A 144,179-nucleotide genomic window follows, 5' to 3' on the forward strand; every position below is an offset into this window, starting at 1 on the left:
GGATACACCAGTTTATTTTGAATGTCAGATGGCATTGTTTAGGCAGATAATGTGACCGCTTGCTGAGCAGATCTCCACACCTAATCAGTTTTCAAATTCTGTATCAGGTTAAAAATTGAGCTAGAATGTGAATTTTCTCCTGAGAGGAATGGATTAGCAAATGAAATCCATTATAGCAGTGTATGGGAATTCTTGTATAAATGACTAAATATATGTCACTATGTAAATATGTGTGTGAAATTGCAATGAGTCGGGTCATTGTCACCGAAAGGTCATGACCCTTCCACTTCAGTATAGTACAAGTTAGAAATATCTTCCTCCTTGATGGTATATTGACACCACAGTAATCCTGACTAGCAACATAAGAATCAGGAATTATTGCTTCAGGAAATTAGATTGTCATGAATGAATTTGGGTAAATCAACAGTTTTTTTGTTCTACTGTAATTTATAAAGTATGTTTTTCTTTTCCTCTTGACTCTAAAGTGTGAATATTCTTGTTTGCTATTCATCCCAGCAGTTTCTCAGTACTTCTGTCTACTCCCCATTCCAAGAACTGACAGCTGCCTCAGCTGATCATCAGCTCTTCTTACAACTTCTCTTCAGATATTGTTCCTCTTTTATTGCAGTGCCATGATATATTCAAATGTCTACTCTCTCAGATAAAGGGAGAAAACAAATGAAATTTAAAAGAAAAAAAGCAAACACCTGAGTGCTTTCAGAGATACATTTAATTTCTATAGTCCTGTCTGGCCTGATTTGGAGTTGTTAATGTTATGAATAGAGGCAGCAAGGCAATTTGAATAGATTACACCCTGGCAAACTGCATGAGATGTAAAGGTATGCTTCCACTGCCCTTATGGGGAAGTGATGAACCATTGATTAAATTGTCCAGAATAGAATGATTTGCAGCAACAGTAAGAGTTCATGTTGATGAGTCAGTCTAAAAACCACTGAAACCATTTCATTCCTTATCCAGGTCCTTCCTTCTTAAAGGTAGTTCTTTTGTAAACTTGGAATGGCAATTCTAAAAGGTTGTATCAGAAACTTTATTTAATGCTTTCTGTGTCATATATTTCATTCTTCAATTAAGCAGCAATACAATAAACATGAAAAATAAGGCCTATATCTGTTTCAGTCAACACACTCTATGCTCTCTCATATGATATCATAGAAGAAAATTCCGGTTTAACACGGTCAGAATAAAACAAATCTGCCTAGGACATTTCAAAAAGAAATTCCAATAATCTAATATCATTTATTTCATTTAAACAAGTTCCAAGTTGTTTTATATTTATTTTCCACAGACATTAAAGAAACCCTGTTTACTGGCATGAATACTATGGCAATCAAAGTTAAATTACTTTTAACATTTGTGCTGAAGATGTTTGATCTCACATCCTATCAGGGATCAGAAATAATTCACAGAGTCATAGAATATCAGCTTTGAAAGTACCTCAAGGGTCATCTCAATCAAAGTTTTTTAATGAAAATATGGTCTCGGCAAGATGGCCCAGCATCCTATCTAGATGAATCCTAAAGGTGTTCGCTATTTAGGAAATCCACCAATTCCTAAGGAAGATTATTCCAGTGGCAGTTTGTTCTCATTGCAAAAGGTATAACTGCAGTATGAATATTATAATTGTGCAATTGAATTCATACCCTTTTTAAGGCTAAGGAGTATTAGGGGAAGAGAAAGGGAAATAGATTGGTGGAGTTCCACCCTTCCATCCTTGAGGGATGCCCACCAGGAGTCACAGGACTCCCATGCCTCCCACTGTCAGGCAATAAGGGGACACCGGGGGGATTACGGGAAGGGGAAATGGGTCCCTGCTCAGGGAGGTAATAAAAATTCCTCTTCACCCACATCAACTACCCAGGTGCAACTTCAGAATAGGTATGAGGCCCTCGATCTAGAGAGTCAGCCAGATGGTGTAGAAGAAAATGATCTGCCCAGTGGGCCTCCCAGTTATGCTTCACCTGCCCAACAGATCACCACCTCTAATATTAAAGAAGAAAAAAGAAAAGAAAAGAAAAGAAAAGAAAAGAAAAGAAAAGAAAAGAAAAGAAAAGAAAAGAAAAGAAAAGAAAAGAAAAGAAAAGAAAAGAAAAGAAAAGAAAAGAAAAAAGAAAAGAGAAAAGAGAAAAGAAAAAAGAAAAGAAAAGTAGTTGTGGTGGGTGACTCTCTTCTGAGGGGAACAGAAGGCCCCATATGTCAGCAGGACCCATCCCACAGGGAGGTGTGCTGCCTCCCTGGGGGCTGGGTATGGGATGTTACCGAGAGGCTTCCTGGGCTCATCCAGCCCTCTGATTATTACCCACTGCTGATACGCCAGGCTGGCAGTGATGAGATTGAAAAGAGGAGTGTCAGGGCAATTAAAAAGTACTTTAAAGCACTGGGTCAAGTGGTTGATAGGGCAGGAGCACAGGTAATGTTCTTCTCAGTCCCTTTGGTGGCAGAGAAAACCAGTTAAAGGAATAGGAGAACCCACATTATTAACAAGTGGCTCAAGGGGTGGTGTCATCAGCAGAATTTTGGGTTCTTTGATCATGAGACAGATTTTTTGGTACCTGGCATGCTGGAACTGGATTGGCTCCATCTCTCTGTTAAGGGCAGAAGGATTTAACTCATGAACCGGCAGACCTTGTTGAGAGGGCTTTAAGCTAGGTTTGAAGGGGGAAGGGGGTGCAGCTGGGCTCTCTGGAAGCAGGCCCAAGGGTGGTAAACCTGGGTTAGTGGTGAAATCAATAGCCCAGCTGAGGTGCATGTGTACCAATGCACGCAGTATGGGTAACAAACAAGAGCTGGAGGCCATGGTGCAACAGCAGAGCTATGATGTAGCTGTCATCACAGAAACACGGTGGGATGACTCACAGAGCTGGAGTGCTGCACTGGAGGGCTGCAAGCTCTTCAGAAGAGACAGGAAAGGGAGAAGAGGTGGAGGGGTGGCCCTTTATATCAGGCCCTTTATATGCCGTTTATATGGCATCATTTTGATGCCATAGGTGTTGAAACTAATGACAATGAATTTGAATGCCTAGGGGTGAGAATTAAGGGCAAGGCTAACAAGGCTGACATCCTATGGAGAGTCTGTTATCATCCACCCAGCCAGGAAGAAGAGGTGGACAACTTATTCTATAAGCAGCTGGAGAATGTTTTCAGGACCACCAGCCCTTGTTCTTGTAGGTGACTTTAACCTACCAGACATCTGCTAGGAACTTAATAGAGCTGAAAAAAGGCACTCTAGGAAGATTTTAGAGTGTGTGGAGGACAACTTTTTGTCCCAGCTGGTGAGTGAGCCCACCAGGGGAAGGACTATGTTAGATCTGCTATTTGCAAATAGAGATGGGCTGGTGGGAGATGTGGTGGCCGGAGGCTGCTTTGGGCACAGTTGTTGTGAAATTATAGAATTCTTGGTATTTGGTGAAATGAGGAGGAATATCAATAAGACTTTTACATTGGACTTCCAGAGGACAGACTTTCACCTATTTAGGAGACTTATTCAGAGAGTTCCTTCGGAAGCAGCCCTTAAAAACAAAGGAGTTTAGGAAAGGTTAGAGTGCTTCAAAACAGAGATCTTGAGGGCACAGGAACAGACTGTCCCTATGTGCCGAAAGATGAGTCAATGAGGCAAATGTCCAGCCTGGATGGGCAACAATGTTTTGAAGGAACTTAGGAATAAAAAAGATGTATCATCTTTGGAAAGAGGGTCAGGTTCTCAGGAAGTATTTAAGGGGGCTGCTAGGGAATGCAGGAAAAAAATAGAGGCCAAAGTTCAGTTTGAGCTTAATTTGGAAACTTTTGCGAAGTATAATAAAATTTTTTTTACGAATATATTAAAGGCAAAAGGAAGGGTAAGACCAACCTTTCTTCTTTACTGAATGTGGCAGTAGTAACTGCACTTGTAACATATAGTAACATGTAGTAACTGCAGATGAGGAGAAGGCAGAAGTGCTTAATGCTTTCTTTGCCTCAGTCTTTAGTGGGAAGATGGCATATCCTCAGGACAACTGTCCTCCCAGATTGGCAGATGGTGTCAGGGAGCAGAAGTGTCCCCCTGTTATCCAGGAGGAGGCAGTCACAGAACTGATGAGCCTCTTGGATGTCCATAAATCTACGGGCCCTGATGGGATCCACCTCAGAATGATAAGGGAGCTGGCAGATGAGCTTGCAAAGCCACTCTCCATCATTTACCAACAGTCCTGGCTCACTGGGAAGGTTCCAGTTGACTGGAAGCTGGCCAATGTGACACCCATTCACAAAAAGAGTGGGAAGGAGGATCCTGGTAGATGTAGGCCAGTTAGCCTGACCTCAGTACCTGGTAAGGTAATGGAACAGTTTATACTGAGTGTCATCACGCAGCCCTTACAGGATGGCCAGGGGATCACACCCAGCCAGTGTGGGTTTAGGAGAGGGAGGTTGAATTTAACCAACCTCATCTCCTTTTATGACCAGATGACCTGCCTGGTGGATGCAGGAAAAGCTGTGGATGTTGTGTACCTGGACTTCAGCAAGGCCTTTGACACTGTCTTCTGTAACTTTTTCTTGTGTCCCCTGCCCTGTTGTTGTTGGGCAGGGGAAAGTTACAAGGTTTGTGAGTGCTGGCCTTTCAGGCACTCAGCTTCATGGTTTCTCACACAAACCTGTAGTTTCCAGCCGGCATAAAAAGATGGGGAGAGCAGCTCAGACTTTTTCCACAGGCTTTATTATCATCCATGAAGAGGTCAGGCTACAAATCCAAAGATGGGGGAATCACACATGTAATTTTATAGGGTTTGGGGGGATCACAAATAAATAATAAAAATAAAAAAAAAAAACAATAAAAAACAGGGTTAACACATTTTGGCCAACTACATTATCTTTCTTTGTTTGGGACAACCAATTATAAAGAATCAAACCTAACCAATAATATTCTAAAAAGATAAGAAGAAGAGTTTACATTTTTTCTAACATAAGTCATTTTAAGCAAGTAGTTTTTCTTATCTCAAAGGAGGTTCCAGGAGGCCCTCACAGGGATGTCTGCAGAGGGATTTGTCTTCTCTACAGTCTCCCACAGCACACTCCTGGAAAAGCTGGCAGTCCATGGCTTGGACAGGAGCACTCTGTGCTGGGTTAAGAACTGGCTGGATGGCCGGGAACAGAGAGTGGTGGTGAACAGAGCTGCATCCAGCTGGGGATTGGTCACCAATGGTGACCCTCAGGGATCTGTGCTGGGGCTGGTCCTGTTCAATATTTTTATTGATGACATGGATGAGGGCATTGAGTCCTTCATTAGTACATTTGCTGGTAGTGTGTGTTGATCTGTTGGAAGGGAGGAGGGCTCTGCAGAGGGAACTGGAATGGTTGGAAGAATGGGCAGAGTCCAGTGGGATGAAGTTTAATAAGTCCAAGTGCTGAGTCCTGCATTTTGGCCACAATAACCCCCTGCAATGTTACAGGCTGGGGATGGTGTGGCTGGACACTGCCCAGGCAGAAAGGGACCTGGGGGTGCTGGTCCACAGCTGACTGAACATGAGCCAGCAGTGTGCCCTGGTGGCCAAGAAAGCCAATGGCATCCTGGCCTGGATCAGGAACAGTGTGGCCAGCAGGAGCAGGGAGGTCATTCTTCCCCTGTACTCAGCACTGGTGAGGTCACACCCTGAGTGCTGTGTCCAGTTCTGGACCCTCAGTTGAGGAAGGATGTTGAGCACATCCAGAGGAGGGAACAAGGCTGGTGAGGGGCTTGGAACACAAACCTTGTGAGGAATAACTGAGGGAGCTGGGGTTGTTTAGCCTGGAGAAAAGGAAACTCAGGGATGACCTTGTCACTCTCTACAACTCCCTGAAAGGTGTCTGTAACCAGGTGGGGTCAGTCTCTTTCTCCAGGGAACAACTGACAGAACCAGAGGACACAGTCCCAAGCTGTGCCAATGGAAATATAGGTTGGATATTGTGAAAAAGTTTTTTATGGAAAGGGTGATAAAGTACTGAATGGTCTGCCAAGGGAGGTGATGGAGTCACCATCACTGTATGTGTTTAAAAAAAGACTGGATGGCACTTGGTTCCATGGTCTAGTTGAGCTGTTAAGGCATGGGCTGGACTCGATGATCTTGAAGGTCTCTTCCAACCTAGTGATTCTGTGATTCTGTAATTGATCCAGTGAGAGCAGAACATAATTATTTGATAGATGCACTCATAGCAACAAGTTCATCATAAATATATTCACTGTAATGTATTAGTTAATTTATCCAGTCTGCTATGAAGACATGAAAACTTTCTGAAGCTCTTTTAACATATGAATGGAGCAATAACTTTGACGAGAAGTAGAGAATGGAATTTTATGGATGTATTATTTGGCTGTAAATGAGGTCAGTAAATCAAATAGAACAAAATAAAAATGATAGCAATTCAAAATCACTAGTTGTTCCAATTATCATTTGTTTGTTTGTTTGTGTTTTGCCTAATGTGCCAGTCCCTTCTGACAGACAGAATCAGTTACTTTTCAAAGGAATCACATTAAAATATAAATTGCAAGCACTCTCTCTGAATAGTGATTGAATGTGGATGACAGCAAGAGGTGTTAGGGAACTGTCACAGGAAGGTTACAAGGAAAGGCTCTGAAAATCAGGAATGCTGATTGGGTGAAATTCAAAGGCATTGAAATTGTAATCTGAAGGACAAAATCTACATTTAATCTCATATGTGTATCTATATTCTGAGGTTCTTTGTTCTGCAACCAAACAAAAATGCCGTGAAAGTACTGACTTGGCTGGTCTTCCACTACTCCCATTACCGGTAGAACTGGAAATCTAAAGTTACTTGAGCTTTTATTCCTTGTAAGATTTTTCAGGGGGGAAAAATTCTGACAGCTGTTGAAAGCTTTAATCTGATATTCTGTAGCCACAAAGTAACGAAAGGATAAAATCTTCTTTCAGTCCTTCCTCTTCACACTGTCTGAATATGAGGGCGGTACTGAATGCCTGCTGTCTGTGAGGTATAGATTTCTAAATAGACATCCTGGATTAATATCTGTATATCACTTGTAAATATGCAAACACAGTCTAGGTTCCCCCCATAAAGCAATGTCAGAGCTCCTAAAAGGGGTGGACAGAAGTGCCTTGGCTTTTTGGATTCAATCTGTGTTCACTGCAGAGGTACAAGTGAAATTTTTCTTCTTCATTCTCACTGATTACAGATGGATGCATAGTGCAGTCTCAGTACATCTGTCTAAACTTGTAACTCCAAGTCTAATGATATCTGTTGGCTTAGAGACTCTTCAATGATTTATTTTGGTCCTGCTTCAATGTGACTGCTGAACAAAGTCTGGATCTGAGAAATCTTACAAGGTAGCAGGATGCACAGTTTTTTCAGTGGACTATATTCAAACTCAGTATAGGCTGTACAGATCAATTAATCATATTTGTTCTAGACCAGAGCTCCTAGGAATAGTCAGGCTTTACATATTACCTACAAGAAACAAGTTTGGAAATATTATATTGAAAATCCATTGGCAGCAGTGAATGACTTTGTCCTTCATGCTGTTGTGTAAACTTTGTACTGTAAGTACAAAGAGTGCTTAAAACATTAACGGGGAGTCCAGAAGTCCTGCAGCCAAGGAAAAAAAATTGAGTATTACCATATTTTTAACCGTAAATATACAGGAAGAGAGAAACCAGTTTGCAAACACAAACCCACCATTCAGACTTCACATTTGAAATAATCTAAACATGCACTTATTGATTTGATTTCCAGTCACCATTCATAAGTCAATACTATTCAAGAAAATATATTTCTTCTATCCTAAACTGTGTCCAAAGTATTTATACATAAACAGTGTATGTGCAACTATTCTACAGGAACTAAAGTCAAATTCCAAACTCTGCTACTCAGTCAGCAAACAAATCATGATGCAGAAGTTACCCACATAAAATCCATAATAAAAAAAAAAGATTAGTAATCAAAACTTTACATTCTGTGCTCATTGACATGAAAGAAACAGAAACTTGCAATAGTTACCTGAGAACAAATTAGACCTTGATTGAACTGAAGTTAGTGCTGCTACATCATTCTCTCCTACAAATTTACAGGAGAGAAAGCATTCCTTTTCTTGGTTCTTCTCACAGGATTGTCTCCCACTTTTCCATCTTGCAAGTAAAATAAATGTACTTAAAGATTTTTTATTCTAGCCTGACATGTCCATTGTTTTCTCAAATTTTGACTAAACCACTTTCAAACTCCCTAAGAATACACTATAAAAAATGTTGTCTTTTTAATTGAAACACATAGTTGATAATGCAGTATAATTTTAAATGGAAAATTATTGAGGAATGGAATATTACACTTAATGCTATAATTGAAAAACATAGTGAAAGCTAGTAAAAATAATAATAATATTAATCAGAAAATCGGTTTCTAGGCACTCGAGTACAGTTTTATTACACGTTTTATTGTTTTTTTTATTTTGAGTATGTTTTCCTCTGCGTCTTTTCTGCCTCCTTCTGGCTCAGTTCTAGAAGATAGCTTTGAAGTTTAATGCAAATCAAAATTCTAATGCTGCAGCTACTTACATTCCAAATATTTATTATAACAGACTTTCTGTATTATCCAGAGATATATTTCATAAGTCCTTCTTAGATAAGCAGTTCCAAGCTTTGTCTGTGAAGTGCTGGGGACCATCACTATTGAAACAATGAACAATAAAGTGAAAAGAGCATGTCAACAGCAAGCCCTGCTGAGTCCTGAAGTAGGTTTGTCTTGAACTGCAGATATTAGGGTGTTCCAGGCCTAATATTATAAAACAATTATAACACTAGTACAGCTTTAGAATTTGGAGATAGAGCATACTGGGTACATTTGGGCACTAAGAATGATGACTAAAAATTCAAAATATCATTTTCAGACTGTAAATAAGTATATGTGGCATAATAAATCAAATTAAAAGTCTTGTAATTCAAGGCCACTGAGGTCAAATGAAGACAAGGTTAGGATGAGATGCAGCAATTTACTAACAGATAAGTTTGTGACAAGGCAGAGCTAGGAAAGCAGTCTGTAGGTCAGGATTAGTAGGTCTATAGCCAGGTTATAACTGAGCTGGAGTCTACATTTCTGGTATGCCTCAGGCTGAGGTTAAATAGAGTTCCTGGGATGACTGGTGTGGGTGGGGCTCCAGGTGAGTCTGGTCAGGGCCCTGAGAAAAATACTGGTGAATGAAAAACTTCAGGTTATTAAATTCTTTTATGGTGGAGGTATATTTAGAGAGGGGGTTGCTGTATGAGAAGCGAAGCTGGATGAAGTACTGCAGTAGAACAGAGAGAAAACCTAGGTAATAATATTATTTTCTTTTTTGTCCTACTGGACAGATGTGAAGTATTCAGAAAATAATTGAAACATCATTAGAGAGATGTCAAACTTTATTTGGTCTTTCCTTATGAGTAAGAGTTAGGCTGTTCTTCTAGCTTAGAAAGAAATGAGGCAAAAAGATAAGCAGAAATGTAATTTGTACACTGTGTGAGAATATATCTTAGTAAAAAAAAAATAATAAAAGCTGCTTTTTCCTCACCTTTTATGTTTGGAAGGTGGTGCAGTGGTAAGTGCCTCACTCAGAAGTGTATAATTTAGCTATTAACTTAGTCAAAAACACAGGTCGTATTTCAAGAAAAAATACTTATAGGACAGGGACATAGCTGAAATGAAATTATTTGCTACGCAAAATGAATACTGTTGAAGAATTTACCAAAATAAATTGAGAAAACTTTAGAAAGGTAGAGCTGCCAACCATTTAGGCAATTTGATAATTCCTGGTACTTTTTTTGAAAGTTAGAAGGGGCAGTGGAGCCAACCCTCTGGGAGGCCCTCCTTTAAAAGGCAGCAAACCCAGAATTGCTGCTGGCATTTTCATCTGGGTCATGCTGTCCATATTCTACTTGCATATCTTTCTTCTGTAGAACAAGAAGGTTTTTGTCAAAACCAGATTAAACTGTGATTCTAGGATACTATTCCAATAAGGCTATAGACTTATTATAGCTAGAAACTTCAAGGTGTTAAATGGATTGTAGGGAGTAAGAATACCAGCTTTAAAATAGTGTTTTCAAGAGCGTATTTCATCTTCTAAATTCTTTCAAGGTATTTTCAAATAAAAGCAATTTATTGTGCCAAATTTTGTAGCAGAGTTGTTCCATTTTCTTGCTTGCTCGCTTCAGTCCAGATGATAGGCTCTCCTTGACAGGATTTTAATTAGTTTCCATATGTGAACTTTTTGTATCATGTGGCTCTGAAATTTTCTTTGTGTATGGAAAAAACCCCAAATTATTTAAGCAATTACAATTATTTACCTTCATCAGTTCTAACATTCCAAGAACATATGCTTTGACAGTTTTATTGTTCTTTGTGTAGGGGTATTGTTGTTATATAAATAAATATAAATATAAATATAAATATAAATATAAATATAAATATAAATATAAATATGTTATTTATATTCAAACTTCTTTGTACATATATATGTATATGAAAATAATAAAATATACAATTTTTACATATACAACAAATACAGTTATATATGTTTATTAATATATACATATATACATATATATACACACTGTTGTCATTCCACATTGTTTGGGTTTGCTCTCTGAGTAACTGTATTAGAAGAAGAAACAAAGATAGACAGGAGGTCAACTGAAGGATTTTCAGCTGTTAAACTCAATTACAAGCAATGAATGAAATGAATTTTAAAATGCCTTTCCTTGAAGGGTGACTGTACTCTACTCTCCAATATCTGATATGACAATGCTTGCAGGCACTTTCTGAGATGAAATAAGCTCTGCTTATTATTTTATTTGTTCAGGGAGGAGTAGGGTTTGTATATTTTGGGGTTTTTTATTTGCATCAGTTTCCTTCAGTTTTCATGGGAGCACTGAAAAGCCACTGTCAAGTGTGCCATAATTTCCTGTATTCCCAAGAAGGGACATTAATCTGACAGAAGCAATTAATATACAATACACAAAGCATAAAAAATGTTTTATTCAAAGTTGCAACAATTTGAAACAGCAAAACGAAATGTCAGAGGACAATTTGGTATAAATTACAGGGGAGAAAGCCCAGCTCCTATTCACAAGAGAAAATGATTGCTGACTTTTCATTAAACCCACAAAATTCAAATAAAAGAAAGATATTTTCACTTTCAGATCCTTTCACTGTGTAGTTGCAGACATATTTCCAGTTGTAAAATTATCTGCTCTGCAGAATTTCTAGGTTTATGCACTTATTTTTATGTAATCTTGTAAAAATATTTGCATCTCACTACTGAATCCATAATTATAAATTTTTAGAATAATTTCTGAAAGTGGTTTTACTATCTACAATGAAAACCAAATGTATTGTTGGTAAGGACTTTTTTTTTCTGTTTCACAAAATAGTGTTCTCTTCTCTCTGGAATTTTCCACTTGTAACAAGAAAAATTTAAAAACTTAGTGCCTGGTGCAGAAAACCTCTTATGCTCATGTCTAAATTAGTCACAAATCACAATAACATTAACACATTCATAGATTTTACCCTGGAAGCAACAATTATACCATCTAGCCTGGCACTTTGTGTGACAGAACTGGAAAACTATGCACTTTTTTCCTTTAATAACAACTGTAAGTTGTCTTTGACTAAAAAGAGGTCTTCCAGAAATCTGATCTTGACTTCATAACTTCAAGTTATGGTGTATTCATCCCATAATTTTTTACCCATAAATACTGCATGAAGGTAATCTTTGATTTGTGGGACTTAAATATATATATTAAAAATTAAGGACCTATTTTCTCTGAAAGAAATTTTTTTGCATATCAAATCTTGCACATGGGCATTGCTGAGGGATCTAGATCATGCTAATTTTCAACTTTACTCTTGTTCCTGCAGATGGCAAAAATCCTACTCATGCGAGTATGGGCAAAAAGTATCTTAAACTATAGTGATTTCAGGAAAGTATTAATTATATAAGGCAGACTTAACCAAACTGATAGCACTCTACTTTATAATACTAACATAACTCTAATGGAGGCTTTCCCATCATTCTTAAATGTCATGAAGATTTTTAAATACATCTTATGATTTTTTCCTGGTCTGTCTTATGAATTTAATTCTTGAGCTCTGAGAAGGTATATTAGGTTTTCAGGAGCATATAATCAGCCTTTTCATACATGTAACACTAGATCACATAATTATGGAATAAGATTTCAAATATGAGAAACTGCAGTTATTTTGTATGTATGCTAGTGAACAATTTTATGGATTTGGTTGTGGGTTTGGGTTTTTGATGGGGGCAGGCATGGGAGGGTTTTTTGTTTGTTTTATTTTTCCTTCTGTAAGAGAAGGAAAAGTAGTTTGACAAGAGTGCCAGGGTTCTGGTCCTTTTCCAAGTAAGTTTGACAAGTCTTTCTTAACAGATGTCAGCCTTGCTCTCAGTCTGTAGAAATTTTCTGTCAAACCTTATCATTAGTTTTAATGACAGTGGTAAGAAGTCTTTAATAAGATGATTTTAGCCCTGTGGTCATGCAATTCGGTGACAATAAAAAGGGCAGAAGTCAGTACAAAGCTCACAAGCTTGCCTGGGAACCCCAGGATGCAGGTTTGTTCTTTACTGCCCTATTCTCTTACAGGATTTTTTTTTTCATTTTGCTATTATGACTTCAAAATTCTTATCTTCCCAAGGTTCCTATTTCACTAGCTTTTGGTCAGTATGGCTGAGAAATAAAATATTACCCCAGAGATTCTCTGAAGCCATAAACTGGAGAGCTTTCAAACTTCCAGAATATCCCACATGCCTCACTTAAGGTGTTTCAAAAGCATGGGGAGCTTTGATTTTAGCTTGCACATAACACAAGACAAGGGAAGGTAAGATTTAATCTCTGGGGTTTTGTATTTTTATTTCCAAAACTCGGAATAGGAAACAAAGGTACAGTAATTAGTATGAGATAAAATGAAGCAAATGAACCCTCAATAGAATCAAACCCAAACATCCACCTCCCTCTTTGTCCATATACCAAGATAGAGCCTTACTCATTCCCTCCATTGCTTTGAATATGGTTTGATGGTTACACTGCTCTCTAAACAAATATTTGAGTCAGCAGATTGGCTTTTGTTTCTACCCTAAATATTTGGGTGTGAGGAGAGGGATTTGAGGGTGTAGTTTACCATCTCAAGGTGGCTTTTTGTCCTAAAGGAGGCAATCTGGATCTTCTAGACAAGCCTATGAGCTGCTCTGCCACCCCCCCCTTTTTTTTTAATGATCTGTTTATTTAACCTAAGAGAAATGCACCATTTAATCAGAAAAACTACTAGAAAATACTTAGTTCTTTCAAGTATGAAATTCTTTTTTCCACTTTATTCTATAAACTCCACTGTGATCCAAAATTATGATTTCTCTGTTGGCAAAATATTATTTAACTGTCTTCTTGCCACTCTTCTGCTCCTTCCATGTAATTAATCAGTTCTTGCTTGTACTGCTGTAGCTGCTAGTGGGGATATAAGGTGAAAGAAAATATGTCCAAATGGTGAAAAAACCCCTACAAATCAACCAAAAATAACCCCTACCAACCAATCAAAGTGCACCCCAAGTTGCACTCCCTGCAGTTAAATACAGAAATGTTAGCAAACTATTTTGGGCCAAAAATCCAAATTTGTGTCCAAGGGATACATATTAATTCACCAGTTTCAGGGGAGATGGGTGTTGCCATGTCACCTTCCCATTCTCCTTCCTCAGTGTGCAGCTAGCATTCTGGTTCTCCTCACCTGCTTGGCAGAGCTCCTGCCACGAGCCATGGCTGGCGAAGAAAGCAGCTAAAAGACAGCAGCATTGCCCCACCAGTTTCATACAGTGATGAGTTTCCTCACACAGCAAAATTTCTTAAGCAATTCTCCCACTGCTTCATTTTCACGTTCTTTCACAAGAGCAGCATGAGGTGGCCTGGAAACAGAAACTGCATTCTTTGTGTGGATACACTTTAGGATTAATAGAAAGGACCACATGAGTAAGCCTGTAGCTGTTGAACTTCAGTTCTTTAGATAACTTCTGTTTTCTAATATAGCAGGAAAAAAAGAACCAGCTTTCTTGTATGACATTTTGAAGGTAATGGCCTTGAGTTCAAGAAGATTACTAAGGACTGGGTCAAAATAGTAAAGCATAAACTGCTAGCAAAATCACTGATAATACAGTCTATTGGGCAATGTCTGCTGAAAAGAAATGTTCTTTATTCATTTCAGTGCAGAAACAAAATGTTGGAAGGCAGGAATTATGGGGTTTGCATTCAATACAACAGTAGACACCTTAAACTGAATTCTCAAAGCTGAATGAGAACTCCAATTGTAATTGCAACAAAATTTCTGCATAGCAGCTAAAAACAACCTGCAAATGAAAAATAGAGAGCTAGAAATTATTAGTGATGTATTTTTTAATGAGAATCAGGTAATAGATAGTGCATTTTGCCAAATAATTTAGCCTATTATTTTTCTCTCAAATCATGATTAGCCCCTGGAAGTTCATCCTGCAAATTCATGTATCATTTAATTCTCTTTGGCAATTAATTGTGTGCTTCCCTTTGAGACAAAGCCCAGATGCAAGCTGTGGCATAGCATGCTTCTGGGACCACAGACTGTTCATGGTGCAAGTAGAGAAAGAGGGAACTACTTAGCCATTCCTCATCCTCTAGGATTATTCACAAGGACCTTTGAGAACTTCCACTCCCTCCATGGCTGAGGCCTGGTATGACACTGTGACTGTAACAGCAGTCATGTGCACAGCAACACAATCCTACCATCATTTCAGGAATTTCAAACTTCAGTGTTCTAAATGACTGATAATTATGTTTCAGGGTCACATAAGTCTCGTGGAAAACCCGGAGGACATGCAGGTCAGAACACTGTGAATGTGGGCACATTTGACCTACTTCAGAAGTGAAGTCCAGAGGAGAACAAGTACCAGTTTTCTCCTTCCTCTTGGCCTGGTGTCACTCCCATCAATGCAGGATTTTTCTGATTAGTTGTTGCTATTTGTCCACAATGTCACTAATCCTTTCAAATATCCAAGGTAGATAAACGAAGTAATTTAAAAATATGTGTAGAAACTGTATTTGTAAACTTTCCTGGGCTTTTGTACCCTGTTAAAGAGAACATTGAAGAACCAATAAGCAAAAATGAAGTAGGAGGTCAGGTGAAACCCACAGCAAATTTGCTGTGCAGCTTCCCACTGTGGCTGTTAACATACATGTGAAGGATGGCCCATATTTTCTTGACTGAACAGGATAATGAATAAAGAGAAACTGCCTAAGCTGTGTTGTGGCCTAAGAAGGGATCACCTCACCCAGTATTTCCCTTTGAGAACAGGATAGGCATTGAATTTTATCTCTTGGTAAATCTCAGAGGATGCATCTGGACATTGGATTTAATAGCCACTACAGGCAGATCTCTGCTCACTTCTTTAATCAATTTGTACTTTTATATACATCTGTTCACTTAGCACATGACTAAAAGATCAAGACATAAATAGTAATTAGACAAGTGCAAAAATATTACCCATGATATTGTCTCTCCATTCAAAGCTGAAATTACGAGTTCTGAAAACTTATACAAAGGGAAATGCAGCTAATAGGTTTACAAAACTAATGCATAGCTGTAAAACAAAGTTATTACTCTATAAAAATGGAAGATCTCATAGGAGAGAAATCACATTACTCAGAATTTACAGTATTTACAAACGCTTCTTGTCTTCATATACCAGTAAATTATGAATTACTAAAATTCCATGAGAACATCAAAAAGAAATTATTTCAGAACACACAGTGAGGCAATATTTTTTTTCTTATTTTCGGTGCTTTTGCACTCAATTTTTTAACTTGAAGTTATTAATTTTCTCATAAGGAAATTAAGTAATCTGCACTGCAGAGTACTGTAATGCAATATCTATGTTTAGAGACAGAAAATTAGTCAAGACGTGAACCAGATATTATGCTAAGAACTCACACATATAAACTAATTGATACAATTTCTTAGGGAGAAATACCTAATGTAATCTCTTGGCTTCATTCCAAAGCGGTCTTTTATTTATACAGTTCACCTTTATACAAAACTCTTGCAGAAGGATCATTGTTCTTGTAGCTGGTGGAGATATATTTAATGTAAGCAGGGGCTATAGTGTGCTTAATAAGCACAAAGGGTACTTCTCCACAGCTGACTACTGGAAAATGACAGCACCCGATGGGAAGTTAGAAACAAGAGGCCCAAAGCAATATGTCGAAAGATGGAATTCAGACACCCAAGGCTCGAGACTGTCATCATGCCATGTGTCAAGCTAATAAAACAGAACCAGACTTGGCAGGCGATGAAGGTGGCAGCTCCAGGAACATCCTCAGGGGCCACCAGAATTGTGGAGAAGTCACCATGGTGCACAAATGGTGAATCTTTCAAATCCATCTTCAAGTCAGAATTACTTGGTTTTATGTGGCTGCTCTTCCTCTAATTTGGGGGTGTGGTAGAGATACCGGCCGCTTCTGGGGCTCTTAGACATGCTGCTATAGTCTAAATATTTAGATTATCATTAGCTATCCCTTCTTGTAGGAATCATCTGACTCCCCCAGGAACAGGATTTATAGGTCTTAAAATAATGTAACCAGGAATTTATAAATTCTCCTTTATTAAACTCTTCAATTAAGACTTAGACTTTTAAACCTTTCTGAAGTTCTATAACTTTTATATCTGTTGCTTTTAACCTGTATGCTGTTGCTCCTGTAAATGAGCATAAAAATTATAAGTAAAGATAAATTTTAGCATCAGGTGCTCATTCCATCAAAAGGTACCAAACAGTGGTAAAAGAATATGTATGCCACCAAAAAAAAAATACTGATTATTCAACTGTGGAATACTATCTATAGCAAAGTGATCTATAGTTTACATGAACCAATTTACTGAGAGGGTACACGTATTTATTATATTTCATTTATTTTTCACTTGTGCCGATTTGGAAAATTGCACAAGAACAGGTTAATTAAATCACAAAAGTAACGGAGTAAAATACATGACAGCAAATTAAAGACAATAAAAATATATTATTTTAAAAATGTTTTGTAGAATTAAATCCAAATCGCCTAACTTTCTCTGTCATCCCTTATCCTGGTGTGTCCTATTCTGATTTTAGGCACTGCCAAAGGCCCTACAAAATGCCATCAAGAAACATTTTTTTCAATAAAAACTAAACAATAGTAATCAAGTACAAAATTAGGCAGGATAACCTAGTGCTTAGTATTGTCTCCTACTAAAACGTTTCTACAATATTTCATAATTAATAAACATATTTTCACCTCTATTACATGTAATTAATGATACAGCAATAGAAAGTAGCTCTGCTTCTATTTTATTTTTTTTTTAAATTTTCCATTCAGATTTGCCACTACATAAGATAGTCATAAAAGTTGCTCTTAGTAAATTGGAATCTTAGAATGAAAATATCCATATATTTAATTATAAAAGAGGTCCAGCAAAATACTTTCTGTCAAGATGTTCACTTGTTTATGGATTTTATTTATTTACTGCTGAGATACCTACTGCCTGCTGCCAAACTAAGTATTTACTTCAATCTGTTATCTTGAATAAAAAGCAAAAAAAAATTGTCAATGCCAAAGTACCTATGAAGACTCCTTGGAAATGTTGTTTCATGGTTCAGACAGTGACAAAAAATAAGTTTTATAATGGAATTAGGTGGATGAGTTACATTATTTGAAAGATGAGACATTTAAAAATAACTATGGAGCTCAATGTTTAGTTATAATTTTTTTTTTTCCAATAAAACTTATGAAAGGACATTTATTCATTTACTGAAGATCGTTCAAGCGGACTTTTTTGCATTCATTATTATTATTTTATTTTGCAGTAACAATAAAGGCACATAACATAGATGCTTTATTGGTAACAGTCTGAAAATGGATTGTAAGATAGTTTCACAATATTTATGACTTTATCTGCTACCCATGCTGATAACTACATTTAAGTATCTGAGATGCTGTTTGGGATGTATTGCATTATTTTTAAGCATTTTCAGATTTCAGATGAAAGCAGAAGAGGTATGTTTCAGGTAAAAGGAAAACAGAATCATAGAATATGCTGAGTTGGAAGCGACCCACATGGATCCCTTCACCGCACCACCCCAAAAATCACACCATGTGCCGTAGACCATTAGTCCAAATATGTCTTGAAATCTCTCAGCCTTGCTGCTGTGACCACTCTCCTGGGGAGCCTATTCCAATTGCTCAACCATCATCTGGGTAGAGAACCTTTTTCTAAAAAAATATATTTCTTCTTATGATGAAGGATTTTGGTATGGAGGTTTGTGGATGGCATTTTTAGAGATCTTTGGGGCTTCTTTTGAACTTTGGTCTTGCCCTTAGGTTAAGACAAATTACCAAAGGTTTATCTATCTTAGACTACCAGTTCAAACAATTGGAATCTGTTGTGTTCCCACATCTAGGGCAAATTTAAAAATTCGTATGTGTGGAGTAGATCTGGTATTAACACATGGGAAATCACCAGTGTTATATTGCTTCTAGTATAGGAAACTGAAATTATTAGGAATCTGAAAACCTGTGCGAAAAACTTGTCAAGGGAATAAGATCGCAGTCAGATCAGATACATCAGCTGTAGGAAATGAAATAAATTAACTGTATTAGGAAATCTATAATGTGTTTTGCAGACAGTAAAGAATTTTATTGACAGGTGTATTAGGAAATCTATAATGTGTTTTGCAGACAGTAAAGAGTTATATTAACAGGTATATTTAAATTTAGAGAACATAACAGTACAGAAGTTAATAACAGTACAGAAGTTAATACAGAACATAACAGTACAGTACAGTTCAGATTTAGATTTGATAGGGGCTTTTTTGTGAAAAACATTTTAATGTATTTCAACTGAGGCAGGATTTTCCAATGAAATGGAGTTAATGCCAGAAACTCCTTCAATTGTTTAAAAACCTGTGACAAGTCTTCAGCACACACAGTATTTTAATTAGACATCATAGTAGCATGAAAATTGATCTCCTCTTGTTGACAAGTGCCAGTTAGTTTAAGGTGAAGTCCCAGCATTATTTCATCTGAAGAGCAGTAGAATTAGAGCATCAGCTCAGCTCTGACCATGAACTGAGTTTGTCTGTTATTACTGAAGTTAATAAGTTTCCTTTATCAAGCATGTACTTATGCAGGTGAATGGGTGAATATCAGAAACCAAACACTGATATCTTTCTTAGTAGAACTGAATATTAAATAAATGTATGGTCTTCTATTTTCTAGGTCAAACTCACAGTCATTGAGCTATATGTGATTTTGCTTCTGCAGGTGCTGAATTGCTCCTCTTCTGTCATGATAGGCAGGGCATAAAACGGCCCTCAGCACCCTCTTTGATATGTCCTCAGTGCATAATAGGATTAAGCTTGCTGTCATTTCAAAACCTGAAGCTGCATCTGCCTCATATATAGTGTTTTGTAAACAACAGTGCTGCTGAAGCTAAAACAAGGGCTGGTATGGAGAAATTTAAATAAGTCAGACAGCAACAGTGGTGGCACAGAGACTGAGCAGGCAGTGGCTTATCCCAAGATGTTGCATTTTGTGTTGGGTATTTATCTTTGGTGGTGGAAAGGACAAAATCAGCAGTCATTCTGTTCTCCCTCACTTATGTTCTTTAGCAGGATATAGCAAACCCTACCAACACAATCCACATCAAAGAGGAATACTATCCTTTTGCAGGTTTTGGTCTGCTTTCCACCCTAGTTTTATCTTTATGCATTTAAAGGGCAAAAGGACTTGCCTTAAATGTCTTGTTTGGTATATATGATTTTAGCAATGCCACCACATACCTTTTTCACAATTCTCCAGTGGATAAAGTACTCTGAAAGTGAAAGTATGCGTTCATTTCCCTCTTTTCTGTGCAAAGATTCAACGCTCTCACTTCCCAAGATTATTTCTTGTTAACAGCTTACAAAATGCAATACTTTTGTAGAGCTCCAGAGACTGCACTCTTTATCAGCGAGTGTGTTAAAAGCCATTTTAAGTTGCAGTGCTCACTTGCAACTGCCAAAGAAATCTTTACTTGTGCACACCAGTGTTTCCTACACAATACGTGGTCAAAATGCAGCTAAGGTGTACTTGACATCAGGAAGTTAAAAATTACTCCTGGGACCACCTTTTTTAAGTTACAAAAAAATAAAAGAACTTGAACCTCCTAATAGAACGAAGAAGCATTCTGATATTTGACTGGAAGAGAGAAAATAGTTTCTAATATTATTATGTATTATTTGTATTTTTACTCTATGATTTATACCCTACTGGGATTAAGAATTGGGACAGTGTCTGTATTTCAAAACTAAGAGTTTTGAATATGACTCCCAGCACATAACAGCATTTGGAAATGAATAATTGCAGGAAAAGAAAGCATATTTTGCATGTGTTGCTACTTAACAGAAAAATCTGGGAGAAGTAATAACCTTCTATATGGTAATGTCACATCAATCTTCTTCCAGCATAAATACTTGGCTTCTCATGGTAGAATAAATAGTTATAAAAAATAAAATTAAAATAATGAAGTTTTTACTATGATAACTTCTTTTTGATCATAGTGAAATAGGATTTTTTAGAAAACATGACTGAACAATACCATATTCTGAATGTTTTAAAGGTTTTCTCTTTGTTGGAATTTTATTTAAGAGAAGAATACCATAATATTAAGAACACTTTGAAGTCCTGTCACACATCCATCTAATAAATGCCTCTATTTATTACCAAATTTATTTGTTTGCATATATTAAATTTTTAAAGCTACAGAAAGGTCAGAGAAAATTAAATTGAAGAAGAAGAAAGAAGAAAATTAAATATTTATGTTATCTAAATAAAATATCTCAACATAATTCTTTAAGGTTTTATTTTTGAAAGGGTTTTTTTGTACATGTGCTGAAGTAAATGGATATTTTTATTCTGAGTCTTCCATGACTTAGTATGTTTAGTAACACATACATATTGCTGACTTCACCAAACATCCAGGGCTAAAGTCAGAAGAAATAATCAGTCTGATAATCAACAAATTTAAAAACAGGTCTCCAAAAATAAGGTAGTGTTTCATCTAATGCAAATAGCTGCAAAATTCCTCAATTTTTTTGTTAATAAGGTGAGATTACTTCTCCTAGTATTTCCCCCTGGTTCAGTTAGAAATAATACATTACAGCATTACAAAGAAGGCCTAGGTGCTGAAATAGCATGTTGAGTCTGGCTGTGAATGGAGTTACTTTTCACCATGGCTGCCCTGACAGTGCTTTGTCTTGCACTGGTGTCTAGAAAGCTGCTGGTAATAACAACCAGGGCTTTGGCTGAGCACTGCCTCTCCAGTGTTCCTCCCTAGTAGACTGGAAATGGGCAAGATCTTGGGAGGCAACAGAACCAGGATAATTGACACAGAATGACCAAAGTAATATTCCACACCATATGATCTGTTCTCATCTCTAAAAACTAAGAGCAAATGTGTGTCATGGACATGGGGGGAAACAATAAGCTTGGGTTGGGACATAACATTTGTCTTCCAGAGCAACCACTACATTTACTGAGGTACTGCTTCCTGGCAAGTGGCTCTACATCACCTGCTACTGAGAAGTAGAGAATATAACCATTGTTTTCCTTCACTTCCATATGCAGCCTTTGGTATTGCTTTATTAAACTGCCTTTGTCTTGAACCATGAAATTTTTTCATCTTATTTTGACCCTCTCCTGTCCATCTGAGGAGGAGACTGATAGAATGTCTTGGTGGGCACCAGTTCTGCAACCGAGGTCAATCCATAGTTTTTATATGTAATAATAGAATTGCCTCCACACAATTTCACGAAGGAGAAAGCACATGTTTGCATTTGCATTTTAATCTGCAGAAATAGCTTTTTAGTTTGAGGTAAGTATTTTTCTGTTTTAGTTCTGAACATTCCTGGTTTACAACTTCAAAGACCTTTAATACAATTAAGATTAGTCCTTGTCCTTTACCAGATCCCGTTTGGACCAGGTATTTTATTCAGGCATATAGAGAGGAACACAACAGCTCTTTCATGCTGTGGCCCGAACATATCCTTTGTGATGTTTCATACTCTTGATCATAAAATATTGAGCTGCAGATCTAGTTACAGAAAATACTGTGAAGGTTGCTACTGTGGCAATGTTCAAGTCACTCCAAAATACTTTTTTTATGGTCCTCATTGTTGTATGAAAGCAGATAAACATGAAAAAAACCCAATAGCCATACTTCAAAGAATGGGCTGGTTAAGCACTGTGAGTTGGTCACTAATAGATAATGTGCTTTTCTGGGTAAATTAAAACATATGTGCTTATAACTATGTCAGGAAATAATAGAGATATTTCCCAAAGCACCTTCATGCTTCTATATAATTTCCAGTTAAAAGTGAAAGTAGTGCAAGCAAAATAAAAACATTCAAAATGGATGTTGGAAGGTCCTTTTCAAGATTTTTATAGGTCATTCGAATTCAAGGTAAATTTAGCTCAGACATTTTACAATTCCTAACAGGAAATGCATTCTCAAGAGAGAATGTTTCAGAGTAGATGTGCTTTTGTCTGGGTGGAGATTTTTTTATCTTGAAATGGTCATCCATCCTTAAAATATCTCAAAGAAATTTACATAATTCTCTAAATTCTATTCTAGCTTCTTATTCACCCATAAGGACACTGAACTGCATATATGCCTGTGTTAATATCTTATTTCAGTCCCAGAAAAAAATAATCTTATTTTTCCAAATGGATTAAAAAGCATAGGCAGATAATCACTGGTTTCAGAAAATTTTTCTGACTTGTTTTCTCTCCCAATAGTGCTTTACATTTCTTTTGAGAATGACTTTTACAGGTTTTTTTTTTGTTTGGTTTAGGGTTTTCTTGTTTTGTTTTGTTTTTTATTTCTATTCCTAAGGATTTTTATTTTTTTTTTTAATTTCAGAGACAAGTTCACTTCAAGACAAAACACTACTTGTCACAGAACCTTTTCTTATTTATTAGGTGTACTATGCCTGGCTGTTAGAAGTCAAAAAGCTTTCACTTTTTCAAAATCTCTCTCATTTTTTCCCTGTTAGAAATCCTGAAAAGAGGAGTGCATGTCACCAGCTCTTCCTAATGAAGAATGTTTTGTGATTATTTGCATTATTTATATACAAGCACCAACATTGTACAGGCTGTTTTTGAAGTTCAGTGTTTTCCTCTGCCAGTGCACCTGGTATGGATATTGAGTACCCTGACTTACAGGAAACAACCACAGCTGCAAATAACAAAGGAAGATGTATACAAAGGTAGGAGGTAGAACCCCTTGTCCTGGAGTAGGACAAATATGTACAGAATAGTTGTTACTAGTACAGTAGGTTTTTATGGTCGACCCTGTGATGCTTCTTCAGTAATCCATCTATCCCTCATTAGGCACTTTCGGGTACAAACCCAGAGCGATTGGAAGTTCACTTATGTATTTAAATTCAAGACCAACTCCATAAAAATATGTACATACTTTACTGTTATAAATGGACGTAAATTTCAATTGACTTAAATAAAAAAAATAAGATTTTAAGGAAAGGCTACAAGCTTTTGTAGCTCTGGCTCCAAGGAAGAGAATGTAAGGGGATGCACAATATGTACACAACATTAAATATTCAGCTGTAATCTAACAGGAAATGTTTATCTTCTAAAGTTTAAAAGAACTAAGCACTCCTTACTAGTACTTTCATGTTCAATAGCCTGACCAAGGATATATGTTGCTGCTTTTTTTTTTTTTGCAATTCCCTTAGGACAGCTGATGATATTGAGCATATCCCAGAAACCTGCACAGAAGGGTTTACATCAATTACGAGCTCAGCTACTCTTAATTTATAGGAAAAACTTTATGTAATAATTCTGGTTGGGCTGTTTTTTTCAAACAACTTAGAGTCAGTAGCTAGCCATCACATAACATTATTGATTTACAAAACAAAAACAACAGAATTTCTTAAAAGAAAAAATTGTAATGTCATGTCTTTTTAATTTAATCTACAAATAATTCCTTTTAAAAATTATCAGGGACTCTAAACAGTAGAGGACTCATTTTTCATTGTCTCCAGTGAGATGATCTGTCTGAAGGATGCTGATTAAGATTCTTTTAAAGACCTCAACTTGCTTCAGTGAGAATCGTGATTCGTTTTTGATATGGCAGCTGCTTGTGAGTATTTATACTTCTTCCCACTTCAGCTGTATGTTACTGGAGGTTTTACAGTTGCATTCAGGCATGACTTAAATACCATTTTCCATAGATCCTGGAAAAATTTGGAGCCTTAATGTAGAGTGATTTGAGTGAATATTTTTAAGTGAATAATTTATTCAGACAATTTTTTGGCTAACCTTCTCTGTGAATAATGATTTAAGGAATACATTTGCTTTCTATCACTATTCAAATAACTGTTTTTGTAAAAAGATCCAACCCCATACTTTTCATCTCCAACATACAAAGTTGTTATCCATTGGTTGATAAGTAATTTCGGCTTTGTGATTCAGACCATTGATTCCCAGGAGATTAGGCGTGTCTATGAGTAAAGTACTCACTGAATACAGAAAGAGATGTTAAAAAGATTAGAATTGCATGAAATCACATTTAAATCTCGTGTAGGCCTAGCAGACACCCAATATGTCTACCAAATTACATGGCCAATTAGCTTTCCTTATAGTTTAGGCACTGAGAGCTGGTAGTGAGAATAGCTGTGACCACCATAAGCATTGGACTCCAAAGTCATGGGTTAAATTAGCAACACAGTGGGAATTCTTTTATGTTTTGCAAGGGCGGTGCATAGATTAAGGGAAGTATATCTGCATTTGATATCAAAGGATGAGAAGATGGGGTGATGGTTAAAGAGGAAGTATTGGATAGGATGGAACCTGACCACAATGTAAATTATATATCATAAGGGGTGAAGAATGGGCTGGTTTGGCCTGGAATAGGTTTAATTTTCTTCATACAAGCTTGTATGGGGATATATTTTGGTGTTGTGATGGCAACAGTGTTAATACAGAAATGCTTTTGTTACTGCTGAGCAGAGGTTGCCCAGAGCCAGAGCTTGCCCCGGCCTTTTCTGCCTCTCACACCACTCCACCAGTGAGGAGGTTGGACCTGCACAAGAAGTTGACCCAAGTGATGCAAGTGGTATCCCCGACCATGTGTCATGCTCAGCATATCAAGATGTAGAAGAATGGAAGTGGTTTATGTTTGGAGGTGGCATTTGTCTTCCCAAGTCACCAATATGTGTGATAGAGCCCCGATTTCCTGGGAATGGCTGAACACCTGATGCCCATGCAAAGTGAATGCATTCTTTCTCTTGTTTTGTTTGTATGCAAAGCTTTTGCTTTACCTATTAAACTGTCTTTACCTTAAGCCTATGATTTATGATTTATTTCTTTTACTTTTCTTATTCTCTCACCCATCCCATTGGGGTTAAGTAAGCAAGTGGCTGAGTGGTACTTTGTTGCTGCATGGGGTTAAACCGTGACAATGGCAAAGAACTGATATGTTCTTTGAAGAAGAAAGAAACAAACCACACAAACACCTGCTTTAGAAAACTAATTTACTGTTGAAATGTTGTCAAGCATTACGAATCTCAGGCTTCTCATGCAATATGTAAAGCAGTTATTTATCTATTCAATCCATACACAAGAAGGTACTTTAAGAAAGAAGAAATCAAGCCAAGTCTTAGGTGGTATATTGTAATGGGAACATATTGCTTTGATGATGAGTGAGTTGATTATTTCCCCCTGCCTTGCCTGACAAAAACAGAGCGAAAATAAAGGTATGGTGCTTCCTTCTACTAAAAAGTCTGGATCACTGGTTCAGGATATTAAACATGTAAATGCTTTTTCTATCTGTGGTCATCCAAACTTATAAATAATTGCTGGAGCAGTGGTGTTTTTGGTATGACGTTCTTCACAGTCTTCAGGAATTTTTTGTTTTCCTCCTCTTTAAAAGCCTAACTCCACCCCTCCTCAACCACTTATCAGAGAACCAATTTCAAATGGTTCCAGGAACATTTTTCATTTATAAATGTACTTCTAGGAATGTTGCATTAGCTTTCTGTAAATGTTTTTTTCTGATAAAAAACTCACTTACCTGGCTACACATGAAAAAACACTTCATAAATAGACCATTCTTACACTACTGATGAACTTCAGAATTCCCCAGGAGAATATGATGTCAGAATGATCAAAGCACACCACTTTCATGCTACTAAAATACAACAGCTGAAAACCGCTGCTGCTGTATGTGGCACACAGCTGCTAAAAGCTACACTTCAGAGGGTAAGCATGGTGAGATGCAGTTTGGATAATGCAACAGTGCATTCCAAGATTGGCATTCACAATTAATTCAGCACCAGTGGCTGTCTAGACAAGTGTCATCATGTTTTATTTACCTCATCCAACACCACTTCTCTTTCTGAGAAGCTTCTTATTTCACATTTCACAGTTAGGCTCATTCTTTGTACTGTTCAACATGAGCAGCAGGAATCTGCCCCCCACTGAGACACTTGTTTCACCCAGTGAGAAGGTGCATGTATTACTGAGAAAACGGCATGATCTGGCCCACGCATTTTAAAGATTTTCTTTCACAATGGTGTTTCATATTCATATTCTTTTGACCTTTTAGGATTAGCATTGCCTTTGAAGGAAGAGAGGAGAGAATCTAGTGCATTTTCACAAAAAATCCACATTCACTGCTGGTTTTTTATACCCACATTCTCAAGTTTTACATCTTCCCCTTTTAAAAGTTTCTCTTTTCTGCCTCTAGAAGTGATAAACATGCTCTTTTTTTGTTCTTCTCTGACTCCCACTTACACAAACGTAATCCCTTTTCTTGTCCACAGTCATATACATTCAAATTAAAACAGGTACAGTATTTTGACCACTCTTATAAATACCTTGGCTGATCTGGAGTTATATTCTAGTCTTCATTGTTTACTACTAATTGTTCAAAGTATTGTAGAGTCCAAAATTTGTTTTGAATAACAAGCCAAGCATGTTATTTGCCATTACCTGGAAGAGAAGGACAGATAGAAGAGAGAGTTTAAGGAAATTAATCACATATATAATAATTTTTTTTCATGTCCTAAGAAGTCAGCAACAGAATTGAAATTAACCAGGCTATATAAAGAAATGTAGATCAAGGGTAGTTTGTGAATTACAGTCAAAGATGTCAAATACAACAGAGACAAGAAAAACATTGACATACATTTATAAGTATAATCTTAAAATTGCAGTAATATCTTTATACTGTATGATTATCCTAAGGCAAATTTCTTTAAGAAGGAATAATTTTTAAGATTTTTTCTCCCTTCTTCTATGTACTTCAAAGTTTAAACATAGACTTTGATTAAGAAATAGAAAATGAGCATTCAAAACTAATCCGAAATATCGTGCCTGTTTCCCCAGCCCCCAACCCCCCAGCAATTCATGCATTCATTGCATAAGAATGTATGAAGTCATTGGTATGCATGACAGAAATCAGACAGAAGGATCTATGTCATATTATGGATGTTAACAAAATGTGCAAGATATGAACCAGATTCAGCTAGGCCAAAATATTATCTCTATATTAACATGTAAGCATTGACTGTATGTTGCATTTTGAAAGTTAGGAAGACTGCTTAGCAGAGCTTGTCATTTTGTTGGCATTCCTGCTACCGTCCCCTGATGATTATTTCTTTACATGACAGAGATGGAGGACTTCTTTTCAATTCTACTGAGCCTTGTACCTCGAAACATGTCTGCAGATGTGCACCTTCATGTGCATACACATGTATGGCTGCATCTGTGGAAGTTCAAGGATGTAACAGACAGGTTACAATCTTTTCCACTATTTTTACTCTTAGCTTTTCTGATATGTAGATCATGGTTTGGATTTTCAGATACCATTACACAGGACCTCTTTTAGGCATGGCACACTTATTAAGACTTAAATGAAGGATTAACATCAAGACACCTTGAAAAAAAAAACTCCATTAAGATGAAAGGCATTTAAAACCAGAAGGATTATTCTACTATCAAATGCAACCTGTGATTTCCATGGAAATCTACTTTTCATTTCTCATTCAACTGACCAAGATTGAGCCCTCACTGTTGGTATAAAACCTGTTTCTCTTACTACTTACTGGATTTTCAAATACGTTTTTCTTGTTTTCTTGCATAGTTCTTACATTCCTTCTCTAAAATTTTCTTCAAAGCTACCAAGTGCCTGCCTTTAGGTAGATATGATGTCTACCAAAAGTCTTGACAGCTCTTAGCTGGGTAGAAGGTTGTCTAAATATCTAGGCCTCTTTCTTGTGAGGATTCCTATTTCCTGAACACAAGCACCAGTCTCTTTGAACTTCAGTTGAAAACAAAAGTGAAAAACTTCTAAGAAAAAACCTGTAAACACAATGTTGCCTAACTGCAGTGTACTGCTGCTCAAAAAAAAAAAAAAAATCTTTTGTTCTTCAGTAGTCTGTAGCTTTGGGAGACTCCTGAGGTGAGTTCATTGAGGGCTGAGGACCCAGCACTTCTTGTGTTCCCACTCTCGGAGTAGCTTACCTGTAGAAACCATGAGGTTCAAGGACTTAAAGCCCTAGGTCCCAGCCCTGCTGCCAGCACACTAGGAGTCCATAAGGGAGGAGCATGGGAGAGATGACCTTGTCTCAGTGACAAACCTTTTGGTCCCAGTGACCCTTGCTAATGTTTGGTTTTGTGGGAAGTTTTCTAATATGGTTTAGCCCCCTTAACAGTATGCTAACAAATACTGTTTTACCATATCCTTTTTGGTTTTCTGTAGGCATCTATCCATCTTTTCTTTACCAGTTTTCACTTTCCAAGCTTTTAAAGGCAGGCACCCTCATTGTCTTGTTTATACTTCTTTAAACCTTCCATTTTTAAATAATGATTTAACTCTTTTTCTTTTCAGTATACTGGTAACTTACACAGGAAAAAATCATACAACACATGAGAGTATTCCTATTAAAAAAATTATGGTAGAAAGTCTGACTTACACTTTAATTATATTCTAACTAAAAATATTTTCCACAGATCCATCTTAGCCATGTGTTCTTATTACCAGATGAGATCAGAAAAGAAGGACTTAATTCCACATTTTCCAATTGCATGATCTGATGCAAGAAGTGACAGTTTTCTTCCAGAGACAAAGTAATCATCTTGTCACTAGCACACATGAAAAATATTATCTGTCACAGGGCACATAGTCTACCACTGTGTTCTTTTCCACTTGCCTTTTAGCAGTCAATAAAGCTAAACTTGAAGGGGAACCTTTTATCTGTATGTATAGCTTTGTTTGCTACTCATGACAGCTTTGCAGAGCTACAATAGCTTTGAATAAATAGATACACTCTCTTTTAGCTCATATGTTTTCAATGGAATTGGAAGGCAATTTCTGCTTATGAAGCTACCTGCAGGTACGTGAACATGGAGTTATACTATTAGTTACACATGACTATCCACAGAAGGGCTGGCTTCAACCTTCTGTCCCACAAGTGATCAGTAACTGAGACATATTTACATATTTACCTGAAAAGCAAATTACCTAATTTTTGCACTATTCCTTATAAAATACTGGGTGACAATATGAAATATAAGCATTTTGCTGAAGAATGTTGATTGCTCTGTACTTCACATATTGTTTTACATTTATAGGAAAGTTATTCACTTTTTATTTTTTTCTGCAGCATAGAAATTGACAAAACCAGTTCTGAGATATAAGCCTCTTTGAAGAGGACTTTGTAGTTTAAAAGATGCTAATCCTTTGACTATAGGTTCCCCATGAGGCATAGTTTATCTGCAGTTGCAATACTAGAAACTACATGCAGTTTTCAGTGGGTGACATGAAACGCATCCATAGTAATTGTGAATTACTATGCTAACTAAGGTAGTTTTGATCAAACTAGGCAGTTAGTATACCTAAGATCTATTGGACTAGTCCTGTCTGGTTTTCCTATTTAATTACTTTTGAAAGGGAATAAATTTTGGAAATGCTATTGTGATTAATGTGCAGAGCTGTCAGAGGAAAGTAAATCCTGATTGTACTAATTGCTCTACTGATGGATCTTAAAAGAGTGACACTGCTTCAAAATATTTACCATTCAGATGGTAAGATGAGGAGAGTGAGGAAAGGAGGAAAGAAAACCTGTTGTTAATTAAATTTAAACCATTCATCTAAAATAAGGATGTAAATAGGCTTTGTAAAGAGTTACTCTGTTCTTTGTGATGCACTGAGGTTCTTTCACTGCATACAAATCATCATGAAACATAATTGACCATCAAGCATATATGTACAACATTAAAGTGGAAAATAATTCACTTCTGTTCTAGTTCTAGATCTTTCCCTCTCTTCAGCTTTTTTTCTGGGTGCATCTGAAATTTCAGCTATCCCAGGCTGCCTGTGTTCAGAAATTCATTTCACAGAGCCATTGGGAAAAGTGAGTTGAAAAGCTGTGATGATCATGATATATTCCTGGGTTAAGGGATTCCTACAAATGGACCCGAGCTCTGCACTGACATAACTCTATTCTGCGCACACATACAAGATTCAAGTGCTGGAAGTGAAAGAATTAAAAGGCTACACAGTGATACTTTCACTGTAATCATTCCCCAAGCCAAACACTACTTAATAAAAGCATGCTACTCTTTTTGACTCTCAATCAGGGAATCTAAATGAAATTCAAATAATCTATTTCAAACATATTATTACCAAGCAACATACATTATTTTGTTTTGCTGCACACATGGGCTTAATCAAAGTGCAAATGCATGCTCAAGATATTGAAGAAAAGACTGATAAACACAAAAATTCCAGTTCTTTACAAAAACACACCTTGGTGGTGGACAAGTGATCAGCCACTCTCTCTTCAGTTTAAAAAACCAAAACTGTCAAGAAAATCTACCAATTCCTGTTAGGAATTTTGAAGACATCTCACTTTCCTCAAAGGTAGTTGGCAAAATTAGTTAAGCTACAGCAATTGTTTTTTGGGGGCATGTGAGGAAATTGCACCTCTGTTCCACAGACACATGGAGGTTGAATTCATCTCCTCTGAAGGAAATCTGACCAAAGGATTGCAGATTCTGTTCTGCCTTCTTACACTACAGTTAATTATCTGTATTTCTACTAAAGCTGGATGATATGCTCACTAGTGTGTTCTATGCACCACAAAAATAAAGCCTACCTCTTTTAGAATATACTGCTGCTTATTTGGCCCAATGCCATCTTGAATTTTCTAGCATGCAGCTCCACAGTTAAATATCAATAGTGGGAATATAATGTTCATTGAGATCTGTCTGACTCAGACACAGTTTACTATTTGTAACAATGAAATTTAGTTCACATTCTTTTCAGAAGTTAGAAACATCCGCCTACAATTTTTAACAAAGCCAACAGTTAATTTCCATCTTTAATTATGTACATTATATAAACAGGTTATTCTTTCCATCTTCATGTTTTCTTATCATCTGGAAGACCTTAAACTATATGATAAGATGAATATGTACAGTAAAATTGACATAGTATGATAATGAAAGCGTAGTCATTTGCAAAACATCAAATAGATCACAGAGTCAATGAGATGAAGTTAATATTTTCTAAAACTGAATAATAATTTTTAACTTCTTGGGTCTATTATTAGGTAAAGGATCGACAAACTTTGTGTGTACCTTTGTCCAAATTCCAAATTATGTTCTTACTTATGAATCACTTATTCCTTGTTATTGCATTTCACTGAGATGACAGTCTACACACAGAAGAAAGGCACTTTTCTTGAGTGAGGTACTCACTCTTCAAATATTTTTGATTTTCAGCACATTTATTTCAATAATGCATTTATTATCCAATGTTTCTCATAGATTCTAAAATATCTCTGTTCTTGGAGAAAAAACTGTTACTACTGAATTAGAAGTTGGATGTTATTAAACTATATGCTAAGAGCTGCCTTACTAGAACTAAATATTTCATGGCAATGATTTCAATTCCTCTGAAGGAAAAGCTGTACAGGAGACAAAAATTCCATTTGAGATTTGGAAAGAAAACTTATATAATTAGTTGATTGTGAAATATCTATTCATTAGTCAGAATGAAAGAGGCAAATCATCTGTGTAGCTGAAAATATATGTTTCCAGGGAAAAGGAAACGCATAATCTGGAATACCTTACTTTTTTCCCAAGTCATTTTTATTTTACTTTCATTAATTCACCTAGATGAGGAGAGAACCTTGTATTTCGAAGGTTCATCAGTGGTACCTAACCTGAATTTGACTTATAAGAGTTTCAAATAATTGAAAAGGAATCTCACAGGTACCTGTGAACTTTGTAGTCAATAGCTACCTGAGCAAAACTCTATTTGATAATTGATTGCTCATTTTAAGCAACCATTCTCTGGAGCTGAAAAGAGAATCACTGTAGGATTCTTATAATTATAAAATATACTACACACTATAAAAAACAGCAATGAGTAAAAATGGGGTCTTAAGAAGAAAAAACATAATCATCCTTAATATATTTAAGCACCATGATGAATTTGCAAATGTCAGTTAATAACTATTTTTTTTGCTTGGTATTACTGTATGAATTTAGTTGATCTTCTAAAGAAAATATTTAGACTTAGGTTCTGAATAATTTATATAATGAGTTTTCTTTCCAAATCTAAAAAAATGTTACCCCTAAAAACCCAAAAGGATTCTTGCTGCCAATGTTCAGGTGATATTAAGCTCCACAGCATTTAGAGTCAGTGGGCATTTGCATTTTGACAGTAAAATGTCCTGAGGGAAGTAAACCTCTGTTTCCAAATATGCATATCCATGCTCTCTAAATTTGATACATATTAGTAAGAAAGGCCTTGGGCATTGTGAATAAGTATGTGTGCATCGAAATCCACTATGTTTATGATGAGAGCCCTATTACGCTAGCAAAGTAAAACATTGCATTTTCAAGCAAGCTACTCATGCAAGGACCAATTATGCAGCACAGTGGATTAAATCCATCTGGACTGTGTCCTTTTTAAACTGGAGGCCCATCCCCAAGGCTGGGACTAACATTGCCACAAATGCAGTGTATCCAGACATCTTCCTCTCACTGACTTGTAAAGAGCTTTAATGTAAGTATTTAGAGCAAAATGTAAAACTTCAGATGGGAGCACAAAGGTGGAATGGGAAATATTTTTGTTTGCTTCAGAATAGTTAATGAAGCAGCAACTGAAAGACAGAAATAATGGGGAAAATATATTATTTCAAGTGCCCTCAGATATCAAAACAATGTTATTGGAGGCATTCAGATTAAATTCAGTTAATTAGATGAGTTAAATATTCTTACAGTATTTTCTGAGAAAGACCCAGGGGACATCCACTGCTGGAAGACACTTATGAAGCAGCAACACTCCATAACTAGAAGCTTCACCCCAGCTACATCTGAATTTCTGAGCTGGCTAAAACCTCCTTTGCACCTCTTAAGGTATCTGACACTTTAGTCTCTTCTGACTGCCTGTCTGAGGTGCTCAGAGATACCAGTGACTGTCATTTTGACAACTTTTTGCTAATCCAGCCTATGGTGCTAAATTCTACAGAATAAATTTTCCACTGATATTACTGCAAGTCAACGAAAAGACTGGAGGATGGTCTATCTGGAGAACATGGAAAGAGGTTTAAATCTTACCCTCTTTCTAGCATATTTTATATTCTCTTGAGAAAATCACTCCATTAAACTAAAAAAAATCATAACTAAGATTAAATAGTGGATATTCTCAAGAGTACATATTTTACTTTATTTGTCCACCAACAATAACAGTTGTGATATGAGTTATATTTTCTACCTTCAGAGAACTCTAAGGGTGATTTATTTAGTGCAAGTTAAACTCTGAATCGTGCTAAAACACACTTTTGAAGGCTCAGTCTCTGTAATTTGCACCAAATACATCTTTGTTAAGAAATAAAGAGCTAATATTAGCATCCCTTTGAAAGGTTGCATACCACCAAGACATCATTATCATGGCAAAAAAATGTTTCAAGAATAAACATAAATAATGCAAAAAGCATTGATCAAAATCTGATCTAATTTCACCAAAGGATTCTTTACTGCAGAAGTAGTCTTCTAAATGTCGAAACCACAGACTACCATTCAATACAAATCTATCTAAACCTACCCCTAAATTAGCAAGTATCTTGCAAATAAAAATAATGCACACTAATCCCTCCCCATAAAAGACCCCACAGGTAAACTAACCAAAACATAGAAAATAAATTTTATGTTGCATAATTCTCAGATTTACTCATCAGAATCATTAATTCACAAATAATCAGCCATTGTTAAAGGGAATTTAAAAATTGTGATTTATATGTAGTTTTTGGTTTAGTTGTATTCAGTTACATTAAGAGTTAACTGGCATTTACAAGAAAACCTTGGAATACTTTAAAACATGCTTAAAGTAGTTTTCAGTTTAGGAATGACAAGAAAAAGATCCTGTAGCACATTCAGATTGAAGACTGAGCTCCCATAACCTCACATTTTCTGCAAAAGGATGCCATGCTACTAATGAGTCAAGAAAAAATCTCAAAAATAAGTTTTGTATTATCTACAGATGAATATAAGAAGAGTTTAGTACAGTGAAAGAAAATTTTATTCCTGAAATATGCATCTCATTTATAAATTGGCATCAGAGACACCTAAACTCCAGAAGTAACTCGGTGTTGTCTTGGCTTTTAGAGAAATTGATTATACAGTTGTACCCTCCATATATGTTCACCTCTTTGTCTGCTGATTCTTCTAGTAATTTTAATGAGTTAATGTTGGATTTTCTTGTTATTAGTATGATATTATATACATTGTATCTACAGCAATCATGGGATGAGGCTGCAGGTCAGAGCTTTTATTTTATCAGTGTCATCAGCCTCATTTTACAGAGTGAGACACAGGAGATGGTGAAAGCCTTTGCCATGGTGACAACAGCCAAAATTCTCTTGGTTACAAAGTTTTTAACAACTTTCTGGCCAATAGCATAATGTTAAAAACTGACAAGCATTTTCTAAAATCAATTAATAAAGCTACAGGTACATTTTGCTTTGAACAATGCTTGCTTGTAAGAGCTTAAAAACACTGGGAAAAGGTTCATTATTAAACTTACGTATTTCTACTATCTTGTTTAGCATTTTCCTAAAGCCTATCTCTACACAGCTCATAGCCTTATTGTTTCTTGTACTTGCATCTTTAGCATTCGTGCATTCTTCCATGCTGAGATTTGCTTTCACGCATCTTTTGAGAGCTTTCTACCTTCTCTATTTCCCACAGCTTAAAATACTTTCAAGTAAAAAATATAGTAATTTTTTTCACTACATTTTATTCTACCTCACCTCTGGATTTGAAGATAACACTTAGCATTTTAACAGTAGATATGAAAGTGTGTTACAAAGGAGGTTAGTATTGTTTCTCTAGAGTCATAGATCAGAGCTTGAAAGGTCATCTAGCTGAGTCTGCAAATCCAAGGCAGAAACAGCTATAACTAACCCACTGAAGACACATAGTAATCTAACCTGTTCTAAAATATCTTCAGTGATGGAGAGTTCATACCTTCCCAGACAACCTACTCAATTGCAGATCTGTCTTCAAAGCTGCCATTCTTTTTAACTGCCTCCCACAGTCATTTTTGATGAACTCCAAGTCCATTATTTCTTACTCTTTCCCCAGGGGGAAAAAAAAAAAAAATAAAAAAATATATATATTCCCATTCTCTTTCAGCTCCCGTTTACATATTAGAAGACTCTTATCATATCTCTCCTAAGTCTTTTTCTGTCTAGATGAAGCAATTCCAATTTTTCAAGTGATTTCTATTCATCACCTCTGTTACTCTTCTGTAGACTGTCTCCAAATGGAAAACATCCCTCTTCAAGCACAATCTAAACTTGATCTTCCAGTAAGGTACTGATGCTAATGGGTGGAATGAACAGAAGAGTTAATATGTTTCATAGACCTTTCTTCTGTTTTTACATGAGGAATATTTATGTAGAAAAGTCACATTATTAACTAAATTGGAATCATATATAGATCATTTGCTCATCTGCTTTAAGATTGTGCTGGAAAGGAGAAATTTGTTAGAGGTCTTATCTGTTGCTATGCATTAGGTTTAAATGCAGGTCATTCCCCCTTGTTTCCCTTTAGGTACTGAGGAAAGAAAATACTAATATTTTCCTTTGATGGGACATAAAACTGAACAATATATTGTGCCTGCAGAACATCTATTAAGTACTCCTTTTAAATCATTAAGACAAAATAAATTCAAATAACTGAGACTTAATTGGAGTTTCATCTACACAACTAAACAACTAAAACAACTATAAAAATAAAATAAAGAGAGAGGCCTAGGGTTCAAAATCAGGAAGTGGTCAGATTTAGTAAGATCAATTGAAAATTACAGCAATCCTGTCTTAACTGGAAATTTTATTGGCTGGATCTCCTCCATTCCCAGATGACGAAGATTATAATAAATTTATAATCAACTATGATGAAGGGGGATACATTGTTTAATTACGTTATAATGAAGATCTAGTTGGGTTTGTCTGAGAAGGAACACATTTTGTTCTTTTGTTTTTTTCTTGAAGTTTGAAACCTTGTTTTGCTCTGCTAACATTTCAGAAGCTTTTCTTTACAATCAAAAGTAAAGGATTTATTTTTTTACTTGAAAGCTGAGCTTCTCATAATTCTAAGACTTAGCCATGTATGAAACAAATAGTAATAATTCCATAAGCAGCCACCTTGATTTCTTAGAGCTCAACGTCAGAAAGCTCTAGAAACTGAGAGGTCACAATGCCAGAAGCAAAAGAAACACATGAAAACACAATGAAACATTGGCATGAAACTACTCCAAATAAGTCACAAATAAGGAAATATGTTTTATTTTCTCTTGTCTGTTGGTGATACAAACTTTTTGTGCATTTCTATTCAAAACATTCAAATAATCTGCATTTTGTTAGAATTTAAAAAAACATGTTTTTATAAGATTAATTGTTCATTATACAAACACTGCCTACTATAGGCACGACATCTTAGAAATCAATTACAACAAATGGATTTTTACAGTGAGTTTCAATTTGACAGATTACTTTTGATCATCCCCACAAAAGAATTCTCTGAAGTACCCTGCATTATGCAAAATGCATCTTAATTTTGTAGCTAGGATTGCATTTAAATCCTTGGAGATATACAAATTTCTTTGTTTACTGGCAGATATTCAGATTTATGCATTTAGATAGACCCCCAGATTTCCCCAACCCTTGAAACAATTCAGAATCATCAATTTGTAGCTGCTATAGCCTCCTAAGTCCAAGGCTGGAAGTTAATTGAACAGAATTCTATTTCTGAGACAGAACTTGAATCTATTTTCAAAAGATAAAACCCCCGGATTTATGTGCAGATTAGTAATCATGGCAGTTAATTAATTATAATAAGTCAGTTAATGATAAATATTTTCTTTGTGCTGCATGCAGGTCACCAGCGTTTAATGATACTCTTAGATGGTTGATACTAATCACCTGGAATTCTCACTTCCACACAATAATGATACCATTTTTTCCTTCTAAGTCCAGGGATATTAAAGTTTAGTGATAGGAACTTGTATTTGTAAAACAGAAGAAAATTTAAAGATTTCAAGCTGAGAATCACAATAGGCAACTGTGCTGCTGTTCAAGATCAGAACTAAATACTCCATGAGTGTTTATAGTTAGCAGTGACAGAAGGATAAAGTCAGTGTTTTTCATGCTTGAATTTTTTATTTAGATCATTTGGATGTATTTTAAACTGTTACTTGAAGAACCTCAGCATAATATGTCTTCAGATCACTCCTCAATAACACTCCCACCTTTACCTGACTGATTAAAGGAATTTTGTATCATATTAATTACATATTTAAGCAATGAAATATTTTTTATTTCAAAGGGTCATGATTTTTCATTTCAAGTTGACTGAAATCTGTAGCTCTGAGAACTAATGGAAATTTAGCAAGACTTGATAAAATACATTCATGATTTGCCAATGTTACCTTTATATTTAAAGCAAAGGAATTACATGGTTTGGTCTCTTTAGAACTGAAGTAATAAGTTACTAACCTTTGAAACAAGCCTTAGAGAAAAAAAAGAAATATGGACTATGTTGTTTTGGGTAAAAAAAAAAAAGACAGAACAAAAAAGAAAAAGATATGCTTTGATTTTCTGTTTAGTAACAAAACAGTTTAATTTTCTTATTTTTCTTTCCACTCCATTCTTTAATTCTAGGTTTCTCTCATATTCTAAACAAAAGGTGGTAAGAGCAATTTCTATCTGTAAGTTGGAGCTCGTGAAAGGTCAAAGAACTTACTCATATCAATTACTCATGATCAGACTTAACAGGAGGGAAAATAAAAAAGGAAACCCCCAAACTCTCATGACTTTTATTTTAATTTTTCAATTGTGATATAATATGGAGATCAAGAACAATGTTATTAGCATAAGGTGTTAAATGACTCTGTATTACTGCATTCTTCTTTGGGCAGGTAAAATGTTCACACATACAGAAAGGGCTGGAATTTTCTGGGATCATCAGCTTGTTTTGAAACCTGAACACACTAAAATATCTTAAGAGATATTGGCAACTCTCCAGCAACTGTCAGTGTCACATTCAGGGAACTGTTATCAATGTTATCCTCATGCAGCATGGAAAAAAATATCTATTCTTCTATTCATCAGCCTTTGCTGATCCCTGCAATCTTTGCAAAATATTAAATACCCAGTTTGGGTGCAGGTAATAATAAAAATAGTTTTAAAATAATAAGACATGTGTATGCATATATGCCTCTCATCAAAATTATAAGCTCATAAATTTCTAAAGCTTAAACATTTAAATAGGAAAAAAACTTATTAAGTCTTCCAATATTGTTCTTATTTCTAATTTAAACAATAAATTTGCTTATATATTTTCTTGTCACACCTAAATAACTTATCTTCATGTGGAGTCATCCTCCCTCCTCTCAGTTTCAGTTACATATTTAATTTTTCATGGCAAATATAAGAAATCTTCAGGGAGAAGAGAATTCTTCTTCTCTTGCAATCAGTTTATTTTTGTCTTGGACAGGTTTCTCGTACTTGATGTTGACAACTGTTTTTTTTTCCTGTGCCATTTTTTCTTGCAATCTATAGAAACTATTTTTAAAAATGCAACATGCCGTATGCTCAAAAAAAAGCACTGAAAACATGTTAATGAATTCTGAGCCTGGATTTTGCATGAACTCATACTCTGTGCACTTTTTATTTAAGTTTTTATTCTTTATCACCAGCTAAAATGACTGGAAAAGACATCTTGGGTCATGTATTTCAATCTCCACATGACAGATTTTTTTCACATATTTTTTTCTGCTAGTCTGTCTTCTGGAGGTGTGTATGTGGGTGAACACATAAACACATATAATATATACACAAATATAATCACTCTTTCAATTTAAAGTAGTCCTCTGATAACTTTCTCTCTGGGCATTTTTTAATTGCCAAATTTTTCTTAATGCTAAAAATAAATAAGAGTCAGGTGTAGGTATCTTTTTTTTATCCATTCCAAGTCCAGTTATACTTCTCTTGCACTGTATACATACTACCTTTCACCTTTAAAAAATGATGTTCAAATAGGATTCTAAGAAACAGAGTGCAACTCTATCTTCTCTTACATACAGGACATTTAAGTCAAACATGACTTTTTCCTTTCCTTTCCTTTCCTTTCCTTTCCTTTCCTTTCCTTTCCTTTCCTTTCCTTTCCTTTCCTTTCCTTTCCTTTCCTTTCCTTTCCTTTCCTTTCCTTTCCTTTCCTTTCCTTTCCTTTCCTTTCCTTTCCTTTCCTTTCCTTTCCTTTCCTTTCCTTTCCTTTCCTTTCCTTTCCTTTCCTTTCCTTTCCTTTCCTTTCCTTTCCTTTCCTTTCCTTTCCTTTCCTTTCCTTTCCTTTCCTTTCCTTTCCTTTCCTTTCCTTTCCTTTCCTTTCCTTTCCTTTCCTTTCCTTTCCTTTCCTTTCTCCTCAGCTCCATAAACTTCTGTCCTTTAATCACCTAACAGGGAAAACTTGTGACCTATCTGAGAACAGCCTGGTTATGAGACTGCTGAGTTACTCTGAAGAATCAGGCGCTATCTTCAGTTTGCAAACGTGATTGAGGGGGTCCTCCTCACAGAAATGGTTGTCACAAATTCATGAGTAAATATATCCATGACAACATCCATAGACAACCAAAGTAAGTCAGGAAGATATTTGTAAGATTTCCCATTACCAGGAATGGACAAAATTCTTATTGCAGATTATATTATAGGCTTGGCAGGTCCTCAGGACATTTTTAAAGACACTAGATATCTTATAGAGAATACGATTGTGGGTGGGCATTCAACTGCCTGGGACTCTCATTTCATCTCCCCAGCTTTCTACACATTTCAAATGTTAATGACAGCAAGTAGTAAAACTACTTAACAAATGTAATTTTCATGTACTGTCTTGGAAGAGGACAGTAACCAGTTCTGTTAATCCTTTACTGAAATGCAAGTTTTTTTCAGCTTTAGGATAAAGCAGCTTCAGAGAAGATAATATTATTAAAAGAATACTCTTCTAATAATAGCTGTACTCACAGACTACCAGACTCAATGAGCTCATTACTCACAGTTCAGGCGATTTAATTCTCTTGCATTTTCAATCCTTTTTCTGAGCCATTTATAAGCTATGAACTCTATTTAAAAAGGAACCATTCCATAAATTATGCAAATAGAAAGTATCATAAAGGAGCTCACTTAAAATTGCACTGCAGACTGTAATATAGGAATTTTTTAACTAGAGAAATGTTTATTTGTAAGTTAAATACTTCAGTCATATATTGTTTGAAGCATAACTTCTTTTTCTATTTTAAAATGAAATATTAGAAATTTGAAAATTATACTCCTAATAGTAGTATTATCCTCTATCAGGATAATGTAGTAGTCATGATTGATTATTTAACTCCTGAAGTAGTTCAGTATTTAATCTAACACATGTTGACTTAGAGATGCTTTCACTGGCTTGTTGTTCAACCTAAAGCTTGAAACCAAAGATATCCTCTGAAATCATGGAATCACAGGACCACAGAAAGGTTGAAGTTGGGAAGATGCCTTCTGGGGGCCAGCTGATTCATCACCCTGTTAAAACAGGGACAGCTAGAGCTGTCAGGACCATTCTGGACAATCTGTTCCAGGGATCAGTCACTCTCAGTAAAAAAGTGCTTCCTGATGCTCAGCAGATGCCTGTGTTCCAAGTGAGGCTCATTGCCTCTATTCCTCTCACTGGACACCACTGAAAAGAGTCTGTCCCTCTCTTTAAACTCCCCTTTCAGGTGTTCCTGCACATCCATGAGATCCCATGGAATCCCAACTCTCTCAATCATTCATTAGATTGGATATTTCAGTTCCTTAATCTTTTTAGTAGCCTTTTGTTGGGTCTACTGAAATAGGTCTATACCTCTCACTCAAGGACTGGACTAAGTTCCACACTCACGCTTAGTAGAGGATCAGGTCCCTTGACATGCTGGAAATGCTATTTCTAATGCAGAATTAAATTCCTTCATTGTTGCATAACAAAAGAAAAATAATTCAGAACATGAAGGGCACCCTCAGAGGACTTTGTTTCATGTGTAAGGTATGTTTAAATTAAAATAATAGTATTTAATCAAACTTAAAAATGATGCTTTACTTATTTTCACTTATTTTTATTTATGAACAAATTATTTAAGCATACAGTTTTAGAATGCTTCTGGTGAAGAAAACCAGTTTTTCTTTTTGTGCATTATGAAAAAAGTCTAGTCATAAACTATGACTTCAAGCACTAAATCATCTATTTCAGATAGCAAAGAAATGCTGATATATGAAAGTAATATATTAATTTCCATGTCCAACAAAAAGTATTGTCTAACAGTTGCAAATGTGTTGTGCTTACTACCACACAATTTTCCCTTTTCCTTCCAATTTCTTCAGCCTCTGCTGGTGGTTTAGTTCAGAGTTATTCTCTTAGCTCTTGTGTTGTTTGGGCACAGCCTGTTTTTGGTAGCATTGGGCCACAAGGATGGCTCCTGTGAGAAGCTGCTGGAAGCTTCCACCATGTCTAGCAGAGCCAATCCCTGATGGCTCTGAGGATGGACATGCCGCTGGCCAAAGTGAGAGAGGCTGGCAACGCCTCTGTGCTGACATATTTAACAACAAATCAAAACAGAGTCATGGGTTTTGCTTCTAGTTAGAGTAGAGGAGGAGGTGAGAACACATGGAGACACCAAGGTCGGTGCAGAAGGAGGGCAGGAGGTGCTCCAGACACCAGAGCCGAGATTCCCCTGCAGGCTGTGGTGAGACCATGGGGAAGCAGCTGTGCCCCTGCAGCCCATGGGGATCCATAGGGGATGCAGAGATCCACCACAGCCCATGGGGATCCACAGGGGATGCAGAGATCCACCACAGCCCATGGGGATCCATGGGGAATGCAGAGATCCACCACAGCCCATGGGATCCACAGGGGATGCAGAGATCCAGTCACAGCCTGTGGATGAGGTGTCCATGCTTGAACAGGTGGATGCCTGGAGAAGGCTGTAATTCAGTGGGAGACCTGGTGGAGAGAGAAGGCCCTTCTTCCAGGCTGGAGCAGCTTGTCGTTGGAGGACTGAACCCCATGGAAAGAGAGATCCATGTTGCAGCAGTTTAGGGAGGACTGTGTGCCCATGGGAGGGACTCATGTTTGCAGCAGGTATGGTTTCACTGCTGTTAGTGAGAGTGGACCCACGCTGGAGAACTTCAAAGAGAACAGTCTCACAAGGGAGGGACCCCACAACCTCAAGAGGAAGGACTGCTCTCCCAGAGCAGTGGAAGATCTCAGTGATGAACTGGCCAAAACCCTCACACCCTGTCCCCTGCACTGTTGGTGGGAAGGAGGGAGGGCTGGGGGGAAGAAGGTGTTTTAAAGGCTTATTTTACTTCTCATTATACCCTCTGATTCTCTTAGTAATAAATTTCACTTTGCAGCTAAAGTTGAGCCTGTTTTGCCCTTGAAATATCTCTCCCAGTCCTTATCTCAGTTATTAAGCCCTTGTTAGAATTTTTTTCCTGTTTCCTTCTTTGCCCAGCTGCGGCAAAGGAGGATGAGCAGATGACTCTCATAGGTGCCTGGCATTGGGCTACTCTCAAACCATAACAGCTCTTTATTGTGGTTCCCTGGATCACAAGGTCTTTTTCTTCCCATTCCCTCTATGTGCATCTTTCCTACCTGGTTGCTCCTATTTTCCCTGTGTTTCCTTATCTTCTCACCCTAGCTTCTCTCTTCTTTCTATTCTTATCTGTTAGCTTTTCTTAAATGCAACCTTTTTTCATCCTATTCAGTTGAACAAGTAGAGCAGTAACATTAGAAATCTTCTCAAGTGTATCACAAAATTAGAAAACCATACTTTTATGCATAACAGGCTTTAGGAGTCTCCACTTGGTAATGATTTTGGTGTGCTAAGAGCTGCGATCAAACCATCTGAGAAGAAGTGAGGCAAAAAGTTGCTACTCAACTTATGCAAACCAAGTTTGGAGAAGTATGCAGTGCTTTTGCTAGTGACAGTAGTGCTTTGTCAGAGAATCAGAATATTCTGAGTTAGAAGGATCATCATCCATTAACAAGGATCGTTGAGTCCAGGTCTTAAAGGAATGGCCCACATAGGGAACAATGCACTGGTATCTTCTCAATAATGATGGATTCAATTTTTCTTTGGAACATGGGCAGAACACACCTCCTCAGTAGCATCTGATCAAGTTTTACTGAAAAATGTGATTGCACACTGATGCTCCTTGCATGCACTTGGTGTTCTTTCTGGTTTTGTGCAAAATGATTTAAATTTAATAAATTCACCATGCAAATCCAAGCTAAAATTTTTAAATGTAATTTTTTAAGATTATATTCTTTAAGCAATTATGCAGAGAATGAAACTTTATTTTGTGATGATTTCTTACTGCTCAAAACATTTTTTCTCATCAAAGCAAATAAAATATCTTTTGGAAATATTCAAAATAAAGAATCTCCTGCATATTTTTTAATACAAAAAAAGATGTTTTCTGTTTGGAGAGAATAAAAAAAATAAATAAAAGTGTTCTATATCGTGTTCAGTAATGATCTTTGGTGAGAAATAAATGCACACACTTGTCAAGCTCTTGATTAACATACTGGTTAAGGATAGAAGAAATGCAAATTCAGGTATCTGATCTTGGATCAGAAGGGTCTGAAATTCTTTACCTCAGGAAAAGTGACATAAGAGTAGTTCAGTACTCTGAATGAATATTTGGGTCCTCTGTCAAATAAAACATGGTAATCTTTCTTATAATTCAATTGATATTTCTAAAATTCAATAACATCTTTCAAATAATGAAATTTTGCCTTGATTACAAATGCTCTGATGTGTTTTTTTTTCTTTAAGATTGTGGTTGTGCTATTCTTCCTCTTATAAGAACATAGATCAATTCCTCTCAGAATACTATGGAAGAACACCCCTCTCTCACAGGTGCAGTCATGTTAATTTCTGAGTGAACAAAAGGAGGATTTATTGGAGTTCTACAGAATATAGTAAAAGAAAACAAAAATTAAATAGTTGAATTATGCCTTTGAATAGGGCAGAAACTTCTCCAATGCAGCCTAACAATGTGTAGCTAAATCTTTACTGCTTAATCTCAAAGTTTTAGTGACAGTAATTAGATGAGTAGAAATATGAGTGAAATGAAACACTTCCTTTTCAGTGACTTCCATCTCTTCACAAAATGGTAAAGGAGAAGATGCAAAACTGAAGTTGTAATTAATTCTTTTTCTTCCTCAATCATTGAACTGTTGCTTACTAATTGTGTTATTAATTTTGGGATCCTCCCCCACCCCATCCTCATCCCACATTATTCCTAACAGTAAGATACTATGAAACTGGAGAATACTGTGGGTATTTTCAGGAAATTCCATCAAGCAACCTCTAGAAGAGCAAATTGTGAAAGAATTTAATTGAGTGCTTTGCAAACTGGTGGAAGTGTTATTTTTCCAGCTGCTTATTACCACACTGCCAGATCTCCTCACTATGAACCATCACTAACCTAAATTTCTTAACAGAGCAGTTCATGTAAAAATTGTGGTGAAATTGAGATAGGTTTAGTTAATGGGTTTAAATACAAGATTTTTCCTAAGACAGAACACAGAAGCTATCTTGGCAGCAGCAAAGCTGGCATTTCAGAGTGATAGTAAATTCTGCCTGGGAGTCAAGATGGACAGAGGCAGTGATCAGCAGATATGTCCATGAGATAATGTAGAACTAGAAAAGGATGTGTGTTCAAAGTGTAATGGTTCACCATCCTAGTGAAAATGGTAGGTTTCTTTCCCTTTTTGTTCACCCTTAGGTTCTTCAAGATTGTACTTTCTCTTTGCTAAATCTCTGTGTACTGAGATAGACAGCCATAGTGACTTTGAGACAATAGTTTTAATCAGGGTTAATCTTTGGTTCTTGTTAGGTTTATACAATCTCAAATGGTCTGGGAGATTTAGACAGAGTCTGGATTGTATGAGTGCTGAATTAACAGGTTGCGAAGACTTTTATCTGAGATTATCCTTATACACTGGTTACTTACTGATGGTTGCAGGAAGTGAGTATTATGTCTTCTTGTGTAATACCCACTGATTTTTCGTGTCATGATCTTGAATTGGGCAAGTTAGTTTATACCAAATGAGCTGTTCACTAAAGTGCTATTATTTAGTCTTTCAGAAAAATGACAGATTTAAACATTTCTGGACTACAATTTATTTCTTCTAGAGTCTAATTCAGAGAACGGCGTCATGTCTCTGAATTCATTAACACTGACAGGATGGGGAGATGGAAGAGGAGGACATCATCCAGATCTTGCATAAGTAACAGGAATTGGTGTTAACAGAAATACTTTCACTAGCTGGTGTGACCTAGCTTGGGAGATTGAAAATTCAAAAAAAAGGTAGCTCTTCTCCTTCTCATTTTTCTTTCCCTCAGTCCTGTCTCTACAGTCCTTGCTCAACTCACCTTGATGTTTTGCTGAAGCTTTTGTAACTTCATTTCAGAAGCTCAGCAAAAATGCTTACAAAACTCTAAACCAACTGTAGCTTATCAGCATTTTGCCAGGCTGATAAATAGAATTGGCTCAGCAAGGTGTCCTCAAATCCATGTAGCACAAGGGAGGGGCAGATTCAGACAAGAGCAAGGGAATGAACAGTGCAATTGTCACTTTTGCTGGCAGAAAGTTATTTGGGTATCTCTGCTGTTCAGAGAAATGTACCAGAAGACTTTAAAAAGGTGGCACTGCTCCTTACCATCTGGAGGATCATCCAAGTCCCATTAAACTAATTAAGTTTTCATACTTGTCTTAATGATGCCTGGGTCAGATGTTGTATAAGCAGACTGGTAAGCCACTACTATAAACTTAATAACAAGTAAACCAGCTCTGATCTTTGATATGGGTGTATATTATTCTAGAATTTTAAATAGTTAGGAATCAAATACACACCCTAAATTTATTAAGCACTTTTTATGTACCTGTTTTTCCACAGAGAAGAAAAGCTAACAATTCTCAGGAGCAAGAAATCAGGTAAGGAAAGCAAGACACTGGCATGTCTGAGTAGGGATCTGCTGGTCAAACTAAAGGGAAAGAAGCAAATGCATAGACAGCTGAATCTAGGATGGTGATATGGGACAAGAATAGAGATGAAGTACAGTTGTGTAGGGATGGGATGAGGAAGACCATAGCAAAGATGGAATAGAACCTTGCAAGGGATACAAAAAATGATGAGGGTTTCTATGGGTATATTAACCAGAAAAGGAAAGTCAAAAAAGGTGCAACTGCCTCATGAACAATGATGCAAAACTGGTAACAACAGATGAGGAGAAGGCTGATGTACTCAACAATTTTTTTTGCCTCAATTTACAGTGTCAGACTCTCTTCCCACATCTCTCAAATGGGTGCCAAGCAGGATAAGGGACTGGAGGAACAAAGAGCTTCTCGCAATAAGCAAAGATCAGGTTCATGACCACCTGAGCAACTTAAATGTTCCTAAGTCTATTGGACTTCATGAGATGCATCCTAGAATCCTGAGAAAATATGCTGATGTGGTTGCCAAATCATTCTCTATGATATTGGAAGTGACGTGACAGTCTGGTGAAGCCCCAGGTGACTGGAATAAGAGAAATATTGTACCTATCTTTAAACAGGGTAGAAAGGAGGACCCAGGGAAATACCAACCCATACGCCTCACCTCTGTCCCCAGGAAGATCGTGGAACTGTTCCTCATAAAAGCTGTGCTAAAGCACATGGAAGACAGGGAGGTGGTTTGGGACAACCAGTACAGCTTCACAAAGATAAAATCCTGTCTGAACAACCTTCTAGGATGGAGTCACTACCTCAGTGGAAAGGTGAAAGGTTAAAGTTGCATTCATATGGACTTCCGTTAGGCCTTTGACATCTTACCCTACAAAATCCCTCTCCCTAGAGTGAAGAGAGATGGATAAACAGGTAGACTCATAGATGGACAAGAAAGTGATCAGAGGGTGGCATCCAGAGGCTAGTGGTCAATGTCTCAGAGTCCCAATGGACATCAGTGACAAGTGTCCCTCAAGGATCCATATTGGACCAGTATTATTTAACATGTTCATTAATGACATAGACAAGAGCATTGAGTTCACCTCAGCAAGTTTGCAGATGACACTGAGCTGAGTGGTGCAGTTGACAGCCAAGGGATCAGACCCAGTTGGCATGAGCTTCAGCCATTGGGTCCTCACTGACCAACTTGATCTCCTTGACCAGGTGACCTGCCTAGTGAATGAGGGAAAGGCTGTGGATGTTGCCTATTTGGACTTCAGCAAAGCCTTTGACACTGTCTCCTGCATCACACTCTTGAAAAAGCTGGCAGACCACAACTTGGACAGGGCCATTCTTTCCTGGGTTAAGAACTGCTGGATGGCCAGGACCAGAGTGTGGTAGTGAAGATACTGGTGAATGGTGACATGGCATCTAGTCCCTGGAGAAAAATACCTTTTCTTTGACAAAAAAGATCTGCTATGCTCTTGCCCCTAAAGATTTCCCTAATAAAATGTTCTTGGCACTTATCTTGATTATAATATAATGTAATTTGTATTCATCCAAATTCAACATTTATTATTGAAGCTGGCAGCTATTGCAATTCAAAAACCATGTAAGCTAATAATTTTGAACGTGATATTTCGTGTGTTTAATGTATGAAAATTCCATTATTCATCAATTTGGCATTTTTTTCTCCAATAGTCACTTTATAAGTTATTTTAGTGTTATTAAATATTATGTGTTTCAGAACTGTTGCTAATTTAATCCTATAAATAATTTAAGGAGCCATTGCAAATAAAATTCTCCACATCTAAAAATGTGGAGAGTGAAGCAAGTAATTCAGTCAGAGTTTTTTATTCAGTTGTCTATCAGATTCTGCTTCCATTTGCTAGTGCAGCTGTTCCTTCTGTTCCTTCCCTGTTCCTGCTGTACTATGTATTTCTGTATGTACTTGTTCAAAGACTAGGACTGGTCATTTTGGGTGCCTCTCTGTATGCATTTAGTATGAATTAAATGATGAAGTAAAATAAAATTTTCAGTACCTGAAACCCTCTGGCATTCTTAAGCTGATCTTTAAAGAATAGTACTGAATGCCTTTCCTGCCCAAGGAAATGCATATTACTCTTGAATTCATACCATCTAGCTCTAATGAGGTATGACAATGAAAAATGAGGATGTCTTTGTTCTGATGGGAACTCTCTTCATCTTTTAACCTTGCTGTAGTTCCATATTGAACAATTTGAAACCATCCCAGTCTTGTGGCACAAGTTTTTCCATTATTTTAGCTAGAAAAAAGTCCTCTTTCTTCCACTAAGATAAACTCTGTAATTAATAATAAAATTGATCACATTTCTTTCCTCAGATTATTGTAGATTTACAGAATCAATTTGGTAGGAAAGGACCTCAAAGATCATTGAGTCCAACTGTAACACAGCACCGTCAAGTCCACCACTAAGCCATGTGCCTGATTCACACTTTCTTCAAATACCCCCAGGGATGGGGACTCAACCACTGCCCTGGGTAGCCTGTTCCAGTGTTTGATATCCCTTTCCTGAGGCAACCTGAGGACATTTTCTCTTGTCCTGACATTGTTTGGCAGAAGAGACTGACTCCCCTTTTGCTGGTGCCTCCTGTAAGGTAGTGATAAAGTCTCCCCCCAGCCTCCTTTTATCCAGGCTAGATAACTCCAGTTCCCTCAGCCACTCCTCATCAGACTTGTGCTCCAGCTCCTTTCCCAGCTCTATTGCTCTCCTCTGGACATGCTCCAGCACTTCAATGTCCTTGCTGTAGTGAGGTACCCAGAACTGAACACAGGATTTGAGGTGCAGCCTCAGCAGTGCCAAGTACAAAGGTTTGATAATGGCCATGGGCCTGCTGGACCCTCTATTTTTAATACAAGTCAGGATGTTATTTGCCTTCTTGGCTACTGGGCACACACTAGCTCATTTGCATACCCCAGCACTTTTTCTGACAGGATGCTTTCCCATCACTTTTCCCAAGCCTGTAGCACAATATGAGTTTGTAGTGACCCAAGTGCAGGACCTGAAATTAGGCCTTGATGAAGTTCATAGAGCTCATCCAATCAATCCAGCCTGTCCAGACTCCTTTGCAGAGCCTTCCTGTCCTCCAGCAGATCAACAGTCCTACTCAGATTGGTGTCATCTGCATATTGAAATTATTCTCATAGAAAATAAGGCAATGACAATTTTTCAGTAGGCAATTTCATTACTTCAGCTTCCTAAAGGTAGAATGGAATTGTTCTGAAATGCAAGAGCACAAAGAACTCAGGAAATGTGATGCAATTAGCATCTCTACTCCTATTTTTGTGTCATGAATAGAAAGAAAGGTAACAACTGGGATTTTGTGCATCCGTATTGAAAATTATGGGAATTTTCACCTGGAAATCAGAATAACACTTGTAAAAATAGCAGCTTAACTTACAGCCTCACTGCAGATGCAAAATAACAGAATTTTTACATAAATGTTCAACTATGTTTTGAATCTTGAATCTAATACAAGTATCTGTGTAAAAGCAGATTCATTACATCTGAAATTTTACACTCATGTGCACATAAATATCTACATATACTTAAAATGTGTCTCTACATCTTTGCATGCATCTCTGCATGCTTGTTGTATATATGTACTGATTGTCTTTAGACTACCATGCTGCAATTAAATGAACAAGGATTGAAAATGTCCATCTGAAGTCGGAAAATGCACCAGCAGATTAAAAGCAAGAAAGTTAAAAGTGTTTCTTTTTGTGGCAATAATACACTGATACAGCTGTGTCAATATATGTGTTGTAATTCTATTATATGTTATGTAGCTGGGTAGATTTACAGACCAATATTTAAGATTAGCACACACACTTAGTATGATTATATTTTTGTACTATTATATCTTGAATGGATAAAATACGTAAGCATTGGCATGAAATAGCATCCCTAGTTTTACAAAAAAAATTTGACTATGATTATCTTCTGTATAAAGATTGCTATCTATGCAGACCTGTCTGGCAGTGAGTACTTGTTGCAAAATACATAACATTATTTACTCAGATAAGAGTGCTTAGGTATTTTCAATTGAACAGCATGCTGGCTGGAGAAATATAAACAGAAGCTAATGAGCAATGACAAAACATGGATATGCTGAAAGGCTTTTGCTGGAATAAATAAAGTCTATGTGATACCTCTTCTTATTTCCAGTCTTTAATGATCTAAAAGAACAAAGAGCATATTCATGGAATTCACTGATAATCAGTCTGGATAATATTATCTGGAAAGGAATATTGAATGCAGCTGAAAAAGAGATAAAATAAAGAAAGGCGTATGATGTTAGAAGCATAATAGCAACCATTAATATGAAATCAGACATAAAAATCATGCAAGTTAGCATACATATAGCACAATTGAAGTAAGGTCAATGCTGGAGTAGGTTTCATCATTCTGGATACTGCTAGAAGGTATTGAGGGTACAAGAAATGTAACAGTCACTCAGAGGAAGCTTTTAGGAAAAGGGATATGCTTTCCACATGGGAGACAAGGAACAACAGAAGAGAAACATACTGATGTTTAACCTATGTCACATGATATCACCTCAGAAACTATTGGTGCAGTACGAGTCTGCAAATGCAGAATTAAACACTGAAAAATATGTGTTGATTTTTTTTCCCAACAACAATACAGAGCTCTGTTAATCTGCACAGCTGCTTTTCTATTGCTGCATGGTCTATTTAGATGATGAGCTCTTCAGATCAGGGATCGTGCTTTTGCAGAAGCTTAGGTTGCAGCAAGGCTCCAAGATATTGTCCTACCATCACCACTGAGGTTAATAATTATGATTCAATGTGATTTCTTCCTCACATATTGTCACAGTATTACCTAAGATAGCATTGACACTACAAGGGCCTATAAAATAAGCCTGAAATTTTTGTGTACTTAATATTTTTAAAAAGCATTTTGAATTTAACTCTAAATATTCGGGTGTTTTGATGCTTTTTACTTGCAATGTAGTAAAAGCCTTTTTATTTTTTAGTAAATTGGTAAACATTTTTTAATGCAAACTAGTTTCTGAGTATTCAGAAACTGTCCCTCTTCGACATTAGACTTAAATCAGACCCTTTTGAAATTTAAATTCTAGTGGAAAAAATAGAGAAAGAAACTGCAGGATGCTGTAGGATAACCATCAGAAGGACAATCATTTAGGCCATGGGAAAAAGAGTTTCACATTCCTTTTCTGCGAAATTTGAAGTTGGAGATTTTTATTCTGCATGTATATCTCTTTACCTGACTATTCTGAAATAAAAATCTTTCTTGCTAGACAGCTTCATGATTCCACAAATAGAAGACTACCTAGGTATAAAGGGTAGTAAAAAGGGTACCCTGCCAGGCTAAAGCTGAACTAGGTCAAGACTTCATAATATTTGCTCATATTTGACTCCTGCACATATATTCTGGTTTCATTCCTTTTTTGGCTTCCCCACAGCTGCTTCCCTGTAGTGTTATAGACATATATAAACATGATATAAACTGTTCTTCAATGTTTAATTTTAGAGACCTGAAATCCTTTCTTAAAAATCTTAATAGCAGCCTGATCACTGTGCTGAAGTATTTTCTAATATAGCACTGCTTTAGACTGAAATTGTTTCTTAGAACTATCTTAGAAATATCTGAATCTTTTTTACTTTAGCTTCAGTGAATGTTGATGACTTGTTACCCAGACAAATAAAATAATTAATTTTCATAAAGAAACAAAGCTAAAAATTTCCTTCACACAGAGTTCCAGTGGATAGAGAAAAAAAGAAAGATTTTTTTCATAGCTTTTTTCTTTCTTCTCTACTACTGTTTACTGAGACACCTGCAATAGGAAAAAATGATACACTATAATTTAACAAGTGACATTTAAACGTGAGGTATTGCAACAGTGTAGCAAACATTCAGGTGTTTCAGCTCTTTTATTTCTCACTGTAAGGCTAGAATGTCAGAGAGCTGCTCTGAGGAAAAGGGTTGACAGAAAATCTTATGATTATAGTACAAAAAATAAGAAAATGAGACTTTACAAATGTTAAATATATTTTTCCAAGTAGCCCAATAGCTTTTTTTTTTTTTTTTTACTATTTTTCCATATAAATGCTGTTAAATCCAGTCAAAACAAAGTAGTGGTCACAATCCAGACCATAGCAATGTATCATTAGGCTTACAGGAATGACATATAGGCTGCTAAATGTTTTCATGTATAGCGGTGATTACATTGAAACAGTTTATGCTCCCTCCAGATTTAAATTATTTCTTTGTGCACTTCTCAGGGGGGTCCTTTTGCTCAATGAAATCTTAGTATTCTGCCTTTTTAATCTGATATTTGGGGAAATATCTGAGTTATTTATTCTGAGTTCCCCATGAATGACCCATGGCAATGCACAGTGTCATGATAGGGGGTGAGACACAATGTCTGCTGAGCAGTGTGTCTGGAGCAGCCAGATCTGCTGGGAAGGAACAGACAGTAAATTCTCATGTCAGGGGGGCAAACATATTCCGAAAATAAAATGAAAACAAACATATTACAAAAAAGCATGAAAATCTGGCTATAGTATGCTAATAGACTCTCTAAAGACCTTTTCAACTGATTGCCATCCAACAAGTCCTCTACGTATTTTCTTTTTAACTTTTTTTATTTTTATGGAACAGGAATTACCTTGAGATCTATGAACATAAGTAAAGATAGGTTACAAAAAAAGACAAATAAAAGTTCTATTGAAATAAATAGAAACTTCATCTTGAAAATGCAGGAAATTATGTTCTGCATCATAATTCAAGAGACACATTTGGGCATGATACCTCAAGAAGAGTTTTGATCAACTAGATAACTTAATATGAGCACTGAGATTTGAAAAAGATATTAAAGAAAGATTGAGAGGATGGAATTACTTATTTGGGAAAGAGTAACCAAGGATAAGATAATAACCTTCCGTCGTGTAAGGTGTTGCTAAAAAAAGAAAGTGTTCCATGATCTAATCCTGAGCTCAACTATGGCTAAGTAAGAAGTGGGGATGAGAAATATAAAATAAAAATAAAAATAAAAATAAAAATAAAAATAAAAATAATAATTCTAGGACATTTCTAGAAAAGTTCAAAACTTCAAAACTTGTCATAAAAGAGCAATAGAGGCAATACTGTGCACTACAGACTGATTCAATTACAGCTCTTGCTCAAGATTTTATCATCCCTCATACAGGTATTAGTTTTCAAGCCATCACCTTCTAAGAATGGGTTTATAGCTTGCTCAACCCCACTCTAAATCCTGCGTTACGGATCCCCATGTAACAAATATTGTTATGTCACCAAATGTAGCCTGGAATCTCTTTTTGAAAATATTTTATAAAAATGGCTTTAAAACAGCTTCATCAAATCAAGGCATATAGATTTTTTCATTCAGTTCTCCAAAGCATGATCCTGTCAGCTTCTTCTGATTCATCTTAGATGGCCTGCCTTACCCCAGAGAACCCATGGGCCATTCTTCAAACACATCACTCTTTTCAGTCTTGACTAACCAGCTTGTCTCTGAGACTGGGTCATAAAACAGATCTGCACAGACTTCCATTGATAGTGTCCCTGTGACAGAAAAAAATGTCTTTATTTGGTTTGGCTGACCACAGGATTTCTTAAAGCTTTTTTGAGGGAGATGAAAGTGTGAAAAAGAGTCCAGAGACACCAGTATCGAAAGTACTAAGCACCCCTGTATAAATGGATTTGACGAAACAATTTCCTGGACAAAATATTTTTATTGATGAGTTATTGAATCTCCTGAGGCATCCTACACAGCTATACAGCTGGCAATGTTGTCTTTGGGGATGCTTCTGACTGAATTACTATTTTACTATACTTTCCTTCTTCAATCTAAGTACTTTCATGTGCCTTTAGCATAAATTATATAAAAGCAGGTGGTCAGCAATATGAAATACAGGTAGAATCAAATATAGCATTCATAAAATAAAATTCAGGTATTTTCCAAGTTCATCATAGGTGTCAAAGAAGTTTATTCTCTTTTAATAGTTTTAGAGTTTTTTTGTGACTTCCCTCTTAAATAAAGTAGAAATAAATTTAAATCTTTGAGATCTGCACAGACCACAAAATGTCAACTGTTTAGTTTTGGCAAGGAAAATAAATAATAATCCTGGAAACAATTGAGACTGAAAATGCTTGTCAATGTTGTCAGTGGAAGAAGGTCAAGACAAAGGAATTTTAAGATCAGAAGGAACTGGAAATCAAGGATCAGACAGGAGGGTTATGATGAAGAGCTTGAGGAGATGATGAGTAAGAGGAAATCGAAGGATGTATTTAAAATCCAGCCATCAGGTAAGAAAGAGAAAACAAGTACTTTCATTTTCTTTGAGGGAGTGTAGCATTTCTCTCTGGAGTCCTGTAACCTCCTGAGGACATTGCAGAAACTGCATACCACAAAGTGATCATCTGGAAAGAAATATTTAATATGGCACCTACACTCTATATTGTCATAACAACAAATGGAATTTATCAATTTGAATAAAAAAATGCAATTTTAGAAGACTATAAATCACATGGAATTTCTACATTTTGTTCAAATCCTTGAATGCTTCTTGTCCTTAAATTACAGCATGGTTTAAATTAAACAGAAAAACTTTCTTATTTAATACTATATGAGGATGTAGCAGACTTTTAGAAAACCTCCTAGTCTTGATTTCAAGATGTCAAGAGATGAGAAAACCTGTCACTAGCATTGATAGATTTTATTCTATAATTGATGAAAATACATTACTTATTTCCAATGTGAATATCTAGTTTCAATTTACAACTACTGGTTCTTGCTACCATGTCTTGCATGACATAAAAGATCTCTGTAGAATTTAATGTATTTTTTTCTGTGAAGATACTTACACATGGCAATCCAATCGCCTTACAATCTTCTTTTTTATATGTTCTTTATTCCACTTTAAGGTACTTTCTCCAGTGCTTTCATCATTTTTGCCAATCTTTTTTTTTTTCTCATGAACTTTCCCTAACTTTTATCCTTCCTCTAAAATATCTAAAAAACACAATTACAGAGAATATATGGTAATACTCCCTGCAATGGTGAAATCAACTGTGTGCTCTAATTAAGCTTTCTCTTCCTTCTTCAAGAAAAAAAATGACATCTTGTTGCTACAGCATTCTTCTGAATGCTGGATATCTTGCTTCTAGGACTTTTAGGTCTTTTGAATCTCTCAATTTTGAGGAAAAAAGAATCTTATTCTGCACACTCCAATATTAAAATAACTTTTTATTTGGCTACATTAGAAACAGTTCATTTGAATATAAATGGTTTATCAAATTATCCAGATTATTTTATGGCATCCACAGTCTCATTTATTTACCACTGGGAAAAATATTCTGCCGTCCACATGTTTTATTGCTGGTGATTACATAATTAGTTTTCTATTATGTGTCAATGTATAGTGTCCTGCTCCCTCTGAAACCCACTTCTGTATAATAATGACTAACCACTGACAGCTCATTTTTAAGTCAGTTAACCAGTTCTTGATCCATTCAGAGTATTACCCTTTATGATACCTTACTGTGTCTACTTAGTCTATTTATTAAACAGTGAAAATTAATAGCTTGGAAATCTCCTTAAAAGGACTTTCAGCTTCAGATTGTTTTAGATTGCTTTCAGCAATGAATGGTCTCTTCATTAAGGAGACATCAGAAATCATGCTTCTGTACAGTCCTTCTGCACTAGAAGGTAATCTGTCTTTATAAATCCATAACAACTTTTCAGCCAAACAAGGTTGACACTAACAGCATAGAATACAATTGATATTCAGGCTTTCCAGCTTTTCCCCTTGTGGGATTAAAACAACTGGTAATAAAATATTGTATCTAAAAATTTTTTTCCAACGTCTTGAAAATCTGGAACTGTCTCTGCGTTCTGATGCAATATTTCCTTTATCAGTTTCAAGATTTTATTGCCAGCAATTTTTAAAACCACCTTACAATACTTATCAGCCTTGCAAATACTATTTCATATGGAGGAAGACAATGTGCAATGATTAATATACCAGTGAGCACCTTTGTCACAAGAATACATTGAAGAGAGTCTGACCACATCTTCTGATTCTTTTGGATTGACTGGACTTCTTCACGTGGCAGTGTGGAGCATGAAAATATCTCCTACGACTACAACCTCTAAAAACTGCATCACCCTTCAAATTTATGGGTGAAAGAAACACTAAGAAAAAAAGAGACTGAACAGAAAATTGAAAATATGTATTTATGTCTAAATGTAGAACTAATATTTTAAAATATATTTTAGGAATATTATAGCTGCTATCATCACCATTCACGATTTTTAAGATCGTCGTTGTATTTATTTGTACTGGCTCATTTGGTGGCTGCAGTCCGTTTCTTTTATAGAAGACTTTTATGGAGTCCCTGTCATATTTGTTATATCTTCTCTAATCCAATTCTATTATTTCATGGACTTTGCTTAACTCTTTCAGTAACTGCATATAAAGTACAAAAAATAAGAAAATAAAGAAAATAATAACAGGGCAGTTAGAAGGTCTTGTAATGGTGGTGGTGTTTTGCACCACTTAATTAGTGGTTTGTCTGAAGTCTCTTCTGTCTTCACTCAGAGCTGGAATTAAAAAAACACAAAGGAAATGGATTTTCTCATGTTTGGGCTTGTTAGTTTACTAAATCTTATCAAAAGTACAGAAAGTTCAGCAACACTTCTAGCTACCAGCTAAAAGTGAGCAAAATGCAGCTGCTACAAGGTCTCTTAAAGCTAAACAATCCAGCAGAGAACTAACACCTATATTATTTATACTTTTAACCCAATAATCCAATCCCCATGCCCCTTAGTGCAGCACTAACTGTCCAACCAGAAACTACTACCTGAAACCCATGAAGAAAAAGGAAGATGAGCACAGAAAGAAACACCACCCAAAATCGTCCATCTTGTCCCATGCCTATTACTATATTATAAAAGTCTCAAATTTTAAACCCTTTACTGTGTGGAAGCACACACTTCTATTTAACTACACACTCACGACTTTAACATCACCACTCAAATTTAGAAGCCTTCTCCAAGGTCTCAGGTCAAAAGCAGGTTCTCCAGGGGGTCAGTGCCAAAAGCACAGAAAGCTCAAAACCCTCAGGTTTCTGGGATCCAACAGACACCCTCAGTAATGAGACTGTGCTATTTCTAAGGATTTATGGAAGTCACTGAATATCACCATTTCCAATAAAGAGAGAGGCAGTTTCAACGAGTTTCTATTATAATGTATCTAGTAGCTGCTTTTTGCTTTGCCTTTCAAACATTTTTTACCAAAAATTATTTCAGGAACCTTCCTTCTGGAATATAGTAAGACATCTATTAGTTCAAACTTCTTTGATTTTCAGCAAGGTGATTTTCTTCATAGTAACAATTGACCTGAAGTAAAATATGTTAACCTTTCTACCTGTTCCCTCTTTGTCTTCATAAGCTTGAGGAAAATGTTGCCCTGAATATTTAAAGCAGCTAGTTTACTGTAGGCGCATTTCAGCTCACCTCTAAACAAGAGATATTCTCTTAGAACTTCAGAAATATTATGAACACTAAATTGTAGCAGCAGTTGTAGAAAAATATATTGGGGTTAGTACCCTGTTGTTCTCCCATTGTTTCCTGTGAAGGTGTTTAGATGCTGAAGACTAATGGAGAGAGACTGTAAAACCGAAGTGTTTCAAAGTAAGGTGAAGAAGTTTAAATTAATCTTTATTTTCAGAATGCTTTCTACCTGGGCTCAGGCTACCCTCTCTGTGTGTTTAATGCCATCATTACAATTATTCTTCCCCCTTGGCTGAATAACAAACTCTGGTTTTCTGGTCCTAGAATAAAAGCTTATGATTTTTACTTACTATTTTATCCCACTGCAGACGATGGTAGATGATGTAGTAGATTTTATGAAAGAGATTTTCATTCTATGTATTTTCCTTCTTTTCTGTTTCAGAAAAACTCTCAGTAAAGAAGATATATTCTCAAGAGATGTTCTTCTTTTTAATGTTATGGAAAAATGAGACACAGTTCTTTAGTGTGAAAATTTACTTATGAGAATTTTTTACTTAGTATGAAGAAAACGTGCAATTTTTTTCCCTTTCAAATACATTCTGGTCAGATCTGTATAATGGAAATTCAGTGGACATGAGGGCATACATTTCTCAGTTTCATAATTCATCTGTACTTTTCTTTCACCATGAGGTCTCTTGAAGGATTTAATGTATGCAGTAAATCCATTGTTTATGATCTTCTGTTGAAAGCAAACACAGTAGCACTTCTGAGACATTTTGAACATTAATTGTAGAGTTTGAAAAATATTTTGCATCCATTTTCCCATTAAAACCCAATGTCTACTTTTTGGGTTTTTTTAAATGTTACAAGATGATATCTGACTAGCTATTTGCAATGGGATCAACATCTTGAAATTCAGAGTTCCATTTCACTCCCTGCATGAGGAAGGGAGCAAACAAAATTTGTTTGTTCATTTTGGGAGAATTTACCATGAAAAAGTTAGCATGGTGAATTTTTGCTTTCTTGAAAAGAAAAAAAAAATACAAAGAATATTACCCTCAATACAAACTCTAGAACATAGAGGGCACTGTTACATTAATGAAAATAATATTTAATTAACAGGACCATTTAGAATTTCTTTTAATGTTAGGAAATAAAGCACGATTGTGGTATAGGATAGTGGTAGTTATGATGAAACTGTTCCTGTCTCCAAAAATGCAGATCATATGAAATGTAAATGGAATCACATACACAGTGTATTTATCCAGAATGAGTTAAAAAATTAATATCTCTATAGAGATTACTTTTATTTATTTGTTTGAGTAAATTTTGCATTTTAGACTCATAAATTCAGGTTTAAAATAGCCTCAAAGTGTCCTAAATTGCAGAGATGCGTCCTTAATCTTCCTAACACATTTTAGAGAGGATGTTTACCACATAACTGATACATTACAAACTATCTTATACACTAAGGAGAACAATGATCAACATTTTACAGGTAGAGAAATTGAGTAATTTTGGTTTTTTTCAGCAGGCTTGGTGAGGAAGAAGTCTACTTAGCAGTGCCGTAGCTCTTCATTCCTGTCAGTCCATCCTCAGCCTACTGCTCACAAGCAACAGCAGTACTAGAAGAAGAGGAGCATTGTGCAGACTGTTTTCCTGGATAGCCATGCTTTATTCTGTGCTCTGGAAGACTGTGAAATTAAGAACTGCAATTGTAGGTCAGAAGACAAAAATCAGGCACCACTGGCTAGAAAGTTATTTATAATGACTCTAATAATTCAGGCCTACGTGGCATTTATTATTTTGTTTCACTGGAAAATAATCCGTACACAGGCTCCTGTTAATGCAGGAGGAAAAATGCTAATGCTCCCACATCTGCTCAAAGAGGGAGAAGGTAGTACTCTCTTCAGCATCATCTTGTATTTTGTAGCTCAGTATTATTTCATGTGTGTTTCTATACTTAAAAGTGATGAAACTGTAAGATGAACAAGTTCCCTCCTTTATGGAGGGAGCTTGGTTACTTTTATAGCTACCTCAGTCTGGAAACCCCGACAGCAATTGTCATGAATCGTATAAACTTATAAGAAACCACATTTTCTTAGCATAATGAACTAATCATAGAACTAAGAAAATGGCCTGCAATCTATTTTAATTAGAGCTTTGTAAGTACCACAGTATAACATACCTAGTAGCAGTGACTCTTACGTTGAAAAACAGTAACTGTGAAATTGAACCCATTTGGGATTGGATTTGTTTGCAATTATTCTGCAGTTTGCAGGAATCCTGGAGTTAAAAAGACTTCCACTGATTTTTATACTAAGTTCTAATATGGGTGTATATTTATAGCAGCTCAGTTAAAGGAGATTGCTTTTCTTCAAAGGGCAATTTATTAGGAATTCAGACATAGGCAAAAATTTAATATATACTTTTAATACCAAAATTACTGTTCAAATATTTGTCAGCTAGCTAAGGATTCAGCTACATTTGGAACATCATGACAACAAAATTCTTCAAATATGAATTGAAAAGCTGCCAATTCTTTGATCTAATTCTTATTATTAAGTATTAAAGTAATTATTCTCCCAAAATCTTTGGTTTCCCTCAAAGCTATTATGAACTTGTAGTGCCATAAGCAACAGTGTTATCTTAAAACCAACTGCCAAGGTTGATCCCCACCATCAAGCACAAAAGTCTACTCACCTCTGTCCAGTGCAGAACATATTTATATTTTTTTACCTTTAAAAAATAATTTCTGTGCTACATATGAACACTATGATGGAGAGCACTTCTACAGTTGTATGGGAACATGCATATACACTGAAAATAAGAGGAAGAAAAAAGTGAGTTTTAACCTGAAATTTTAGAAGATTGAATATAATTGACTTTTGTCTGTCATTGCAGAAATTATAACTATGGTTCTACTGTAAATAAAAAAATTGCTGTTGCTTTAAGATGTACTAGCATCAAGCCTTAATCAAATGATTCTTAGTTCAAAAAGATACTTAGAAATTAATAAGGAGTGTCATTCATATTTAGTACACACATTTTCAATACAATGAATATTTGTTATAATTGTATACATGTTGAAAACTAGAAATTATGAATCAAATACTCTTAGTTAACTAACTGATAGAGTACAGATAGTTAACCTGAATTTCCATTATGTTATATTTTCTAAAGTAAAAATTTCCATTATATTTTTAGATTTCCATTATGTTGTATTTCTCTAAAGTAAAAAAAAAAAAAAAAACTAACCCAAAAAGTCCAGGAACAGCTCTAAAAAATATCAGAGTTTATTGCGCTACATTATATAGTTCTTTAATATCAGCTCCTGGAGAATGGTGATTGATAGAAAACAATTTTGTGTATTCTGATCAGACAATTTTCTGGACATTTCTCATAATATGCATAAGTTCAAATATGTAAAAAATAAAGACAAACTAACTTTCTAAATTTAACTGTTATTTATGAATGGTATTAAATCTTGTCATGTTGGGAGTATGACTACAATTTATAAATTGTTATTTTACATTTCTGTGGTTTTGTGTATCAAATGCAAAATGTAGCTCCATGAAACTGTGTTTGGGTGTATTTGATAAATATATTTATTAAAGTGTTTTTAATATTTAATTCATATGGATTGCAATTCATTCCAATATTTCTAAAATACACAGGTTCTTTACAACATTTTTTCCCCCAGGTATCAAATAATATTCCTTTTTTTCTCTGTCTCTGAGGGTCACTTCTTCAAACAAAACACATTCAATTTCAGGTCAGGAAGAGTATGAGAAAAAGTTACATAACCCAGGCTAATGCTTTGTAATTCAGAATCCTGCTTAAGAAATATTGGGAGATCTGCCAGAAAGAGTGAGAAGTAATAATCTTTTCTTTTATCCTGGATGACTGTGAAATATTGGCCTCAAAATTTGACCCAGCAATTTTTTTTCGTGTCATAAAGACATGTTTTCAGACTAATTGATATATTTCAAATATGCACTGCATGTTGCTCTTTTCAAACATGAAAATCTGCAAGATATCCTACCTTAACTATGTCACAAGTGTAAGTTGGAGTATTTTCTTTTCAGATCTTCGGGACAAAACATGAAAGGAATATTTCTCAAAGAATAGTTTAAATCTAATTCTAGTTCTAAGAAGTCCCTGGAAGTATTTTAAAGGAGCCAGATGTGTCTGGCATAGAGAGAGTTACGTGTCTGAGAACTAATTATCTGTGTTACAGACTAGGGAGGCATGAGGAAACATTCTTCAGGGATTTTGGAGAATTATACATTGGATCTGGCAAGCCTTTGAAAAGTACAGATTGTTTTTATGACATAAATAGAAGCCACAGAGACTTCTTGGCATAAATTCAGCATATTTACAATGTACATGCAATTCGAAGTTTTGTTAGAAACACCCGCTCCCAAATTTGCCATTAAGCATGCCAATTGATGGAGACAAAGACCCACAGATTATGTACGAACTGTATCATAAATTAGTTTCTTTTTCACTTAGAGCTATTTGTTTAAATAGACAAGGAAAATGATAGTTTAAAGGCTTTTGAGTTAAGTGTCCCTAAATGCTTTTATTTTTCTCAGTTTGAGTCATATTAAGGGAGCAGACTTTTTTCTTTAAGGTAGCCTGTCATAGCTGATACATCTTCTGGGACAGTCCCTATGACTCCTGTGTTCAATTCTGCTCCTGGCAAATCGTAATAATGTCACATTCAGAAAATCTCAACTCTGGCACTGCAATTATCACTGTTTTTCTATTCCAGTTCAATTCACAGCTCTCTTAACCCAATCGGTTCCAAAACACTACATGCAGCAGTCTTCTCTTTCCTTTCACATTGAATAAGCTCCTTTCCTGTTTGTAGATTTTAACAAGAAAAAAAAAGAGTGAGTTTTGAGGAGTATTAATCATAAATAAGCATGATGAAACAAACATCTGCAATTTCAAAGTGTGGAAAATGAAACCTTCTTATGCAAAGGATTGGATCTTGTAAGTAAGAGTTTATGGATGAGTGACAGAAGATGTACAACTATCATGGTTGTGTTGAACCTTCTATGCTCCTGATTGGGTTGGTTTATAGGGACTTGCCTGGGAAAAATATTTTGGGAAAACAAAGAAGTCCCAAAAGAAATGAAAGTATGCAAACAGACACAGTTATGAGGAATATATGAAGAACAGTATCTTTCCAGATATGTTTTTTATTGAATGAGGATCACAGTTAACTCTAAGAATAAAAAATTGCAGGATATGTTTTTAGTGAAGTGCTCCCCCTTTTGTCTAGAACCACAGACTTTTGAGATACTTAAGAATCTAAAGCCTTTCCCACCCACAGTATCTGTCATCTCCGTATTTCTGACATCCTCAGTTTCTTTGACAAGCAGTAGGTATAATAGGCAAGTTTTCAATTCACATTTTCTGAAAATTGAATCTGAAAAAGACATTAAGAAAATACCAACTATTACTATATTATTCTTTTTAAGACAAAGTGGGACTGGAAAATGGTTTCATACCTTTCAGTTCATGGAAATACCTATCTAAATTCTTAAGGACTGAAATACTACCCAATTTATCTATTTTTTTCCCCCCAGAATACAATTCATTTCAAAAGCGAAAACAACAGAGATTTTCTGTCCAACTTGTTACTTACTTTGAATTTTTTTTTGAGCATTAATTAGTGCTCCTGTCAAAATAGGCATTTTTGCCATTTTGAGGACATGCAAACCTCCCACACACATCCTATTGTCCCAGTTCCCAGAAGATTTGAATGTGTAAAATACAATAAGCCTGCTTTGAAAAGGATTTGAATCACACAGATTTTTGGGGTTTTTTGCTATGTCATTTGTATCATTTGTAAAGCAGATTTTGGGAAATACTCTCCTTTTTTTTTTTTTTCTTCTTTTCCCTAAGGGCACATTCTCCAAACTAGACGAGTGAATATTGACAACAAAAGTTTGATAAAATAATTCTTTTTCTATACTTTTTCTTCTTACACTTGCAGACTCATACTTGCAGTGGTAAAACATCTGTACGAATGAGCTTGTACAGACATTTTGTTTTATAATGGGATGATTATAGAATCAATGAATGGTTTGGGTTGGAAGGGACATTAAAGGTCATCTGATTCCAGCCCTCTGGCCACAGGCTGGGACATGTTTCTCAAAGCCCCATCCAACCTTGCTTTAAACATTTCTGGGTATGCCCCATCCAATACTTCTCTGGGCAATTCCTTCCAGTATCTTGCTATTTTCATAGTCAACACTTTCTTCCTAATTTCTAATTGAATGCTTTAAAACTATTAACCCATGTCCTATTACTACAACCATTGGTAAAATATCCCTCTCTGTTTCCCTTTTAGACCCTCTTCAGGTACTGAAATGTACCTGTGCAGTAACAGATGTGTGACAAAAACTGTAGCACTTAATCTGAATGCCTGAATATCATGCAACTGAGAGAAAAATGCCAGACACCTCCTCTAGTATGTGCCATCTCACAAGTTGGAGACTATCTCTGCCATGCTATTGGACAATGCCCTCACCCAAAAATGGAGGACAGCTCACCTCAAGATAAACAAAATGGGAGGCAAGAATATCTAGAAAATGTTAAAAAGAGAGTTTCAGATTAATTATGACTCTTTTAAGAAAGAAGGAAAATAAGATTTTTTTAATGTTGTTATTCCATCCACTGGTTTATTAAGAAATAGATTTCCATTTTTAGCATGTTCTGACTTTGTGTTTCTCATTAGAAATGCTGTTTTTATTTTCCAATTACCTTTACACTTTAAAAGGTTTCCTTTGTCCTCTTATTTTATAATTTTAAGAAAATTATAGTTAAAGTAGAAATAGCTAAAAAGAAGTAGAAGAAATGCATTTTCCTTCTGCTGACATCACTTCCCCTACTTTTACAATGAAGTACCAATATATATTGATTTTTAATTTTTTTTCATATTTGGATGAGCTCTGACCATAACTAGTGTTAACTTTCTTCTGATACATAGACAGTCATCCAACACTATTGATACTCTTCTCTATGACCCCAGCTCAAATCACAGTATAGAATGGAGAATACCAGGTCCTCCATCAGGACCCCATGGGCTCTCTTCACTTCTGGATGATGCAATTTCCAGCTCCATGATAAAATTTTCAATGCCCTGGTATCTCCTTTTCCATCCTTTCTTAAGCGACAACCATTCCTTGCTGAAAACATGTCTGAATCTCTTAATTTCTCTAATTTATCTATTTTCCTCTGACCTTTCTCTTCACTGGCAAATTGAGTTTTCTTTTTGTATTACCTCATAGTCTTTAGGAAGGGTGAATTCTAGGAAGGATGAGTTTAGCTATTGATTTTTTTTTTTTAGACAATACTTCTCTCCCAGCCTTCCTGAGTAACTATATATTCCCAAGGTATCTCTATTACCTGTGCTCACATGGCACATGTACCAGCCTCAGTAACTCTTGGAATTAAATACTGCTGTCTCACAAAAACCACAATTGGAATGTTGTGATGAAACAGGTGCCTAATTTTGAGATTTTGGCTTCAGGTATGTTCAATATATTGCATGCATCCAAAACAAAGCTTGTCACTGAACTACATGGGGTTGTGCTGGGATAGTTTTAAATTGTAGAATAATGAATATAGAGTAAATCACAAATGCGTGCTTATCTGAATTTGCAGATCATGACAGAAATGAGGAGGATTTGCAAACTTGGAACATGATGGATATTCATAGGTACTGTGGTTTGCAAAGTTTTGAGAATTTTGATTGGGGACTTGGGGATTAGGATTTGCACATGTTTTGGTCACAGGGTGGTTTATAGGAATTCACATTCTGTGAATGTGTATGTGAAAACAAATATTTAATAATAAACTTAGAAGAGCCTGAAAAAATGAAATTTTAAAAACACCCCAGCTGCTGAAAATACACTGTTATTTAAATCTACAGAAGATTCTGCTACTATTGAGAGCTGTATTAAAGTCAATATAGGAATTTTTCTGTATTTCACTGAACACTTGTTCCAGTGTAAACTTGCTTGCAAAGTTATTACAGTTTTCTACCTTCAGATATTAAAGGTACAATTTAAAGAGTTTTGTGTAGTGACATTTTAAATTCAACACAAGTTGCAGAAGTCTGCTATTTCAACTTTATTTACAGTTTTAACCCGTTCCCAGTTTTCTGTCATTTTTGTGTCTTGTATGTTGAGTTTAGCAGTGATAACTCTGCAAATATGTAAGTGTACACACATGCATCTCCAAAACAAAGACAAATGTTAACTTTATTTGCAGTCTAATGAAGAAGGCTACCATTCTCAAGTGCCAACCAAATTTTCACAAATGTGAGGAAACAGTGATTGTGAAAATGTTAGACTGAGTGACTAATGGGACAATTAGATCATGACAGACTTTCTCTCTAAAACACTTTAAATTAATTACAGCCTTCAAACCAATACACAAATACAGATCTGAGACAAGGGACTAGGTACAAAAAAGCTCTTCACACATGCTGCAATACTCTTTAATACTTAAAGAGTATTAAATAGCTCTTCACACATGATAGCATAATGTTGTAGAAGTTTGATATATTTTAGAATCATTGTCAATTCAACAGAGAGAAGGAAGAAAAACAATTACCTCAATTTTAGCCATGACAAAGGCAAGCAGCACAGCAGAAGGTTGATTATAACCATATTGATTGCATGAATGTTGATGGGATCTGTACTCTTGTGTGAGACTGAAACAGATAATAAGAAGACAGTAGTTTCACTTCTTAAATTTTAGACACCAAAATGCAGCTGGAGAGGATTTACATGTGAAAGAGGAAAACCTAAAATTGTGTGTGAGAATGTATCAGATGCACTGGCCAGATAAATAATTTTAGAAATCAAATAGTAATTTAAATTTTACATGCCATTTGTTTTGTGGATGCTCCTTCCCTTTAGGAAAGTTTACTGTTACGGGCTATGTATATAAATTGCAGGTTTATTTACTGAAATATTTTCCTCTGAAACCTTGTTACCTCTACCAAAATTATCCCCACTACTAGTGTTTATCCAAAAGGCCAGAAAATACGTTGTTGCTTGAATTGTTGCAGCAGGAAGCTGTTACACGTCTGGAAATAGTGCCTTACTCTCTGCCCTGACCTTATGCTATCATGTTCAGGTCAGGGGAAAATAACACCATGGATGTTACCTGCTCCCAGCTCTTTGTTTCCAGGATCCACATCTTTGTTTTGCACCTCCTGCAACATATTCAGGGCATAGATGGGTGGAACATCTTCTTGTTAAAGGAGTCAAAACTGTCAGCTGCATAAACTAAAGGGCTTTTATTTCCCACAGCCTCATAGTATTGCAGTCTCATACCTTACTTTTAATGGCTTCCAAGGCTATACAAAGAGTCTCTGATCAAAAGAAATATCTTACTAAATATCAGCCTAGTAATCTTGCATTGCGCCCTATATTTTTGGAATACACAGTTTTCTGAATATTTTACATGTTAAATATGCTTGTTTTAAAGACTTGAATAGCTGTTTTAATAAAATATGTCTTTCAGTTTTTTACAGCAACAAGGAATTTTTTAAAGGCAAAGAAACTTGATTTCTATTATGTTTTTTTAATTTCTCTTAAATAACTGAAAGTGAAACAATTGTGGTTATTGATATTGCATTAAAATTACTAAGACAATTTTATCTAGTGCATATAGTTCTTTTATCTGTTTTACTTTCTGTGTTTTTCTTGCATAATCTTTTGAAATAATAATTTTCTTACCTTTGGATAAATAGAATTTTTGTCTCTTGTACATGTCAGTTGTATGTACAGGAACAGTCCATTCAATATTAATGTTAAGTATCAGTTTCTAACTATGATAAGACTATACTGTGGTTGAGCTCTTCACTGTAATCAGAACAATAGAATACCTTAGGAAAAAAAGGTGAAAAGAATAAGACTTTTATTCAAGGGCCTTTTTATCATAAATGGGTTCTTTTTAAGCAACTTCTTCCTCTCTCTTTCTTACTCTGATGGCAGAAATGCACTACAGCACAATTTAGCATTTTAAACACTCTGAATTTTCTTTAATTCCTACAGTGCTGTTCTCCCAAATAACACATACCTGAATCTTCTGTGTCCATTGGTACATTGCAAAGTCTAAGAAACCGTAAAATTTTGTAAGAATGAGAAGATCTAATTCAGATTTGGCAATCTCTCCCCAGATTGTGACATTTCTCTACCCTCAAGTCTTCATTCTGGATGAGAATTTGTCACTGAGATGGCAAGATTCACAAAGAGTGTCATAAGTTTTTACTGTCAACAATGAGAGGGATATTAGAAAGTGCAGGGCAGTGTAAAGCAAATTGTCTTTTCTGAGCAGTTTCTGTATGCAAATTTTTCTGTACCATAGCTTGATTTTCTCTTTGGTAGCAGAAGAATATAAATCCTTGAAAACACCTTGAAATACATTAGGGTTTTCCTTTTATGTGAGTTTATTTCGCTACAAGTGAATTCTTTTCAGACAATTTCCTCCTCATGTCATAGTGTGATTCACAGTGCCTTCATGTTTCTTTTAATAAGTTGAAGAGATAATAAAAGAAAACTAATTTATTTCTTTCTTTCCTCCATGAAGGAAGACTGCACAAGGCTAGAGTGCTGAAGAAATCAGGTGAAGAGCCTTAATTCCAAGCAGTGAGGCCTAGAACATCTTATTGTGCTTTTGATAGATGAGATTAATTTAATATCTCCTTTTTGGATGTCCTGCAGATGTTTTCTTAGTATGAAAGAAAACACAGAGAAACAATGTAGTATATAAAAATCGTAGATAAAAAGTACTGATGAGGATTACAGTTAAACTAAATCTTGATTACTGATTTAGTTTTTTTAAAAAATTACTCCATATTTTAATGCATTTCTGACCAAGAAACATCTCAGAGTTTGAGTTATTCCTTTTGCTGTTCCTTCCACAACCTCTCCCAATAACCACCACTGAAGCCCATCTGCCACAAATTCACAGAATCATTTAGGTTGGAAAAGAGCTATAAAATCATCTTTCCAACAGTTAATCTATAGCTCAGAATGACAATATTATTCTCTGATGCTGAGTCTGGCAAGTACACAAGGGACCTTTAACATTTTTCTTTTTCTTCTTTGCTTCCATATCAGCTCTGCAGCACCTATTATACTTCATAGTGAAGTAAAGCTTTAAGGCATCATAAAAATTAGAGATATCTCTAAATCATGGCCTTGCCTTGTTTTGGCAAAAACTGTTATTCAGGTATCTACTCTGGTAAAATAAAACTGTTCTTCTTAGAATAATGTCCTGGTTCCAGCCAAGAGAAGGTTAGAGAATTTTTCTGTACCACTGCATGTCCTTGCTGAGCACAGGGAGGAGAGGGGATTCCTTCCAGTTGAGAAAATGTGATGGAGTGTCTTTTATCAGGGATGTTTTTCCTTACGAATAATTTATTTTCTCATACCTGTTGTTTTTAAATTGTTCCTGTTATTGTTTATTTTCTTATGTCATTGCTGTTTCCAGTAATTTTTTCTTATCTCAACCAGAGATCTTTGCCTTTTGTGCCTCCAATTCTCAACTTCATCCCCCTACAGGATGAAAGGTGAGGGGAAGGGGGAGTAGTGTGTGGTTTTGGAGAGACTCAGTAAAGGCAGTGAATTGGGGAATGCCATTACTAAACCATGAAAAAGAGGGCAATCTATTGATAACTTGAGCTTAAAACCTTTAACTTGCTCAAGCTGGTCTCCTGCCAGGTGTATATAAGTTTTAATATTTCCACAGCTTAAAATTCATTATATGTTTGACCTGTAGGAAAGAGTGAGTGTCCCTCCCACAGTTAACAGTTGCAAAAATAAAGCATGACTACAGAACAGACATCTCCCATTGAATGCCTATTTGCTTTGGGAAAATCATCTGGACAGTAGGAATGTAAATGAAAACAGAAGGAAAATTCTAAACCATCTCTGTTTTAAGAACCATGAAGATGTGTTACTCATCAAAAGGATGACTGCATTCAGCCAGGACACAGGGTTTTTTTTCCAACTGCCATTTGAAGCTGTTGACTGCAATCAGAGAGGAGAAATCTGTTTCTTTGGCTTGCATTCCAGATAAGACATAGCATTGGCTTGCATTGAAAAATAACTAGGAGCTGGAATCTGGCCCCAGCAGGTTTGCATTTCTTGCAGTTCTTCATAGAAGAACCAGGTGGAAGAAAGAGAATTTTCCATTAAAGTAGGAATAAGTCTTTGTCTCCCTTCCACTCCCTGACTTGTCCTTAAGTCCTGTTCCTGACCATCAGTGAAAGTATCCTCTTGTGGAAATCAACCATTTTTTTCTGTTTTTTAAAGCACGAATTTTACCTCACTCATTGATAATACTTTTTGAATAGCCCTTCCTCAGAAATAAAAATGAAAAATTAAAGAGGTGATAGTGAACATTTTTATTCATTGATGCAGGCCAGAATTCTTTATTATGGTCCTCAACAGATTACTGGCCGTGACACTTTCAGATTTTTGTAACAAGCTCCTTCACATTTGTTTTTTCAGATATAAACAATGGAATCAAAAGTCCATTGAAAAAGTGTCTGGCACAAGCAATAGTAGCCATATGATACACAAAATTTAAAAGGTCTCATTGGTCTATCTCTTTACTCAAATTTAGAGCTGTCTTCAGTAATTGCTTCCAAACTCCTAACAGAACTCCAGGGCAGGGCACCAGATCTGCAGTCAAACACTGCAGCTTCTGTAGGCTAAGGAAACTATCTTCATATTTAAGGCAATAATTTGTTATTAGGCTAGAGTGAACGGATAGTTAAACTATTAAAAAGTCACTTGATTTACAATGAAAATAATCAAACCAGGAAATTATTGCAAGAAAAAAGTAACTTTAATGAAATATTTAATGTTGATATACACAAACTTTTTTTTTTTTTATCTAATAGTTTCTTAGGGGGTATGCTCACACTTCCAATGTTTCTGTGGGTCCTAAGATTGATGGGACTAGTCTTCCAAGAAGCAGGTGACATAGATTTGAACTGAGTCATCAACATCCAAAAACTGTTCACTGTTCAACTGTCCAATAGATACCATGACACTGTTATGCTCTTTTTGTTCATGCTAGGATGTGTCACCTCCAAATTGATTGTGTCTCCTCAGGGTTGGAGCAGTACAAGAAACAGGAAAGGTCTTGACTCTGTGTAAGCACAATTCAACAATAATGAAAACATCTCTGTATTATCACACAGTGTTTTTAGCAAAATCAAAACAGACCCTCATACTGTGAAGAAAATTAACTCTACCACAGGCAAAACTAGCACATGAATAAATCACCTAATGAACAGTTTTCTTTTCACCATGACCAGTTCCCACTTTTGAAAAGGAGGTAGCTCTTCCTCTGCCTCTCTCCTGGCTTGGCTCAAGTTGAACACTGTTACTTAGGAAACTTTAGTTTCATTATTATGTGCAAGCTATAGAGTGAAATTTGGTAATGCAGCAAGAAAAAAATCTGAGAAATGACAACACAGGATCTTAACTAAGCTGGAGATAGAAATAGACAATTTGAAATCAATTGTTTCATAAGTTCCATTCAGTAATAAAATACATAAAAATCTATGTAAAATTCCAGATTGAAAAATTTTCTGTAGTTTACTACCACCTTGTATTGCCATTACATCTACCAAGAGCAGTAACCAATATTTTTTTTCTCTTCCTCAAAAAAAAAAAAGCTTATTATTTCCTAGTGTACTTGCTTTGTTTCTAGAAGTATATGTGTCTACATAGGCATTAAAACTGGTAATATATTATATTCAATTAAAAAGTTGTGCAATAACAAGCCAAGCCCATAACTTAAAATAGACACATGTACCTAAACCCAAACATGCTTTTGACTTTCTAGTAACAGCATACAATTTCAAAGTAGTATTTGGTACTTAAAGGTATTTGAAAGGACACTACATTAGCAGTAGGTTCTAAACACTTTTCTTCTCCTTGCCTTCCAGTGTCCTGTGTGTTTCTCCAATTAATTTTTCAATGGGTTTTATGGTTTACAGGCACTCCCTTCTTATCCATTGACATTTATATCATGATGCTCAGTTTAGGAAAAATCACACTAAAATGGGTACAGTCTTTTGAAATCCTGGTAATTTCCCAAAAACAGCAATCAAGAATCCAAAAACCAGAAAAAGCAAAAGCAAAACTTACTGGATACTAACATAATTCACCTCTTGCAAGTAGCACTTTAGCACTGGAAATAGGAAAATGAAAGCATAACTTTGAGATATTACATTAATACACAAGACATAGAAAGAAACAAATTTTGTTCTGTTAAAAAAACCCACCTGAATATTAAGGGAAAGAGCAGTCATTCACCTAGGGCTTTTCTGAGCTTCTTGCCCCACATGATCCTTCCTTTAAGAAGCAACTATTTCCTGGAAAAGCTGGAAAATTTATTGTGAATATTTGTTCTGGTTTTAGCACTGTTCTTCCATCCCTAAATTGATGAAAAACTATCTTTTGTCTCTCTGCAATTCTATGTAGTCCTTGGATGATGAAATGGCTGCACTGATGTGGTAAAAGCAGGAAAAACGGAAGCCAGTTATAGACTTGCAAATTTGTTGCACATTGCATTTCCTCACATGCTCATATATTGCACATATTATTAAGCTTTCTGGAAAAGAGGTGAGTAGTGAGGTGATAAAATTTTCTGGGAGTATTAAATTATTCAGGGTAGTAAAAACAAAATCTGGTAGTGAAAAGTTGCACAGGTTTGCAATACTGAAAGAGCAGTAAAATATGATATTCAGTGGTGATAAATGTAGAATAATGAGCAGATGGAATAACATCTATGTATATAAACAATGAGAGAACCTAAATAACTTATTACCATTCAGGAAACTGATTCCAGACTCATTGTAGACAATTCTAAAACAATAGCAGACTCATACTAAGGAGTGCTCAAAAAACCTGAATATAGCATTTTGAAAAATTAAGAAAGGAATAAACAACAGTTTAAAAGCATATTTAGAGAAATGGGTAAATACTTTGCAGTTCTGTTTCTCCTTCTAGTCTCAGTAGAATATATATAAAAAAAGACCATGATATAACGAATATAACAAATAATAGAACTTATGGAGTAGGGGGGTTTTGTGCAAGCAGAGTCTCTATAGCTAGAAAAATAGGAAACTGGAATTAGTGAATGAAGTCCTGAGTGAACTGGAAAATGTGCATGAGTACATCAAAAGAACTTCTAGGAACGAGATTCTAAAGAAAACAAAAGGCAGTACTTTTTGCACAAATAATTTGAATTGTGAAACTTGCTGTTACAGGATGTCATAATGACAGAAATACAAATAAGTTCATAAAACAGAGAAATCTGTGAAAGGAGAATGCATAAAAACAACTTATTATACAGATAGTGATGTACTCTTAATAAGGTTGTTTTAACCATTGATTTTCACCAGCTCAAGTCTGCATGGTCCTTTACGAGTAAGGTTTTCACTTTCCTTACTGGTGGAAGGCTTAGGACTCTTCCACTGATGAGCTGAGAAATTCACAGCTTGGTTTCAGAGATATTAGAAGAACATTTTCTTCATGAATTAGACTTTGAAATTGAAGTGCAAAACAACCTTTTTATTTTTCCATAAGATATTAAAGCAAATGCCTATTTGGACAGAGAACCAAGGAAAAAAATTAATATCTATGGTTGCTGAGAAAATCTGTGCAGGTATCTCAGTGAGCAGCTGAGATACAAGTTCAGGTCTGGGTGTCAGAAGCCCCAGAAAAGAGGCCATGAACTACCAGCTCTATGCATAAAATTGTCCAGGGACCTGTGGCACAGCCAGGGCACCAGAAGACACTCAGAGACACAACAGGAGCCAATGACCCCAGACATTCCCGTGTTTAGACTCTGAGGGTATAAGAGTTTCCTTTGTTCCTCAGAGGTACTTAGCTTGAGATTTTATCTGGTTATTCAGTTATTTCATCACAATTAAATTATTTTAAGGATATGGACATCTAAGACTATGCCATGGGAGTGGAGCTGAGGATCAGGCTGATAAGGACACCCAATCTGTATGTGTGAGTGTGGTACCTGTAGCCATGGGGAGGGCTTTGGTCCCAGCTTAGATGGTGAGGGGTGTGACTGCCAGAGTGGCTCCTGGATGGTTGGAGAGGGAAGTTTCCTTAATGAGGTAGCTTACACTGTGGAAATTTTAGAGTAAGGTTTAAAATAGAATATTTATTTGTTTATTTATTTAATATATATGTGTATCTACTGTACAAACTTGACCCACAATAAGTAGGAATGCATTCTCTGTGATGTGCTATCAGCATTAATTAGAACTAATGAAACACACCTTTAAAATACCTCAATATGTATATATTTTGTGTACAGATTTTTTTTTTCTCTTTTTCCCTCCAATGTGCAATTAATTGGTTAGGATGGTTGAGAATATTTGGAAAATTTTTGCCACCAAAACCTTGTGTTGCTGATCTAACACTGGGCAATATAAATGTCTAGCTAACAGCACTGCACAATACATTTCTAAAGAAATATAATATTAAAAATAAATGTATTCTTTTTGAAAAATTTCAATGACACTAACTTGCAAGGAAAATTAGGACTTTAAAATGTGGATTTCAAATTAAGACCTCGTTTATGTTTGAAATATTTTCCAGCATTCAAAGCCATCCTTTTTGTTTCTGCTGGGAGAGGCAAAAGAAAAGCCAAATATCTAGAGGTAACAGTGAAAGCTGTGCAGTAAGGAAACAACTTTTTTATTTTTTTCCTATTAACAAATACTGACAAAAGAAAGACTAAGTACAGGGAAGTACTAGGAAAGACTGGGAAGTTTAATCTTTAGAAATGGAGCATAGAGACTGTTGATTGGAAATTATTTCAGCTGAAAACAAGATAATGACTATTTTGGTCTTTGACATCTTGAAGTATGTTTCAGCTTACTAGAAAAGTATTTCTGCAGCAGGAGGTGAAATGTGTGTGGCACATGCCCTGATATGGTCACGTGAAAGTACAAAGTCAACTGGAACGGTGCTGGAGGAGTGTGCAGTACGAAGTTTCATCCAGAGTGCTTTTGAGAGCAGTCCTGGTGTGAGCTATCCTAGGATGAGCTCCTTTGTAGAATACTAATAGTGAAGCAGCAGCTGTGCAGATAATGGACTTGAATGGTTTAAAAGAACAGTGTCAGCACAGAAATGAGGCAGATCACATACTGCAGCCATACTGGTGGACTTGGTCCAGCTCTTTCTAGAAAGAAATGCTCATGTTATCTCATCTGCAAATCCCAGACAATAATCCACCATGAAGAAATATCATTGGAATAGCTGTAAAGCACTACTATGGAGAAAACTGAGGTGATTGTTTCTAATCTTATACATCTTCAATGTTGCATTTATATACCCAGTTTTTTCAACTCTCCCTGCCCATCTAATACAAAAAAAGAGATCAGCATGTGGTGTACCACATAATGTACCACACCAATAACAACTGAGTGAGAAAACATGGCTGCCTTCAGCTGGTCCAAGGAGCAAGGCATAGTAATTAGTTATTAACGTTTACTGCGATAGATAAAATACAAAAACAGAAACTTTCCGGTTTACATTATTTCTCATAAAATCTGTTTCAATGCAAAAGCAACAAATATGATTCTACAGTTTTTTTAACCGTGAGCCTGAGGCAGCACATGAAAACTGATCTTAAATAATCTGACCTAATTTTCCTTAGTATGAAATTGTCAGACAAAAATGTAATAGGGATTTTTGAATATTAATTTTATGTACATTGCAACTTATGTATTTAATAAATTCTGCCTTTACTTGCAAAAGTTAAATTCTTTAAAATATTATGCACTACTCAGCCTTCAGTTAAGGGAAATTCACATTATGACATTTCTATAAAAATAGAATACTTATGAATCTATTTGTCTGTTGTAAAGTGAGAAAACTTGCTTTCAGAAGAAATTATATGTTTTATAACTATGTATAATAAACCTTGTAAACAGATGTTTTCTTAATTCCTCCATAGCGTTACCTAATCTTACTCACATTTTATTATATCTTTAGATTCTTTTATGTTGTTCATCACCATGGCACTTCAGTGCTTTCAGCTATCCTATTTTCTGTAAAGTAAGTGCTTGCATTTACCACATAGCAATTGCTAGCACGGCTTCACTGGAAGAGAGATGAGGATGTTTGAGACATGAAAAAAAAAACCATGGTAAAATAAAAGGACCCATTTTACAAAGCTCAGACTGCAAGTGATTAGTAGTATGAAGGATTTGTATAAATGTACATTTTTAAATTAATCAAAGGCTAACCTGTACTGTGTAGTGTAAAACTTCTCCATCACAGAACCCTAAGAACCCTAATATCACTGTCTGCAGGCCATCTTTCTCTCTTATGCTTTCTGCACAACAGCATGAATAGATCATTAAAGAAGCATGTTTCCTGCTTTCATCTGTTCTTGACTATGACTGAAAAGGCCAGTATTCCTAACGTCATTTGTATACAAAAGATTGTGTTTTCCTGTAGAGTTCCAAGGAGTCAAATCCTTGTATAGCCACTGAATGTACATGAAAGAACCTTTTGCTGCCTTTTACATCCGTCCTTTTCTGTCTTCTCAGCTTCATTTCACTCAGTTGTCCCTTTTGACCCTGAGGTAACAAGAGCTGCCATTCAGAAATTTCCAATCAAGAGGTATCTCGGTTGTCGTCTGTGGAGTTGGCAGCCATATACTCAAAAATTTCCATATGAGCTGAATTCTTTGTAACAATTGATTTGCAGAAGTTAAACATGATTTCCTTAAAGCCTGTATGAATTCCTGATGTTACAGCCCTTGCACAAACTCTGTCCTTGTGCTCCTTGGCAGCTAAGAAGCAAGACAGATGGAGATATCTTGGTCTGAGAAAATACAAGCTAAAGGGTCCTTGTCAGTTATGTTTAACATAACTTTGGTCACTCTTGAAAACTAGTTTCCACTCTATTAGATGAATGAATTTTTATAACCTGACTTTGGATCTCAGAAATTCTTGATTTTTAAGATCATTTGGGAAAAAAAAGCAGAGTCATAAAAGAAGTATTGATTGCAGCTTTCTGATTCAAATCTTCTGGCACTTGAGAGGGACATTTATGAGAAGTTTGGATGTAAAACAAAGCAATCAAAGGGAATCCCTCAATTTTCTAGTTCCAGGAGTTCACAAAGCTGGTGTTTTAAAGTAGTTCCTGTGGTCCATCATACCAAAAAGTGTGGCACTGTATGAGTGGCATTAGTAGCACTAATGTTATTAGCATTAGAATGTACTTCCAAAGCACCTTCAGAATGCATGCACTTACAGATAGAATAAATTTTCATGAGTTGGTGTGAGTAAACACAAATTTAAATTATTTCTGGGGTGGGTTAATGAGCATCTTTAAACCTTCTTTTATCATCCCATTTTAATCCAGAAAAGAGGTGATGGAGTTAGACCTTCTAAACAATTTCTTGTTCAGTTCTACCTTCTCTTTTCCTTTTCTGCTCCAGAATATATTAGTTTTATAGCTAACGAATATGATGGCTGATCTGCAAGTCTGTACAAACCTATAAAAGCAGCGACACTTTTTAGAACCATCTGATATAAACTGTGTTGCTGATTTTGTGGCAGCCTTGGTTGAGTAAGTGGAAGAAATTTAAGAAATCCAAAACTTACACAGAATAAGTAGAATCAGAGAAAAACCATAAAATACCACAGATAAGGCCCTTGTTCATAAAATGCTGACCAGCTGGGAAAGTCTTAGTAGCATAAGGAAACTCTTTGCACTGTTCAGTAAAGTTTGGAGAGATGAATCCCAGGCATGTACTGAATGAAGTTGGTGTACACTCCTCATCTCTAATTAGAGAAAAAAAAATCTGTAAGTATGCATTCAAAAATTCTACTTTCATGCAAATTATCTATTGCTTTCTGTACCACAGGCTTCTTTAATTTTCTCAGAGATGCTATAGATCTTTGCTAAAATTTAAGGCTGCCCACTGGGGATTAGTCAAACTGAGCACTGAATATCTGCTAAGAATTCAAACATAATTTCAAAATTAAAGCATGTTGTGGGTAAAGGCTGGAGAAGAAAATTTAAATAATGGCCACAAATAAAAATGATAAGTTCATATGAGTCAACAATTTCAAAACTCACAGAATTCAAACTCCTAGGGATCTCTTTTTCCACTGGTCACAAAACCACTCTGCTTGTGTTGGGTTATGTTTAGGAATAACTCTTAGCAGAGAGCTGATTACAAGAACAATAGTGAATATCCATGCTAATGAGTTGGCAGCATAAAAATCATATTGCAAAAAACTTTTAGTTTCCCCTGTTTATTAGCTCAAAGGGAAAGATCACCTTGCTGAGCTTTAAGCATTTGAGACTTCCAGATTAAAACAGACATTTTATACATTTCTGAAAATCTTGGGCTGAAGGGAGTCTTAGCACCACACCCACACGCTCTAATACAATCAGACAAATAGTTCTTCCATAGTACACATACGTTTTCCCTGCTTGTGCAAACTCAGAGGCTCATAAACCAATAAGAAGTTATTTTCTGAATAATTGTTATCAGAGAGCTTTTACTTCTTTACATGCCTTCATTTTAACAAAAGACATTATCAGCAAGAAAAGCTGTAGAGGCCCCAGATCTTCTTTGCAGACAATACTCAGTATCTGAGGATTGTACAGTGACAGTAATGCTAGAAGAATATTTTAATGATATGGGAAAGAGCCATGCTGGTGATCTATGCAAGGCAAATAATTCTGTTTTATCTAATTGTTTTTGTCCTGTTCTTTTTCTGTAGGACGCTGCATTTACTCTGCTTTTTGATTGTATTGACATCTGAAATTTATCAAAGAGCATTATACAGTTTACTATGACATACATGGTAGTTGTAAGGATAAGTTTTCTTTGGATGATTTTGCACTAAATATCTTACTTGCCCCATGTGCTCCTGTGTGTTTCCAGTCCCACAGTTGTTTAATTTTCAGATTTGCTTTCCTCCTCTCAAATCTAATTGCAGGCACAAAATTAATATGCCATTAGAAGAGTGGTAGGCCAAGGAGACTGACTACGTGTAAAGAAAACACAGAAAATTAAGCTAGAAGATAGAATATTGTAGAATTTGTGACTGAAGAATTCACAAATTTTATACTTCTATGTGCTAGAAAGCTACATTAGGAACCTCACTCAAAAAATAAGATGTAAAGATTTTTAGACATCTGTTAGGATGTCTAGAGCAATTTCTAGTGAAAACTATGATTATTTTGAGGCTTGCACTTCTATAAAGATGAAACTATGGTGTTTCACATCAGTATGCATACAATCTCAATATTTAGATATGCATGACTTAAATTCTGCATGGAAAATACTGTGTTATCAATTGAACCAGTCAGGGTTCAAGTGTGATGACTGTCTTCAATTTTAATTATTCATTGTTACAGAGATTTTTTTATAAAGATATAAAAAAGCTTCCTTTTTTTTTTGTTTTGTTTTTTAAAGTTTCTAATTTCCATTATTTCAGGGTGTACAGTTTTCAGAGTTAATTTGACATTTATGCTTAGATAATAGGGAGGCTTCACAGAAGACAAATATTTTATCTTGGGCAGTATATTGTCTTTATTATTTCATATTTATGTAGACTATTCCCTTCAGTTGTTCCAGTTTTTTATATATTTGTTATCATATGACAATATATGATTATTGTTCTAACTAATACCAGACAAGTCTGCTTATCTAGATTTTATTTCTAAATACCCTTTTCCCACCATCTTAATGGCAAATAGATCCTAGCTTCAGATCCAAGTCACCACTTTCACTAGTTCTTCAATAGGACAAAACTGACTTGATTTAGCAGGATTTTTAAACACTTAAGGAGAGGGATGTAAAATACTGTTTCAAAAGTGTTTCCATACGTAACCATTATAACAATTTAGTATTGTCCTGCTATATCGCTCCAAATGAAACTGCCTGAGAGATGTTCAGGTTGTCTACAGAAGTACTGAGGATAAACTTATTGCTGAGTAACTGAGAAAGTGTTTTGTGTAAAGCAAAACTCATTTTATGACTGTTGAAAAAAAAAATGGGATGTTTTCCCACTGAACATCGTGGAAGGCTCTTAGAACTGTAATAATTTAATGACATAATGCCTGTAATTTGCCAAGACTTACTGTTTAGTAAGGCAAGTCAAAACACAACATTGGTACTCAGTGCATGATATAAATTTTTGTGAAACAAGGAGAATATACAGATCATACTGGTTAAGCTTTTGTTGTTTTGCAAGATCCAGCAATTTTCTTACTTGTATGTAAGAATGTCAAAAATGTCAGATTTGCTTATTAAACACACAGTTCTATTTGTATTTATAAAGACTTATAACATTTTTCATGTTTACTATTATGCTGGACTGCCTGTTAAACACCTATGGGGAAAAAAATCCTCTTTTGTGGTGTCAAGCAGAAGGAGGCAAACCTACAGTTACATTTCTCATGATACATTTTCAGACTGTCTGTGCCCAAGCCTAGTTAATGTCGTTCTATAGGAACCACAAATGTCAGCAACTTAATAAAAGCATCAAATTATTATTATGTTGTTGTTGTTATTGTTGTTATATTATTGTTATTACTATTATTGTTGAAGTTTTTTTCTAACCTAGAACAATCTCACATGAACAGATGAGTTCGACTTTTTCTTTTGAAACACATCACCAGTTTTTCTTGTACTTAACTCAAAACGGAAGGGGATTAATTGTCCTTTACATTAAATATCTAAAATACAATTTAACTCTTCTGTCTTAGTCAATAAAATGTAACTTCTCCGGGCAGATTTTATTTTTCATTGTAAGACATATATCCAGGATATAAATTTTCCATCTATTCAGATCATTGAGGAAATGTAATTGATTTGCTTAACTGAAGTTAAGATTTAAATTGTTAAAGGTAGATGAGTTGTACTACCTATGACCAAATTATTTCATGTTTATGCAGAGAGCCACAGACAAATCCACCAGTGCTGTTCTTTAGAATACTTGCCTTTAACCAGAAATAGCCACAATGTACAAAAGGTGACCTGGGCACTTTAACTATTACTGTAACACTGAGGCTGTTGGTTAGATCTTAAAATGGAGAATTCACCTAAGAGTTGGATTTTGGGCTGCTTCCAACTCAGAATAAAGTGTGAAATAACAAGAAAAATGGGGAGTGGCGTTATGGGGTGGTGTTTCTAACTGCATTTGTACCGTTACCGAAATTCAGAGTATTTACTCCTCTATTGATTGAAAGTGACATGGGAAAAAAATAAGGAAACTGCATGAAGAATAATGTCATATATAAGCAGAAAAAAATCCAGTTTAAAGCTTTTGATTTCTACATGTCACAAATAAACACATATGTAGAGATTTAATTGAAGTTGTGAATTCTAACCTCTTCAGGTAATGCTTTTTTTCCTGCCTACTTTTAAGTAGATTTAAAGTAAACATCAGATCTTCAAGGTTTTTCTCATGACTCCTCAACAGGGTCAGTATTTTTAGGTGTTTATATTTCCTTACCTAATTTCAAGATCAAATACCTTTCTGGTGGAAGAAAAATCATAAATTGCTCTTCATTTCTGTTGGTTTTGAAGACTGCGAGCCTCATAGCTGATCCTATAAACCAGCAAAATCTAGTGATGATAGCTAATCTTTCCACTGTAGAATTTCTATATAAATTATTTGGAATAAATCTGTACTACTTCTACATTCATTCATGTAGAAATAAAAATATTACCTTATTTGTTAAAGAAACTCCCAGTAACCTATCCATTCTCCAGACTGATAATCCATCAGTCTTCTAAACTGAACTAAACTAAGCTTTATATATGGATTTGCTTTCCCTTTTGCACCTTGGACAAGATATACACACTGTATATGTACTCTTTACCTACTGTTAAGAAGCATAGAGACATCTGTCAAAATAAGCTAATATTAAAATCTTCCTTCTCATGTTTAAGTATTTCATTAGATCAATGCAGTGGTCTAGATCATCTTTGCAGAGGCTGTTTCCCCTGAGAGCTAAAGGTTACAGCTGGAGTAGAGATGGTCCCAATGATCTTATACATGTTATGAAAACTTACGATAATATTTTTCAGAAGTTCATTTAATGTAGCTAAAACAATATAAAAATGAATAGAAAACAAAAGGTAAACAGAAGTAATCAGAGTGAAATAATTTTTCTTAAATGTCTCAGGTTATCTTACAGAGCACCTTCAAACTGTCTCAGCATGCATTCAGCTTTAAAATGTCTGAAAGAAAGGGTGGAGATTGCATTGCAGCTGCTCTGATCATCACCTTTATAAACATTTCATTTTTATTTTCCTGTAAGAATAAGAAAATGAATAAAACAAAATTTATGTCATTGAATGTCATAGCTGATTACCTCTATAAATGAGAAGAATGCAATTTTCATGACTTTATTTAAAGCCGAACTATTTTTCATAAGTAAATACAGCCAGGACAGACAGCTTTAATTTTTAAGAATGTGTGGAACACTGTCGTGTAAATTTTTAAATGATGATTTTTTTTTTCTTAGATTCAGTGTTTTTCTAGATAAAACATTCACCACAACTCTAGCATGCATAATATTTCTGTTGTAATTTGTAATGATATTAAGACAATAATTATTCTTAGTAATATGCAGGCACCATGAACCATTCGAAAACACTATTCACTGATAATTTACTTCCAGGGATAACTTACAGTTACAAGAAAGAGACTTTTTTTTCCATCCAGTGGAAATAAGTTGCATGGAGAATTAGGCATGTGAAGAATGTGCAAAAGTTAATGAAATTAAAGAATCATTTGAGTTAAACTGATATGTAACAGTTGTGTGTCTGGCATTCATTTTGATGCTTATTTTTGTTGGATAGCTGCCAATAGTCAGATTTATGTTATGCAAACTCCCTATGTGTGGGCTATATAGGTAATGGTTCCAAAGACCTATCCTACCAAGCAAATAAATATCTATCAAATGGCTATCAACTCCCTGCTAGAAGTCTACCTGATTAATTACTTATTTTTGAATCCATTCTCGAACATAAAGTCACATGCACACACATTCTTTGTAGCAACCAAGAGGAGTATGTAAGAAGGCAAGCCCATACCCGAAGATGTGCTTGTGACAGCGCAAAAGGTACATCCATGTAGATGGTACCAGTCACTGAAAGAAAGTTCTGCTCTGAAAGCTGTGTGCATAATGCTGTGTTCAGGTTCAGAATCTTAGACATCATGTACCCAGGCATAGTGACACTCGAGAAAAGGGCACATTGTTTTCATTGCTGATTTAGTCAGCCTTAAAATTTTCACAGTAAAACAGTGAGGAGATATATTCTAGGAGTAAGCATAGACAGCTAAGGTTATCTGTTTAATAGAAATTCTGATATGTTGTAAAACAATGTTGTTTCCATTGTCACACACAGATGCCTTCGTTACCTAGTTTATCTTTGAAACCTAGTCACTGTATTGCTGGGCAGGAAGCAAGGAAATTCCACTATAGCTTACCACTGAGCAAAGAAATATGGACAAAGCAGAAAACAGAGATAATGCTATCACAAGGTTTAATGTGACATATATCTACACCGAAAATCTGCAGAATGTACAGCAAGCTAGTGTCAAAATCCTCAGAACTTAAAACTGCAATGGAGCTCTGAAGTAAAGCACACTTGAGTTTATTATTCTAACTAGTATTTTAGCAATGTGTGAACCTTTGAATTACTTTGAGCATGCTTGCCTTAAGCAGTGAATAGAGGAAAATTCTTCCCTGTTCCAGGCTCCATTCCAGTAGCTACTTTGGAGAAAGTCAGGTCAGTACCTGTAATCTTGGAAACTACAAGCAGATTGCACATTGCTGTACCATATTCTTCTTCTCAATGCTCATGATTCACCCTGGTTGAAAAGTTCATTCATCTATGAAGACAGATACCTGACTTGGCCAGTGTTTTGAAGACTCACCTGTTCCTTGCCTTTAAAATGAGCACTCCTGAAAAACCTGAGAGTCTTCAGGTACGCCAAATTTATACTTGACCAAAAACTGAGAAAATTATTTATTGGAAATGAAATATTAAAATATTTATCAATTAAATTCCCACTTGTTCATGTATTTTGTCAGAACAGCTTCATTTGAATTTGGATCTCGACCATCAGTTTTGAGTATTTTGTTAGATTACTGTCAAGAGAAGGCTTTGGGGTCACCAAATTCCAGTACCTGAAGGAAGCCTACAAGTAAGATGGAGAAAAATGTTTTATAAAGGCACATAGTGGAACGGCTTCAAAGTGAAAGAGATGAGGTTTAAATGTTAGGAAGAACTTCTTTACTGTGGGGAATGTGAGGTACTGGAACAGGTTGCCCAGAGAAGTTGTGGATGTCCCGTCCTTGGGAGTGCACAAGGCCAGGCTGGATGGGCCTCTGAACAATGTGGTCTAGAGGAAGGGTCTCTGCCCAAGGCAGTGGGGTTGGAAGAAGATGATCTTTGAGGTCCCTTTCAAACCTACACCATCCAATGATTCCATGATTCAGCAAAACAATCAGTAAGCAAACATTCCTTGTAGCCTGCCTTTCCTGACCTCAGCATCAAAGTATTCCTTTAGAGTACTTCCTTTTGTCCTCACCCCTGTAGCTAAAACACATTGTTTATAATACTTGAATATGTAACTGAAAAAGTTTTCTTGGGTAAATTGCTGGGTTTTCCCCATATCTCCTGCTAATAATAAAGATCCAGAAATAATGACATCTTGATTTTTTTTTCCACAAGAATGCGCAGGACATGAAATTTCAGCTAATCAAAACAGCCACTCCACAGAGAGATAAAATGCCCTTCAATATTAAATTGAATACATTTCATATGAGATGACTTGTCCATCACACAAGCCCTTATTTAACAAATTCCTGTGGACAGAAATAACTTAAACATATCTATTTCTCACTCAAATTCCAGCTATTTGTAACGTATAACTCATTGAGCCAGAAATATAGGCATTGGGTTAGAAAATGGTTGCCTATTTTTAGACATCACCCTGTATTCTTGCTAAAGCCTGAGACCTTAATTTATCTTAATTTGATATAATTTTTCTGGTTACTAATATTCTGAGCATGCTGGTAGCTTCAGCTTAATCTGTCATGCCTTGCTATTGATTTAAGAACAGAACTGATATGGTTAGTGCAGATTGAGGCAATGATGAGCACAAAGATTCAAAATTACCTACTAATATTAAAAAACCACAGGTGCCAGGTGCAAGTTTAACATTCCAAAAAATTTTATGCGTTAGAACAAGTTCAGCTGAAAAATATGTCCCTTGAGGCATCTTCTCTTCACTGACTCATATTCCCAGATTATAATGAGCACTGAATTCCTATCAACCCAATTACTAAGGAATATAAATTCCATATTACAAGTTTATAATGGAAAAACAACCTGGGGATGAAACTCCTGTGGGAAAAAAAACTAACAACAAAACCGAAAGAAAATAACTGTGTATTAATTCCCTAACTGTAAAGCTGCAGGGGTTTTTTTGGCATTAGTAATTTTGAAAATTCTATAACAGGGGTGGAAATACCTATGAAGGATTCTGTCAGGCTATGTGGCTATGATATTTCAATGGTGAAACTTTTAGCATACATATATTCCTAGATGAAATCACAAAGGATTTGTTCATTTGTTTCTGTGGAAAAGTGCTGATATAACTGTTCAGTTCTATACTAATACTCTTGATTACTTCCTGTAATATTAACCAACAATAGAAACAATAGAAATCAATACAGCTTTGAAACATTGCCATGCAATACCAAAAATAAACATGAAAAAAAGCCAGTCTATGCAGCATATCTCTAAATGCTTTTGAGAATTTTGTTAGCATGGAAGAGTAACAGATTTTTTTTCTGTAGGCAGCCAAGGCTGCACATTTTTTATGGTGTGTTTGGTAGTAACTGATACATTCTCTTAATGTTTCTGTTAAAGTATTAAAAGTGGATTCAGATCACAGACACTCTGGTGAATATCTGGCACAACCCTACAGGGGATCTTTGGAGTAACTATAATTTATATTGGTGTCACTTGGTGTCATATTGGTAAAATTGAGTCTTACAATCCTCCTCTACTCCCCAAGTTGTTTGGGTTTGCAGCATTGTGGCTAACAAGAAATTTTATGCTGATACTTAATTTTTCTCAAATTCTGATGTTCTCAGCAAATCTTTGTAAAGACATATGGGAAGGTTTTATTTAGATAAGAAAAAAACAAAACTCTGGAGAAACCTTATGCGTGGTGCATAAAAAATAATGATGCAGATGTCTTTCTGATGTAATTGTATAGTATAACTTCTAATAAACATAGCTCATGTTAGTAGACTGTAGTCTTGTTGATGGCCAAATTCACTAAAACAAAGCCATGTTCTGTTTAAAAGACAGGGAAATCTCAGAGAGCACTCTCAACCATGAAGCAGTTGAGTAGGTGAAGAAAACAAGAATAAAAACATCCAGAGTCTACAAGAAGTATGGGTTATCTGAGGGATTTTAACATTTTATCTCTTCAGTTTTTACTTTATTTCTAGATTTTTGGATGTAGGCTACTTGCCTCTGCATATTATGGAAAGGTTTCCATTAGCCATACTTCCAATTAATATTTTATGTGGATAACTCAGGCAGATTCTGCTTCTGTCTCTAGAACATTAAGGTTAAAAGTTCCTGTGACTGAGCAATAAATGCCTACAATGAAAGAAGTCTTGGAGGAAATGGGTATAGGAGGTGTATTCATGAAGTTGTGTTCCAAGGTAGAAAAGCACAGGAAGAAATCAGAGCTGTTGTAGGGAAAGTTGGACTTAGCTCAAAGCAAACAAACCACAGGGTGACTTTCATTTTAGATAAATAGCTGTATTAGTTGATTGGATCAGCAATTATCAAGAGTTGAGTGAATGTATCAGTTGTATAAATGTTTTTTCTAGCGTTAACTAAGAGGCTGTGAATGTCTTCTTGGATTAGCATGAGACAATCACAGAATCACTGAATGAGTTGGAAGGGACCCACGAGGACCACTGAGTCCAGCTTCCAGCCCTGCACAGCACCAAGAGCATATATGGCTAAACCCAAACCAGTGTAAAAACCAAAAAACCCATGGAATGGACTCTGAAAGAGAGCAATGGGCTTGGGCTGGCTTCAGCCCGTGTATATCTTCTTGGTGGCATGGACACCCAGTTTCATGACAGTGAACATAATGAGACCATTGACAGGAATCATATTTTTACCATACTTATTGCATTTGGTATTGTCATTGTGATTTTAGTACTCTGATGTATCTCTTAAATAAGTCAAAATCCTGTGTAATGTCAAATATATACATGCAAGTAAACTTTTTTTAAACATTAACTCTCTCCATGAGGAATATCAAAAGTGAACCTTGTCAAATAGTACTGTACTTTGACAGTCTGCTGACAGAAGTGTGAGAATAGTCTAATATTTTTTATGTTTCTTCTTATATTCAACGATATGACTAGAAAAGTGTTTTGAATTATAGATTATCTCCTCTACTCACCTCATGTCTTCTCAAGAGAGTTTCTAAATAATGGGTGTACAAGAAATGTAACTTGTTACATGAAGAGTTACTTCAAAACAGCAGTTCAGATTTGGCAAGCAAAGGATAAGGGCTTGTTGCTAAAATCAACAGTACAATCCCGAGTTTTGTAAAATAGATAAAAAGATCTTACTGAACTTACAGCTCTGTCAGAATGCAAATATTTTTCAATGGATGTATAATATTTCTTGACATTTTCAATGTGTTTTCTTTTCCTGCTCTCTTTATCACTTTGTAAATGCTTAACTGATTAATCTGCTTAACATTGCAGGGATTTAGTTCTGACCTTATATGAAAGAAACTACACTGTTAATTCTTGCAGATTCTCTGCAAGTTATACACTATTAGATGTTTATAATTATATATAAAGATATCACTGCTAGTTATGCATAAAAGTACTTTCAGTGATTTTTAAGTCATCTAATTCAGGGGTTTTTTTTAATTTTGGTATTAAGTTTCTCATTCTGCTTTCAAAAGAAGCCAAAAGTTGATGCCTCATAAAGAAGTAGAACACATATTTGCAATACTTTCCCTTTGCTAGCCTCTAAGTTTTCCAGCTATATCCATCTCACTGGCTTTTATGAGCCTGCTAACCTTTCTCTACTTTCTCACCCTGTTTTCCTTCTGGTCATGCAACAAGTAGGAGCTGTGTCTCCAGTTTAGATTCTAACTAGTGCTATCTTTCAAACTCATAAGTTTTCACTCTGAATTTGTTTAATGTCTCCCTGTGTGATTCCAGAGTATCCCAGTGATGTGGGGTGTGCCTTTGCTTGCTTCTCTTCTCTTCCATTCAACTATAATTTTTGCACCAAAATCTGGTTTCAGGGATGAGTTGGGGGTGTGCTAAGTCTCTTGCCAAAGGGTTCTTTCTCTCATAAAGCACTGATAGCACAATCCCACTGCTCACAATACAAATGTTAGCCTTCCAATTTTTAAAATAGCATAGAGTAGCAAATGATTACAATAGACTTGCTCAAAACCTGCTATTTCTGGAAATATGTCATCTGTTTCCAGAAGCTCAAAGAGGAGCTACTCAAAGCTTGTGTCAGAGAAGACTCTCTGTTACCCTGATCTCTTTTTCTTTTTTTCTTTTATATGCCATGAACTGCTGCTAAATGAAAATGCCCTCTCCTCTCCTCTCCTCTCCTCTCCTCTCCTCTCCTCTCCTCTCCTCTCCTCTCCTCTCCTCTCCTCTCCTCTCCTCTCCTCTCCTCTCCTCTCCTCTCCTCTCCTCTCCTCTCCTCTCCTCTCCTCTCCTCTCCTCTCCTCTCCTCTCCTCTCCTCTCCTCTCCTCTCCTCTCCTCTCCTCTCCTCTCCTCTCCTCTCCTCTCCTCTCCTCTCCTCTCCTCTCCTCTCCTCTCCTCGTTCTTGGTGAACCAGCTCATGTTCTCCAAATTTCAGCTTTCCTAAAATCCAGCTTTCTGCTCAAGGTTTCTTGTATGATTTCTTATTGTTTCACCCCTTTCATAAAACTATCTGCATGCTTCCCAGCAAGGATTAAATAATCAAAGCTGCATTTATTCCTGGTGGATCATGTTGATTATCATAAAACAAAACTAAGCAAAAAAAAGAATTTTTTTCTCTCAAATGTCATACTCTTCATGAAATCTTTTAATGAAATAAGCTTTAGAAACTACCCTGCAATAAACCAGTGCATACATCTGTGATGTCACTTGCTCAGTACAAAGGAGATGAAACCAAATGATGTTTGTAGTTCTCATTTACATACATTAATCTGTTTTTTTTTCCTATTCCTTTTCAGAAAGTGCTTGATTTATATTTAAGCAGTTTGTAGTCTGCTATGGTGACATGCCATATTTCTGACACAATAGTGTGCATAATGTACTCTTTGACAGTATGTCTACTGTAATCTATGAGGAAATGCTATTTATTCATACAGCCACTTATAAGAAAGTCTGCCATTCCTGAAATAAAAGCTAATGATAAATAATGTCACATATGCTCATGCATCCAAAATTAAATTACGATTCCCTGTAATTTCAATAAGGTCAAGGTAGCTCAGCTGTACTACCATTTAGCATAAAATTACTTCCATAGAAGGTAAATGATCTCTGCCAATTTTCACTTAAAAGTTGAACTGTTACCTTCTTGTATTTAACAAAACACTGAACTGACAGGGAGAAAAAAAAGAAATTTATAGAAGTGTTCATTCCAGTTATCACAGTTTTGATGTGGGCTGTAAGACAAACACCTTTTAGGAAGCCAAATTATTTTAATTGATATGTTTCCTTTAATCATCTGTCATTAAGAAAATCACAATTTCAAGATATCACACTGCTTAATATGAGAAATACTAATTAAATTTATATGAATTCCAGAAAACTTGAAATTATTTAACTTTCCTATCTGAAATATTATTAAATTTTATTCTTTAAAACAATAAATTTTTGCCTAAATTTTGACATGTCTGCAGTGGGGGTTATGATGCTATTTTAATGATGTTATCATTAAAAGCGGGCCTAAATGATGAAGTAAACAAGGCCTGAGCCAGATGCTTAAATTTGTCCTTATAGCCAATGAAGAAATAAGGGTAATTTCAGCACAAAACACTTTCAGTTTTATCACTCTTTACAACTACAAGAAAGGAGGTTGGCAGCAAGGTGGATGTCAGTCTCTTTTCCAAATAACATGTAATAGCACAAGATGCAATTACTTCAGTGGCACCAGGGGAAGTTTAGATTGGATAGGAAAAAGTTCTTCATAAAAAGGGTTGCCCACACTACAGGGGTTCAGAGAAAAATTTCTTTCAGAAGTGATGGACTAATGGTTACTGATTATTAAAAAATATAAAGTTCTACAAGCAACAATTTAAACTGTATATTAAATGGCGTTTATTTCATCATAGGGATAGAAAATTCCAGTGTATGGAAAAATAATAAGAGTCCAAATAATAGAACAGTAATTAAATCAGTATAGGACACAGATTACTTCAAAGAGGAATATTATAATCTTAATCCAAAAAAGGTTTTCAATTTGCAAACAATTGGTTTAAATAGGCAGATTTCATACTTCTAGCAATGCTTCCTTAATATGTCAAGAATTGATAGAAAACAAGCCTTTATAGTTTTGTCTTCTTGTAAACTGTTAAATATCTTACAAAAGCACTCTGTCGTCTGATAAAAAAGTATTTCTAGGGAGAGGTGCTTTTCAAAATATCTAAATGGATTTTTTTCAGGACGAGTAGAGGAAGTTATTTTTGGCATCATTTTAAGAGTCTTTATACCTCATGTACTCTGTGAACTTCTGCAATTGCATGTTCACTAACAAGTGTGTTTTGTCAATACATTGAGATGGAAACTCTTCAAAGAAATTAGAATATGCTCTTGTTGACAGAGCATGATGTTAAAAGGTAACAAAATGCCATTTTTGTCATAAAGGTACAGTTCTATCCCATCACAATGGTGAGATATATAATTCATATACAATTTTTTTCTTTGTCAAAAATAAAGAGTGTGGTGACAGCTATAATATAAAGACAGGTTTCTTATTACTTAATGTTCTTTATCCAATCCCCCCAGTAAAGAGCAGCCTCTCTGGAAAGCAGTTCATGCTAACCTAAGGAAAGATAGAAGGAGCAATGATCTCTCGGGAGGATGCCTGCCAATCTTCACTTACAAAAGAGAACCAATAGCTCTAGATGCTTAGCCCTGAATGGTTAACTACCTGATACAAAGTCTGAAGGGACAATTCTTTCCTGCCTCAAAAGTAGTAAAATATTTTTTCTATTTTTTAGAGCCTTTTCTGGTTTCCCTTTCTTCCTCTCTTTCTTTTGTATTTTTCATCAGCTATTCAGCATTGACTCTTCCTTGTTGATGCACATTCCAGGTATAGCCCAGAAAGTAAACCATGTTCTTGACTGCATTAAAAAACTTTGGGCAGGAGTTCAAGGAAGGTGATTCTGCCCCTCTGTTCTCATGAGACCCCCACCTAGAGCACTGCATCCAGCTCTGGGGCCCTCATGAAAAGAAGGAAAAGGACTGGTTAGAGCAGGTCTAGAGGAGGGCCACAAAAATAATTAGGGGGCTGGAATATCTATTGTGAAGAAGGGCTGAGAGAGTGGGGAAGAACAATAACAAATCCTATTGTGGCCTTTCAATGGTTAAAGAGAAGATTTTCATGACGTTCATTTGCGACAGGACAGGAGGCAAGGATTTTAAACTGAAAGAGGTTAGATTTTAATTTCAAAAATTGAAGAAATTTTTTTACAGTGAGGATGGTGTTATACTGGAACAGGCAGCTCAGACATGCTTGTGGATGCCTCATCATCGGCAGTGTTCAAGCTCATGGGAGATGTGGTTTTAGCAAGTTGACCATATGTCCCTGCTAACAGTGGAAAAAAAACCAGTTTTTACTAGATGATATTTGAATGACCCCTGACATCCAAAGCATTCTAGGATTCTTGGAGCACTAGTGAGTATCCCTGGAGGTACTTAAAAGACACGTACACATGGCACTTATATAGATGGCTTAGTGATGGACTTAGAAGTGTGTAGTAATTATGTTGAGACAGACAGGACTATCACCACCAGCAGTCCTTTATCAAAAACTTTTCATGCCTTCTTTCAGTGGGCTATGACTCCTTTCCTCATCAGCTGCTTCACGCAGCACTAACTCCTTCTCTCCACTCTGCAAGTTTCCTTCTTCATAACTGGCTAAACCCCAAGCTGTCCCTTACCTAGCCACCTAATCCTGTCTGTCCCTCACACAGCATCTTCTTACCTTTTCCATCCCTTGCATGACCACATGTCACTTCATCCTCCCCACAGCCATTAGACTCCATCCCAAAGTGCAGCAGACCCTGATTCTCCAAGTACAACTAACTCTCAAGGAGCTAACCCACTCTTTCATAACACCCATGCTCATCGGGCAGGCAAGGATGTTTCCACTCCTCAGTAATCAGTACAGCTGTAATTCATTGGGAAATACTGTCTCCTGCACTATCCTTACTAACTATTCTCCCTTAGAAGTGCTAGGTTAATATTTGGACTCAATTATCTATTTCAACACAGATAATTTATGCTTCTGTATTTCTATGAATCTATTAATTTCAGCTATATGTCAGTTTCCTTTCCAGGAAACCCTTTTTTTTTATTAGACAGTATTCATTTGCAGAGAGTCCAGGGAAACAGTGAAATTGTAACCCTGAGAGACATTATTTTCTCTTTCAATCTTTCTCTTTCCTTGCATTGCTGTGTTCAGCCACAGAGGCTGTCTCTCCCTTTTGTTTGGGTATGTTCATTTTGGTCTGTGTCAGTGTTCCCCTGCAGAACAGAAACAATCTGACTTTAGGCTCTAAATGTTTTTAAAAGGGTAGATGCAAAAATTAAGTAGAAAAAAAATCTCTAACTTTCCCATTTCCAAATGTTGAGTCTCATCTTAGCTGACAATTATATATATCCCTAATTTATATCCATGTATTTATAAAGCACCTTTCATATAAAATGGTGGTTTGTTTCCCTTAAATATAAATTGTCTTTGGACTCACATGCAAAAATATGCCTAGCACAGGTTCTGACTCAGAAGGTATCCTTTTAAAACTGACCTTGAACATGCAGGAAATTCTCCTATTTGATTTCAGGCTCTAAGTCAGGATAGTAAAATATGTGTGAAGCTACTGCTTAATGGTACCTGGAAATGGTACCATGTAGTTTATGCTTACATAGTATTTTACAAAACTTACTCCTATTTGATGGAAAAAAAAAGTTAAATTAGGCAAGATACTCTGTTTCTTTAAACTATTTTTTGAGAGAAAATGTTAACGTTTCAGGTGTTTAGTTGTTTGCAGTTTTTTAAACGACCTTTCACATAGCATAACAGAGAACATGTTCCTTCTGCCATATCATTTCTGTTATAAGTAATTTATTTCTTAGCATGTTCTCAGAAACACTGAAACCTTTCATCATATCCACCAACATATTTAACGTAAGAATGTTAGAGGTACAAATGTCACATTGCTTTTTCTTTCTTTATTTTGAGAAGAGTTTTACTGAAACTTGTCAACACCTTACACAAGATATATTGCTGCCAATTATCCATAAACATATTATTACATACATATGTTAACACTGAATATTTATATACTATTAACTGGATTTCTTCTCCGTAACTGTTAGTGAATTAAACATGAGTCAAAGAATCAAAAGTAATATATATTTTTTAAAGTAACAGAAAAATAAATGAGTGCAAATGTGTGACAAAATCTAATTCTCATCCAACCATGAAATGTCCACCAGAAAATGTATTTCTATATATGAACTCTCTTATTATTCCAGGGAAAACCAAATAAACCTAATTCTGTAAGTCACAGTACACAGGTGTATCACCATTTCCCATGCATTGCCTTATTCATTTTGTTGCCTCCACTGTCCTGCCTCCACATATCGCTTTTGAAGATATATTTACCATACTATTTATTTTTGAATTTATTCTTTGACAAGTTTTTTGACCAGGTCTTGTATTTGCCCTGAAAACTTTTCCCCACTTTTTTTTTATCCTGTTTTTGTGTTCTTTGCTGTTATGTGCTCTATACAAAGTTGTGATTTGCGTCCCTTTCATGATGAACTCATACATCTTTTGAGAGGACAACATTAACAAAACATAAGCTCCAAGATTGCTAGATCAGTGCATTTGAGTTTCACCAGTGATGGTGACTTGAAGAAAGCATCAGTAAGTTATTAATTGCAAGCTACTTTCAGATCACTTATATGTTGTTCAGTTATCTATATCACCAGGACTTGTCCTGCATTCATCTTTGTGGCTTTATGACTGTGAGTATGCAACAAGTCCGGCTTTTCTGAAGATGGTAACATTAATTATTCTGAATGTTTTACTTGCAGATTGAAGTATTTTATTTTCTCCAGTGATAAATACAGGGATGTTTACTGCCTTAACTAGCAGCTAAAGGCAATGTGTTTGGATCATAGATTTGGTTAAAATCTGTAAAAGTCTCATCTCATGAACTGAAATTCTTGGCACATCTCTCCACATGACTGCAACAGAGAACATACTGAAACAGAGCTCTGGTTACCTCTCACTGATCCTGCAAGTGACAGTGTTCTGCTCATAGGATGTTAGCAGCTAAATTGCACTCATTCTCATGCTAAACTTCAAAGCTCCTTGGATTAACTGAAATGTTTTTACCTACTAGAGGGATAATTTTGCATTCTGCACATGTTCTTAGACCTATTCTCCTGATCACATTAATCCTGGGATGCCCTAATTGTTTCAAGAAGTCTCCTCTGAACACAACAAATCAGCAAAAGTCACTGAAGTCTTCATTATTATTATTTTCCTTCCAAATCAATGATAATGCCAAAACAAACCAACCAAGCAAACAAATAAAGCCCACCCTTTGCTGTACATACAAATTGAGCTTTATGTGAAAGAGTATTTATGTGGCATATGTTGCATGGGGACACTCTAAATGTCAATATTGAATGCTACCTGTATATTGAACATTATAAGGCACAAACATTTCAGTCAAACAGCTGTACTATTTCTCTTGTCCTTTGATATGTTTTTTCCTTGTTTTCCAGAGTAATTGAAAGGTTTTTGCTTTCAGTGCCTTTTCTTGACAGAGATGCCACAAGGTATCTATACATCTCAAAGGCTAACACAAAATCAATCCGTGTGATTATGCAATTTAACTGCATTTGCAGTGCTAATTTATCTTCTAGCATCTGTAAATTACTTTATTATAAAAAATTCAAAAGCTTAGCTGAAAGCCAAATTAGACCTGGTAGCAACACAAAAACATTACCAACAAGGGAAATCTCTAAAAGCAACAGCAGACAACAAAACATCAAGTGATATGCAGAAAGACATAAAATGTGATATAAATTCATTAAGTGCTGACTATTGTTGTTTTATTTGAGATCTGAGTAAAAGTATATTGCTAGAAGGCTTTGCCAAGTTGCCCTACAGGGAGCCACTTTGCCATTTCTTACTAAACCTTGGTATTTGGATATTTTATACTTATAATTTTTGTTTAAAAATACAATTTCCCAATTAAAATGGGAGGGGTAGGGTATAATTGGAGATTTGATAAATGAAAAAAGTTACTGTCCTTCAATTGGGTAAAGCTGATAGCTGAAAGTCTTTCCTCTAGTTATAAAATGACAGGCAGTGAATTCAATGTTAAATATTCATTCATGATGAAAAAGCAACCTATGAATTCAAGGTTAAACACTTATGTAAAAGAGCAGCATGGAAAAAATAGAAACTTAGAAGGAAGCTAATGACCTTTAAAAATCAAAGGCAGAATTCCTACCCATTAGGAGGTCAGCATGTTAATGTAGCAAAAAATTGCACTGGTATGTTTTCTGGTATCACATCTGATACTGAAGGAAGCCCTGTTCTCACTGAAAAAGAAAAAAAAGGTTTATTGTAAAAGGAGTAAAAATTTAAAAACTTCCCTCTTTTTTCATTACAAATACTGCTTGAGTTTCACTTTTTGTGGTTATCGAAGAATTTGACATAAGACTTGACATTCTTATCAAGCAGAAAGTCTGGCAAAGAAAAATCTACTTAATGCTTGAATATCAAACAGGTAGTAAATTTTAAGGGCTTGAGACAAGAAAGACACAAAGAAGTAACCTTGTGCTCCCACACATTCATTTTTCCATGTTCTCCATCCCAAACACCATAAATAAGATATCTGATAATTGAGCTCCAGAATGGAAAGCTTCTTCTGCAGACTGTATGTTAATCATTGTAGAGGCAAATCTAGGACAAATACTTTCTAGTCAATCTGACACTGATGGAAGATTTTGACTGAAAATCCAAAATGTGTCTGTCACACTTCTTACAAGATTATTTTATATGCATCATTTCTGGATGACTTCAAAGTGAAATTTTGTCTTTAATAATCATACATGACGATCAGTAAGAGAAAGGTTAACAAAAAAAAAAAGGAAAAAATATTATACTATTAAAAAAACCCAAACATATATATATATACACAATGTGTTTCGTCTGAATGAAGAAGAAAACCAGCCATTTATAAACCTACTGCAATCTTAATATGATATCATGATGCTCTGCCTTTTAAGACTCCTAATAAAAGATATATGTTGATGAGTAAATAAGTATTGTGTTTAGATTATACTAGCAAAGCTAATGATGATCATAAAATCATAGAATGCTTTGCATTGGAAGGGACTCTTTGAAGATAATCTAGTCCAACCTCCCTGCAATAAACAGGAACTACTTCAACCAGATCAGGTCGCTGAGACCCTGTCCAACCTGACCTTCAGGGTTTTTCTAGAGGGCAGCTACCACCTCTCTGGGCAACTGTGCCAGGGTTTTGCCACTCTTATATAACCAATCTAAATTGACTGTCCTTCAGTTTAAACCATTACCCCTTTTCCTGTCACTACAGGTCTTTGTAAACAGTCTCTCTCCAGCTCTCTCATAGCTCCTTTTAGGTACTGGAAGGGGCTCTAAGGTATCCCTGGAGCCTTGTCTTCTCCAGGCTGAGCAACCTTACCTCTCTCAGCCTGTCCTCAGAGGAGAGAGGGCCTCTGATCATCTTCGTGACCCCTCTCTGCTCCAACAGGTTCATGTCCTTCTTATGCTGGGGACCCCAGAGCTTGATGCAGCGCTCCAGGTGGGTTCTCACAAGAGTGGAATAGACAGGGAGAATCACCTCCCCGACCTGTGTGCAACACTGCTTATGATATAGATTATAGCTTTTCATTCTTAGCTATAAATTCTGAAATGAATTTTGACTGGTTTGCTTTCATCTATACAGAACACCTGTACTGCTTAACCAAGTGAGTCCACTCCCAAGTATTAATTGCAGCAACTACCTGCTTACATAGCCTATACTATACTATAATATAGCCAAGAAACTGATTTACAGATGGGGCTCCTTTGTCATGACTTTTCTATGGCTCACATTTTATAAACATCAAGGAACCAAATCCTTTCTGATTGCCAGTAAAGTAAGCTTGAGAATAAAAGTTTTGGAGACGGTTTTCAATCCTTGCCAATCACATAAGAAATAAAAGATTTATTTTTAGTCACCCAAAGTTTGATAAATAAGAGCACAGCTATTCTTTAGACTACTTTACTTATTGATTATAGATATTTATAATCTGTCTGTCATTTGGCATATCCTTCCTGTAAATGCACAAGATGATAGACTCTGCATATCTCACCCCATGCTAGCCTACAGACCAAGCTTCCTAAGGGCACAAGATTTTTTTTCAGATAATTAATTTTTAATGAAATAGTGTAGAAATGAAAAAGAGCAGATGCCTTTGTATAAACAATATATCAAAAAACCCCCAGCAGAATATGCTCTGTCTGAACTTGTAATTGCGTGATTTTCCTCATAGTAAGTAGATTTCCCCTATGTAAATTGAAACCACAAAAAATCCTGGAGATGAAGCTCTGCCCACAACCTACCCTCTTTACACATTGAGAGAGGAAAAAAGAAAGCTAAGATTAAAAACATACAGAGAAATATCAGCTAGACAGAGTAGAGAGAAGTATCCAGCAGAGTGTAAAGACAGAAGGGGTTACAGAACAATACAGGAAATATAATACTGAGAGAAGAGCAACTATAAGAAACTAGTTATTATGGGAGTCCAGAAAAAGATATAAAACTGAAAAAACAAAATATTTTGTTGTCGCTGAGGATACACAAGACACTGAGGGAAGAGAAATGGAAAATAAGCAAGATGGGGAAAGGAAAGTACAGGGAACAGAACAGTGAGGAGAATAATGGTGTAGGTTTTTTAAAAGACCTTTTTTGTTTGTATTTTTTGAGACTTTTTTCCCCCCAAGAAACATGACATCTACATGGAAGGGGAGACTGCAACACCTTATATTTAGGGGATTTAGATGTGGATCATAAAATATCAACCATAGTAGAAAAATGGTAGGTTAGTTATCTGAAATAACCAAAGTTACCAGGAAATTCAGAGTGTCTGTGCTTTTAGAACAGATTTTTTTCAAGCAAGCAAATCTCAAAGTACAACTTCTATAAATCTTCAATTTCTCTTTCTATGAACTGTGCTGTGTGCTTATCTCTGAAAGTGTTATACATTCACCTTGGAAGATATAAGTCCCCATGACATTTCCCTCTTCAACAAAAAAAAACAAACATTCAGCACAGCAAGAATCTTTTGACAGAAGGACTTCCCTAGGAGCAGAGGTCTTTTCACACATGCTTTACTGCTCTACAGCCTCCAGTAGGAAAAGTAAAGGGGTATAAAAACCTTGAAAAACAGGATATTAAGAGATTTTTTCCTTTCCTCAGATACAGTTCTTTATTATTTGGATTTCAGTCCAATGTCTTGTGTAGTCAATTCTGCTTCATTTTTTTTTTTCCACAAAACAAACTTCTCTTCCTTCACATCCTACATCTTTATCATGGGTTGTTTTTTGGTTTTGTTTGGTGTTTTTGTTATTGTTTGGGCTTTTGTTTTGGGTTGCTTTTGTTGTCTCTACCATGCTTATCTCTCATAGTGCAAATGTGAAAAAAAAAAGAAAAAATATAAAGAGGAACAAATAGCATGCAAGAATACTCCCAGTTAGATCAGGTATGGACGTCTGGAAGCAGAGAATCAAAGCATAAGTAGTTAGCCTAATGGCCCACTACCAGCATTAGAATTGTCTTAAATCTCTGCCACATCTAGACAACAGGAGGCAGCAGAACCCGGTGTTGGCACAAGCACAAATTCTATGGATCTTTTCTAAGATTCCTTTTATTGCTCTCCTTTTATACTAGGACCTTTATCTTCTCAAGACAAGTGCAATTAATTTAGCTGCACCAATACACAAGTCTGTAACAATGATATTTATATTATTAAAGGAAACAAACCAAAGAGCACTCCCTAGCTCTGAGAACAAGTGTCATTTCACAGCTCACATCCAGATGGCTAAATCCCTTGAACTACAGTGCCTTCAAACTGCCTTTTGGAATTTGTTTGGTCAGTGTTGTCCCGTGAACTGTGCCCAGAAATGGTCTGGGCAAAATATGTGTTACCAGGGTAATACCACCACTGACTCTGTGGCATTGTCTCTTCCCATTCCCTTGGGCATGTTAATGTACAGACATTGCCAATAAAGAATTTAAGTACTATTGTAAAGTAACCAGTAAAATGAAACTGGCAGATTTATCACTGTTATGTTAATCTCTTCAGGTATATTTGTACATATTTCTTTTAAATTCCAATCAACAATAAAAATCAGAAAAAATAAGGTAAATTATTTTCTGTGTTCTGGAGAATAATCTTAATATACCAATATCTTTCATAGCTTTCATTTGTCACAGATTAAAAGGTCTGCAAATGGAAATACTGGCTTGGATACTATCTGTGAGACAGATATAGGTCTCTGTAAGCATGTTACAACAAGAAAAACTGGAAGGTAGATTGGATTGTATATGAAAAATGCACACTGAAGAATTTCTACCTTTAAGGCTCAAACTGGAGTATATCTTAGCTGTACAAAAGAATGCAGATACAAAAGCATTCTTTAGGAAGGAACTGCAGTGTCTCCCAGACCTGTCTTTAACTCAGGGTTGGTTGTTTCCACAGTCCAAAATAGGTCACTGAAGCAGCCCTTGGCACATTGCTGGATCTGAGCAATTTCAGAACACCATTGTGGGACCTCAAGGGTAATTTTTCATGTATTGTTTGCACAGACTCTTTTCTATTTTACTTTGCCACATTGACACTATGTTCTCTTTCCTCCTACTGAAATTCTTGCTTGTTTTGTTTCTTATATAGATGCAAAAGGGAATGAACATCCCGCAAAAGGGTTGTTTGTAGTGATCTCAGCATTTTAAGAGAGGACTAAAGGAATCTGGTATTCCATTTACAAAAAAATCCTAAATTATTTGAAACTATTTCTTGATACTATTAGCAATGGCAAAAGGATTTTATGTGTGCAAAACCACAGACTTGAATGAAAGCTGCACTGCTGTTCACTGTCTTCCTGTTAAATTACTCAGCAACCTGCTCAATTTCTTAGACTTTTTTAAATTAAGGTAGACCAGTGAAAAATCTTTCAGTGATATAAATTTATACATCCATACCAGAAAAGAGGCCAAACAGTTTCTTTAGTTATGAAGACGAAAGTGTCAACAGCGTAGTTTTAAGGTTGTTTGTGTAGCATGGATTTTCAGCAAAAGATTAATTCTTATATGGGAATGGGGAGCAAATAAGATTTTTTTTTTCTGGTAACAAATGCTGCAGTCAAAGAAAGTTTAAAATGCAAGCTCTTTTGCAGAAAACTCTAAGAAATTTAAGGATTTCCCTTCCTCCAAACACAGGTATAAACTTCAGGTATTCAGTCTTGTCCTCCTGAATTTGCTCTTTTTCATCTTGAAAGAGACCTGCAAATTTATAATAAATAAACGTCTGCAAATTCTTCGAGCAGTAGCTCAGCATGTAGAAAAATTCAGAAAATAAGTAGAGGTATTTTGTTTATTTTCAGCTATGGGTAAAAAAAATCCCTGGACATGAAGACAATTTAATTGTGTTCTGGGATAAAACCAATACTCCCTCTCTCTCTGTGTCTGAATAGTCTAGCACCAAAGACAAAGTACAGAAATCCTTTAGAGGCTACCTTGGACCTGTATGTCTGATGAACATTTTTAATAAAGAAGAGCTTTCTGAAACTTAAAAGGGGGATATAAGCCATGTGAGATAACCAGGAACAGAGTTTTAAAAGACTGAATTTTTTCCTAGTTACCTAAGTTTCATTTTCAAAATATCTATTTAGGCTGCTTCAGTTTATCCTGCTGCCTATACTTCAGGGATGAAAGAAAGCTGTGAGTTTCAGCTAATGGTGTGGGACTGCTGGCCTGCTGCCTGTTTGAGACAATGTCAACCCAATTCAGGGAAGGATTTCTCTCAGAATGTCATTTGCTCCCACTGCTGCTTTCTAACACAGCCCTCCAAGGATGTCACTTTAAATTGGAAAAGAGAATAACACTGCACGGAAATGTGGGTTGTGCTATGAGGTAGAGAGGGTTTCACAATAGCCAGGAATTTCTTTCCGTGTTGTGGCTCTATGGAATATTGCTTCAGACAATTAAACTTCTTGTATTAGAATCAGAATTGGAAATAGACTCTGTATGTCCTCATTTGGATTTAGAAAATGATACATCTGAAGGAGCAATAAAACTCTGGCATGACCTGCAGAGCCTGAGGCATTCTAAAACTTTTCCATTTGCCTTGATTGAGGATAATGTCTTATACTTTGTAAGCTGGTTAAAATCTTCAGAAAAAAATTATTCCAAAGTGATTAATAAAGATTATTCAGAGCAATTAAAAGTACATAAGAGAATTATCAGGACTGATTCTAAATAAATATATACTATTAAATTAAATTTTTTTATTTGAATGCTAATATTTTTTAGGTTTCTACTAAAGGTAAAATCTTTGTAGTGAGGAAGACAGAGCGATAATCCAAACAAGTGACTAAAAATTTTGCTAAAAATGAAATTGTATTGATTCTTCACAGGTCATACCCAGTTTCAATTAAATAATTTGTTATTTACACTGTTGCTATACTCAGTATATTTGTAAAGCTAAACCAAGAATTTTCATTTTAGTCATACCACGTGTCCTGGTTTACAATACAAGATACATATTCTATTACCATCCAAGAAGGGTGATCATCCTTATCTCTGTGGGAAATATCTTCTGTTAATGGGCCATTGAGTCCTACTGTATAACTGATAAGATTACATCATCCCATTGGGAGATGCTCCAGCCAGGAGGACGAGCCAAGCCTTTCCTACCTAGATAAAAAACTGAGGTTTAGAACGCCAAAGGCAGCCTTTTCCCACTGGATTCCAGAAGAACCAGGCTTTTCCCACATCATCGCTGGACCCTTTGGAGGAAAACTGCACCAGCACCCTGACTGACAGGGTATCAGGTTGTATTCTGACTCTGTCAGTGGTTTTATTATTGCATGTATTTTGTTTTTCTTTTTTTTCTCTTCCCTATTAAAAATTGTATTACTGACTTGAAGTCTCACTGGTTTTCCTGTTCAAACCAGTACACCATGAAATCATCAGTTCCATCTAAAAAACTCTGAGCCAAAATCCAGGATCAATGTTGAGGGATTTATGTTATAATAAATCTACATTTTCAGGATTTTAAAATTAAAACAAATGTATTCTTGTCTCTATATTCTTTTGGGGTTTCTTTGTGTTTTTTGTTAGGTTTTTTTGTTTGTTTGTTTGTTTTGTTTTTTTATTTTTTTTTTCAGATATAACACATTAAAGTACTACACCCAGAAACTTTTACCATTACCATCCTCACAGCAGATTTAATTTAAATCCAGAATACCATTAGAGGGTCAAGCTAAGACAATCTCTGTGTGTGTACTTTTCAGGATGAATGCATGTGCAGAGAACTTCCTTCACAGTTGAATCGTTTCACGTCTAAGCCATATTTTATAGCTTCTGGTGGACTTTTTTTTATTTCTGCAGGAAAATGAATCTAACTGCACAGTGCTGATTGTGGCTGTTGCTGGGAGAACTGCACTATTTCTTTTTCATAAACAGTGATTTTAGTTTTATAAAATAATGCAACAGGTTTTGTTTCCAAGGTAGTTGTCATTACTGCAAAATCTTATGAGCCAATTTTTACAGTTTTTGTAGGAAAGGAGAAATGTACTCCACATATTTTCAAAAAGTAAAGGAAATATTCAGCAAGTCCAGGGAGGGAAGATCATGCTTTATGTGTAATTCTGTGTTTACTCAGGCTCATTTGTTCCGTTCTGTATCAATTCTATGCTAGATTTCTGGTGTAAAATGATTTGTAGTTGCTTAAACTGTATTTGTGCAAATACTGCTATCCCAATCTAATCCTTGGAGGTACTACTGAAATGATACAATACCTCTTATCAAATATCACTGGGAGAGAGTAAATCTCAAGATCCCAAGACAGAACTGATTATAAATATTTTATAAGATAGATGTCTAATGGGCAGATATTTGCAGTGAGAAAGAGGCCTTTATCTCCTCTCCTCTCCTCTCCTCTCCTCTCCTCTCCTCTCCTCTCCTCTCCTCTCCTCTCCTCTCCTCTCCTCTCCTCTCCTCTCCTCTCCTCTCCTCTCCTCTCCTCTCCTCTCCTCTCCTCTCCTCTCCTCTCCTCTCCTCTCCTCTCCTCTCCTCTCCTCTCCTCTCCTCTCCTCTCCTCTCCTCTCCTCTCCTCTCCTCTCCTCTCCTCTCCTCTCCTCTCCTCTCCTCTCCTCTCCTCTCCTCTCCTCTCCTCTCCTCTCCTCTCCTCTCCTCTCCTCTCCTCTCCTCTCCTCTCCTCTCCTCTCCTCTCCTCTCCTCTCCTCTCCTCTCCTCTCCTCTCCTCTCCTCTCCTCTCCTCTCCTCTCCTCTCCCCTCCCCTCCCCTCCTCTCCCCTCCCCTCCCCTCCCCTCCCCTCCTCTCCTCTTATACATAGACCAAGATTTTCTAGAATAAGTATGTCATTGTCTTTGGAACTATTTAAACATTTAGACAAAGTTTCTTGCTAACACTTTTCAAAATCTTGCACCTTTATAAAGAACCTAACCTTAGTACTAGAACAATATGAGGGGATAAAAGAGAAGGCATGAATTGTACCTGAGAAAAAATTATTTCATCCCTCCGTTCCTCTGCAAAAAATAATATTATTCTTCCTAAACAAAATTTAGGATTCCTAGAAGAAGGGAGTATAGCATGAGAAACTCTATGTTGCTTACATGATTTATTGTCAGTTTATTAGCATGTATTTATGAGGTCAGAAATTATGCATTAATTCCAAATTCTCAGTTTTCTCATTTATGGTATAAAAATATGTGAACATATTAACGTCTATGGTCATATGAGTAGCGCATTAGTAATTCTGCTGGAGATGGTATTGGCATATGATTTAACAGATGCATTGAATGTTGCTGTTTGTCCAGCATATAGTACTCTAACAGATAAGCTGAATAACACTGGGAACTACTAAAGGGATTTTGCTTTGAGCATTGTTGCATTTGCACTGCATTGAACAATTTGTTGTTCTGCAATCTGGGCTGTGGTTCAGGAAGATATCGGGTTCCTGTCTGAAAGAAACCTCCAAACTAACAGTTTGTTCAGAGGCAAATTTCTGGTAGATGACATTAAAAAACACAGTTATTATTTCAAAAAATCAGGTAAATTTTTGCCGCCTTTCCCCTTTTATGATTCTGTGAGGATGTTACCTCAAGATTTTGATGTTATCTTGCATTTTATTTATTCCATTCTGTAATAGAGACAACCTAAATAAAAGAAAAAAAGGATAAATTTCATCTCAACTTTAGTTTTCCTTTTTGACCTGCAGACAATGTTACCTCTCCTACAGCAAAGATAATCAACACAGGAAAAGACAAAAAATTGTGTGCTCAACAAATCGTGTGACTGGGCCATAAATGTAATTTTATATCATGCCACATAAGATACATTCCTAGAATTACTGAGTAGAATAAAAATCTTTCATTGTGAAAGAAATTTAACTTAATAAACCCTTTGTGAACATTCTGGTTATTAAAAGAAAACTTTAGAATTTAAATTTTGCTAACAGTTTCACGTTGCCTACTTTATTGAACAGAAGGTGCTATATTCAGTGCTCTGAAGAAAGTCTGCTACTGAAAGAGACAGCAACATTGAAATTCTTCAGCAACATATTTTATTAAACTTCATTAAAGTGGACAAAATGGGATCAATTTTAGAAGAGTGATGGGGCAGTAATGCAGAGAAGCCTGGTGCTACTGAAAGCAACACATAGCTGATGTTTTTATTCTGAGACCTCTTCCATGAGAATATTCTTACTCCTTAGAAGCTGTTCTCTGTGTAATTATCACCTTCACTGCTAACAGTGAACTAAACTGCACATCATTTAATCACTCCATCAACAAAGTCCTCGCCTATGACATCCAAAGGCGGTCAAGAAGGTGTTACTGAAAGGGGAAAGGATGTAGAAGAATTTTTTAGCATTGTAAACCACAGAATCTAAGCTTTTCCATTTTTTCTAAGATAGCATCTGATAAGCAACCATAATGGAGAAGGCAGAAAATGTTGCTCAGCCTTTTTTCATGCAAAGTTTTCCAGAATACATATTGCATTCAGCATGGAGTTTCTCAGATAAGAGTATAAAAGTTTATATTCTATTAAGCCATTAGGTAATATAGTTCATTCAACTGCTGTTCATGGTCAGCAAGACAGAATAGTACATTGTGGCTCATGACCTGAATCAGGTGGTGAAAAACCAGGCTGACTCTGTAATCTTAGTCATAATTCTCCTACCAGCCTTTTCTTTCTCTGCTGAATTGAAATCTGTTTGAAATAATGACACTTTAAAATATTATTTCCTAGTGTGTCTATAGCTTGAAATCTTTCTCAAAGTTATTTCTGCCATATATGAATATATTTACTGTTTCTAAAGTATTGTCAAGTTGAATAGCTAAACCACAGTGTACAGCATGACCAGAACTTGGAAATAGAAATATCAATATCAGTCTTGTAATAAGCCATGCTATATGGTATTCTTTCAGATTTCATAGACACCTGCTAAAACATTTCCTACACAAGTATTATTCAAATACTTCCTCTGTGGTATCACTCAAAAAAACAGTAGCAATATTCTTCAGAATGTGAATCATCAAAATTTCCTATCCTAAAAGCAGCATGCAATGGTTTTAACATAGCTGAATGTGATATCTGTTCTAGGTCTTCCAGTCTTGCCTTGCACTCTTCAGAATAGGATCCATACAGAGCTTCCCTGGATCAATTCTACCATCCAGAATGTAATTATTTATGTCACTAAGGCAGGCAGACACACGCTATCAACCTTCTTACAGAAAATCTCACTACTGAGTCAGCGACTCTCATGAACTCAAAATATTCCACAGGAAGGACTCAGAACCAGAAGCAGAAAATCAGATGTAGTGGCCTGGATTAAATCAGAGTATAATATATTTCCAAAAGGTAATGAAAGTGTGCATTTACTGGAGTTTAAATTAGTCTGAGGTACTTTTTTAAACTATTTTTCTTTTGTTTTTATAATATACTGAGTATTAAGAACAAGATTTTCAAAATTTAGGAACATTTAGGATCATTTGCTGAAACAACTGAGCATCTGGTCTCTGAAATTAAATTTTTAAATGGTGCAAAAATTGATCCAACAAACTTCATAAAATCTTTTCCGGGGTGAGAATGTTACCCTTCATATATGATATTTTTTGAGAACCAATTTACTTTGATTTGGAAGTGGTATTCAATTTATGTAAATGAGTTATTGGAAAAGTTATTTCCAGAGTCTTAGAAACATTATACATGTACATTCTAAAAATTAACAATGCAATAATCCATTAATTAGGACAATAAAAATGAGGGAAGAAGAGAATATGCCTTTTCCTGATAATCTGTTTACCACAGAAAAGGAAGTTTCAGCCTGATCAGGGGGGAGTGTTAAAAAGAATAAGTGTATTTTGATGTTTTCCACTTATATTTCTTTTTGTTTCTTCTGTCTTAAATATGTAAGGTTGTGTTCTCCTAATGTGAAAAAATCTCTTTGCTCCCAGCCTGGTAATTAAAGTACAGTAATATTTTAGATGATAAAAGCATGAAGAGATGTAAATACTTCAGAGATTATTTTTTCCCCTTCACTTTATTCTAAGATGAAAATAAGAATACCTAGTAAGCTTGTAAAGATACAATGATTATGGAACAGCATGGCTGTGGTAGACAGATTCAGATTAAAGGTCACTGCCAAAAGAACAGTCATCTCAAATGCTATCAAACATAGCAGAAAATACGTCTCAGAGTGCCTAGAAAGTCTATTGGGGCTAAATCACATTCAGCTGGTTGGATCAGATGGTTGTTTATTTAAGATACATAATGAATATGCATTAGGGAAGTGGGATGGCTGATATTTTTGCAGAGGAATGTGTGTAATTTTCTAACTGAATATTGTAACGGTAAAAAAATAAAATCTGCTTTTCCCCCACCCCGCTATTTACATATGTTCTAAATGCCCTATCTTTATGGGAGCCTGCCTGAAATAACTTAATTCCTTGTTTATTGGAGCTTCCCTCTCCTTCCTTCTCACAGCTGTTAAGATAGTATCCTCTCAACATTCAATTTATGATTTTAAATGTCTGCAAGTTTTTTGTTTATTTGTTTGTTTCTGAATCTTTATATTCAGGGACTGTCTCATTGAATCTGCTATAGGACTACATGAGCAGAAAACATGACCAAGTCCTTTTCTCCAACATTCCAGCCAACAACTTGTACCAGAAAAAATAACAGAATATATAAATCACATGTCAGAAATCATTTGGAATCCCATAGCAAATCCAAGCTACAAAAGAAAATACCAGCATGTGCCTAGGTAGCAATAGAACACCACAGGAAGGGAGCAGGATACATTAAGGCCACTCTGATGTTCGGTTTTGGCAGAATGACATTTGGGATTACCTGAGGAACTGGCCAGGCTGGAGGCAATAAATGATAAACTTCCCCCAATTCCACCCAAAGGATGAAAGTCAGGAAAGAATCAGTCACACTTAAATGAAAACTGAAATAAGTAGTCCTGAAAATGTTACATGGAAAGTCATATGCTCATGAAGAAATTCTGCATTTGATAGCTCACTTATCATGACATAAAATTGATTGAAAATGTTTTCAATTATTATTAAAATCTCTTGAAGCCCAAATCAAAGCCCAAACACAGAAAACAATCAACACACCAGTACAGTAGAAGGAAAATATAAGTTGATGACACAATGGGAAAGTCAATGAGAGCTTTTCACGCATAAAGGAATATCAAAGGCAAAATTTCTCACACCATGTAGTTATTTTCAATTCATTTGCCCAAATTAATCCAAGAAAATTGTTATTTTCATGATTAAACACCCCTATATTTTTAAACAAATAAATTAATGGGTATGGTTAGCAACTAATATAACTTTACTTATATATTTAGCAATACTCTAGAAGTTACTGATGTATTACAGTTACTAGAAGGATAGAATTTCTTAAGTTCAGCTCACACTTCATCTCTAAATCTCAATGAGTAAGTAGAAAAAGAGGATATATATGTAAAGATTTACTAACAAACTGCAAGAAAGATATTTGCTTATAGACCAGGTGCTGGTGTTTACTGTAGCTCTCTGAAAGACATTTTAAATCAAGGGAAGTCTTTCAAATTCTAAATTGTGGAACATCTATTAAAGTACAAATTCTCTGTTGCCGCACTTGCATCATCAATGTTTTTGGCAATGTTGCATACATGCTGCCGAGATATTAATGACTAGTAGGAGGTCCACAGAATCACAGAATCACTTAGGTTGTAAAAGATCTTTAAGATTAACAAGTCCAACTGTAAATCTAATACTGCCAAAGCTGTTGCACAGGAGCATTTGAAATTACAGAAAAATATATTTTCTTCACATATGAGATGAAAAAGCAGATGATTAAAAATTATACTTATTCTTGTTCCATGTTTGAACAAGTCTGAGAGATAAAGGTATGTTAATGACATAACAGCAGAAATTCTGTGGGAAGGGAACATGAGACAATTTTTTAAGTTTGCCACCAAAAGTGATGCTCTAGACCCTCTTTGCTCTTCTGTCTTTTTTAAGTCCTTCTGATGAGGAATGCTGACTCTTACCTTGCATTAAATGTCCTTTCTTAGTGCATGCGCTCTGGGAAACAACCTGGATTATTTTATTTTTCCCTCATCATCTGGGGAAATATAAATAAAGATGCATTTCTTACAAGTGATTTTTGGTATTAGTCGGACTGTATAAATAAACATGCTGCTCATTTGTCTTGAATCAGGAAATGTTGATAAGAAGTAAACAGAACCACAAATTTTTGTTTTCTTCTGTTTTTTCTTTTTCCTATCTTTCTCTGAAAATGCTGAATAGATTATAACTATATTAAGGTAGCCTTTCCTTGTGAGGTTACTTCTGCCTCACTACTCCTGTTTATCTAAGATATACCATGAAGAGTCAGTTATTGCAAATGTAAACAGAACAGAGGGGTGATAAACCCTCAAATTGGTAGAAGTACAAATCTTCAGGTGGAGTAGGTCCATTCATAAACTTGCACCAGAAAGAAAGAACTTGAGGTAAAAGATGGCTGGCAGCACTCTCATTCCTGTTGTGTTTTCAGATGTGAAATTGTTCTCTGCAGCCTAAATTACTGGGAAAATGTGCATCTACGGGAAGATGTGTGTGTGCGTGTGTGTGTGTGCACGCCTGTGTGTGTGTGTGTTTGATAAGGACCTTCAAAGTTCAAGGCTAGTAGTACTGGTTAGTGATTTTAACTAACAAAGTTACAAATAGAAGTTTTATACATGTGATTTATTACAAGTAACTTCTCTGTCTACTGTACCACTATGAGATGTCCTCTCCCTCTGGTAATCTCTCTCTTCAGGCATGAGTTGTCTAGACTTGTGAGGAGGGAGGGGAACATTAATGGTTTTAATCAGGCATCCGGTGAGGCAGCACAGAGGAGGAAATTATTATATTTTTTAACTGAATGCACTGGTAGCAATGCACCCAAATGGCCAAAATTAGCTTTATTTTTCAATGTTTCTAGAGGAGCAGAATGCAGGATCCATAGCATTCATATTAACAGCACCAATTATCCATATGACTGCTGCTCTTCTTGAGCCCTGTATATTTCAGGAGATACATTTTCTATCTTTATGCTTTGTGCTCAGAGTGTGAAATTCAATAAATTAAACCAGGGAAGTATCACTGATATTGTGGGGGTTTTTACTGCTTCCTATTGGGTCCATTAGACTAATTAATTCCTGTGATATAACCATATATATTCTGCAAGTGATTCCTGGAAACATGTGGGCAAGAGAAACTTTCACGGTTTTTGTTGTTCTTCAACACCAAGTTTCTTGTTTCCTCAGCTATTTCCCTTAATTCTCTCCACAAAATAAATATTTCTTGCTCAGACATCTTTGTACTCTTGCTCTCTTTCCCCACAGCTGTTGGCTATCTGAATTGTATTGAAAATAACTTTGTAATGTGTTGCTGATGTATTTTCTTCTCTCAAACAAGTGCAAGCACATTATATTTCATCACCTTTTTACATGTTCATAGAGATAATAAGTAATGGAGATTAAAAAGAAAAATCAATATTTTAATTAAGGAAATGCATGCCAAGCATATTTTGATTCAGAGGGAATTGTATCCTTGGAAGGATTTTATCTTAGGGATTAAATGGCAGAATTTGGGATTGTATTGTATTGTACATCATACATACTCATCTTCAATGGTCCCAGCTAGTTTATCAGGGAATTTGGTGCAGTATTATTTGAAGATAAGAGAATTTTTAAAATTTTCATCCAAAGTGCAGAAGTCTATGTAGAGTCAAAATTTGTTCCAAAATTTGTGATGTCCATGAAGAGAAAGTCCTTACTGGTCTGTCAGGAACTTAAATGACCATAACAGACAAGAAAATGAAGCTGAGTTACCATCAGTTTTGTTATCAGTAATACCTGGGAAACAAAGACTACAAAAACAATTTGGTTTTTTTTAGATGATTTTTTTTATTTTTTTCTGGAATTTTTAGTTTGGTTCCATGAATGTCGTGAAAGAGAGATTAATTCTAATAATCACTGTCAAAGGTATTAGCAAAAATGGTTTTAATTTGAACTTTTTAAAGCGCCATTTAACAAAGTTCAGTGGCAAGGTTTACATTATTACTTACTGCATGAAAAAAACAAACAAAGGAAAATTGAGTTTGAATCAAGGTAGAATGAATTACACAGAGACTGAAGGCATAAAAGTGTAAGGGAGACTCTCCCACCAAGTCACGAGATCCAGAGAGGATCCCCCTGCTCTCTATACTCCTGATGTTGATGATATATTTCTGGAAAAGGAGCTATTGGCTTCTGGTCAAAATATATCCAGTGGAAAAGGTATGCATGAGACTCCTTTTTCACACAATTTTCCTTGGTCCTTGACAAGAGACTCTTGGAAAAACTGTGGTTCACTCTTCCTTTGGGGGTTACCTACAGGAGGAGCTGCCGGGAGCTTCAGCCCAGGCCTTTTCCCCTTTGGAAACTGCACAAAGGTCAGGGCTAGTTTGTTTAAGGTGTCAAGTGCATCCACCACAATGACCAACTTCTAAATTTTTGAAGTGCTTATGTGAAAAATATTACTGAGTGTACATTTTCGAACGCAAACACAGCACATTCAGCTTAATCTCAAAAGATGTATCTTTCTGTTTTTAGTATCCAAATGTAACTAATCACCAATATGTTATTAAAAAAATGTTACAAAACCAAATTTATTTGGTTGCACTATACAACAGTGGACATGCATCTAAATTGTCAAGCATATATTTTAATTGGTATCAAATTATTAGAAATTAAAAAGAAATGTTAATTTAAGAGTTATCAAATCCTTATTTAGGATGTTTAATCTGTCATCAAAAATTTTTTGCTAGGAGAAACCTATTGAGAATTACTATCATTCTCATTATTATCCTGAGGAAGTTAGAGTTAGTTAAAATTTCATTATAGGAATATTATATATTAAATAATTTTTACATGATGCTCCACAATGAGATACATACTCTAGTATAATCTATTATGTATTTGGGTTTTTTAAACAAATTATTAAGCAGATAAAGAAGTTTGGAGAGCCCATTTTAAGCTGGTACTCCAATAAATGCAAATAATCTTTTCCTTAGTTCCATTTTAATTGGAGGAAACTAAAAGCTGTAGTTCATAAGAAAATATTCATGCATCATTACTTATTTTCAATTTTAGACATATGGGTATTTTGCAACATTTGAACAGTAGCAATGGAGAAATATTGCCTTGGTTTCTAAACTGCCCCTCATTTTTGTAAACACTTCAATAACATTTTCAATTAAATATTCCTATTACTATTGCCCACAATGAAATTATGTTATATCAAATGTATTTGTTTTCTTATATTAAGAATGTATCTTGGTAGACTTAAATACTTGCGCACTTTTGTTCCATTAGTTTTTTAAGAAGTTTTCTAAGACAAAGAAATATTTTTTGTTGAGTCCTTCCAAGAAGTTCTTTCAACAACTGAACACTTTTTCAGCTAGTTCACTTAAGCGCAAATCAAAAGCTGTCTCTGAGAAATGAGTTTAAATTATATGAATATGATTGTGATTACAACTAAGTAAAAAATAATTGTAACCATTAATTTATGTAGAATCTCCTTCATCTGATCACAGCAGGTAATACTTGGCTCAAGTTTTTCTGCTTGCAAAAATGTAAGAGTAGTAATACTTCCAAATAATATATCTGCTGTAGCAGTACACGTTTCTGCTGTCTCTGGCTCCTAAAACTTGCACAATTTTTCTCAGCTGAGTTTGATCAGATGGCTGCAATAGGAAGAATGTCAGTGCTTCAATTCCCATTCTTATAATCTGTAGTAAATTAGAAACTTGGTTGCTAGAATCTTCTGACCCCTCAGAGTCATGAAACAGGAAAAGGCCTTGCAGATGTTTCCACTAAGGTTGCTTAGACCAGATTTTCTTGGGTTGAAGAGAATTTAAAAGCCTACTTTTAATCCCAGGTGATATGTAAACTTACATATAGTTACCACTGCTTCATTGTTTAAAATCTGAAAAAACATAAATTGTAAATGGCTGCCAGAGTGTGGGTTCTGACACTTGTACATGGCAAAGTCATTTTCAAAGGCTAGAGTCATAGGTTTACAGTCTTGAGAAAACTAGCATTTCAGAAGCAGATTTGCATTTGAAATTTTGGAATAATTACTGTTAAATTTTTCATATTGTTTGTCTTGTTTTTGTTTTCCCTCCTCAGAAGTACCCTATGAAACCCAGGCACTTAACTCTTAGCACTAGGTTCTGTCAGAGAGAGGAAAAGCCATAAACAGCTAAAAGCAAAACCTGGACACTTAAAATTTCCATTCTGCTAATCCAGAAAAAAAGGGAGCAATAAAATTTAAAAGTTGACAGTTTTAGATTCAAATTTATACACGTTGTGTGTATCTATGCATATATATATATTTATACACACACACACATATACATACACACTTATACACATAACTACAAAGGCATATCTTATAAGTTATGCTTTTCCTTCCATAGATTCACTATACTTCCATTTAATTTAGGATTTGGACAGTCCCAGGATTGTACTTCTATCTTACACAGTACTTTCCTTTTGTGAAGTGTACTGAATCTATCCACGACATTTAAGATAGATGAAAGCTCTCTGAAAGATGTTCATATTACCTGGCCTTGTGAGGGTCTGATTACTTTGCTATTGGACATCAATGCATTTCTTTCAAGTTTGCTGACATCTCATTAATCGTGAGTAAATTCATGCCAGGTCCTTGCAAGAATTGTAATTGATACCCAGTGGCACCCAACCAGACTCTGAAATTGTTCATCAATAAAGTAACATGCAAATTCTGTCCTTGAGGAACAATGAATCTACTTTCTTTAAAACCCCATCAGAGAATTCAAGAAAGCATAGGAAAAAAAGGAACAGATGGAAAGCTGGATAATATGAGCTAAATGAGAGCACAGTGCTGTACTGTAATACAGCTGTAACATATGAATCTCTAACCAGGAATTAGCTTCAAGAAGCAATCCCTTGAACTTTGTCATTAGAAGAGCTTAGCTCTGAAAAGTGAAGAAAAGTGAGAGGAATGACTCCATTCTGGTACATTTACTGTTGCATTGCTTTCCACATTATTTATTTACTCTTATACTGATCTCACATATATACATTACCTGTTTAATTCTTGATTGCAGCTTAAAATTCTGTAATAAAATGATAAATTTTTGGAATTCAGATAGCACCTTATTTTTCATAATTTCTTGCTTTAGCAAAATATATCATTTAACACTGTATGGAGACATTAATTCAAAAAAATTGAGTTATAATTTCTAAGACATAATTGTAATAGTGTACAACATACTTGATTAAAAGAAGAAATGTATTGTATTTTGAGAAATCAGAATGTAAATACAATTTACTGTCTGCACACTTTATGAAAAAAAGGAAAAATGCATGCCACAATATGAATTATTATATTTTAGAAGCAAGTTAACTGTTTCTAAAGAAAAAAGGTAAAAATTAATATAATCTGGATGTTTTGGAAACTAGGCTTTTAATAAATAATTTAATTTATATCTATGAAAATATTTTTTATGCTGATTAAAATAATCACAAATACTAAAATTTTAATTATAGAAGTTTTGCCTGATTGAAATCTATATGTATGTAGCATTTTAAAATTACTGTAGAGTGTGGTTTACAAAGTATGATTCCAGTGAGTTGGACAGCTATGATTTTAAAGACTTTAAATTAATTTCTCTTTTTAAATTACCTTTTTTCGACTGAAGTATCTGAAAAGAGCTGCATAAAATATCCTACATTTCATAACCAAAGAAATAATGGGAATCCTTTTTAAAGAACTATACACTACCTGTCTAAGAGGAAATGTCCAGACTGTGACCAGATATATCTTCCTTCTCATCTGCTTATTATTAAGTCCTCGTTAGAGAGGGTTGGTATAAAAAATGACAGTACTCTTTGTCCTTACAAAATGAAACCCTGTTGCTGGTTGGTGCTTCTTTTGGATTATAGCAGTGTTCTCTGTCTTAACTTGATTTAAATGCACCACTGATACAAATGAAATGAAGAATCTTTGATACTTATCTTTATACACTTCTTCAGTCAAAACCGTGATCTTGGAATCTGATTAAATTAGGTTTTCCTAGTCACAGAAAATTAATTATTAATCTTTTTAGGAAGCTATGTAATGAAATAGTTCACATACCATCTAAAGGGACTGGAAATATCTCCCCCTTGTAAGTGGCAGACACTGGCAACAGTTGTTGCTGTTCATATCCTCATGCTCCCTTCAAACACACAAAATGCAGAACAACTCAGGGAATCAGTACAAATGAGAAAGTGATTGGCAGGGCAGCAGTGTTGCTGGAAAGGAGCTGGGGATTACAGTGACTGCAGGCTGAATTTGTATTCACCAACGCACTAGCACAGCATGCCAGCAAAACCTCACACTGAACTACAAAAGAACCAGCATGACTGGCAGATGCAGTGAAGTTATCATCTCTCTCTGCTCAGAGCTACTAAGGCTGAGCATTGAATGTTGAGTCCAGTTTTGAATCCCCAGAGGTCTATGGGAAAGTGGAGACAAGACTGCTATTCTGGGTGCGGCATGTGATCTGTGGGAAGGACTTAAGGTATTATGAGGTCTATGAGCTCAGCAGTGCGGTATCTAATTCATGATTCAATAGCAGCCTATGGTTACCTCCAGGCCTCAGGCAGACAGACTCTTCTCAGTTGTCATAGCTAATATAACAATGGGTAAGAGCCACATAGTGTCTCAGGAAGCTTTGGCTGGGCATTAAGAGAATAGTCTTCACTTGTAAGTTAGTGTACTGAGATTTCTCAAAAAGAAATGGATCTCCATTCTTGGAGACTTTATCACTTATCTAGACAAAGCCATAGCTCACTGGTCTAGAACTGGAGACTGTCCTGCACAGATCAGGAGTGTGGACTAGGTAGTCGTCAGTGTCTTACTGTGATTTTGCTATGCCAGAAGTACACTCAAGCGTCCCATAAATCTCTTAGTCTGATTCAGCCTCATTGATTATTTGGGGTCCCTTTACCACAGTCATAGAAAACTCCTGCAAATCAGAGTCCCCAAAGAAATCTCCTCTGGAAGAGACCTTGTTCTGCCTAATAAATTCCACTGTAGAAAACATTGATTCACTGTAAATGTAGTCATGACATTATTTGGTATCTTCAATTTATCACTGATATTTGACGTATCCAGCCCTCTTAATTATTTGGTCTCCTGCCAGACTGCCTCTTGATGTTGACACAGATAAGGGGTAACAATTCCTCTGATGTTGATGATTTTACAGAGAAAATTTCTAAAGATTTGTCACATATCACATAATTCCTGCCCTTTTTCTTCCTTGCTGTTTAAAACAGCCAAACTATTTAAGTGAGGTTCCCAAAACTTTTTTACTCAGGATAAGTTTTACGTATTAAAATCTGGCATAAAGGTCTACATCAGAGTGTACCAGAAAATAATTATTCCGTGTCCTAGAATTGCGTGTCTCATTGTTCTGGTTCCTTATTCTCATTAAAAATAAGGTGAAAAAAAATTTGACATGTGTATGACATCAGCAAGATTAAATGGGATTAATGACTTTATTTCCACAGACTCATGGATAGCCTGCCAAGAAAAAATTCCCATCCAAATGTGGCAGCATTATCATTGTGTTGCTCAATTTTGGCTCATGATCAATAGAATAATTTTTAGACATAACTGGACTAATACTTCCACTTAGTCTAGATGCTTTTCTACTTAGACTATTCCTCAAAATACCACTAATGGGCTTTTACAAAGATTTATGAAGACATATAATCCTTTCTGTGAAAAGCATTATTGCCTGTGCAAAATTGGCGCTTACATCTAGCTAAGGCTGGAAAATTACAAAGAATTTCATATAGTGTTACATTTGGAAAATGCTGTAAGTGTACACATTTGAAACTATGTTGGGATCTTCTATGTAATGTAACAAGAATCTCTGCTAAATTCTTCTGAGCAATGTAAATGGTGACATACAGTAAAATGTATCCCACCACAGAAAGTGTCTGTCAGAAATTCTGTGATTGATGGCACAAGATTCATCGGGAATAAGGACACAAGAATTTGGCATTTAGAAAGTTTTGTATTTTAATTAGGAAGTCAATATTTAAAAACTATTCCATTTCATGAATAGCACAGTATTCCTCATCGCTCTGGGTCTGGGAGTCAATACTAGGTTAAACAATAGAAGAGGACTGGGAAGCTCCTATCATCTGAAAAGCATAAAAACAATTAAAATCATGCTTAATTCTCACTGATCTAGCACATGAAGTTATAAATTTACATGTTTATATGATTCAAAGAACACATATTGAGACGTGGAACTTGCCTACCCTAACAGATAAAAATATTTCTTACACAACAGAATATTGATTAAATTGCCTGCATAATCATTGACAGCTTCTTTTGTGTTTCAGAAAAAAAGCTACTATAATTTTTAGAGTTATTGAACAGTCAATAAATCTGTATTATAAGTATTAATACAGATTTGCTGTTCAGGTTTTGGTGGACAGAAAACACTATCACAACTGTTTGAATATCAACATCACAGGAAGAGTTTAAAATGTAAGGTTGCACACATCATCACACCATGATCCCTTTTGATGATAGACATATCTAATATGAAGGTCTTGGACCGAACTGGGCATCCATCCTCATAGCTGTTAGCTAACATAGGAAATAATCTTTATAAAATAAAGCAGGTGTGATTTCTGTTTGCTTTTGAGACTTTTATTTGTGCTAACATTCAGCTGTAGTGAAAAGAGAGAACAGAATAACCATCAGAATATAAGAGGTCCTGTTTCGCAGACCTCAACTAGCAATAAACCCAGATATTGAACCATTCTTGCAAATTCATCAGCACAGAAAACTTGTAAGTTGATCAGTATAGAGAAGGTTTCACAGTGAGCTGAATGGTGTATGAAAGATGTATGTGATTATATTTAGGAATGGTACCATGAGATGATAGTATGGAAAAAATCACACTCTAGCAGCAAATGTCAGCAAATATGTCACTCCTGACATATAGCTGAACAGGGGAGGATTCTTGATCTTCCATGGTTCTCTCACAATAAGAAATTCTTTTCTCACAAGAGAAATTCTTTGGTAACCTTGGAAATATATATAATTTTAAAAATAAAACTAACCTGCAATTCTTGATATATTTGATATCTTGCCTCATCTTTGTTCCTTGCATTCAACATTTTGCTGGTTTTTAATTAGAAAATTACATGTGGTTGCAGAAATCCTTTTTTTTCAAATTTTTTTCCAAATCTTACTTTCCTCTTTCAACCCAGAAACCTTCAAAAGATGAAGCTAGCTATATCCAATAAATAGATATATCTAACTAGATTATGTGTTCTGAATGCCCTGGTCAGGAATAATAAAGCTCAAATAAATGTAAGCATTATGCCTGATAGTTTTTTTTGCTACACAAGCTGTTCCAAATCAGAGAGAAACACGGAGAAATTACACCTGACTGCCAGAGATGGACTTCTCTAGTTTATTCTTGCACTTCTTCAGCCACAGGCATCAGTGGAGGTTTGGGTGTAAAAAGCTGTTCAGCTATGTAAGTATTCCATGTTTTTAATGGGAACTTTGAAACATATATCAGCTAAAAAAGTAAAAACTAAAAGTATTCTTGCCAAATAGCTTTTACTGCTTTTATAAAAGCAAGCAAACAAAAGCTGAAGTGTTTGTATTCAGTAAATATTTTTCTTTTCAGAATAATTCGAGATGGTCAGTTTGAAATAGAAACTTTTATGATTTCCGTTAAATGGCAGTGCTGTCAAAACGTACAACTGAGAGATTTCTTTGCACAATTGAACTCTACTTGCAGGGAGACACCTTGATGTGAAGTAATAACAGCTAGGATAATGTTTTTTACCATGGAAATCCATATCAATAAAGTTTCTCATAGTTCCACAGATCAATATTATCTTAGAAACAGAAATAGTGCAATAGTGAACTGATGAGAAGCTAATTTTGTCATATAGGGATCAAATTTTCAGAAATAATTATAGATTTCAAGGATCTTACCAACTTCTTATTTAAGTTTGCATGTTGCTCCAAATATTTATTTAATGTTGGATTCAGGGTTTTGCAATTAATTAGTACACTACATGTAGTATTCGGTAGTTTTATTTACAGTAATAACTGCATAAATATAATACATTGTGCAACACAGTGCATTCTCACAGTATGAGAAGAGCCTTGCTCCAACCCCTTGACACCCTTTCCTCAGACACTGATGAGGCCACCCCTCAGCCATCTCAAGACTGAACAGGCACAGCTCTCTCAGCCTTTCCTCCTAAGACAGATGCTCCATTCCCCTGATCATCCTTGTTGCCCTCTGTGGGACCCACTCCAGGAGCTCCATGTCTCTCTGGTGCTGGGGAGCCCAGAACTGGACACAGTGCTCCAGATGTGGCCTCAGCAGGGCTGAGTGGAGGGGCAGGATCACCTCCCTGGACCTGCTGGCAATGCTCTTCCCAATGCAGCCCAGGATTCCATTGGCTTTCCTGGCCACAGGGGCACTGCTGGCTCATGGAGAGCTTGTTGTCCACCAGGACCCCCAGGTCCTTCTCCACAGAACTGCTTCCCAGCTGGTGAACCCCAAGGCTGTCCTGGTGCAGGGATTATTCTTCCCCAGGTGCAGGATACTGCATTTGCCTTTGATGAATTTTGGACAGTCCCTCTCAGCTCATCTCTCCAGCTTGTTGAGGTCCTTCTGCAGGGCTGCACAGACCAGTGGGGTATTCATCACTCTTTCCTGGTTTGTATCATCAGTGAAATTACTGCTCTTCTCTCATCTATCCATTCAGTTTTTACCATTTTATAAGGCAATCACATTGGTTAAGCACACTTTCCCCTTCATTAACGTATATGTAATAATATCTATATATTTATGTATGTTTAGAAATAGATGCATAAATTTTATGCATATGAATTGCATATAAATTTTTGAATCTTGCCAAGTATGCTAGCTAGTCTTAGCTAGTTTTAGGAAGAGATATTGTTTCTACTTTTCAAGATGATCCTCAAGTGGAAAGCAGAATATTATGTATTTGACTCACAACAAAAGAATGTCAAATTAAGTGAAATCCAACACTATATAACTGCAGAAATATTAGTTGTGATTATTATACTCATTAAACATTTTATTTCAAAATGCAGGAAAAACTGAAGTACTAAATAAAGTGATGGTAATAAAACAATTAAATTACTTTCTACTTAAAGAAATGTAAGAATTAATAAGAAAAATATAAAAATTACATCCAATAGGAACCCTTAATATTTAAAAAGGATTAGCTGACATTTTTTCGCCTGCTTATCTTATAAGCATGTATAGAACACATGTTAACATTACTGAAAAAGGTGCCTGACTTGGTTACTTTAAGAAATAAAAAACACAAAAAAAGAATAATAGCATGCAGAATTTTATTTCATAGGGGAAAAAAAATTCAATAAATAATTCAGGCTTTAAGAAGAAATTGCTGACACAGAAAAGTTTATGTATTTGATCAGTCTGTGATGAAGACTAAGTGTAATTCAGAAGACCATTTCTAATCAGCAGGTATTTTAAGACATGTTTAATGTGTCTATCAGTAACAAAAATGACATGACTTTCACAAAAAAAAAAAAAAAACAAAACTCAGCAGAGATACTTATAAAAAGCAACACTCAGGAAAAAATTAAATGCTGTTAATGGATTATATCTGTTTATTTGTTTGTTTATGTATTTATATATTTTGGCAATTATTCTTTAAACAGAGCACTTCATAATAACCCAGCTTCATATTTTCATTTGCTCAAATTTTGCTGAAATTTCATCATATATTTTTTATGCACCTATGGAATTCCATTTTATATTTAAGTCCAGATGGGTCTTATTAAAAGTTAAATTACCAAATTTTATACTGCAAAGAAGATATCAGAACTGATTTTTATAATCAATTTTTATATCACCAACATGGAAAATCTCAAAAAGATAGATTTCAATTGATCATTTAAAACTATTAATTCTGATATGCAAGAACTTATTTTTTATTTGTTTCTTACATGGTTCATGCAATAGAATAAAGTATCCATTACTAAATTTCAACTTTATCCTTAATGTTTTGATGCATTGGTCAGATAGGCCAATGCATTAATATTTCCCATTGTATTACTGCATTAATATTTTAAGCCTGTCACATTCATTATTAAATGAAATATTAAATTGCCAAGAATCAATATGAGAATCAAGTTTATACTGTGCTTAGATTATTAAGAAATAATAAAATATTTAGAGGTCCTTTATTGTGTGCAATCGGCAAAGTGATTGTTAGGGAATTACACCATCAAATCCCATCCTACATTTTATATATAACATAAAAGTAAGTTTGAGAACATTATTAGGCTCTCAAATCTAACTCAAGAAACTCTGAAAATGCAGGATTAAGGCTGACAGAATTAAGATTGTTCTTAATTCTCATATACCTTCTTGGAAACAAAATGTTGTTTTTTTCCTAAAGATCTTCTAGCTGATTCAATGAGCTACCAACACCACTTGAAATAATGGATGGCTATTGAATATGTTCTTTTTCTCTTGCTCAGTGCATGGTTCTGTGTTGTATTTATTGCATACCACACAAATCCTTTCCTCAAGGAAAGAGTATCAATTTTCTTGTAGCCACAGGGTTTTCAACACTGTACTATCTGAATTCTCTATAGGCAGTTCTAAGTTTATTTCAGCAATATAGCTGTGAGTTAAAGTTACATGAGAGGTTTCTTCAGTATAAGAATATCCAGTTTCACCTCTCCACATAGCAGATAATGTTGTCTGTCCTCATCTGCCAAAACATATTTGATTAACATTAAGTTTGATGACAACAGTGGGTATAAAGTAGTTCCACTGTCTGATTGAGACAGATGCCTTATCCAGGCATGCCTTCTCAAATGTTCATGAAGCCACAGATAACACGACCTTTATATCATTTAGTAAGATCTTTAAATTCCATGTCAACAGTCCTGTGCTTTGGGATAAATCCCACAATGTAAATACATTCGGTCCACTATCTCTCCATCAAATGTTTTATAAACCTTTCAGTTTGGCAGGTTGGCATCTGCAACATTGTATGAATGAAAAATAAGAGAAGCTGAAAACAAGATGAATTGAAAGATATGCTGACGTAGTTTCTACTATGATGTATTCCTCAGACCAGCTATACCACCTACCCACCAACCTGTACTGTTGTATTGCTGGGCAGCATATTGGATTAAACAAAAACATGTTGGGCTGTTGTACTAATACTCAATATACAGTCTTAGAATCACAAAATCATGATGACTGGAAAATATGAAAAGACTTCCAGGACTATGAAGTCAAACTTTCAACCAAATACCACCATACCAGTCATGTTAAAAGTTTGTGGATGACTCCTTGTTCTGGAGACAAGGTACTATTTCCTTAGAAGTGCTAAAGTATTAATATAAAAAAGTGTTATAAAAGTATTTCCTTTGTACTTATTAATAGATAGGTGGGTTCACAGCCAAGACTTCATGTGTTCGGTGCAAAATCTGACTTTCTGTCAGAGCAAGTCACAGGATTTTAGGGGTATATTATGGTGTCACAGCTTATTTATTATTGCCTCTTCTTGCCACTGCTCACATTGTGTGCACCAAACAGTGTTCCTGGGATGGCTTTGGAATACCTAAAAGTCTCATTAAGATGAAAACCTATGAGCAGTCCAGCACTCACCTCACCCAGCAATAGAGATATGTCACGTGCTCCAGCTCCCCAAATCTCTAGCATGGCAGAGGGATCATTCAGAGCTGCTCTGCATTCAGCACAAGCTCTAAGCATCACAGTCTGTCTAATGGGATGTGGCAAGGAAATGTCATGGTGAGGGAATGCAACACAGGTTTGCTGAAGCACATGAGAACTGCAGAGGCTAAAGACAGAAATAATGAACCAAGTACTTCAGATATGCATATGAAGATAAATGGTAAGTATTGAGTCACTGTTTCCTTTTCTATTTAAAATTTAATTTCAACTAATATGGTTCTGTCCTTTTTGTCTGTTTTGTTTTTCCTTTTGACTGATTTGAATTTTCTGGTGGGTTTTAGGATAATTAAGCAATTTTCAAATTGTTATGCATACTAGAAATATATTTGAACTTTTCTTCCTCAGATGTGGAACAGTCAGTCTTCATAACACCTGGTTTATGAAGGAAATATTTTCTGAAGGTTTCTTTGCTAATAATTCCTAATCTATGCTTCTAGTGTGTGTTTCCTACTGTGCTCAGAGAATACCTCTTTAGGAATTCTTTGTAAGGAAGTAAGAACTCCATTACCAGTTTTTCGTAACCACAGCAACCTCAAGTTTCCTTTTCTAACCACTCAGGTCAAAGGCCACATTTACCTCCTGACTAAAAACTTTACTCTTTTTTCCTCTTCCTCTCTTTCTTTTTGATACTTCTCAGAAAATGCATGTGGTAGTTTTGGCAGTGTGAAGTGTCAGGTTGGAAAGTTGTGAACTTGCTCCCTGGTGAAATTAAAGCCAAGATTCAGCTGTGAATTCTTGTATGTTCCAGTTTTAGAAAGGTATCTACCCTTACCTTGATCTCTTTTGCTTTCCTACACAATGTTTCATGCTGTTAGCATTTTAAAGGATACTTCGCAGTAGCTCAGAGCTTAAAATTTAATGTATGTTTGAAACTGTTGCAATCTGGCAGCTAATGGTCAGGGTATTCACAGTATATGAAGTGACAGAAAAAAAAGCCCAGCAGCATAACATGAAAGAATTCTGTAAAGAAGTAGATGCTCTTAGTGTGTTTTTGCTAAGACTGTGTGAACTTCTAGGTGACTAGTCTAGGTGACACAGATTGATACTGAACATATTTTCTCCTTTGTTTCACCTAAGATGAATGTAACCTTACAAACTCTAAGACCATTAAACTCGAGGAGAAAATAAAGATCTGATCAATGCAAAAATGTGTCCTGTCTCTATAGCAATTCTGTCCATGGAGTCCTGCATAGTAAACTGAAATGGGTGAGTGGTGAGGCTTAGCAGATGATGGAAAGCCTGTGGATGTTGTCTACCTAGATTTTGTTAAGCCTTTGACACAATTTCCCACAGCCATTCTCATGGTGAAATTGGCTGCTCGTGGCCTGGACAGGTGCACTCTTTACTGGGTTAAAAACTGGTTGGATGGCCTGGCCCAGAGACTGCAGGTGAATGGAGTTAAATTCAGCAGGGGGCTGTTCCCTCATGGGGTTCACCAAAGCTGAGTGTCAGGGTCAGCTCTTTTTAATATCCTTATTAACGAGCAGGACGACAGGATCAAGCGCACCCTCAGTAATTTCGCGGTCAACGGGAAGTTCAGTGGGAGTGTTGATTTGCTGGAAGGCGGGGAGCCCCTGGATCATTGGGCTGAAGCCAATTGTGTGAGGTTCACCAAGGCCTAGAGCCAGGACCTGCTCTTGGGTTACAATAAGCCCAAGCAGCACTACAGGCTGCAGCAGAATGGCTGGAAAGCAGCTCAGTGGAAAAGGACCTTGGGGCACTGGTCAACAGGCAGCTGTGCCCAGGTGGTCAAGAGGCCGATGGCGTCTGGGCTTTAATCAGAAATATTGAGGCCAGCAGGACCAGGGTAGTGATTGTCCACCTCTACTGCACATTGGCACCTCGAATCCTTGGGTTCACTAAAAGAGCATTTTGGTTCCGGAGCAAGTCCAGAGAAGAGCAACAAAGCTCTTGAAGGTTCTGGAGCACAAGTCCTATGAGGAGAAGCTGAGGGAGCTGGGGTTGTTTAGCTTGGCAAAAGAGGCTCAGGGGAGACTTTATCACTCTCTACAGCTGCCTGAAAGATGGTTGGGGTGAGGTGGGGCTTGGCTTCTTCTTCTTCCAGGAAAGAACTGACAGAATGAGGAAATTACATCAGTTTGGACCAAGAGAGATTTAAATAAGGTATTATGAAAAATTTCTCTATGAAAGGATCAAGCATTGGAACAATCTGCTCCTGAAAGTGATGGACGCGCCACAGTAAAATGAGTGCTATATATAAGTGTTTTGGAACAGGGTGCATATCATCTAAATCTGATCTAGTCACTCAGATTAGTCTCTTCCTGCCTGAACACTATGTAACAATACGAATTCTGTCTGAACCAAACTCACCTGCACAGCCAAGACAGCCAAGAGTCCATCTCTGTATCACTTAACAGAGTTCTAAAGACAAGTCTATGAATCACTACTCCACACTAATATGGTTTTGTTCATTTAAAAACACAAATCTTTTCAAGTTATTATTTAAAGGAGTATTCTTCAGTTTGTTTTGCTTAATTTCCTTGATCCTTGCTAGCAGGCTTCAAATGAAAAGTCAAATCCACACAACAAAGAAAGCTGTCAGGAACAACGCTGTTGGCATATATTAGAACTTGTCATATGCTTGAGAACTGTCCAGAGGTACATAAATTAGATGCCACTGAAAGTGCCTGCCTTTCACCAGTATTTCACTACTGTATAACTCTGTTTTATTGTATAAGAATACACCATTCTACAACAGGAGTAACACAGTAGGGAATTTATTCAAGGATGGATGGGTTTTAAGAAAACATATGGAGCTATGATAGTAATAAAGTCTGTTAACTTTCTTTCCTTGCCTTTTGTTTAAAATTAAGGGATATATCAAAAGATGGGACACAAACTGATTTATTTTATGGCTTATATTATACCTTTTAAAATATTTTATCCTGGAAACATAATCGTTGATTTTGTTGTTATTTTATATACAAAACTATATTCAGTTTTGTTGCTTTATTAAACAACACTGTTCTTTTTTTCATTGATTTCTGAGAGACTTTAGAGTTTGTATTTATTAAATAAAGAAAGTAAAAGGCAAACATTGCATAAAACATAATGAGAGTGATGGGAGATTTTTTTAAATCAAGTCTTGAAATTGCATGGACTATTCAAATAATGATAAGAACTTGTTTATTTTTATTTAAATTTATTTAGAGATTTTAAGATTTGGCCTTCATGTTCAATAGAAGCCCAACAAATCATTTACACTGCGGTCCTATTTGAAACAAATTATTCCACTTTGTCTTACAACTAACATCAGGAAGAGCAGATGGACCAGCTTTGGGACGATAGAGGTGTTAGTGAACTGAAAGGTAATTCAGGAAATACACTGGTTAAAGAAGTCTGTGCAAATCAGGAAACATTCTATGATAAAATGAGAGTCAAATTATTGTCTATCTGATAAAAATATAAGTATTAAATACAAAATATTCAGAGAAGGAATATTAGTATTTTTCTTTCCTTCTCTTCTGATTTTATGCAGTAATCATTAAAAGCGTGAATAATGAATTCACCTTCAGTGTAAGTTCTATGTAGTACTGTGCAAAAGACTGAAGTATCAAAGAAGTCTCTAGTTTTCTTCAAAGCACAGTTTGTTCCTGCCTATCTACCACCATCTGTAGATGGCTAGTGACTGAAGGTCCAGCTATCTGTCCTGCAGCACTAATTATGATCATTAGAGGTGCGTGTGTGCCAGATTCAAATGTTGATTTTTGTTTTAAAGCTGTTTCTTCATCCGCATGGTTAATGTCACAGCTTTGCAGACATTAATGCAAATTCTGCTGACATCCAAGGTTCACTACAGCACACCTGGAATGGGTTGCACTCAGACTTACTAAAAGTAAATGTTCTAATTGAAACTGGTTAATTAGTCTCAGTCTGAACTCAGTGGGAGACCACCACCTGCAAAGAGTAATTTTCCCAGCTATTTTGGATGAACCAGCTTTCTAAAACTGTTCTTTTTGCTTGTTTTTGGGCCTTTTTTAAAATTTGCCATTCTCTCCTTTTTCTCTGTTCTGCTGACCACCAGGAGGTTTCTCACATGGACCAGTCTCATCTCCCTGTGGCAAATGGCCTCCCCGGACACACCAGGTCCTCCATCTCCCAGAATTTCTCTGTAATAATCCACCTCTATTTTATCCTTTGTTGTACAACTGATTATCAGTCTGGACATACTTTTTGTTTTTTAATATTGCTTTTTCCATACCCATGCAAACATTAGCAACAGTATCAATTAGTAGCAAAAAAAAAAAGTTTATTTCATGCTCTATATCTTTAAAGAGCATATGCACATATTACTAGTTCTGTGCATCTTCCTATTTGCAATAGTAGGTGGTGTTTGAGTAGAGGTGTTTGAGAACACTTTTACAGCTTTTTCATGGGCTAAAGACATCCAGATTTTTAGTCTATTTTCTGTCAGATTGTCAATCACACTCTCAGCTTCTTCGTTATGTCACTTGCACAGCTCCATTAATTAGATTTTTTATTTTTCCAGCTTTCATATCACTGCTTTAGCTTACACTTATCTTTCCCTGTCAGCTACAGAGGGAGCTGGATGACTGCTTCAAACTAGATACTTAGCTTCTAAGCAGCTAAACTTGGAAGATACTTCACACTCCTAATACTTTCAATTCCCAAACAGAGACTCTAAGGAAGGATTGAGTTTTGGAAAAAAAGGACCCTCCATCTTCTTAATATGAAGCCAAGTTAAATTAAACTCTCAGAAGATCAAGTATTCAGTCACCAAATAGTTTTTGACAGCATTGATTAATGAAATACAGATTCAAAGAGATTCTTTGTACATAAAAGAGAGTACTTTTTTAGCCGATGCTATCTTTAAAACTGAGAGAAATTTCAACATGCTTGTTGTAAGCTGACATGTTCTGCAATTTACTTTGCCAAAGACTTCCCTCTCCCCAAAGTGGCTAAAATCTTATGAAGCCATTGTTAGTTTTGATGCATGTTTATATAAGTATGGGAAAGCAGAATTTTAAATACAAGACTGTGTCATCAGGATATTAGCTCTTACTCTCGGTTATGTTAGAGGATTAATTGTATCCTCTACAAAGGTCAATGTAGCCGGCAAAGATTGTGAAGAAACTGCTTTAGAGATGGCTATCTACTGAATAAATTAACTGGTGCTTTATCTTGATTATGGTTTATTCTATATTCCAAAGAAGTTTAAATAGGTGAATACCACATCCAATAAATACAGATTACTCTGCTTTCATTGAAAACCGATCTTCTCCACGAGGGAAATCTATGGTAGACTTGTTCCTTAAACACAACGAAAATGTTTCACTTCACAAGTGCAGACAAATGGGACCTAAGTCTGGTACTTCATCAAATTGGACAACTTACACAGTGAAACAACTCATACTCTTAAAACACTGATTATGCTTTCCCTTTTTCAGTTTAAACAACTTATTGACTCATTCTTATGTTTTTGGGTGTGGTTTCTTTCCTTAAAAAAAAAAAAATGCACAGAATTATGCCTCCTATATCCTATATAATTAAAGCCAGAAAGAGAAGGGAATTAATCTCTAAAAGGAATTAACTACATTTCCTTGTTCAAGTCTTTGGCACAACCATGCCAGGATCTGAATTCTTGCATGCAGTAGTACTCATAATGTGAAGAATTACATGTGGGGTTTTGGTGGGGGTTTTTATTGTTGTTGCTGTTCAGGTGTGGTTAGTTTGTTTTGTTGTTTAGGTTTTTTATTTATTTTCTGTAGAATTTTACTTGTCAAATTCAACTTTTGGACAAGATATTTTCAACCACCAAGACTGGTCATAGTGTACTACTAGCACTTATTGTTGCTATCATTGCTGAGAATGAAAGGTGAAGAAAGAACGTACAATAACCCTCTCCTGAATACTGCTATAAGGAAAAAACAGCAATCACACTTGAACACAGGGTGACTGTAAAATCGAATTCTAAGCATGCTGTTGTGACTATTGGACAAGCAATGTGCTGTATATGTCACTGGTCAAAAGGAAGGTAGGATATCTTCCTAGGCAGCAGGACAGAAACAACCATGAAAACCAATTCTGACAGATAGAGGAAAACAAGCTATTCTCTGCTACTGTGTCTCTGAATGATACTGAAGAAGTATAGAACAGAAATACTGATCCATTTTTGCTCAATTTGTGACTTCCTAAACTATAGGTGCAACCGGGTAAGCAAGCCATACACTTCCCATTAAAGGTCTATTAGCTTTTACTCATAAAGTAATCAAGATCATTAATATCAAAGTACTTGGGGAAAAAATACTATCTCGGATTATGGCTGTATTAATAAAGAATCTAGTTTTACATTGTTGCAAAGCAAAAACGCTGAGCTCATTGAACCAGCTCCCTAAATCAAATTTTTTCCATTGACAACCTCAAAGAAAAAGGTTTATTATTACTTCAAGGGGCATTTCAAAAGATCAAACAAAACTGTATATATCAGAAGGGATATATTTGAGAGGGTATGATTTAGAACTCAAAACTATGTTAAGAAATCCAATAACAAAAATCAGTCAGTTCTACTCCAAATCCATGACATCAGTGAGACACAGTAATGAATACAGATTGATGCCTCAGCATGTCCTCATAAAAAAATGGTTTATGTCCCTGGAGCCTGAAACCTGAGTCAAAATTCTTCTAAAACCTTGTGGTTACATCTTAGAAAACAGAGAGGTTAAGGGAATGATATCAAAAGCAAGATGAAAATATCCAAGAAATAGATGAAAGCTGAGGAATCTAAACACCTGTGTAAGAATAACACATTTCCACAGTGTAGCAAAAAAATAAGTAGAACACAAAAGATCTACAGACAGAAAAATCTCTCTATGACCAATAAAAACGTTTAAAAAACCCACAGAATGATGAAAGATTAGTAAAAGCTTGAAAGCCACAGAAGACTTGATTTTCTAAAGAAAATTTCATTACAGTAGGATAAAACACTAATTATGCTGAGTAAATTAAAGAAAATAAAAGAAATATTCCATGAAAAATTTGGGAAAGAAGACTGAAAAACTTGAAGACTGGATATATCTTGTATTGAAGATGGGTAAAAAAATCTTTATGTGATCTTATAAAGAGAAAACAAATAATAAAGCAATGTTAATTATGGAAGAAGGTGAGGTAATCAGAAATTTTCTAGCTATTGGCTGATCATATTTCCCAGTGTTTCCCAATTATTTAAGAGAATTCAAATGGATGAGATACTCATATGAATTGGTATTCATCTAGGTGTTGGTTCTGATTGGATTTACTCAGTTTTGATCTTTTGTCCTTTCAGGAAAGGGAATGAAATCCTGTGATTTCAATGTGGATTAGTTGGGCAAGCTTCAGTCCACTTTCCTGCTCTTCCTGTCATCTCATTCACTTTTGGTGTTTTCCCTTGGTTTCGGAATAGTTGTTTTTTTTTTTTTTTAATCCTTTCAGTTCCTTAGACTCTCCTCCTCACTCTCTGTTTACCTTTCTTCCCCGATGTCAGGAATTTAATTGGAATAAATTTGCGAAGTTTAGGTCCACTTTACTGCCCCTTATTCCATCTCAGTCCATTTGGTTGGAATCACTCCATTTCATAATTTTCTGGTTTTATTTCAATTGCATTTTAATGTATCATTATCTCTTTGCCAGAGCATTTGTTAGTTTTTATCTTCTGATTTCAAGATTTCATTCTCTTTCCTGAAAGTAAATGTTTCCTTTCAGGAATAGAAATGAAATCTTGCAAATTTAATGAGGATTATTTGGGCAATCTTCGATCCATTTTCCCGCACTTCTTATCATCCCATTCATTTTAATGTTTTCGCTTGTTTTTTGGAATTTTTCTTTTTTATTTTTTAGTCCTTCATTTCCTTAGGGTCTTGTATTCACTCTTTGTTTACTTTTCTTTCCCAATGTCAGGATTTTAGTTGGAACAAACTTGCAAATTTTGGTCCTTTTCACTGCCCCTCATTTCATCTTGGTCCATATGGTTGTAGTCAATCAATTTCCAAATTTTCTGGTTTGTTTTTTTTCCCCATTGCATTTTATTAAATCATATCTCCTTTCCAGAGCATTTGTTTGATTTTTTCTTCTGATTTCAAGATTTCCTGAAAGGAATTTCTTTTTAAATTCTATTTTATTATCTATAAATAAGGTAGAAAACAGACCAGTGCTACCTGAATTGATTTGCTGAGCCTTATTTTATATATATATATATTTTATTTTTTTTTACCTCAGAACTATGGATTCTTTAGAACTGCACATCAACAAGAGAAATAAAACATTTTCTATCAGGTTGAAAATGTTATTGGGTTTAAGTGCCTTCCTGTAGAACCATAATAGCAAGTGAACTCAAACTTCTTTTCTATTGATCTTTGTGAATGAAACGTATGCCAAAAATGCTCTTTAAGTGTTCTATCAGACCATGATACTCTGAGGTTTTGTGTCCATGAAAAAGGCATCTACATACTTAAACACTGCAGTGGGCCTGCAGCTGGGATGTATACCAGTGCATATGTTGCCATATGAAAACTGTCTAAAAATGCACGCCTTTAATTCTAACAATAAAAATAAATCAGCAAGGAAGATACTCAGTGTGATAAATTAGATAGTCTGGCAGTGTTTTTGATGAAGACAGCTAAATTCAACCAAAGTCTTGTGCTATTTGTTTGGATCTTATCCTTGGTCTTTCATTGAATCAACCTCAAAGTGAATCAGGAAGGGTGATTTCCAGACCCTATACAACTTGTTTTACATGAGCAGTCATGGAGGTGTTCAGGATTATGGAGAAATTCTGCAAAAATCTGGACAAAAACCATTTAAAATTGATCTCCAGTCTCAGAATAATATATTTATCAAAGCAGAATTAATTTGGCTTTTTTTCTGGATTTCCAACAGGTAATTGTGACAAGATCTGACTATTTTTCTGCGTGTGTGAATACAAATCTGACACTTGGAAAGGACCTTACTACCTAAGAATCAAACATCCTGTTTCTATAAATTTTCCTTTAGATTAATCTGATACTTCATAGAATAATCTGAGTTGGAACGGACACAGGATCTTCAAGTCCAACTCTTACGTGAATGGCCCATATAGGGTTCAAACCCATTACCTTGGTGTTAGTAGCACCATGCTCTGACCAACTGAGCTCACCTCAGGATCACTTGATGAGACTTGTGATACTTGACAGGCTATGGAGCCCTGGGGTTCATCAATGAGCAGAGAATTATATTTTCAGGATAATTACAGAGAATTAAAAAATATAATTGCACATCATGGAAGCTCTGTAGGACTTCTACTCTTCTTTTGCTTTGTTACATTGATCTGCAGTGTGACAGAGATTGTACTAATCCAGACATAAAATATATGAATTCTTTTGATCAGTCTACATTGTGGTGAATGAATAAGCTTCCACCTAAACTCTGGCATTGTCTACTCAATATTAGGTAAAGAAGGAATAAACCATGAGTTATAGTATCTCAAGTCAAGTGATCTAATAGAAGTCTTCCATAGATTTCTGATGAGAAATCTAATGTACACAAAATATATGATTTATGTATGAAAATGTATTGCCTTTCCAAGAGAAAAAAGCTGTTCTTGAGCTAAAAATTGGACACTAAAATTATACTTTTATATTATAAAAATGATGCTCTACTCCTATCCAACAACATGCAGGGTTAAATTGTAAAATTCTTGATGCCTCCAGACATATTTTTATTCTTAAAGTAATATGTGATTAAGTAAGAAAAATGAAATTTTTCCAGTATAATAGATACCTATTTTTCTTACTCCACTCCAATGTATAAGGGTTTGCCTCTTACAGAGTTCTCCTATTTATAGGTAATTATGTCTTGTTTAAGCATGACAGTCAATGTGATTACAACCCCGTCATGATCACTATCTTCATTTTCCTATCCTTTATTTCTTGTGGTTATTACTACTTAAAGCTTCATTCTTCCTTCTACTTGATTTTTTGTTTTTGTTTTATGGGGTTTTGTGTGTGTGTGTTTTTTTTAATTTTAATTAATTTTAATTCCTTCCTTTAAATTGTTGGGATTTTCTCAACAAGACTGGTAATAATACTGTTCATTTTTTATTCCTTCTGTGTTTTTCTTGTGTATATAATACCTGCACTTAGGGTTTTTACCTCTTATTTAAGAAATACCTAATGATGAATTTTGTAGGATAGTTTGCATTTACCCTCTTCATTTAAAATGTGGGGAAAAGCCTCAACAAATGAAACTGTATTCATGGCTTGGGAAAGTGATAGAGCCTCCCATTGACATAACATCTAACAGACCAGATAAAAAGTATGAACCTTTTCACAGGAGCCTGTGTGCAGCAGATATTAAGGGGGACACAGTCTCATTGAGCTGCAGACTCAAGCACTTGTTTGTGTTGTGCTTCTGGAGTGCAATGTTGGTTTCAATATTCAGTGCTGACTGCACATCTCCATGGGACTCCTCACTGTTCTGTGCAACCATGCCATTGCTGTCACCCAGGCAAGAGAAGAGGAATAGACACTCTAGCTTTTGCTCAGAGAGTAAGAAATTATTTGAATTCTCTTTTTCCCTCTTGGTTATTTTGATGGTATTCTTATTCTTGTCCTCAGCACGCTTTGTGATTATTTCATATTTTCAAAATATTTCCATAACCAGAGAAGCTAGAGATAAAAAGCTAATTTTTTATGATCACTAAAGCTGTTTCTGTTAAGAACTAATTTAGACATGAATGATCAGAACACCTTCTAAAAGAGGAGTTGTTATTCCAATGTGACCTAATTAATTTGAAGTTTGAATTTTTTGTGCTGATATCTTCTAGCAAAACTTGAATGCGTTATGGTAATTTGAACTTCTTCATTTTAATCTGAACACTGAACTTTTTTCCTACTTATTTCTTATCATTTTTCTCCATTGATATACTAATATCTGAAAGACTGCAACACAATCTGGTATTTCTACTTAAAATCTTCAGGACAAAGATGAATAATTCTTTGGTTTATGATCAGGGACCATCTGAACATAGATGTGTTGCAAGTATTCTTAAATGGAACAAATGAGAAGCCACTCCAGACAGAATGATACTAAAAAATGAAGTAAAATACAATATGTCAAAAATTTACTGTGAAAACTCACATGCACTTTTCATATACTAAGAGCAGCATAGCATCCAGACCTCATTTGAAGTGAGAATAGCATCAGTATCCCTGTTGAGAATATACTGAAGAACAGTTTATAGAAGCCTATCAAGAATACAGACTAATATATTGAATCAAGCAGAAGAAGCTAAATCGGAAAGTAATATTCTGCCCTCCAGCTGTTATTTCAATAATTAAATAATCAAAGTGCCTATATAAAACCTCATACCATGTAATTAAGCTGCTACTTTGAATAATGTGATCATGGAAAATTTTCTGGCATTACCACATTAAGCAAACAATGCACTTGCTTCCACTGTGCAATTCTACAGCTGAGTTTGGGCTTTGGGTTTTGAGCCAGGGCTCTGCATAGCTGCCAGGCTTGCAGGGTGTAGGCTAGAAAGAGGAGTGGAGACCAAGGCACCAAATTATTTAGTCGAGGGTCTTCTCCTTCCCCATTGAAGCTGTATCTGATGCATTTATGAATACTTACGTCATCAGTTCTTTCCCAGTTTAATGATCACAGTTTTTATAAATCACAGCTTCTCAAACACAAATAAGTAAAAACCTTGAAAACCACTTCCCTCTTTTATGACACTTGTGGACAGAGTGTGGTTGAATCAAAACCCTCTGCTCTTCTTAGAAAACACCCATACTTAGTGGGAAGAAATCCTCTCTGTCTGAAACTACTAAAGGAAGAATTTACCTCATCACTATTGATGACGTCATGTAGCAATAACTTTATTTGTCTTGGGAGATTGAGATATTCCAGGACATTTATTCAGATTCTATGGCCTCTGGCTGACTGATTTCTTGCATCATATCCAAAGTTATTTCATTCATAGGGAGCAAGATTACTTTTGTTAAATTTTATGCTTTTAGCATCCTCATTTTTCATTACAGATTTTGTCAAGTTTCATTAAAGATATTCAACATCTCTTCTCAATAAACAGCTTTGAAATCTGATGATAATGTTCATTAAAAAAAAGAAGTTATTAGTTTACCTTCGGCATTATTTGCATTTGAGGAAGTCTAGCTTAGCCTGGTCTTTAAGTATTACAATTCAAGAAATTTAAGGTGCTTTTGAAACCCTCTTCCACTTAAATTAACTTTTTTGGTAAACCTTAACTCAACGAATTTACAATGTTTTCAAATTAATTCTCAAGGATTTAAAACAGGATATTATTACTAGGAATATATCTTCTGTCTTTTTGAAACACTCCATAGTTCTGGAAACATGCAACTTCAAAGGACAGAGACTAGGCAGAACCTTTAAAGGGGGTTTCCAAACCCTGCTATTCTATGAACTTTCTGTAACTTTTCTGCAATTTCATTTCTACAGTTCTCTCGATTCGGACCTACAACCAGGTCACTGAACTGAAAGCAAGTAATTTTTCTACCCTGCATTGATTCATTTGTCAGGGCACAACCAATGTGAGATAAAGGTATGATCAATTTGAATGGAGTCAAGAGAAGGACCAGAGGATAAGCACATTGCAACAGTGTTGAAAAGTAGAATTTGAGACTAAATTGGAGGCAAAAGGAAAAGTGAGATTATGGGCAGTATGCTGGATTAGACTGTCAGGGAGGAAAAACTGAGTGCTGGTCTAGGTCAGTCTGCATTTAAAACCTAAAACTCTAAGGCAGATTCTAATCTTTAAAATATACTGAAAGCAATTTTGACATTAATAGAGTAAATTAGTTTCCTTTTATGTAACAAATTTTCAATTCTTCTTACATCAAACCATATTCAAATAGATTGAAAAATCTTGAAATTTGTTTGCTTTTACATTCCCTTGTTTATGATTTCTTTTCTCCATGGACAGACAAAGTAAAACTTTGTGGGGATTATTTATACCATGATAATGTGGGTGATTAGCAAAAGTGGGTTGTGTCACTTTTAGGTGTTTCTCTTCCCTTTTTCTTTAAAAGGAGATTAAATTACATACTGAGATCATATTCTTAACACATTGATGGCTAAATGGGACTAATTCCATCCCAATTACTGTTTTACAGTGCAGATCTGCTAAATTCTGTAGGTGTAGTGAGAGCTGGACCAGAGAAGACAAACTGATGCCAAAGCTTCCTTTCGGGATTCCTGGCTGACCTAGGCAACAAGTTTTGCATGCTACTCTATTGAGTGATCAGACCTAAAGTCCCTGACCTCACAGCACCAAAGAGCAATGTGGAGCCTCAAAATCAAGAAGCAGGTACTCCTCTACTGTGTAAGTGTACTCACTGAGGAAAATGAGGCCATGCTGCTTTGCACTTTTTCCAGAATGCCAGTACTGCTTTTTGTGATTTCTTCATGCATTGAAGCAAGTCTTACTCTCTCTCTCCCTTGGTACATGCGTTCAGTGACTATAATGTTTAGATTTAACAAAAGGTAAAATATTAAATCCCAGCCAGACATATGTGTGGTTAACCAGTAATTTTTACTCTTCCTTTTTCTTATGCTCAGAGCTGTGATGCCTGTGTGATGGACGCATTTGACAGGAACAACCTTTTATAATACTCTAAAAGCAGACATAAGTACAACAACCCAAACCACATCCATTATTAATAATTGATGTTCATTCAGCATTGGCAAGCATTGATCATAGGCTTAAATGGAAGCCTTTCGCAATATTGATTTGGATGCTTTTGACTTGAAATTGAAAGCTGAATGTACTTAGTGGAAGTTGGTCACATTCTTTAAAAATTAAGCAGTCATTAAATTTCAGGGATTAGCTACTCCACTATCTTGTTTTTCTGGGATATATTTTATATCCTTGGAAAAATATAAAAAATATGTCAAACCTTGCAAGATTTTCAAACAGACTAAGATAAAAATAGTAATGAAAACTTGCAATTGATTTTGAAATCGTTTTTGTTTTTTGTTGGGAAAGGTGATTTGCTAAAAAGTATTCTTAAAAAAATAAAAGGGAAATTAAAGGAACGAAGGCAAGTGGAGAGGAGATAAGGAATATTAGCTATTACTTAGTAGGAAAGGCATTGTGGCAACAGGTTTTTTTCTTGGTTCTTATGCTTTATACCAGTTTCACAGCAGTTCTGAATCTTTGGCTGAAAAATAGAGTTGCAAATTTGTGTGAAGACAGGGGTAAAACTTAGTGGATGAAGCACTTAAGTAATTGTTATTATATTATTGCAGGATAGTGTGGGAGTGGAAATTAATTGTAGGTTTTGGAGGTGATTTTACTTCTACTAAATGTCTTAAATAGAAGCACTGATTTCAGTTGCCATTAAGCAGCTCTTCAAGAAGTTTCTCAGTTTTTTTGTGCTAGTTTCAGTAGCAGCACTATCTCTTTAAGAATGACCTCCACTTCCACCTCTAAAGTAATATTGAAAAATATCAATACAATCTAAGTGTAGACTAATCTTTAGTATTGACTTGAAACTTGTTAGTAGGAAAATTATTATTGCTAAATATAATATGACTTGATGCTTTATTTGTAACTGAATGTCTTTTTCAAAGGTATCTAAAAAGGTTGAGAGCATACACGCAAATATTTTAATTGTTAAAATAATAAGTGAAATCAACCAAAGTGCTTTTTCTGTCATAATCATTAAATCCTTCTTTAATCTGTTAAATGAGGATTTTAAAAATAATTTTGGCAAGAAGTCTACATCTTTTCAACTGGCATGTTGATGAAATAATATATAAAACTATATATAAGTATTTCAAAGATGACATAGATAAAAGTGAAATAATAATGTAAAAAAAAATTCACAAGAGGGGCAAAATAATTTCAACTTGCAACACCTGTCTAAAAGCAGGAAGGAGACATGGTGAGAGGAGAGGAAGTGACCATCCTCTATAATTCAGCTATTCCATCCTCTATAATTCAGCTATATAGCCCAGCCTTTCAGCCTTTTGTTGTAAAGAGTTTGTCCTAATCTTTGAATCTTTAGTTGTGAATATAACAACTGTATGAAAGTTTTCACCAAATGTAAGGGAACTAAAGGAGAGTTTAGCACACTGAAAATCTGGTTGGGTATAAGAGTAAGGGGTGATTGCCTTCGATATACAACAAAATGTCTCTCTTCAGTTAACTGCATAAAAATATTTTAAGGGTTTAGCTGTTCTGACACTGTGCTCTTTGCAAATATAGGGCCTGTGTGACATCTAATCAACTTGCAGGAGGGTAAGGGGCAAAAATAAATTGCACTGATTTTACATCCATGAATAAACTGCCATTTTTGTACTGCAAGATACTTCCAAATGAACATACAAGTCAGATATGACTTTCAATAACAATGTTTGGTTCTACTATTCTATTTACTTTCTACATGCATTGATTACATCATTTTGGCAGATAAGGGTAATGGAAACAAAAGAAACTTCTTTTGTTTCATAACTATTTTACTTAAAATAAAAAGAATGTTAACTCCATGCCTGACAATTTCCCTAAGAGCCCTGGTATGACAGGCAGAAGTCAAACTCAGCAAAATTAATGTACACTAATCAAACCTCATCTAACTGAAATCTGATCTGACAAGCAACTTTACAGTTATAAGTTCCTCAGCTCTGTAAAGTGGGTCTAAGTAGAGCTCCAGATCTCAAATACCTGCTAATTACTATCGATGTTGAATGCATAAAAATTTCCACAAATATGCTCATAAGTCTAAGTGACCCTTTTATTTTTCTCACCTGAAATTTTGTAGAGCAGAATCCTAGCTCCCATGTGATGCAGTCAGCTGGAATAGAAAGTGACATTTTACTAAAAAAGTGGCATTTAAACCCATACCAGTTTTCAGTTTTCCTGACAACTTTACTTGTCTGTAAATAGCCCATAGTTGAGGTGGGAGTGGGGGGGAGGTTATGTTTGGGTGGTTTTAGTGGTGTGTACTTATAATAAAGCCCTGCCACTGAAATTTCTGACATGAAAGGAAGTGACATTTATTTGTGGCTTATTTTCCATACCAATATAAGCAGGTCAAGGTCATTAAGATTCCTTATGTAAAAAGAATCTCCTAAAGACCAGAACTGCTTCTCTTGTTCTTTTAGTGACTACACTTAAAAAATGCATAAAACGATGCTGAAGGTCAAAAAACTGAGAGTCTAGTCCACTGAGAGTTTAATGGCTGATCACTTCTGGCTGTTTTCTTTTCTCAGTGGCTGTATGATGTAGGTTTTCAATAAAATGGGATTAACAAACATTTAGGTAATAGAACTGATCTCTCGTTTCCACCACCTGTGTGCTCTGTAAGATTTAAAACCCATCAGGGAGTAACTATATGTTCATTATTGGCTCATATGAGAAAGGAGCCTGATTCACAGTAGGATTAGAAATCTCCCATAATTCAAATTGAAATGAGTTGGGAATATTCTTTTTGAACATACAGCGCTTCTCAAAGATTAATTGCTCTATGCAAGTACCCACAGTTACCAGATAAACACCCTGAAAAGTCTAGGTTCATTCACTCCGAGCCTTAATCTTTCCATTTAAAATATAAATAATATTTTCACCTTGCTCTGCGCAAGGTTAGGCATTTTCTGCATAATGATATGGGTGCTCTAAGAGAAATCACTGTAAAGTCACAATAAGAAATAATTATTCCCAGAAGTAATAGCCTTGCTGATTATCTCTATAACCATTGCTTTTCTCAATAAAAGTTTTATCATAAATTAATAGATTATATTTGGAAAACAAATTGAACTACTCATTGTTTTCCAATAAAAAGGGAATGTTTTAATAAATAATTCTATTCATAGAGTTGTATTTTTCCAGTTATTTCGATACAAAGTATTTCTTTCTCAAGTGCTTAGAATTTAGAATTATATTAATTTGCTCTTATTTGTGATTACAATGAAATATCTGTGCTGCCATGCAGTCTTTTGGTCTCAACTGAAAATAGAAAACATAATTCTGATAAATAGATATATTAGAAAAACAAGAAAGATCCTAAATTATGTAGTTGGAGAGCAAGACAGGGAACAGCACTAAGAGCGAAATGGAGAAGAACGAAGCTGATAATTGTAGAATATCCTGAGATGGATAGGATCCACAAGGATTACCAAGTCCAACTCCTGGCCCTGATGGTTGATACTTAAGAACTTGATATCACCCCTTTTTTGAAATGTATTTTTAAAATTTAAGCACACAGCAACAGCAAAAACATGTAACATATTATATGTTTCTGTGATTTTTTTATCTGCAAAAAGGAATGCTACTTCATAATTTGGACTTTGGGACTTCTACCTAAGAGGTCTAAATATACTTAGCAGAGTTATTGTAGACATCAATTCTAATTAATTTCCCTTCTGAAGTTTTAAGTCTACATGCTCGAGAGTTGCTGAATCTATGTGGCCATAAAAGAGAATAAAACCTCAGTTCCCATTACTTTCACAGATAGTGATTTGAAACAGGCACATATAAGAGGAAGCATATGAAAGAGGAAGTGCTTAGTATATACAACCTATTTTCTTTTCATTCTTCACTCTGTACCAAGGAGTCTTGGAAGGTGATAGAATGGACAGTAGATTGGTCCTCATTCAACAAGCAGGGAGTTGAAATGGCACAAATAATGTCACAGCCTTCATATCCTGAGATTATGTACCAACCCAGTTCCTCCTAGAACCTCAGGCTCCTTGCAAGCTGTTGTGAATGTCACAGTTGCATTTAGCCCTGAGGCACAACTCTTTCTTAATCATTTCAATGCAGTTTGCTTAGAAGAATATTGAAAACAGCATTCATAAAATCCTGAAGCCTTGTTTGCAGAGGCCACTTGGTAGTTAAGAAAAGAAATGGGGTCCTCTACATCTCTGTTGCAGGCTTCTGAAGGATTTATTTCTTAGAGGACATTTCCATGTAAATGCTAATTGTACTCAAATTTGGCCTATGGCGCCCACAGGCTACGAATGAAGCAAACTAGAGAAAATTGCTTGTATGGAGCTCCTCTTCCTCTTCCTTCCCCTGCTCCTTTGCTTACCTTGATAGATTGATTATGCAGTTTAAACTCAGCAGTCTCAACTAGTTGCGCTTAACCCAATATAACATTTATGCACAATGTAATCTTTCAACTTGCCTCCCCCTTCAACACTTCAGAAATGACCTTCTGTTACCATGCTGTTTTACAAGTAAACCTCAGCTGCCCACAGACAGACACTGCCAATATATATTTATGAAAATGTGTTAAGTTTATAAAGGGAAAGTAACAAAAGCAATTTTCTTTTCTAGAATTTTGAAGAGTCTGTGATACACCTATGTGGTGGAGATTTTTTGTGCTTGGTTTCTTTCTGCTGAATGTGTCTAATTTTCAGTCTGGAATACATATAAAATGATTCTGATTTTGAGTAGTCTTTTAGGGTCATGTGTGATCAAAGGAAGTGCAAATGGAGGTCTGTGTAGGGAAGAGGATGGTTCACCATATCTCATACTACTGCTTTACCAATCAACATGTTTGATTAACTGAGTTAAATATTCTTCCAATTTTCATAGTCTTTGCATGTACAGAGCCTCTGATTCATATTGGACAGAGAAATGTAGAATTGTCTTCATCCATCTATACAGTAGTATGCTAGGTTATTTTTGTGGGAAGAGTTATTTCAACCTAAGAAGTAATGCTATCCAAATAGATCAGCTTGCAATTTTATACTTCCAATGACAATTAATCCAGTGGCAATTGCTCTTAACATTGACAATGACAGTGATCTCCATGATGGCTTGCATAGGTGACATTTCTTTACACAAAGTCTGGTTTTTTAGAAGGAAGCTAAATGGAACAAATCTCTACACCATATCTCCACAAAAATGAGGATTTTACCAAGATACAGAGCTACTAACCAATGAAGATTAATATTATAGTACCTAATACCAGATATTATCTATTACAATATAGACACATCAGAAAATTATTCAGAAAGGTAATGCCTAAAATTTTACTATTATTAGGTAAATTCAAGTTACCCTGGTTGAGATTCCATCAAACCTGTATAAATTGTGACAAAAAACATGAGATATTTCCACTGATTATTGCAACATTTCTTAAGAAGGAAATTGTATTATCTCCACGTGATGATTTGTGCTGTTTTTTCAAACTGATATCCTAACTGAATTTTCACGGAGTTTTGAAAGAAACCCTGGCCAGGGTGCTGCTTGTATCTCATAATATTGTTCAAACCTGACATTATTTTCATGCAAATTTAGTTCAATAAGAAGAACTGATTAACCTTTTCAGACTTCATGAGTTTTCATTAAATTTCTAAACTAATAATTGCATCTGTATCCTATTGGACTTTAGGGTAAAGTTAGCTGTCGAAGGACCTTGACCCTAGGTCTCATCTGTTTTCGATTCCATTTTAATGAACACATTCAAACATCATTCCTTAATTACATCACACATCAATGAATCTTGCATTTTGATTAGGTAATAATTCTGTGTGATTCTCTGGATCACTTGAGAATACACCCATGAAACATCTAAACCATGCTAATGAGTTCCACGAAGGGCATATGTATATATGCTTTAGACTTATTAACATTTGTTTCCTATCTAGACAGGTATTTGTACTTCATTTTATGGTAAGTATTTCTGTATGTTTCATACTTCTCAAATACTACTTCATCTTTCTCACTGCAACAGTGATCATAGCACAGCTGTATCAGAGAAAATTTTGTAAGGGGATAGGGAGACACTGAGCTCATGAGTCTCAGGGTTTATTTTATTTTATTTTATTTTATTTTATTTTATTTTATTTTATTTTATTTTATTTTATTTTATTTTCAATACACTCAACAAACTTCAGCAGTTCTCATGTTACCTTGTAATTAGCAGAGGAGCTGTTCTTTTTTCCCCAGCACCAGGCCATTGTATTTACTGAAAAATATGTTCTTCTTGGAGGTTCTTCTACTCTTCAGGTTGTCCTATGTATTACCCAAAATTTCCTTTTTTGGACAAATAATTTACAGAAGGACTCTTGTATTTTTTTTATTTTTTTTTTTTTAGTGAAGAAATAGTAAAATAAATGAAAACAGTGACATACTTCTTAAATTTGGATTTCTTCATCATAGAAAACATCACAGCTTTGGAAAAATGAACAAAACTTAATTTGCAAACAATTCTAACTGAGCATGAAATACAGATGGTAGGCCATGTGCCAGTGCGACTTAGGCATTGAGGATTTCTCATAAAGATCAAAGTGGTCAATATCATTTCGCAGAATTTCATAAGCTTAAAAAAGCTGTGAGGCCTAAAAAAACAAAACAAAACTCTTGTAAATTTTGTACCATAGGTGTGTCATGATGAGAAAAAATACTTCTGGCCAGCAAAGAAATGCACTTTTAGTTTCAGGAAAATGAATTGATTTATTACAATTTAGGTATTTCATAGAAATTTATCTCTATTGAATAATGCTGTTAATTTTACTCCTTTAAATCAGACATTTTATCATTCTACATTGGTAATTGCAAACTTTGAAACGCTTTCTTTTCTGTCATAGAGACGGGTGGTTTATTTTTCTAGCAGACCTTGTTTACATCCATAATGTATATTTTTTTTTGCAGTGTATCTTCAGGCTATCATTGTACCTTGGAGGATGTCAAGCTCTGTAATTAGAGAATCTCTTAACTGAAGAGCACTAATGGCAGTTACTGCAACTGTCAGCAATTTCTCACTTTTCACATGAGGACACGGTTTGCTAATTGGATTAAGTTTGGTTCTGGCTGTAATCTCTGCAAGCAGTAGTTAAGGAAAGTACTCTGATGCCACACCTGG

The sequence above is a fragment of the Cinclus cinclus genome, chromosome 4 (assembly GCF_963662255.1).
Source record: "Cinclus cinclus chromosome 4, bCinCin1.1, whole genome shotgun sequence".
Classification (NCBI taxonomy): Eukaryota; Metazoa; Chordata; class Aves; order Passeriformes; family Cinclidae; genus Cinclus; species Cinclus cinclus.